General features: G+C 40.5%; 2 protein-coding genes across 5 annotated transcripts; one reads left to right on the forward strand and one right to left on the reverse strand.

The window, feature by feature from the left end:
• Positions 1–3,640: 3,640 nt before the first annotated feature.
• On the reverse strand, positions 3,641–41,375 carry HPS5 (HPS5 biogenesis of lysosomal organelles complex 2 subunit 2). Of its 4 annotated transcripts, none has more exons than XM_037522733.2 (24): positions 40,987–41,375; positions 39,232–39,397; positions 38,070–38,233; positions 35,970–36,080; positions 35,728–35,792; positions 35,096–35,288; positions 33,613–33,746; positions 28,486–28,698; positions 27,834–27,905; positions 22,921–23,009; positions 21,793–21,971; positions 21,172–21,330; positions 20,435–20,621; positions 19,620–19,743; positions 18,619–18,768; positions 17,186–17,263; positions 16,294–16,871; positions 12,398–12,518; positions 12,047–12,202; positions 10,964–11,083; positions 10,224–10,337; positions 8,571–8,677; positions 5,219–5,489; positions 3,641–4,273 (listed from the first exon to the last, which is right to left on the reverse strand). In XM_037522733.2, exons 3-24 carry the CDS (start codon positions 38,175–38,177, stop codon positions 4,213–4,215), a joined length of 3,390 nt encoding a protein of 1,129 aa, XP_037378630.1. In that variant the 5' UTR covers positions 38,178–38,233; positions 39,232–39,397; positions 40,987–41,375; the 3' UTR covers positions 3,641–4,212. The 4 variants fall into 4 exon arrangements, with proteins under 4 accessions (XP_037378630.1, XP_037378632.1, XP_037378633.1 ...); XM_037522735.2 differs by lacking the exon at positions 40,987–41,375 and adding an exon at positions 40,381–40,960; XM_037522736.2 differs by lacking the exon at positions 39,232–39,397 and having other exon boundaries at positions 19,620–19,722.
• On the forward strand, positions 41,136–75,047 carry GTF2H1 (general transcription factor IIH subunit 1). Its single transcript, XM_037522737.2, has 15 exons — positions 41,136–41,595; positions 47,695–47,863; positions 51,954–52,146; positions 53,251–53,416; positions 54,356–54,449; positions 56,400–56,549; positions 56,676–56,755; positions 61,579–61,706; positions 61,814–61,901; positions 64,952–65,040; positions 65,424–65,541; positions 68,662–68,752; positions 69,202–69,317; positions 71,646–71,738; positions 73,748–75,047. Exons 2-15 carry the CDS (start codon positions 47,710–47,712, stop codon positions 73,832–73,834), a joined length of 1,647 nt encoding a protein of 548 aa, XP_037378634.1. The 5' UTR covers positions 41,136–41,595; positions 47,695–47,709; the 3' UTR covers positions 73,835–75,047.
• The last annotated feature ends 31,690 nt before the right edge of the window (positions 75,048–106,737 follow it).

Genomic DNA, 106,737 nt, shown 5'->3' on the forward strand with positions numbered 1-106,737 from the left:
TTGGGGGTGGGGGGCGGGAGGGGAAGGATTGGGGTCAGAATGGGGTGTTTGCAATTGTATGGGGGAATATAAAAATAAAATTTAATATTTAAAAAAAATAAATAAATAAATAAATAAATGTAAGCATAATTTAGCTCAATTGTATTACATACTGATTTGCTTAATAACTCTTCCAGTGGTATGTCAGCAGCACCCTCCTATACACCCAGGGCCTAGCAAGGTTCCTGTATTTGGGGAGTTCATCAAATAAGTGTTGAATGAGTGAGTGCGTGGATGAGTTTTGCCATCATTTTAACCAGAAAGTAAAGTAGGTTGAGGTTTTCAAAGGGCTCTGTGTTAGAAGTTGGAAACTACTCCCAGCCCTGCCGGGGAGTAAAGGACAATTGTGGTGCATTGCAATTCCATGCCAGGCAGATCATTCAGAAACACAGACTCTGACCCAACCTGGAGTTCCTGTAAATTTGCCCCTTCTTTCAGGAAATATACAAGTGGGTCATTGATGGGAGGTTTTGCAAACATTGTGAACAGCGTAGTTTACAGAAATAAATACATTGTGTGTAAGTCAGGTACTTTACTTTTTCAGGGAAGACTGGATTTTCTTTCCTGTAATAAAAAACCTGGGAAATTAAAGAATTACAGAAGAGCTCTTTTTGCACCAACTTTGACAAACAGGCTGCTGAGTGATGTTTCTTTCTTGTTAACCCACAGCTGAGGACAAAGAAGTTGTAAATACCCCACATCCTAGAGAGCACACCCCAAACAGGCCAGATATCATTTAAATTACTAAGGTTGATGACAAAGTAGCAGTGCAGGTCTGCACAATCAACCACGTCATCCCACCCCACCCTCTGGTCCATATAGGAAAGTCCTGGACAGTGGGATTGTGCGGAGAAGGCAAAGTTGATCTTGTGAGGAGTACAGGATTTGTGGAGATAGATTCAGGGTACCAAGACAAAAAAATGTCTTCTGAGCCTTCAACTGGGTGCATGCTCAGCTGTGTAAACACTGCCCACTCCCACCAGTGCCCCTATCAAGATACAGAGGGATGAGTAAGTTCTTTTTTTTTTTTTTTATAGAGGCATGTTTTTATTTATTTATTTGTTTGTTTGTTCGTTTTGTTTCGTTTACACATGCACTGGGTACAGTCAGAAGCGCGGGAGGGTGAGAGAATTCACCAGAGCCAGAGCGGGGAGCAGAGCAGGCAGAAGGACCGAAGTACACTGCTGAGGGGAGCAGCGGGCGGCAGGAGAGGTCCGTGCGCCATGTGGGACCCTCCTCCGGTGGCCGGGGAGCAGCCGGGGATCGAACCGGTGCCGCAGAGGCTGCGGGCAGCTTCGCAACCCAGCGCTCAACCGCTGCGCCACCGGGGAGGCCCGGGATGAGTAAGTTCTTGAGACAGTTGACAAGTGTGGGCCCAATCAATGTTCTGGTGCTTGCTTGTCATCCAGGATTTCTAAAGGATGGAGCATCCCAGCCCAGCGGAATCTGAAAAGGTGGTGATAGAAGTGTGGTTAGGAAGATGGGGGTGAGTCTCTCCCATCTGGTTTTTCCTAAATTACATCCTTTGTAATAAACTTATAATCTAGTAAGTAATATGTTTCTCTTGAGTTCTGTGAGATGCTCTAGCAAATTAATAAAAGTCCAGGAGGGAATCATGGGAAACTGATTTAGTCAGTCAAAAGCAGAGTTAACAATTTGAGTTTGACACTGACTGATTAAATGCTATTGCCAGAAACACCCCACACACCCCAAAGTGACCAGAACCCTTAGATTTTCCACACTTCCCAAAATTCTAAGCAGCTTAGTGAAGCCTCCTTTCTCTGACAGTCTCTTCAACCCATCTGGTTATATCATATCCAGCTGTCATGGGGAAGTAAACAGCAATTTCTGTTTACTTCAATTCCTATAGTCCTTACATAGAGGAGTCATTCAATGTATCCAACCATTTTCTTAGCCACTCTAAGTTTACCCCATACTGCAGGGGTCCTTGCTGCCCCAGCCAGATAAGACACTGGCAAGCAGCTAAGAAAAGGGCCTGGGCCTCCCCGGTGGTGCAGTGGTTGAGCGCTGGGTTGCGAAGCTGCCCACGGGCCTCTGCGGTGCTGGTTCGATCCCCAGCTGCTCCCCGGCCACCGGAGGAGGGTCCCACATGGCGTGCAGACATCTCCTGCCGCCTGCTGCTCCCCTCAGCAGTGTACTTAGGTCCTTCTGCCTGCTCTGCTCCCCGCTCTGGCTCTGGTGAATTCTCTTGCCCTCCCATGCTTCTGACTGTACCCAGTGCATGTATAAACAAAACAAACAAACAAACAAATAAACATGCCTCTATAAAAAGAAAAAGAAAAAAAAGAAAAGGGCCTCACACCGTGGGGCTGAAGAAAAAGGGCCTCACACCGTGGGGCCGAAGACTGAAAGAGCCTCACTCCGTGGTTCTTAAGATTCCTTGTGCCTCACACTGTGTGGCTGAAGATTAAACATCCCTTAGTTTTTTGTTCTTGGTCATATAAGAAAAAACTTCTCGGAAAATACATTGGGCAATAAATCATACGTATAGAACTCTGGCACAAAGAAATACCTGCTTAAAAATTAAACATTGTAAATTTGGCCCACCTGACAATTGGGAAAGAATTTGTTATACATTAACATGCCTGACAAGCAACCCAGGACAACGACTATAGTACTTCCTTCTTTTGCCTTTTTTAGAAGTTTTTTCGGAAAGCTTTTTAATGCTCTATGAAGTTAATTGTGTTAAGAAGTTTCTAGGTAGAAAACCCTGTTAGCTGATAACGGGAAAGCAGCTGGTCTCCGGCTGAAGGCCATATAAATAGAGGAGTCCTTTGATGATTAGGCTTTTGCTGATAGGAGTGTACTGTCAGCTATCAACTGTCTTAGGTAATTGTCTAGCTGAAATAATGAATTTTAGTGTAAGGCTTAGTTTTTTTTGCTATTAACCTTGAAGGCTGCCTTCTGGGTGAGAGCACATAGCAGCCAAAAGTCTATGGAAAAAGAATGCACTGATTGCTTCTGCTTTGCTTCCATGTGATGACATAATCGCACTACTTGCCTGAGTGTATAAAGACCCTCCGAGGCCCTCAGGAGGAGATACTAACACAAGGCATTGTGTGTGTCTGCCTTACTCCTCAATTGCGCTGATGCCGTCCCATCCTTCAGGAGCCCCTGACACGACATTTTTCCGAGGCTGGTCTTTGGTATCATACTTTCCTGCAAAGTGCTTACAATAAATCTCGTGTCTATATTATACTCAAATGAAAACTCTATTCAGAATTTACCTTTATTATTAATCTAACAGGCTATGTAAATGTATAGGAATGTGACATGGCAATCCAGTATGAAGTTTACATAAATGAGCACTCCCTACAGTCTCCAGTAGTACTCAGACTTTATTATAGTTTTTAAAAAATACATTTTAGGGCCTCCCCTGGTGGTGCAGTGGTTGAGCGCTGGGCTGCGAGGCTGCCTACAGCCTCTGGAGCGCCAGTTCATTCCCCGGCAGCCAGAGAGGGTCCCACCAAAAAAAAAAAAAAAAAAAAATTTTAAAAGTGCATAATTCTTTTGGGCAACTCTGTTTGGGAAAGATTATAGGTAAAACATTTTCAATAATGAAATATATAGGTTCAGATTGGAAAATGTCAAATACTAGAAAAAAATTTTAAATTAGCTCAATTTAAATATGGGGACATTTCATTTAATATCTAATTTGAATCTTCAGTTTTCACTTATTTTATGTTAATTCCATTACACCAGGTCTTATTTCAGTAATTTCCCAGCTTTCCCAGAGAAGAAATAAAAAGAATTCAATTTCTGCCAATTACATTTTCTTTCTTCATATCACCAGATAAGAAACTTTTATTTCAATACAGAAGTCACAGTAGGAAAAGAATGTCCCCAACCCACCAGAGGCAGGAGCAAATAATACTGTAGTTCAGAATAAGGACAGCACAGCTGTGGAAATTCACATTCTGATTCCAGAGCACTTCACTTCAGCAAACAAGGATGATTCCTTCAAAATTCAACTTTGGTTGAGAAACACTAAGGTCACAGAGTAGTGATTACAGATGCTGACAAAAGCACTCCCAATAAGATGGCAGGGTTTTCAGGTGGCGCCTCTCCTTCAATAGCAAATGCATTCAGAAGATTCAGGAGCGTGATTCAGTTTTTCTCAAAATGTTATAACATTCTACTGATCTTCTTCCACTAGGCCTGCTGAGACCAGAGAAACCGATCACATTTTTCAAGCATGCTTTGTATCAAGGCTCTAAAATCCCAAAGAAAAGAAAGAAAGCCAGTTTAGTCCTCATTGTTAGGTCTTTACAAAAACTTAAAAACCCACACAAAATTATAGGATTCAGAAAGGTTGCTGATTCTGTAAGCCAAAAGACAATCAAGAGTGGAAAGGCATCCTGTCCTACAGAACAGGAGAAAATATTTACAAATCATTACATCTGATAAGGGGTTACAATCCAGATAATATAAAAAACTCATAAGACAACAAAAAACAAACAGTGCTGCAAGGATGTGGAGAAACTGGAACTCTTGTGTGCACCATTGGTGAGAATGTAAAATGGTACAGTTAATGTGAAAAAATAGTATGGCAATTCCTCAAAAAATTAAAAATGCAATTACCATCTGATCCAACAATTCCACTTCTGGGTATATACCCAAAATAACTGAAAGCAGGGTCTCAAAGGGATATTTGTACACAAATTTTCAAAGTTAAATACATATGTAAAGGACTGACAAATTAATAATAATTTTTTTTAAACCATAAGAGACAGAAAATAGACCGCCAAGGGCTGGGTGGAGGGGGAAATGTATTGTTTAATGGGTATAAAGTTTCAATTTTGGAAGATGGAAATTGGCTGCATGTTAAGATGGTAATATTTATCTGTATTTTACCAGTTTAAAAAGAAAAGAAAATCAAAAAATCCGACTGAGACAGTGGGTATCTGGTACTAAAAATATTCTTAAAGAATTGAGCACATAACAGATTTAAGTATTCAGATTAACCAAACAGTGTCCTGGTTGTGACTATGAATGAAGTATTACTTTTCCCTCTTCCCTTAATCACTTTAAGCAACAGATGAGTCTTAGTGCTCTTATCTATTACAAAGAGGTTGGACTTGATTGGTCCTCCTCTGAAAATCTGTGAGGGTCTACATTCTCCAATGCCTATGGAGAGTGTGTAATAGACAGGTATTACCTCTGCCTTTTCTCTGCAATCCTCAGGATATTGCAGGTTCTGGTAAACCTCTCTGATACCTCATGGGTCAAACCACATTCCTGCAGCAGTGACCAGGCTCGATCTGGACCCATTGCCTTAGCTAATTGGAGTGCCACATTCTCCACATTGATAGGTAAAGGCCCATCACTGAAGTTCCCATTAGGCGACTTCACGGGGACTGGCTTTGTGCTCTTGTTCTGAACAAGATGTAGAAGAAGCTTCCATTCCTCCACAGTCTCTGGGATCCAACCTACACAAACACACAGAAACACTGTTGGCTCTTGACTGCTGTTAGCACTCTGCCTGCACACAAGAGATGATCAAAGCCATTTGTGAAAATATTTAATCTAAAACATAATAAAAATATAAAAGAACATAATCTCATCACCCTAACACAGTTTGTCCTGAACATTTGTTGAATAATTCAAGATAAGGAGAAGCCACAAAAATAGCTTCAAAATTCTTTCATTTGTTCAATTCAGTAAGCAATGATCCAGCCTCTGGACATGCTGATGGATATGCAATGAGGACCAAAACATTCAAAATCCCTATATTCTTTGTAATTGTATGGGGAATATAAAAATAAAATTTAAATTAAAAAAATCCCTATATTCTTATGAAGCTTCAAGTGTAATAAAGACAAAATGTAGACAAATACATAAACAATCTACACTTAGGAACAATGTGAGGTGCTATAAAGGAAAGGATTCAGGAACCATAATATAGAAAAGTAGAGTTTTTGGAGGATCTGAGAAGGGCACAATGAGGAAGTGCACTTAAGCAGAAAGATAAAGGATGAGACAAGCATGTGGCTCACGTATGAGCAAAGGTGAGGTGGGGGCGCCAGAAATGGAAGGAGCCTGCATTTTTAACAAAGGAAACAAAAAGGTGACAGGAAAGACTTTGCTGAGTTCAAACAACTCATAAAAGGCCTACAGTGCAGTAGAGATCAGAGAGAATGAAATAAATAATAGGTCATGCCTTAAGAGACCTCTTCAAGAATCTGGAGTTTATCCTTTTATTCTGGCTTCAATGTAAGGAGTTTGAAAGGAGGAGAGAAACACACCCAATTTTTTTTTTAATATTTATTCATGCATACAAGAACTGGGGTACAGGCCAGATGTGTGGGAGGATATGAGGATACACCAGAGACAGAGCTGGGAGCAGAACAGGCAGACTGACTGAAATACAATGCTGAGGGGAGTAGTGGGCGAGACAGGAGAGGTCGGCTGTGCCATGTGGGCAGTTCCCTGGCTGGCCCGGGATCGAACTCGTGCTGCAGTGGCTGCAGATTGCTTCATAGTGCAGCGCTTAACCCCTTGCCCCACCAGGGAGGCCCCACACCCCAATTTTTGTTTAAAAGAAGTATTTACATTACCACAAGGAAAATCAATTAAAGGTGAGTAAGAATAGAAAACAGATGACAATTAAGAGGTTATTACAATTAAGAGATTATTAATCTAGGCAAGTAGCTAGGACCACAATGATGGGTAAAACAAATTAGACAGATATAAACTACATATTTGGCAGCAAAATCAATATGCCTTGGAGAGTGGTTAATCTGAGTTATAAGACAAGAGAAGTGTCAAGAAAAGATCCTCCCTCTCTTTAACTTTGGTCAGCACAGTTATTATTGTACTAGTGAAATATTAAGGGTACTTTCATCTGACTAGAGAGGGTTTTAGGAGATACTTTTTTCAGTTTTGTTGAGATATGATTGACATACAGCTCTGTATTTCAATATAGTTTAGGTGTTTAAGTGTATAGCATAATGACTTACCTCTTTTGGTTATTTTTCAGAAGTGTATGCATGTGTAAGTTCTAGACTTACAAAGTCACTCTTGTTCTGTTTCTGACACAAAGATGATCTTGGTAATATTGCTATGGCTGTGACATCTGAAGCTAAGCCTTGCCAATCAACACTTCTCTGCTCCGATTTTCCCTATTCCTTACCAACAGATCTGAAAAAAGGCTGTGGGTCACACTGCTGGGTGAAAGATTCTCATGTCATGAAGCTGACATCTCTGTACTGAGATGAATAAAGTAAACCTACAAAACAGGCTGAGGCCATCTCTCTGAGTGCAGAATGGACACCTCAACTTCAAATGTCAGTTCTGGCCTTCTGATTAACATTTTATCTGAGTTGAATTGATGAAAAGTAGTATTTTTAAAAAGTGTTTAAATACGTGTTAAGATTTAGGGAAATCTGATTACTACTCCATTTTAACTTATTTAAATTATCTCTAGCTTCTGGCTACGTTAAAAAATAAGACAATGCAGAGAGAAGTGCCTAAGCACAAGCTTTAGAGATAGTCAGATCTAGGTCTTAACACCAGCTCCAACATTAACTTACATGACTTTAAGGAACGAATTGTCCTTTCTCCAGGATTCAGTTATAATTTCCATAAAATAGAAATAATGGTAACTTACTGCTGGTGGGAATGCAAAAAGGTCCAACCACTATGGAAAGCTGTGTGGAGGACCCTCAAACTACTAAAAATGGAGCTACCATATGATCCAGCAATTCCACTCCTAGGAATATACCCAAAGGTCACAAAAACATTAATTAGAAAGGAAACATGCATTCCTGTTTACTGCAGCACTATTTACAATAGCTAAGATATGGAAACAACTCAAATGTCCCAAAACAGATCACTAGATCAAGAAGATTTGGTATATATACACAATGGAAAACTATTCAGCATTCAAAAAAGGTAAACTCACATGCCATTTGCAGCAACATGGATGAAACTAGAAGGGATTATGCTCAGTGAAATAAGTCAGCAGGAAAAAGAAAAATAATGGATCATTTCACTAATAGAAGAAATACAGGGAAACCAAACAAGGGATCAGGGGAAAACAAAAAGACAAAACTAGCAGGCAAACTATAACTAGGAGACATTCAGCAGGAGGAGGGAGAGGGATAAAAATGGGAGGGAAGAGCACAAAAGACTATGGTGATGGTTCACGGTGTTTGGTAATTTTATGGGGACTACACCTGAGAAAAGAAAGCAAACATTGTTTGCTCTTAAAATGAACACTGATGTAAAATATACATAAATTAAAAAAAAAGAAGCTTATGGAAAAGTACCTACTGTCTAGCACACAATAAGAGCTAATTAAATTAAAATGGCACCTAAAATTTATTTCTAATAATATTTTTACAATATACCATGTGGTACAGATTAAAAAGAAAAATAATTTCACAAATTTGACAGCTAGCTAGTATATATATATGATCAATGGACTATTCACCAAATGTCTTTATTGAAAAGTCTGGAGTGACTTCTAAAATACTACAACCATGAGTAACCAATTGTGACTTACATACCATTGTTCCCTTCCATCAGGCTCATATCATTCAAATATACAATGTTGGTGAAGGCCTCTCGTCTTCTCCCCAGCTCCAAACAGAGTGTAAGATATCCAGGCCAGAAACTTTAAAAAGACCAAAGTTGAAGAAAGGAAAAAAAAGCAGTGAATTTATCTGGAAGTGCACTGTTCAACGAGTAGATACCAGCCATATCTATTTAAATTTAAATTAATTAAAAGTAAATAAATTCAAAAGTCAATTCTTAAGTTTATCAACCTATATTTCTTTTTCTTCTCAATGGCCACATATAGCTAGTGGCCACCAAACTGGACAGTGGAGTACAATATTTCCATTATCATAGGATAATGGTATCACCCCTGATCTATAGCATTTAAGGAAAAAAAAAGCTAGTGATAAATATATTGATATTTGAAGCCAAGAACCAATTTAGAAACACTTGTTTATACAGTTTATAAACTTTTAGATTCAATATAAAACTAGTATATTTTCCCTACAAATATGCAAATGACACTTCCATCTTCTTCATTTGCCACATCCAGTAATCTGCAAGTCCCACTGAATTTTCTGTCTAAATGGCCCTTGGATGTGCTCCTGCTGCTGCCCCACTAATTACCAATTTTCTCATACGTGAGTTACTGCAACACCTTCCCAGCTCGTCTGCCTGTTCCCAAAGTATGACACCCTAAGTGATCTCTGGAGAGTTCCATTTTTATATCATTTTCACACCAAAAAGTCTAAGGAGTCTTTACTGATACTAAATTCTCCTTACCAGCTTTCAAGGTACTATATCAGCTAATGATGTTATGACCACATGCTGATCTCATCCCTCATTATCAATGAACAAATACTATTAAGTTGTCACTTAATGTCATCAATGTGTTCTTGAAAACTGTAACTTTAAGCAAAATGACTATAATGAAAGCAAATCCTCAAATAACAATTTCATTCAATATCAGAGTTACATTTTTCTCATCAACATTACGATGATACAACATTGAATAAAATGATGTTATTGGAGGACCTGCTATATATGTCAATTATCTACCACTGTATGAATTAGGCATTATGAGGGAAAAGGAGACATGGTACCTATTCCCAAAAGATATAGTCCAGATTGAGTCATAATATAACATCATCAGGCCATAAATAATATGTGGTACAAATAAAAAGCAATGTCAGTTTTTCTTGCCCTTACTCTTGCGCTTCTCTCAAATGACCTCCCTGTTCCTAGTCCCTTATAAATACAAGTCCTATTCAGCCTTCAGGGTGTACTTCCAAAGTCTTACTACCCCCATAAGTTCTTCACTAGTGAATCTACTAAGCCCATTCTGATTTCTTCATTCCAGGAAATCCTATAGCAATTCAGTTCATACCACACAGTCTGGTGCTTAATTGACATCTACATGCCTAAGAACTGGGACTAGTAACTAGAAAGAGAGTTATCAAGGGCTAGTCTCATGTACTAGAGAAAAACATGCACAAAACTTAAAGGAAAAAGATTTCTACTATCACTTAAAACAAAAAGGCACTTCTATATAACAAAAAGAATTCCCAAATTATAGAGCATATCAATTTAGGTCCTTAACTACAAAGTTATGGACTGAAATTATTCTAATCTTAATTTCAGCTTCTAAGAAAAATTTCACTTACCCATGAGACCTACAAATGTCAGTCATTTTCTCTTTGGTTGCAAAATCTGCAGAAAGTTTAATTAGATGAAGGATCAGTTGACTATAACCCCAGGAAAACAAGTGTGAATGAGGCCTGTGAAATGAAAAACTCTCAGTAAATTAGATAGAAAATAAATCTAACTTTCATTTCAGTCACCTAGTAGGGAAGAAAATAATTGAGTTACATTTGTGCCATTGTTATTATATTTTTCAAATATTTCTATTTGGCTTTAATAAAATTAAAAAGCTATTTTTCCTATAATACCTATTCATTTAAAAAAAATTAGACATTTTAGGCAAGACAAAGAAGCCCATAATTCCTCTACTCAGATAGCTACTGTATATCCTTCCAGATCTTTTTCTAAGCATACAAGATAGGAATTTGGGGGGCTTTTACAAAGTATTTCCTGGAGGAAAACACAGGGAACATTTCTGATATGCTACAGTACCAGTATTTTTCAAAATATTGTATTGTAATTATTTAGTTTTTAAAAAAACAGAAAACCAAAATCAGCTTATAGCAAGAAAATCCTTGGCAATTTTCTAGGAATATACACACAAATACCGTCCCCCCCCAACCCCCAACACACACACACCAAACATACTTTCTCTATCCCTCTAACTTAGGTCAATTTTTCCACAGCCATTCCTGAAGTCATCCCAGAATGTTTTATGTTTCCAAAGAAACAGAAAAGCTTAGAAAGAGGTCTCCTAGTATACCTAGGGTTTCCTTCATCATCCATAGTGCTTATGCTGGGGGGAGCATCATGGGACAGTGCCAAAAGCAGCCAATTCAATCTTAAAGACTCTGGTTGTAGAAGAGACTCAAGAAAGGATGGCCTAGGAAAAAGTTGAGAAAAATCACCAATCTTCATACTGAGAAAGGAAACAAATTATTATTAAGCATTCAATATAGTGAATGAAATAAGGTGAAGCCCCTCTGCCACAAAATGTATAGAAATCTTAGGAAAAATCTGTCTTTTAAATAAATAGTTGAGCCTAGATAATAAAAACACCAAAGGAGGGAAAAAAACCAAAAGGAAAAAAGCAAGAGCCGGTGGGAAGGTAGGGTCAGGTTCGGGAGATTTAAAAATCTGTATGGGGCCTCCCTGGCGGGGCAAGGGGTTAAGCACTGCACTATGAAGCAATCCGCAACCTCTGTACCATGAGTTTAATTCTGGCCAGCCAGAGAGAAACCCACATGGCAAAGCAGACCTCTCCTGTCTCGCCCGCTGCTCCCCTCAGCAGTGTGTTTCAGTCAGTCTGCCTGTTCTGTTCCCCACTCTGTCTCTGGTGAATCCTCTCACTCCCCACATCTTGGCCTGTACCCCAGCTCTTGTATGCATAAATAAATAAATCTTAAAAAAAATAATAACCTGTATGGCAAAAGTCAATCAGAGAAAGAAAGGGGGAAAGTTGCCTATCTCAAAAACCAAAGGGCCTGTGCATGGAGATTAAGAAATGAGGTGTCAGCCTAAAGAGGTAAAGAGCTGGAACTGAGATCCACCCACAAAGGCTAGGATATCAGCAGCAAAAAGGTGGCAGTGAATTCAGCTACTGGCAGAGACAGCAAAGAAGCTTATCTATCTTAGTCTAGAACCTGAAGTTCAATTTGACACTTATGACTAGAGAACCCAAGGGTGGGAAAAGAAGTTTGTGTTATGTGCTGTGAACTAAAGAATGGTACATGGCTGCCGAAATTCTCTTCTTCCACAGTAGGTATCTCAATACTGTGTGAGTTACACAAGAGATACAATGTCCCATGAAAAGAAGGAGAGTCTGTGAACATTCTCGCCTTCTCACCGTTGATCTTCAGGCCTTGATTTCACCAGACTGTCTAAATAGGCCAAAAACTGAGCAGGATGATGATGACAAAGTTGCATGACATCCGAAGGCAAAATGGATGGGTAAAACCTGATTAAGGATCGAAGGGCAGATTCCCCAAACTTCTCATACAATCTGCATTTAAAAACAAAACATGTTTCCAATTTCAGTGAGATGATATACTTGGTTACATTATCTAAATACTTATTAGAAATAGAAATAAATATACTAAGAAGTTGCCCAACATGTAATTCAATAAAACATTAGAGATTAAGACAAAAAAGAATGTATGTGCTCTAGTTCATATAAACAACATATAAGACAACTTACCGGGTAGCATAAGCAATCAGCAAAGGACTATCAAAAGGAACTGAATCATCCAGTAACTTTAATCTTGTTGGTAAGTCTCCTTCTTCCATTTCCATATATGTAGGATTAGAACTTGCCATTTCTGAAAGATAAAGTACATTCTTTCCCCTTTATCTTACAGCTATAAATATTCAATTCATGAAAACATTCATTCAATAATCGTTAGTCAAGTACCACTTTGTGCAAGGCCCAATGCTTCTAAGCATTGTAACAGAGATAAAAAAGAACAAGACGCAATTTGTATGTTTAAAGAACTTAGATGAGGGCCTCCCTGGTGGCGCTGTGGTTGAGTGCTGGTTGCGAAGCTGCCCGCAGCCTCTGCAGCTCTGGTTCGATCCCCGGCTGCTCCCCAGCCACCAGAGGAGGGTCCCACATGGCGCGCAGACCTCTCCTGCCGCCCGCTGCTCCCCTCAGCAGTGGACTTCGGTCCTTCTGCCTGCTCTGCTCCCCGCTCTGGCTCTGGTGAATTCTCTCGCCCTCCCGCGCTTCTGACTGTACCCAGTGCATGTATAAACAAAACAAACAAATAAATAAATAAAATAAATTAAAAAAATAAAGAACTTAGATGAAATTGGGAGATGAAGCATATGTAAAGTTCTAAACAAGATAAAAGAACAATAATACAAAAGTGATTATTACTCTTTAATAAATGAGTGTGGGGGAAGCTATACATCTATCATCAGTGTCAAATTCCTGTTTTCTTTTTTCTAGAACCAGTGCCCTGACTCTTTTGAAATAAAATTAATTTTAAATATTTGAACTATTTAAAAAAAAATCAGTTATATCAAATCTTCCTTTGAAGGAAGAGCTCTCTTTGGGGAATTGCCAAATCGTTTAAAGCCAAGTGTGGTAAATAAAGTGAGTGATGATCTTGCTGAAACTATCGCAGTTAAATATATATATGAACCTGGGCCTCCCTGGTGGCGCAAGGGGTTAAGCACCACACTATGAGGCAATCACAGCCTCTACAGCACAAGTTTGATCCCCGGTGACCAGGGAGCAACCCACATGGTGAAGCAGACCTCTACTGTCTCACCCGCTGCTCCCCTTGGCAGTATTTCGGTCTGTCTGCCTGTTTTGTTCCCCGCTCTGTCTCTGGTGAATCCTCTCTCTCACACACTCCCCCTCTGCATCTCTGGCCTATACCCCAGTTCTTGTATGCATAAATAAATAAATCTAAATAAATAAATGAACCTAAAGTAAAATGAGTTTTCAACTGTCTGTGAAGACAAATGCCAAAGAACAGTTCCAAAAGCTGTTTTCCACAATTCCAACATAACTTGATGGGTGGAGTATTTTCAACATATCATTTTTAAAGAACCAATCTTCAATCTCTAATATTCAACCATTTTTTAAAAAATCATTTTCCTCTCAGAAACTGAAAGATAATTACTGGAAGGCATCACTCATTTGTGGAACAAACCGGCACAACACAATAAAAATAGACTCTGAAAACTATGGCAGTTACCAGAGGGGAGGAGGAAGGAAAGCGGGGAAAAGGCGATAGAGGCAGGAAATCTGATGGTGCAATAGCCCTGGAGCTCTAGTGATGGGCAAGAGAAGCCTGTGCACACGTCAAGGGCTGAAGCTGTAAATTCCAGAAATTATATCATTTTGCAAGGAAGGGGCAAATCAATGAAAATTGATTTTTAGTAACAATCATTTCCCCCAATTAGTTTATTTCCTATTTGACTGTTAGGCAAAAAGTACTTAAGGAATTCAGAGAAGGAAACCCTCATATTGAGCTGGAGAAGGAAGCTTTATTAGGTGGGAACTAAGTCAAACATATGCACCTAAATTCAAGCAAGCAGAGACATTGCCTCAAACTGCCCATCACATATGTACCAGCCAGCTCTGGTATTAAGTCAATAACCACTCAGGCTAATGGAGATTTTTTTCTGCTATTTTCCTGTGACCAGGATTAGGAATGACAGATAAGCACATTTCTAGTAAGTAATAATGTCAAACATTTGAATTTACTTGAGAAGAAAGGACATTTTCTATTTTACTGAAAAGGCAATCTACCTGAATCCAGGAAAAAAAACTTCAGTCATTACTTATGCTTTTAACAGCTCAGTGTGAATTAAGGCAGAACCATAATTATAATCCACACTTCTAGAAAACTAAGAGATCGTTAAGTCAGTAATATAAAAATATATCTCTACTTGTGACTACTACTTATGTTAAACAATGAAGTTTGTTTAAATCTCTAATCAAGTATTAATTTTGTGTTAAGAAAATTCACCTCTTTAAAAACATGGGACTATCAATAGAAAGGGCATGTAATGGTCACTGGGGTTTAACAGCTGGTTTCTATAAAAGCATGACAAGCAGGGCCTCCCCGGTGGCGCAGCGGTTGCGTGCTGGATTGCGAAGCTGCCCGCGGCCTCTGCAGTGCCGGTTCGATCCCCGGCTGCCGGGCAGGGGTCCCACATGGCGCGCAGACCTCTCCTGCCGCCCGCTGCTCCCCTCAGCAGTGTGCTTCATCAGTCTGCCTGCTCTGCTCTCCACTTTGACTCTGGTGAATTCTCTCGCCCTCCCACGCTTCTGACTGTACCCAGAGCTTATATAAATAAATAATCTTTAAAAAAAAAACTTTAAAACTCTTTAAAAAAAAAAAAGAGCATGGGGCCTCCCCGGTGGCGCAGCGGTTGAGCGCTGGGTTGCGATGCTGCCCCTCAGCCTCTGCAGCACTGGTTCGATCCCCGTCTGCTCCCCGGCCACCAGAGGAGGGTCCCACATGGCGCGCAGACCTCTCCTGCCGCCCGCTGCTCCCCTCAGCAGTGTACTTCATCGTTCTGCCTGCTCTGCTCCCCGCTCTGGCTCTGGTGAATTCTCTCACCCTCCCGTGCTTCTGACTGTACCCAGTGCATGTATAAACAAACAAACAAACAAATAAATAAATGAAACATGCCTCTATTAAAAAAAAAAAAAAGAGCATGACAAGCAGTGTGACCTTGCATAAAGTGTGAACTAGTGACTGTAAGCCAAAATCTCTGAAGCAGACAAGCAAGTTCTTTACCCGTATCTATCCTCTTCCCTTTGGACATTTGGACAGGTTACACTTTCCAGTCTCTTCTGCAGATAGGTGGAGTCATGTAATAGAATTCTCACCCAATGGAGTACAAACAGGTCACTAACTGACCTAAAAGAGCATATTTACACTTCTACAAGCTCTCTTCTGGACACAGCAACCCAACCTCCATCACTGTCTTTAAGGGAGGAAGGAGTTCAAAAAAATGGAAGGAACTTGGAGCCCTGGATTACCACATGGAAGAAGGCTGCCCACTGACCTAGAAAAATCTGTTCTGGACAGATATATATGAGCAAGAAATTAACTTCTATTATAGTTGAGTCATTATAATAGTTTAGCCTACTTGACTATTAAAACCTCTCTGTGCCTCAATTTCCTCACCTACTAAAGAGTAATGCGATCATCTACTCTAGAGGATGTTGTAAGGATGAAATGAAATAATGCCTGTGAAGTGCTTAGTGTATCCGGCATACAAGGAGTATTCAATAAGTGGTTTATATTATTTCTATATTAGTAAGTTACGTGAAAGATTTTCTTAGTTTTACATATGTGCATTTATAAAGACTTTATGTTAACTCCAACTTCTCCAAGCTATTTCACTTTCTAAATGTGCTTGTGAGACAAATAAAACTAATTTTTTATAATACAGTTGGCAAATTAAACCAAGGTCTGAGGAACCATAAAAGATTGAGTGGTAACAGAATGAAGGTTAACTAGAACAGAGGTGATTGTCTATTTAAATCACTTTCTTAACACAAAAATACCAAGATACTATTGTTCTCCATACCAATTTTTCTTTTTAGTAAGGTAATCTGATAATTACCTTTCAATCCTTCAATAAAAGTGTCCCAAACCAAAGGACAGTTAGTGTAACTAAACTTGATACTCTCCTTTGTTCTTTTCAAGTCCAGTAGAAAAAAGTACTTCTTTAGGAACTGACAAGTTAGAATTTCAGGTGAGTGTTGCTGTGAAGTGTGGTCCACATGTCCATTTGTGCTTTCAATCTCAGAATTCAATACATTCAATTCCAAACATAATGTTGTCAATTCTGCCAGCTCCTTCTGAAGACGGTTTGCTATGATGCAAGGAGGATATACTTGAAAAAAGTCATCCAAGGGCTCGCTCTGACTACTTACAGATTCACATGTCGTTTGATCAAGGGTGTCTTCATTGCCTGAAAAGACCTCTTTTATTTCTTCATTCTCTTCATCTAATATTTCCTTTTTTGATTCGTCAAGTAAGAGCACATCCTGGTTTGATTTTGTGGCTGAGCTGCTAGTATCTGAAATGCCTAAAAAGTCCTTCATGGCAAAAGTTTTTTCTAACTGTGAAAGCCACTCCTGTAAAACCATTCTCAGAGACTTGGGCTCAAATAAAATCAGTGGGTCCTGTAGTTTAGTCCTGTACAAAACAGACAAGTATGACATTCAAGTTTCATGTACTTTTTTAAAAAATGAATTATTTCATGCTAAATAAACCTAAGGAATACAATGTAATTATCTGGAATAAATGTTACTATTTAACTCTTTAAGTAAAAATTAGCTAAGCAAGATGATAACACAGGTAATATATTAACTTTGTACAAATTCTTGAATTTGAATTCTAAATTCAATTCCAAATGAGACTACTTCTGCCCCCACTATCTCAGGACCACTACTGATGATCTCAAAAAGTCATTCCCATTCATTACAAATTTCTCATTCTTAAATACTCACATTGCTTCTTCTGTTGCTATTTTGAGCTCCTGGAGCTTGTCATCTTCTGGAGGTTGACTAGTTTCTTCTTTTTGTCCCCTCAAAAAGTGTCAAAAGAGAGGGAGTCTGAGTTTTCTTAGACAATTATAAGCAGCAGGTATTACACTCAATGTTATGAGACAAAAAAAAAGAATATAAAAATAAGCACATGGCCTCAAGATGAGCAGGTTCTAGTCAAAAGAAAGGCATTCAAACAACTAAGTAATATAAAAGCAAGTGAAAGAAATGCTGAAAAGCAGCACAATTGTGCTATGGGGCCTCCTCGGTGCCCACAGCCTCTGCAGCACCAGTTCGATCCTCGGCTGCCGGGCGAGGGTCCCACATGGCGCGTAGACCTCTCCTGCCGCCCGCTGCTCCCCTCAGCAGTGTGCTTCGGTCCTTCTGCCTATTCTGTTCCCTGCTCTGGCTCTAGTGAATTCTCTCACCCTCCCGCACTTCTGACTTTCTGACTGTACCCAGTGCTTGTATCAATCAATAAATAAATCTTAAAAACAAAAAAAAAAAACAACTGTGCTATGAAAGCATAAGGGAATGATTATTTAACTAGGCAAAGGAAGCTTAAGGAGGTGATATTTGTTAGGAAAAATAGAGGGAAGAATTCTGCAGTTGGAAGATAGCATCAAGAAAGTAGTATCAGTACACATCAGGTCCTCTGACAGGACTAGATTTAGAGAGCTAAGAAGGATGTGGTTGGAGATCAAGCTGGAAAGTTTGGCTGAGGTCAATTTGAGAGTTGCCTTAAATACCATAGCCATATCTACACATTTTTCTATGAACACAGGGATTCTCTAAATCATTCTGAAGATATCATATCATTCATCTTACCTAACTGTCCTCAATCACTGGGCATGTGGGTCTCTCTCAATTCCTGGAAGAGTGCTAAACTCATTGGCCTCTAATGTTCAGATTCTCTGAACTATGTGATGAGGTAGAAACTCAATGGACAAGAGACTTCACACTGAGTTAAACCAAGGGCTTTGCTACCACCCTATGGCCACAGAAGGACCATGCAACCAGCATATCATAAGAAGGTCTATGAAAAGACATCTCATCATGTAGGCCAGAAAATATTAGCCACTTACTCTGAATTAACAGACTTGCTATGGATTTATGTAATTTTTCAACGCTCATTTTGTGGTATTCAATTTTTATGAGTTACACAAACAAGAACCACGTCATTCATGTGCCTTCTGCTACGTGAGAAAGTCATGGCTTTCTTCAAACCAATAGCTAGATCCTCTAGAATTTATACAGATCTGCCTCTCTGATCCCTCTAGTTCAACAGACAGCCCCCCTGAGACACAATGGTGAAGGTCAGAGTGAACGGATTTGGCTGGATTAGGCACCTTGTCATCAGGGCTGCTGATGACACAAATCTATACACAAGAGCTTACTTAGTCTCTTCCTCCTTTGGACAGGTGACTGCACTCACATCCTCTTCACATGATGCCTCATCGCTTCTGGATTCTGGTCTTACTTTCAAATCAGGGCTTGTATGGAGAGTGCCAATCTTCTCAGTAGTTTTACGCACAAAGCTGGAAACACTGCAAGTCAAATACCAAAAATTAATATGAAAAAATATCATGACTGCAAAGAATGAAAAATTCTTTACATGACTGCTCTGTGTTCCCATTAGTCTGGGGAAGGTAAATTGGACTTAAAAAAAAGAAACTGTATAGCAACTTCTCTGATCAACTACATATTTCACATAAGTACACATAAATTTACAATATAGTAAGAATTCTCTTCATTTACTAAATTGCCTTGATTCGGTGCTAAAGAAAAGGTCTTTAGCTCCAACTATGTCTGCAATGTTTCTGTCAATGAAGGCAAAGGGGGCCATGTGATTGTCACTTGCCCCACACTGGCCAGAGAACTAACAAAGAATTTTTTCATAAACCTCAGCTGTTCACTACTCAATATATCCTTAAGTAAAATTTATATCCAGTAAGACTCAGATAAGTAATTAAAGCTGAACAAAGTCTCTCTTAAAATCAAATGCCAAGCCTGGTCCCAGGGAGTAGTTCAAAATACTTCTGACAGTGTCTCATTCTGAGTGCAAACTGCAAGAGAATCAAGAAGTGACCAATAATATGTAGAAACTGTTCCTTTCAGAAGATGAGGAAAAAACAGTGTCAAACTTATTGCTTGGCGGGGGCAGAGTGGAGACATACCTCTAACAACTCAAATATCTAGCTGCTCATACAAAGAGGGAAGCTAAATCCCCCAAAATGGAAATGAGAAGTTACCAGTTTCATGTAAGAGGTTATATGAGAAATAACCTAGAGACCTCTTTTTTCCTAATTTAAAGTATCTTTTCATTCTCAGCACAAAGTACCTAATGTGACAACTGAAGTAAAACCAGAAATGGGATTAAATGAAAAGACTAATTTACCTTTCCTTGACAGCCTGAAGAGACACAAGAGGAGATGGAGAACGAAATGGTAATGGAATGCCGAAGGGGAGAAAAGTTTCATTCTTATCTGTCTCAAACATCACTGGAACATGAGAAACAGTGTCTGATGAATGGAATCAGGGGAAAAGAAAAAATCTAATCACAGGGGAGTTATTTACTCAACACATCATTCTAAAGAAATTCTGAAATGAATAAACCAGAGGAAATGAAAGATTCAATATCAAAATCACAAGTGACCCAGATACAAATGAGCAGAACACAAGCTTACAAGATGCAAGGGATGGTCCACATGTGAAACACTTAGTCAGGTACCTGCATTTTCCTACTAACCCTGAATCCCCATAAGTCAAAAAGGAAGTTTAGAGTCTCAATTAATGTCTTCTCAACAGTTCAGTCACAGGAATACTCGAACATCAAAAAGTGAAGGCAATGACCCCCAAAACTGTAGCAATATTTCATTCCTAATGGAAAATAATTTGGTTAGTGAGGGTAAAATGGTTCCACTCTTTTGGTTAATGATCCCCTTTCTTAACTTTCCAGCATGCTGATAATCAAAATCAAGTACTTTATCAATATCAGCCTACACATGAGAGAAAAAAAAAAAAAAACAACTAAACATAAATCCACTCTTTTAGTGCCAAGCTGATCTACAGGTACAGATGGCAAGTCTATCAACATAATAAAAATTATTAATACTCGGTAAGAAATTCTATGCACAAGATAATCCTGGCAAACAAGAAGTCAGAGAAAGTAACTGCTTCATATGAGCAACCAACAAGAGACACATTCATCACCTTCATTTCCATGTGAGCCACAACACTGATCTGGTTGGTCCTCTTCCTGATGTGAGGTGAATTCTTTCAGCCTCTCGTCTTCTGAAAAGGTTTGGCTATGAAGCGAACAAGAGTCCTCATCGGACTGACTGCCTCTTCGACTACTAATGATACGATAAATACCAGAGTCCAAGATGCTGAAACTTTCCTAAAAATAAAAATAATTCCAAAAAAACACAGTAAACTTTTCTTTCTAGCACAATATAACTTTTTAGGACAAAAAGCAACATTAAAAATAGCCAGTCAATAACAACAATTATGGCTTATTAGAACCAACCAGTGAGCAATGGCTTCTGGAAGCTGGGTCACTCTCATGTGTTAACAGCATCATGCAACCATATTTCTCTAGTTTGTCCCCATAAAGTCTGAGAGAATAAGAATTAAATGACACAATCCTGAGCTGTGCTGAGACTCAAATTAGTGTGAAGCATTTAGAATCATATATTGTGCTGGAGGCAACACAAAATACATTTGCAAACAGAATACAATAAACAAAACAAAGTTTGGCTTCAAGATACCCCTAAACAAAAGCTTCACAAGACTGTTCAACAGCTGAAAGAAAGTCCCCTCTTGACACTCCCTTCCCAAATATACTACATGAACAAGAAAAGTAAGTTTTGGGATCGTAGAGGTGAGTGAGTGCAACCTAAGGCAACCTTACTGTACAGTAAAGTCCTTTCAAAACTGAGAATACCTACATGTGATGAAATGGAGCTCCTTCTGCTACTGCAAGCTGAATCCAAAGGTTCAAATTTTAAGATCAAATCTTCCAGTTGAGAAATTAGATCACTACAGGTTGTGAGATCCAGCTGTGATTTCAAATGCTCCAGTTTATCTAGAGTCAAAGATTTTCTTCCCTAATGAAAGAATAAAACAGAAACTCAACAAATTAGCTTACTGTTTGTAACAAAATCTATACACAAATATCAATATATTGAAAAAGGTCTAACATAGAACATATAACCAATCTCAAAGGGGCTTTAAAAAGCCTTAACAAGCTAGAGAAAGAATTAATGAGAATTGCATAAGAATTAAGAATATAGTTAAGAGTAATGGTATACATAATCAACCCTCTTAAAACAAGGCCCGAAATTCAAATAAATTTGGGGGCAAATTCAGCAGTTTAAAAATTGAAAAGTATGCCTTTTTCTTATTTTCTACCCACCCCTAGATTTGTTTGATGTGCTTCTTTTGGGGATTTATTGTTGCTTTCTCTGAAAATTGTATAGAAAAGGCCAAAAACTATAAGCAACTTTGTAGCACAGTCCTTCAAGGAGAAAGGTTTTTAACTGCTAATTAGTAGGTAAACTCTGACTCACTCTGCAAGCAATGATAGAATTTTGGAAAAGACAACAAGTACGAGCAGCGAGGTTCCATAGGCCTCTCCTTAGCAGGCGTTCCACACAGCGTTCCACAGATAACAGGGAAAGATGTGAGACTTTCCCACTTAAGTGTAAACAGATCAACTCATTCTTGCAGACAGCTACATCCTGAATGTCTATAAAAGCACAGGGGTAAAAACATGGGATGTTAACCAAATACTCCTTTTCCCTATTTGCAAGGATTAAATTATTCCAATAAATTAACTTTTTTATAGAGTTTGGCTAGATTGAATTTCACTCCTATATTTGTACTTGCATTTCAATGAAGAAATCATATACTAGACACTTCCATCAAGAATGGAAGACACAGAGAAAGAAACACTTTTAATCTACTATCATATTTAAGATACTATTTTCTGTGAAAAAGAATCTGGACTTTAAAAGAGAGCACTCTACATTAGAGGCAGACTGTAACATTTCTGAGAAGTACATTCTGATGTCAATGAAAGGCTTTTAATACATTATGTAAACCAACAGTTCATGAAAAAATAACTGCCTTGGCTGAATATCATGAAAGGACTTAAGTAGTTTTTATGGACACCCGTAGGGAACTTAATGTACAAGGAATCAGTGGTGATCAGATTGGTAGTTTTTCTTTTTTAAACTTTTACAAAACAGAAAATCCAAAGTCAATATACATTTCTTCTGACCAGCAATGCTAATAATGCTAGAGTTCCTCCATTTCTGGTTTAATTTAAAGGAATACAGAGAATGATTTTTCTGTCTCAGTCACATACAATGACTGTTGTTCCTACAAGGACTTGTAGAACTCCCAACTATGAGGACATGAAATTTCTAACAGGGCTAGAATAAAGATTCAGAGTAAGTTGAGGGAAAAAATTAACTCATTCAATACTTCACACTGGCTACTAACACTTAAGAATGAATGAAATTGTATTTTAAATTACCCATGAAAAACTAGGTAACTAAACACAAGTTGACAAATGACTGCTTAGGGATACCTTACCATGGGAAACATCTGTAATGTTTATCTTTAAAAGGCATGTCACCTCAGACTACTTTTCCACTTCTTAAATAAATTTATTTAAATTTTAATAAAATTACCTTTGACTTGACTCCAAAGAAGAACTTGAACATTCTGAGGAATGAAAATATAAATTCCTCTTTCAGTCCATGTCAGCACACAATGCTCACTGTAAGTGAAAATGGAAGTCAAGAGAATTCTAATTTGATCAAGTACATAAGTCTATGATAAAGTAATTCACTGAATTCAGACCTTCCCATTAGTAAATTCAGACCATACAAAGAAAAAACAACAGTGATCCAGCTAATTAAGTACTAACACTTCTTGCCTGTCTGTACTAGCCTACTTTTTCCTGTCTATAAAAAACAGTATAGTCTACAGCCATACCACGCTGAACGCATCTGATCTCGGCTAAAAAATGGTATGTTACAGTGTCAAATTGGGTGGGGTGGGGGAATTTCAGATCCATATCTTCTAAAAAATAAAAGGCTGGTATCTTACTTAATGTTTGTTAAAGCAATTAAATTCATATTTGGTATAACAGGAAATGTAAGACTAAACGTAACCTCTTACCCCCAATCACTGTTCTGATAGTAACTTTTAATGTTTTGACATCCTAATTATACATGGGCAAGAAAAGTTTAAAAATTCCTGGTCAACTACATGGTAGGAGCTTTATTTAAAAATTTACCAATATTCAGTAACATTATAACAACTCACCAAGACAGATAGATGTGCTGTTCATATTTTATGAAAGGGAAACTGAAGCGCAGAGAAATAAAATAATATGTCCAAGGTCATTCAACATGAGTGATGAAGAATCAGAATTTATAACCTGAACTTTTTTCTCTACATTTCAAAATCTACTTCTTCCTTCACATATCCTCACTGGTCCACCCACTATGATCTGGAATCCTAAAAATTTCACTTAATTTCATTCTCAAAAAGTCATAGATTTCCTAACTGTCAAACCCAAAAACTGTCCTCAATTCCCTTCTTCTTGATACCCAAGCAGGGATCAAACTGGTTGACTATTCCTTCCTTCCTAAATCTCACCTCCTCGTATTCTAAGACACTGCATCACTTTCTTGGTCCACTTTCCTTTCCAGGTGTCTGGTATAGTCCACGCATGCTCTTCTCTTTCATACTCCTTTGCTCAAATCTCTCACTCTCTCAAAGTGACTACTATTTTTTTATATATCACTGGTAATCTCTGCTTCTTTCCCCTAGTAAGACATCCCCCTATTTATAATGTCTTCATTTGAGTCACCTCTCAAGGATCAGCAAAAGTTCTATCTCCTCTGTAATCCTCCCCATTAGTCCACAGAAATCACTCACCCTGCTCATAACAATCATGCACTACACTCTCACAACTCTTGCATTTTACTGTTGTTAAGCTTTTCAGAAATAAACCACATCTCTCAAAATATTAAAATTTTAACAGGGACTTCTTTTTTCTAGCTCTAAGAATACTAAAAATATTATAGTACCATGTGCCTATGATATTAAGAATGGTATTTTGATAGGAATTGGGTCCTCGGGCAAATATTAAAATATATTTTTTTAAGATTTTATTATTATTATTATTTTTATTTATACAATAGCTGGGATACAAGCCAGAAGAGCACGAGGGTGAGAGGATTCACCAGAAACAGAGTGGGGAACAGAATAGGCAGATAGACCAAAAGCACTGCTGAGGGGAGCAGCGGGCCCAACAGGAGAGGTCTGCCATGCCATGTGGTAATCTCCTTGGCCGGCCGGGAATCAAACCCGCACTACAGAGGCTGCGGACAGCTTCACAGCGCTGTGCTCAACCCGCTGCGCCATCGGGGAGGCCCAAATATTAAAATATTTTGCCAATGGGCCTCCCCAGTGGTGCAGCGGTTGAGCGCTGTGTTGCAAAGCTGCCCGCAGCCTCTGCAGGACCAGTTCGATCCCCGGCTGCTCCCCAGCCACCAGAGGAGGGTCCCACATGGCGCGCAGACCTCTCCTGCCGCCCGCTGCTCCCCTCGGCAGTGTACATCAGTCCTCCTGCCTGCTCTGCTCCCCGCTCTGGCTCTGGTGAATTCTCTCACCCTCCCGCGCTTCTGACTGTACCCAGTGCTTGTATAAATAAATAAATAAATAAATAAATAAATAAATAAATAAATAAATAAATAAATATTTAAAAAAAAAATTTTTTTGCCAATATGAAAGACCGTATCACTGCTCTTAAAGTAATCTTTGTTGGGCCTCCCCAGTGGTACAGCGATTGAGCGCTTGGTTGCGAAGCTACCCGCAGCCTCTGCAGTGTCGGTTCGATCCCCGGCTGCTCCCCAGCCACCAGAGGAGGGTCCCACATGGCGCGCAGACCTCTCCTGCCGCCCGCTGCTCCCCTCGGCAGTGTACATCAGTCCTCCTGCCTGCTCTGCTCCCCGCTCTGGCTCTGGTGAATTCTCTCACCCTCCCGCGCTTCTGACTGTACCCAGTGCTTGTATAAATAAATAAATAAATAAATAAATAAATAAATAAATATTTAAAAAAAATTTTTTTGCCAATATGAAAGACCGTATCACTGCTCTTAAAGTAATCTTTGTTGGGCCTCCCCAGTGGTACAGCGAATGAGCGCTTGGTTGCGAAGCTACCCGCAGCCTCTGCAGTGTCGGTTCGATCCCCGGCTGCTCCCCAGCCACCAGAGGAGGGTCCCACATGGTGCGCAGACCTCTCCTGCCGCCCACACCTCTCCTCCACGCTGCTCCCCTCAGCAGTGTACTTCGGTCCTTCTGCCTGCTCTGCTTCCTGCTCTGGTAAATTCTCTCACCCTCCTGAGCTTCTGACTGTACCCAGTGCTTGAATGAACGAATAAATAAATAAATAAATATTTAAAAAAAAGTAATCTTTGTCACAAAGATGGAGGAAATGGACAGAATCTTAGTTCAAGGTAAGTAAAATCAGAAGGCTATCTTCAGGAACTAGAGGAAAAGAAAAACAAGAGCTAAGATGATTCACAAGTAAAGATATACAACATCATGATTTTGATGCTGAATTTGATATGCAGCTTAGAAAGATGCCTTAGGAATAGCAACCTAGATTATATGAATGAGGGAGAGATTTAGATAGGTGTTGATTCTTTGTAATTTATACATCCCTAATCCCTTATCCTTTCACTAATAATAAACAGGCTTAATAGCAAGTTTAAAATGTTAAGGAAGGGGAAGTGATACCAGATTACCCAAAAGGAAACAAAGGGGTGTAAGGAGGGATATATGAGTTGAACAGTAAAGTTTACCATAAGAACACAAGTATACAGGTGAAGGGGAAAAATAAACAGGAACAAAAAGATCTCCTTATTCTCTTTAAAAAAAAAAAAAAAAAAACTTCATTGAATTATTTAACTATTATTTGGGAGCTTTCTATGTGCCCAGCATTGCTGCTATAATAAAAGAGTTGATAATCTGGTGCTGGGATGGACACTCAGAGTACAGTGAAAAAGTGAGGGTGATGGAGAAATGAACTAGTTTACTATGTTTATAAAGATCAAAGAAATGGGCAGAATCTTAGTCCAAAGTACATACAAAAATAACAATCTAAGCCAAGACTGGTGGAGGAAACAGCAAAGGCTTCAAAGTGGCATTAATTATTGCTTAAGCTAAGAGTAGGCAGAGCCAGATCATGAAGTGCTTTGTTTGCTATGGCAGGAACTGTAATAGGTGCTTAAAATAGCTTAACTCAAAGGAATAACTATCAGGAGAACCAAGCAAACTGTGTCCTGGTCATTAGAAAACATACTCTTGGACCATAGTCAACAATTACTAAGTATCTATTTTGTGCCAAGCACTAGGCCAAGCACTGTGAATAAAAGTGAAGAAGACAGACATAAATCCCTCATGGAATTTACTGTCCAGTAATAAGACAGACAGATAGGCATATATATATTGTATGAATATTATAAACTGTGTAAATTCTATAAAGGAAGAATTTTTAATATGCTTTATCTAATTATTGGGCAAATAAATGCCTTTTTTCCCAGTGATTTTTAGGGTAAATTGTGCATTTATGAAAATGTTATACTGTCTATAATTGACTTGTAAATACTTCAAGTGTAGGCAGTGCGACATATACATACATTAACTAGGGATAATTAACTAGCATTTCAAGTGTTTTTTTTAAAAATCACATTCTAAGAGTAATTAGTAGCCTTTGAAAGAACTCAATCATGAGTCAAATTCCATAAAACACTAGAACAACCTCTGACTAGCATTCTCTGAACCTGCATCATACAGTTTATTAATGAGCCTAAGGTTTATCAAAAATAATCTTTCATTGAGGGAATAAGCAGATTTCAAGATTGGCTCTACACACAGATCGCTGGGAAGTCAATAGTGGCACCCCCATGCCTGTAGAACAGGGAGCAAGAAACTGGCAAGCCCTACTGTGCACAGATAACCTTTATGGCACTCTCAGCTGCCACTTAATAGTGCATTCTCACACCTCATCCAACTAGAAAGCCAGCTGAATCTTGATGTTTAGAATACAGCTGGCTGAATCTACCTCAAGCAGCTTTTTCAGGCAAGGTACTTGTCGGAGTACCAAAAGGGTAGAAAGCTGAACTTCCACAAGCTTGCAAAAACAAATTCTACAGCTATTTTTGTTCTGGCTTGTTAAAAAACAGGTATATGAGTGGCAGACTTCATTCCAAGATTTGTTTTCATTGTGACATCCCACCAGGGATGTTACATAATCAAAATGTTCAAATTGGTTTAGGTCAGTTCAAATGTGAAAGGGAGCTGATCTATACAATCTTTTCATTCCTCTTGTATATAGAACACTTTACGTAACATCTAACAGTCATTTCCTAATTTTCTAAAAGTAGCTTAGTACAAAAACAACCTTAAAAAGCTAACTACCACAAAGCAAGAAACAGAGAAAAAGATAAATGTCCATTTAAAAAAAAAAAAAAAAAAAAAGATAAATGTCCATTTTTTTCTTTACAGATTTCAAAGGAGAAACTTACCTAAGATGCAAAAGTTTGGGAAAAGACAAAGACTGGGAAGAGCCAACTGTATGGTCATACTGAGGTTCAGATCTAGGAAGCAAAGATATCTATTAGTGATTTAATCAAGACATAAAAATTTCCCTATAAAGAAAAATTTTTGTCCCCCCAAACTAATTCAAGAGCATAACTGTCTGCCCTTATTTGGTTTGCTTTAATCATATAAAAGATCCTTGATTAAGGCCTACTGGTTTCTCTGAATTTTTTAATAAAATTCGATTTCACTCTTAAAAGGCATAAAATCTAATACATAGAGACTATCGGGGCCTCCCTGGTGGCACAAGGGGTTAAGACACAACCTATGAAACTATCTGGAGCCTCTGCAGCACGAATTTGATCCCTGGCAGCCAGGGAGCAACACACATGGTGCAGCAGACCTCTCCTGACTTGCCCGCTGCTCCCCTCAGCAGTGTATTTCAGTCAATCTGCCTGTTCTGTTCCCCACTCTGTCTCTGGTGAATCCTCTCACTCCCCCGCACCTCTGGCCTGAACCTCAATTCTTATAAGAGTAAATAAATAAATCTTTATAAAAAAAGAGAATATCAGAGATTTCAATATAACTCCTCCATGTGAATTTCAGAAATATTCATAACAAGTCACACAAAATCATTACCTTAGAGTAATGACAGGAAGAGGTGGAGATGAGAGGAGTTTCTTAAACTGATGTGTACTTATAACTTCCCCATCAAAGTTCACTTCCCACATCCTGGAGCCAGGACGAGCACAATATATCAGAGGCTGCTGGTTCACAGAACACCTTCCAGGAAAGAAACAAGCTCCATATTCTCCATCTCTTTCTTTGTTTCCAATTTTCCAAAACTTTTCTCTAATACACCAAATAAAAGAGAAGCACTTTTCTTACAAAAATCCGAAAGAACAATGACACTACCAATCAACATGGCTATAATAACCCACCCACAATGTCCTCTCATTCATATAAACAATATACAGTAAAGAACAACAAATGGAAAGGTCAAAAAGGGGTCCAGCTCTCACTTGCCATTAACTCTGTGACAGGAAACTGCCACAAATCACTTCTATTTGTACTTAGTTTATTATCCACAGAATGAGAGGATAGCAATTGATGTGAAGGCCCCTTTCAAATCTAAAAAATGAATGCTACCAAACCATTTCATGCATCCTTAAATTCTGCTATATGCTTTCCAAGTCACCTGTGGACACTCCATGGGAACGACTAATCACCATTCCAACCTTGTCTCTAAACCACTTGTCTGCCACAAACATCAAATAAATTCCTCACTCCTCAAAATGTCAAGTCTTTTTAAAACTCTGTACCTTGGAATATTTTGTTCTCTTATGATTGTATGAGCAAGATATATAAAATAGCTTAGCACACTGCCTGGGAACATGGAAGGTAATGATGATGGAAAGAATATTCTTCCTAAAAACTTCTAATTTTTTATGATTTAGCTCCATCATTCTTTCTTGACTCTTATAATTTGAAGTACATGTGTCCCATGCTACATTTTCATAGAACTTACCACATTACATGTGGTAACTGTGTTAACTGCCAGTAGTTAATGACATTCTTCAGAACAAAAGCCATTTATTAGTCTCCTTGAGTTGAGTTCCCAGTGTATAGCACAGCATCTGGGGCCCACAGAAAGCACTCAATACATAGTAGTGCTCAATATATCAGCATGGTTCCTTGAAGAATGAACTATTGGGTTGTCAGAAAAGTAATGACACATTTTTGCTTGAAAAACGTAGAAAAAATACATCATGACTTTCCAGTAACCCAGTAATATGCTCTCCAGTATGGATTTACTATGTGACCTTAAAAAATTCAACAAATATCCCTGTGCTTAATTGCTTCATGAAAAAACTGTAAAATCAGCTTTACTGTAAGAACATGCATGTGAATCTGAAATATGCAATATAAAGAGTAATGGTTTATTATTCATGTTCCTTATTTGGGAAATAAAATGTATTTACTTATTTTATACTCTATGCAGTGCCTAACATAGTTCTAAGGATCCAGAGGAGAGCAAAGAGTTTTTGCTAAGTGAACAAATACACTCAATTCACATTCTGATTTACATGCTCATTAATCTGACTTTCTACATTTTCAACAATATGTGACAGGCATAAAGCTGAGTATTTTATATACCTAGTTAACCCTTAAAGCTATCTCTATATCCTGGATGTGTCATAACTCATAAGGTTTTTAAAGTGGCAGAATCAGAATTTGAAAACAATGTCAGGTTCCATCAGCCAATGTTCCTTCCTACACTTCCTATACTACACCACTGTTCTTTGTTTCTGTTTGTTTTAATTCCCCCTGGGATCAACCTTATTGGTTAACAGTACTGACAGAAAGTAGGCAGTAGCTAGAGAGAGAAGCAAATTCACATATTAACAATTTGGGCAGTTTTTAGTAGCTTCAACTTATAATAAAAAAAAAAAAGGTTGTTGAAAGAAAATAAATTGATGAAAATAAAAAAAATTAAACACAAATTAAAATTTCAAATTATTGTATTATCTATATCCTCCCAAACTGGTAACAGAAAGTGGGCATTTCTAAAACATGTCATTTCAGCAGCAGGTTTTACATTATTCTCATAATCAACTCTAGTCTCACTAAAATGGGAAAACAGTGATTAATTAGCAGCTCTACCACACAAAGGGGGAAAAAAACCTTCACTTATTTAGCTCTTTCAGTCTTTCATGTGTACCCTTTCACCAAATTCTCAAACACCAACCAATAGGGTGTTTTTTGTTTGTTTGTTTGTTTGTTTTTTAAGATTTATTTATTTATTTATATTTTATTTATACAAGCACTGGGTACAGTCAGAAGCGCCGGAGGACGAGAGAATTCACCAGAGCCAGAGCGGGGAGCAGAGCAGGCAGAAGGACCAAAGTACACTGCTGAGTGGAGCAGCGGGCGGCAGGAGAGGTCTGCGCGCCATGTGGGACCCTCCTCCAGTGGCCGGGGAGCAGCCGGGGCTTGAACCGGCGCCGCAGAAGCTGCGGGCAGCCTTGCAACCCAGACCTCAACCGCTGCGCCACCGGCGAGGCCCTAGGGTGTTAATTCAATTCAGCGTTTTGATCACTTGTCAGAATTTTAGCTAAATTTCTGAATAGGGCTGTTTGGTAAACTTGAAAACCTATAAAGAATAGTTATAAACTTTGTGAAGCTAACAAATACTTCACCAAAATCTCAAGGGTACAGTTAATAGCCAAAGATCCATGGGTCAAAGGTTGAATTAGGAGGTAAGTGGGATTAGAGAAGGGTAACAAATCAAGAAAGGTTCTAATCTTGTCTGCTTCGTCCCTGCTGTGTGATGTTAGGCAAGCTCTTTAACTCACTAAAGTTTTTAGACTGCAAATATGAAAGGGTAACACTTGCTGATTTCTGTGTTAACTTCATCACTGATCTACAGTCTGAACTAAGTCAGAACCAAGTGCATCATCCTTCCTTCCAATTCCATGTAAATTGACAGCTATGTCTCCTGTTTCTCAAGCTGTTCATCTAGGTTCTCTGATTCCAGACACCTGCCAGCTGCTATTACTGGCCTCCTTCTCATGTGACCTTGCCATTCCAAGAAAATAAAACAAATACATTTTCTCCTCATTCTTCTCTCTACCATCCCTGGCAGTCAGCATAAAGTCTTTTTTTTTTTTTAAACTCTTTTTTTTTTTAAAGATTTATTTATTTATTTGTTTGTTTGTTTGTTTATACATACAAGCACTGGGTACAGTCAGAAGCGCGGGAGGGTGAGAGAATTCACCAGAGCCAGAGCGGGGAGCAGAGCAGGCAGAAGGACCGAAGTACACTGCCGAGGGGAGCAGCGGGCGGCAGGGGAGGTCTGCGCGCCATGCGGGACCCTCCTCCAGTGGCCGGGAAGCAACCGGGGATCGAACCGGGGCCGCATAGACTGCGGGCAGCTTCGCAACCCAGCGCTCTACCGCTGCGCAACCGGGGAGGCCCCAGCATAAAGTCTTTTAACCCTTTCAGAATTAACAGCCTCCTGATTTCTAGAATAGCAGTCTTTGGAGACAGATGAACCTCTGGGAATACACACTCTCCAACTAGGATAATTTTAAAGGACTCAATTTCTAATCTCTGGTTTCCTATTCATATGCTTTCTTTAAATGAATACTTCACTGTGTATGACATTTAAGGCCATCACTCTCAATATGGTACCAATTTACCTTCTTTTTCTCCTACAACTCAAGTTAGACTGGCAGGTTTTGGAATATGCCTAATTCTTTCTCACTTTCCCCCATCAAATTCTATTTCTTCCTACTAGAATACTCTCTCATATCCCTCTTCCTCCAAACTCCATATAGCAAAAATCCTCACCAAGATTACAGAAGTTTCCCTAAATCATGTACAGTGTTAGAACCAATGTTACCTCAATTAGAAAAAAATGTTAAAATTAAATATAACTGGGCCTCCCTGGTGGCATAGGGGTTAAGTCTCAGCGCTGTTACGCTATTTGCTACAGCCTGAGTTCGATCCCAGGCCAGGGAGCTAACCCACATATGGCACAGCAGACATCATCTGTCTTGCCCGCTGCTCCCCTTAGCAGTGTATTTCAGTAGATCTGCATGTTCTGCTCCCCACTCTGTCTCTGGTGAATCCTCACACCATGCCCTCCAACCTCTGGCTTACACCCCAGTTCTTCCATGTATAAGTAAATAAATCTAACTTTAAAAAATAAATAAATAAATAAATAACACTGTTCAGAGGTCTGGGGAGAAAAAAAGTTTCCTCCTCCCCCCACCATAAAAAATTATTGAAGCTAGGGCCTCCGCGGTGGCGCAGCGGTTGAGTGCTGGGTTGCGAAGCTGCCCACAGCCTCTGCAGTGCCGGTTCGATCCCTGGCTGCTCCCCGGCCACCGGAGGAGGGTCCCACATGGCGCACAGACCTCTCCTGCCACCCGCTGCTCCCCTCAGCAGTGTACTTCAGTCTGCCTGCTCCTGGCTCTGGCTCTGGTGAATTCTCTCACCCTCCCGTGCTTCTGACTGTACCCAGTGCTTGTATAACTAACTAACTAACTAACTAAATAAATAAATAAATAAATAAATCTTTAAAAAAAAAATATTGAAGCTAACTAGTGGGTTCATTGGGGATCATTACACAATTTTCTCTTTTCATGTATATTCTCAAGATTCTCCATAATAAATGTTTAAAAGAGGGATGGTCCTGAGGAATATAGCAGATGGCTAGGGCAAACAACAACAAAAAAAATGCCAGTGACTACTTCCCTATAGAAACAATAGCTGAGGAACTTCAGCACAGTGATACATAATATTCATTTCCTATTCTGTCCTGGTATTTCACAGCTACCACTAACAGACACACTACTTGGCCGGCCATTCGTTGGAACTCTGGTCCCAAGCTTAATTTCTGACAAAGGATTACTCAGTATTTTTCATCCTTTTTTACCCTTTAGTAAAAATCTATTAAATACACAACAAATTTAAACAACTAAATAAACTCAATAGGAAGACTTTCTAATCATTTAGTCTTCCCTCATGGCACTTAGGCCATGTGTCACAGGAGAGCTAGTTGAATACTTCTCTTAGACACATACCGGACGGTCTCAGTTTCCTCTCACTCCTCTCTATTCTCTAACATCAGCTTGCACACAGCTGGTCCCTAATTAATATCTGTATAGTTGAATTGAGGGGCATGGGCTACAGGATTTCTAAAGTCATGTCCACTTCTACCATTCTATATATCTTATGACTGCTGTTTCATCAATATACCTCTCAGTGTCACACAAGAAGGATCGAGTAAGTGAAGATACAAGTAGTCTTCCATCCAAATAATCTAACTGGACAACACAGGAGTCAACGGTTGTTATTGTTTGAACAGGAAACATCACAAAAGCAGCAGCTACCTAAATGGGACATGACAAAGAAATAAAATTTATCATTATATATACACAGAATTGCTTTCTCTTTACAGTAAGTCAGCCATTGGCAGAATTCTTCTTTTCCACCAGGACCCTATACAGAAATAAGCCAATGAGAGAGAAATGCCACACACATCTGATATTAACAGCCTGGGAGTAGAGGAACAATGAGAGATTGTCAACTCTGCTTGACAACAGATTGGGTGTTTTGTTAGGGTGATCTGAGCCTCAATCCCTCTCCTCTAACCATAACTATGGCGGGAAGCCTGGGGACCCACACAGCTGAGCAAAATCCAGGGGGTGCTTTAAGATTCCATTCATAATTGGTTACATACACCATAGACCAGCGAGAAAAATTAGGAGTCCCGACAGTTGATGCCATATGTATGCTTGCTATTTTAATCACACGCTAATAAGCATGTTTTCTTTCTTAATAGCCGCATATAAAAGAAAGATTGAGTTAAGTGAGCCACACACATGAAATAGTGCAAATTACTGAAGTTAGAGGGAAGCCATCAGAGAAACCACTGTGCAACAGTACCTAGATAAGCCAGGCTACTTTATGTACCACATATAAATAAGTCTTCCCAAAATTAATCATCTGGGCTCTAGATCAGTTCCCCAAGAATATAGTAGATAAAATCATGTCCTTTAACGAGGATGTGGAGAAAAAGGAACTCTCCTGCACTGCTGGTGGGAGTGCAAACTGGTCCAACCACTGTGGAGAGCTGTGTGGAGATTTCTGGACCTACTAAACATAGAGCTTCCATATGATCCAGCAATTCCACTCCTAGGTATTTACCCAAAGGACACAGAAACATCAATTCCAAAGAGCACCTGCACCCCTATGTTTATAGCAGCACTGTTTACAATAGCTAAGCTTTGGAAACAACTTAAATGCCCAAAAATAGATGACTGGATCAAGAAGATGTGGTACATATACACCATGGAATATTACTCAGCATTCAAAAAAGATAAACACATGCAATTTGCAGCAACATGGATGGCACTGGAAGGGATCATGCTCAGCAAAATAAGCCAGAAAGAAAAAGAAAAATACCGGATGGTCTCACTCATAGCAGGAATCTAGAAAACTTAAATAAGGGACCAGGAAAATGAATAACTATAAGAAAGTGAAAATCAACAAAAAACTATGAACCAGAGACACTCTATGGGGGGGTGGCAGGAGGGGAGGGGAGGGATTGGGGTCAAAATAAGGAGGTTGCAATTGTATGGGGAATATAAATGTAAAATTTATTTAAAAAAAAAATCGTGTCCTTTAAGTGACACCTTATATCTCGCCCACATACACAAAGAACTGAACTGGTTCTCACCTTTGCTTGTTTAGATGTGTTGAGTTTGATGGCAGAAACTTTCCCTGTATGATCACCTACAAAAACTCTAAGAATAGCTGTATCCCAACAAAGAGCTGTAACTTTTCGGCCTTTGTGTTCTGAAGACACACAAATTCGTTCTGGTTTCCCACGACGCTCTTGATTTAATTCCCAAACAACCACAAGACCTTGACTGCAAGAATTGAATCACCAAAGTAAATCTATGGCAGTGGTGAAAAGGGTACATACTATATCACAGTATAAACTATATTAAATATAATTTAACATAGTAAACTTTTGTTCTTCAGAAAAAAGGAAGTAGAAAGCCAATGCCCTTGCTTTCACCAGTAAAACCAGTATAATGGAGAATTTACATGTTCTAAATTATCTCTATTATCTTTCTTTTAAGGCCACTGAAATGTAGTTGCCGCAAATTAGCACTGTTGACAAACATTAGGGGGACTGTCCATCTTGGTTTGCCAGGGAATGGCAAGTTCCCCCAGACACAGGACTTTCAGTGCTAAAGTGGAACAGTCCTAAACAAACCAGGATGGCTGGTCATCCTAACATACAACTACATCGGTCAATTTAGAATGCATTTGGAAAAGATCAGTTTTGAAATAGTTTCTCACCTGGTAGCTACAGCAACATAATCATCATCATGTAAACAACAGGCAATCTGAGAAATTGCACCTTCCTAGAGCATAAAAGGAAACATATTAGGCAGCTCCTCAAAAAAGGACCATTTTTTTTTACTCTTCAGTTTCAAGTTTTACATTCTTCTTTTAATTCAAAGCATTATTTATAATGGAGAAATGTGCATTTATGAAAAATACTCTGAATGATGTATGACAGGGCTGTCCCTTAACCTTACCCTGTGTTGAAGAAAAAACCTGTGCTTCCAACCTTCTTTCTGAATGAGATTGAGTCCTCCTCCTGAGCTGCCCAAAGCCAACCATTTCCGAGACACAGCTATGCTTGTGCACTAAAAAGCATAAAACAGACAAGTATAAGGTCATCATGGTCTCTTAACTAAATAAAACTATTCACTGGAAATACTGAGATCTGTGAACCAGGTTCCTCCCACAACTCCACTCTCTGCCCAGATGGACACCACATAATGACACTCATTTTCTCATTCTCATATAATGGAAAATACAGAAGAAAGAACATTTTGGTTTTAAATTTTTAATTGAACCTCAAAATGGTTGAATAGCAGAATTGTATGAATGAGCAATTTTCCCTTGATGAAAGCCAGTTATAAGCCATTCATCTTTTGTGTATGTTGCCTATGTCATTCCAATCCTGGAAGATCAAATAAGTCTCTAGGGGATAAAGCAACCACTTGAATCATTTGCTCACTTAAATCATTTCCAGTTTGTATGATTAGCACAAAACACCCACAGCTCTCAGAGCAAGGGAGACTGCAGAGGACAAAGATGAAGGTACTCTTATGTCTCCCCACACGCTCAGCCTACTGGTTCTTCTCCTTCACCACAAAAAAGCAGTGGCCATGCTTTGCTCATACTGTTCCCAATGTCCTGGCAAAGATTACTGGATGGCTGACAAACATTCCCAACCTTCTTCAATCTTGTTGTTCTCCACTATAGGAGATGGAAACCATAAGCTTTCACTTATCAAGTTTGTCTTGCATCTAGGGGGAGCCAAGTGACTCAACTGCAGCAATACAAAGCCTGCTGGAGTGACTTGAAAGCTTTACCATCCTAGATAAAAAGGTGAGTCTAAAGATAAGAAAGTATTTGTCCTTAGCCCTCTCTTTTGTTTGAGATGCTAATGGGGACATGAAGACAGAAACCAAGACATTTACTGTATTTACAACCTTGACCAAAAGCCAATATAGGAATGATGGTAGAATAGGAAACATGAAGAGCCTGAGTGTTCAGGAATATCATTAGGTGACTATACAAAACCCAGAAACACTAACCTATAACAAGGTTATAAATACCTTTCTTGCTTACGCACTTATTAGTAAGATATTCCGTAACTTGCGTCTGAAAAAACATCTGACTGATATTGACCCTCAAAATTGCTGTCATATTACTTTTCCTGTTACTTCCTATTCTCCCTTTGCTCAGAGGCAAGAAAGGTATTTTGGGATAGGAGCAAGAAGTCTCAAGAACAATTTTGGAATTGGTTATGAGATTTTTGTTTCTACCCATGTCATTCTTAGGTATAATCAAAAGAACTCAGGATTTGAAGAAAGCACATCCTCTCTCCTTCAGAGCTAACATCTTTTGTTCAGTTCCTTAAAACAGAAGATACGTCAAACTTATGTTTTTTACAATGAGCGTAGTATAAGTGCAATGGTTCATGTTGCTCAAAATGTGAAGTAGTATACTCATTTATACATTTTAACTTCAAATACATTACTTTCTGAGAGAAGACAGAAAAACAAATGAGAAAAAATATTTAGCAATCAATATCATGGATTCCAAATATGGGACAGAAGAATTCAAGTAACAGTTCAGAAATAGGTCAAGAAAGAGCTATGGGCCTTACCTCTATGTAAGGTATGTAAGGTATGTAAGCACAGGTAAGAACACCCAAGGTTCTATAAAACACAAGGAACTGGGGGGCAGGGGCACATGAAACAAAGAGCACACAAAAATACGAATACAGAAATAAAACTGATACAAGGATTAAGAAATTCACCTTCAGGGGCCTCCCCGGTGGCGCAGCGGTTGAACGCTGGGTAGCGAAGCTGCCAGCAGCCTCTGCAGCATTGGTTCGATCCCCGGCTGCTCCCTGGCCACCAGAGGAGGGTCCCACATGGCGCGTAGACCTCTCCTGGCGCCCACTGCTCCCCTCAGCAGTGTACTTTGGTCCTTCTGCCTGCTCTGCTCCCCGCTCTGGCTCTGGTGAATTCTCTCACCCTCCCACGCTTCTGACTGTATCCAGTGCTTATAAATAAATAAATAAATCTTTAAAAAAAAAAAAAGAAAAAGAAATTCACCTTTAGACGACTGGAGTCCAGTCTCAGGGCTGAAAGTAATGGATCCAGAGACTCAAATTCTGCAAGAACATGGCTGTAGGACTCCGGTATCACTGGCACAAAAGTCATTTAGCCAGAAAGTTGAAACTACGTTGAGTAATAGGCACAGGATTCCTTACTAAAACCTGCGAAACAATGTAAGACACTTGCCATTATGCAGCATTCCACTAATGAATATATGAACAACAGAGAGTATCATGGTAGTGGGACAAGAATCTTTACTCTGGATATGATTAGCATCTAGATGGAATTAAATACACATAGGTATCATTGTATGAAACAGTCAACTAGTACTGCTAACATTTCCTAACTCTAAAATTCCCAGAGAATCAAGCCAGATTCTCTAGGCCCTCCATCCTATCCTACTCTATATAACAATATGAGGTAAGTACAATGTACACCATAGGATTTCAAAGGAAAGCTGGCCAACTTCTTCTACGGTAAAATACTAACTGCTGCATTTCTTTGAATTGTAAATCTTCTGTTTTTAAAAGAATCATATTAGAGGGCAATCTTTAAATGTACACCCTTATAGTCATCAGTTAACTATTCAATAGTGCTTAATAGGAATAGGTCATTGGATCTCTGCCCTGCCTACAAGAGGCTCCATAAGTATCTGCTGAATGAATGAATGCACCCACTACTAAGTAAGAAGTAAGGTGCAGGGAATTACAGCACAAAGAAGAACAAGAGCTTCAACAAAAGATACCTGATAGAAATTAACAAGATACAAGGTAGCAAATGCCAAATAACCAATAAAGACTTTAGAAACTGACACAAGATAAACATATGTCAGTTAAGAGAAGTTGCTGGGAGAAAGTAATGGATTCAGAGACTTAAATTCTGCAAGAACATGGCTGTAAGGACTGGGAGATGGTGTCAAAAAAACAACTTTAAATTTACCTTTCTTAGCAAAAATGGCTATCTTTGTGCTTACTCCTCCCTGAAACGACACCTTACTCTCCAAATCTACTTATTTAAGGTCCAGCAGAAGTACTACTTCCCAGAATTTTCAAGGTGGAAGAATACTTCATAATTAATTCAGTGCATAAATCTACTTAATTCAGTAATTAGTTTTGCCATAGATCCCTGAACATTTTCAGTCAAGGGAAGGAAGCACTACCTCTCATGAAACTGTCCAATCCACTCCTCCACAGTTCTGTTACAAGGTACTTTTTTGATATTGGGCTGAAATCTTATCATTTAGAACTTTATCATTTTAAATTGTGTCTTCTACAGCTGACTTCTTCCGAATGGCAAGGGGATAAGTTTACTCCTTCCAAAGCAACCTTTCAGGGGGGAAAAAAACTTTCAATATTTAAAAGTGTTATCAGGTTTGATAAAAATCTAACATACCCAATTTTTCAATCATTCTGACCATTTCCAAATCCCTCTGTTCTGGTCAACTTTCTTCAAAATCACTTTAGTTTGTCTGAAAATGTGGTGTCTAGACCTTAACATAATACTCCTTAAGTGGTTGGATTAACATAGACTAGAAACACTAATTTCTTTATCTGGACACAATGTTTTATCTTACAACCTAGTGTAACACCAGGTATGTTTTTTAAGTAGTCATGTTACACTTTTGATTCAACAGCAAGAGGTCAACTAAAATCCAAAGAAATTTTCACATAAAATCAATAAAATCTTCCCATCCGTCAACTACAGTAGAATTGAGCTCAAACTGAACACTGCTATTAATCAAATGTGACAATTGATATAAAGAGTGCCTAGAAATTTTAAAACTTTGTACAAACAAAAACAGGAGAATATTGATAATTGTTAATGTTGGGTTATGTGAACATAAGGATTCATTATCTTATCCTGTCTACTACTGTCTATGTCTGAAATTTTCCATAAAATTTTCTAAAGTACAAAGAAAAAAAAACTGTCTACAAACCTTCAATAGTTCTTCTTATATAATTTATGATCTCATCCCCACTGCTTTTTCCAACCCCATCTCCCACCTTACATTATCTTCTATTTTTCAACTATTCCGTGCTATCTTTTGTTCCTTTGAGTCTTTAAACTTTCTCTGCCTCCATGGCTTAATATACCTGTTTGTTTAATCTTCCCCCATGTAACAAAAGTCAGCTTTCTGTAAGTTGAGTTTAAGCATTACTTAAGTCAGTGACAATATCAGCCCACCAAATACTTAACCAATGCAAGGTGGCCATAAAAGTTTACCAAAGTCAAGGAAACAAGTTACTGAGGGGTCGCCTTGCCCAGGGTCACAGAGAGCCTAGGAGATGGACCTGTGTCTAGAATTTACCTGAGTTCAAACCTAATCCAGATATTCTCCCGCGCTGATGGAGAAAAAAAAAAAAAAGAGTACTAGGATCAAGAAAAGGTTTTTCTCATCGTTCCAGTACTCATTTTATTTACCAAATGAGTGTTTGCTGTTCACACACCAAATACAAACCACAGCGGTCTCCTTCCCCCAGCTGGGTGTGCAAATTAGCAAAACAGAGGAGGAAGCAAAAAGTAATGATATTACAAGCAGGGAAGTTGGAAATTCCCCTCTTCATAATGGAATCTTTCTATCCACGAAAATACAACTCTTCCACATCAGACAACGAATGGGCGACAAGCTCATTCATGCATTCAGTGGGTGTGCTGTGCCCCGCGCGGCTGCACGCTCCACCGGAGACAGTCCCGGCCCACGAGAAGGTCCTCGACTAGAGCACCTGCTACTTTTTTCGCAGCGTTGGCTTTAATACTGCATTCAGACCTCTGCAGGAGAGGAGCCTCGGAAAGCAAGTTCTCAAAATCAGGCTCCCACACCAGCCGCCCCGAGGGCTCAGTCCCGCTCCGCCAGCTCCACCACCCGCAGCCGCGGTGACTCAGCCCTTCCCCGGCTTCGGGTCGGGACACTCACCCCGCTCTGAGAACGGCACCTCGACTTCACCCTTCGCTACCGCTCCTCCTCCCCGGCGTACGTCATTCGAAGCGCCGGGGGACGCGGGGACACGCTGGGAACGGTACTTCCTAGTCACGTGACAGGTCACGCCCCTGCTTGCGCGTGGTCCCTCCCCCTCAGGCCGCGGTCGCAATTACGCTCCCTGTGGCCTGCAGTCAGCGGGCGACCGACGGCCGAAGACTCGGCGCCGACCCGGACCGGAGGAGCTCTAGGCCAAAGGGGGTGCGCCAGCCAGGATTCCGGTACCCTTCCACTGCTTGAGACGAGCGAGAGGAAATGAAACAGGCGGGAACTGGCAGGGGAGGGAGGAAGCCAGCGGAAGGTGTCATGGCGGCCGCGCTCTGGGTCACGTGGCCCGCAGGCCCGCCTTGGCACTTCCGGTCACGTGCCCGCAGAGTTCTCGCAGCCAGCGATGGAGGCGAGACCCCCCAGTAACAGAGGCGGTGGCGACGGCGGCGGCTGCAGGGTTTCAGCCTCTTCCCGGCAGCGTCTCTGAGAAACGCAGTGAGACTCCGCCCGACCCAGCCCAGTTACGCGCTCTCTGCCTAGGGGCGTCGCTCCCACCTGGTAAGTTTAGATCGAAGAATGGGGGTGGGTGGCTGGGTGGGTGAGTGAAGCGCTGACAGGCCCGGGGGCCGCAGGACCGCGCGGCTTCTGCCTCTTTTCCCTGCCCCCCTGTCGCGGTCGCCACGACTTCCAAGCCTGCCGTCTTGGTACCCCTTTATTATTCTGAAGCAGGGGAAAAGGAAACCCCCTAATCTACTTAACCTATAGGAAACCTATCCGTTCTCTGAGAGCACGGGCTCAGAAGATTTACCCAAAGCCATGATCAGACTTGATTCATGAGGATGAAGGAAGTGGAGGCCTCTCCCGGGCAGAAAAGCCTTTTCCCGTTAGGAAATGTGCCGTTCAGCCTTTCGATTTCTGGAAGAGAGACGCTTTCCCCTTCGTGTCCGCTCACATTTTGCCTCATCTGTCATTCTTGCCGCTCTTAAAACTTTCTGACACATGTGCCACTTCACACCCCAAATTTGGTCTGTACCCAGGTTCGATTGTCTGACGATGACGGGAAATAATTCATTGCAAGATACATGCAAGACATAGTACGCATAAATCCCTCGATGTCCTCAGAGGTTAAATGGACCAAGGAGATGTATCCGATTAACTCTTAAATATCTATTTTATGGCCTATAAAATGGGGGAAGGGAGAGAGATTTAAAAATATATTTTTTTGCTCATTAGAAAAGACCCTATTTTAAAAACTAAGTGTGTTATAGGACCGGGAGAGGGGCAGCCCAAACCCCGCAAACCTGTCTATTTTAAATGGGTTCTGCCATCCTCCGTATTAGGGGGAAAAGGATGTCCTAAAGCTAATTCCGTACAGGCTTTGTGGACCCCACCCCCACCCCAGGCCAAAGCCAAAGACACTGGGAACTCCAAATCCCATCACCACCAAAGGGAAGGTGGCTGGGACCTGAGGGTGGGGTTAAGCAGCCAGGTTGATATAAGGCAGACACGTGGGCTTTGGAGGGGTCCCCCATTTTGGCTCTCCACCAGCTAGCAGCGTTCGGCCAGCTCTGAAAGTGCCTTTGGGTTTCCAGGTCGGCGATCGGGTAGGATGCATTAAAGACTTTATTTTCTCCCTGAGTTGTACATTTTCCTTATTTTCTTTTCCCTTGTAAATAAACCTTTTATTAACCTTTTGTGTATGCCTGCAGTGGAGTATTAATAAGTCCTTTTTAAGCACGCAGGTGAGGACCCACAGCCAGGCAACCCGCTCAATATCGGGGCTGCCCTATAACAAGTGGTTTGAAATGTATCTTGAAGTTAAGTATTGACTGCAAAAAAAAGCCTTTTAACTATTTCTTCCCATGAATTCTTAAAGGGCACCCCAATATAAAACAGCATTCTCTGGTGGAATTGAATTTGGGAGAGCCAAGCCTCACCCACTTAGTGTCCCCTCTTGGAACATAGTTTGAAAATCTCTCTACTGGTCTTTGATATGTCAGGTTGCCCACCAGGAGATAAGATTTGTGGAAGTCAAAACTACAAGAGTTGAGTTGGAAAGGTCATAACAGCAGGGATGATAACCTCTGGTATGAGGCCTACTCAGTTAACAGAAGAATTGGGCTCTGGAGAGAACTTTGTACCATTTAGCAACACTAAGACCCTCTTTAAGAAAAGAGGAGTAATTTGAGTCCTTCAACCTGATCTGCGCCCCTCAGCCAACATTTAACAATACACTAAGCCAATTTTTTTGTTTCTCCTAGTAATAGTAAATACATATGGCTGTGCAAGTGTAAAAAAGTAATCCACACAAATGCAGAGGATTCTTGAAAAGTTTTAGGAAGATTGGGGAAAAGAGGAATCAGCTAATAGTAATAAACCAAATGATCAGCTCCACTCAGTTGTAAATCTTTCTGTATGTTCTGCCCTCAGGACTTAACCTCTTCCCCTGCAGGTCTGTCTTTCCACCTTGTGGCCTTCTGTTCTGTGTGCTCTGTATGTTTTTCCCCAACCATGAGAACCTTGTCTACTGTACCTTCGCTTCCCTATGCTTTTGACCACTGTTTCTAACTCATGAATATTAATGATAAAGGTATCTTTGTTTTCTTCCTTTGCCTCTCTCCTTCCTTCAGTGTGGCAGTGTCAGGCATCTAATAGTTCTTTTTCCCACTTTCCCAGCTTACTGCTCTTTCCTCGATTTTGTTGATATACTCTTGTCATCATGCAGTATTACTGAGTAGGAGCACATATTTCTTTTTATCTTGTCCCTTTCTTTTGAATTTTCCTTCTCTACCTCTCCCTGCACCGCTATACAGTGAGAAAATGTTCAGTTTAAAATTGCCACATCAGTTATTCCCTTTAAAATCTTGTCATTGTAAGTACCCTGTAACAGTACGTTTTGGTCACTCTTTGCCTGCTTCCAAGGTCTTATTCTCTGTAATGCTGAATTGTTAAAATGTTTTTGGATTGCCTGGTGGCAAGCAACATTCCATATCTCCATTTTGTGAGCTGGCAGATATGACCTCTTTCTCTCTCTCTCTCTCTCTCTCTCTCTCTCTCTCTCAATCCTTTACTTTCCACATTCTGCCTTTTCCCCCTCAATTTATTTCTGCACATTGGAAGGGAGGATGTAGGTAATGGAAAAACTAAGCTGCAGTAATTTAAATATTTCTATACAACAGTTTCAAATTCCTTTTATCACTCTTTCCTTATAGCCAGAAGTTAGAATCTTTATGAGGAATTGGTATTCTGATCTGTGAATTGAGAGCTGTGGTGCTTCCTAGAGTTTAGCTAAGAATGTATGTACAAGGGTTTCTTGTATTTTAGTGAAATTATATTTAACAACAGAGGTCTTAGATTCACAGATACTTCCTGCACTCTCGATATGTAGACCAAACTGTGCTGCTGGATACTGTATTTCAGTGAACTCACATGGAGCCTCTGCCCTCTTTATGAAGCTTAAAGTCTGCCAGGGGAAACAGACATTAAGACAGAACTTATAAAAATAAATTAGTTGTGATTAGTGCTGTGGAGAGAATAGGGGACCTTGCCTAGTAACCCTGAAAATTAGAGGAGACCAAAAATATCAGTGATGGTGAAAAAATAAAAATGAACTGATGGCAAGGGAGGGGCGAGGCAGGTCAGAGTAAGATATGTACATTTAACTGCAGTTTTTTTTTTTTTTTAAGATTTATTTATTTATTTATACAAGCACTGGGTACAGTCAGAAGCACGGGAGGGTGAGAGAATTCACCAGAGCCAGAGGGGGAGCAGAGCAGGCAGAAGGACGAAGTACACTGCTGAGGGGAGCAGCGGGCGGCAGGAGAGGTCTGCGCGCCATGTGGGACCCTCCTCCGGTGGCCGGGGAGCAGCCGGGGATCGAACCGGCGCTGCAGAGGCTGCGGGCAGCTTCGCAACCCAGCGCTCAACTGCTGCGCCACCGGGGAGGCCCTAACTGCAGTTTTTTTAACTGACATTTTTTTTTAATTTAATGAAGTTGGTTTTTTTTTTTTTAGCTGCAACTTTTAACTGCAAATGAATAGTACCTTTACTGGATTATCTTGCTATTTAAAGAAGCTTTGTGGCACATTATTTCATAAATCAAATAAGGAAAGCTGGATTTTTACCTAGCCACTTTGTTTAAATGTAATTGCACCTATATTTTTGTAAATGAAACTGTAAATTTTATAAAGAGTTCTACTGAGAAGTGTTTGCCACCCACAAAGTCTCCTTCAAGAAAAATGTAGAACTCACAAATTCATTGAAAGATATCCCCACCGCTTCTATTGAACTTCCTAAAACTGGTCCATGTACAGTTTAACAGGGGATGCTACAGATCATCTGGGAAATTTGCCAAGCAAATTAGCACAAGACAGTTTACCGTCCTACCCAATATGCAATAAACTTATCTCCAATTTACATTTTAAAGTTCCCCTAAATGTAGTTTTAATATGAATGGGTTTTGCATGTTATATGAGATTTATGTACTTCCCAATTGGTTTAAAGAAGTTGACTCTAATAGACTGTCAGTCTGATTTATTTTCTACTTTATCGTTTACCTTAGCTCATCTTTCCTTCCTTACCTTTCCAAATCAAAAATGTTACTATGTTTTTTGGCAAAGCTAACACTTCCCATTTGTTGCCTGTCAGCCCAGTTAACTGGGGACTTCTGCTGTCACCTGTCCTTGCCACTGCGCTTCCTCTACCTTTGAACGCACTTCAAGTTTTTCTATAATTAACCTCTTGCCCTGCTTCCTACTCCATCTTTCAATTTCTCAAAGTCTGTTTCTTTCATCTGCAGGATGGAACTATTAATAGCACCTGCCTCAGGATTGTTAACTGGGGATTGAATGAGATAGTGCCAATAAAGAACATAGCTAATGTCTGGTACATATTATAAAGAAATAATTTCTAGATAGATTTTTTTTTAATTTAGAATATAGAATCAAAGTATTTGCTTTTTTTACTTTTATCACTTAACAGTTTATTTTGTCGTATCATTAAGTGGACTTAAAACAGTGGTTTTTAAATTTTTAAATGGCAATGACCTTGTAATCTTACTTAGGAGGACATGAAATAAACAAATTGGTTAAAAGTTGGTATGTTAAGAATTTTAACTCATCAAATATAGTGTATAGATATTAAAATTATAGCTATTATAAAAGCAGGGGGAAATATTTTCAATGACAAGTAAAAAACAAGATGATTGGATATGTTTCATGATTATGTTTGGAACATGGGTACAAATAAGCACAATTCAAAGTTAAGAAAATTGATGTTAGGGCTGTGGGGTAATGGAATGGGATTTCCATTATTTTTAATGCCTGGCACTCTTACTAATGGAGTGCCATATGTCTCTAAAAGGAGAATCGTAGGTCTCAGTTACTTTTAATACCTTATGACACATCGAGTAGTGTACCTATTTGTTTTCACTTCCAGGAAAAAATGTTTCAGAAAGCTCCATGTGTTTGTTCAGGAAAATTTAATTCTAAGGACACCTAGATTTGCTAACTTCATTAAACTTATGCTTTATAACCTGAAGAAGTAAAATGTTTTAAAATTAGATTTTAAATCATTCCTTTGGAAATAAAAACTAAATCATACCCTTACCAGCAATGGCATATATGTGACATTTGTGTTTCTACTTCCCCATTCCAGCCTAAGATAGACATCAATCATGGCATCTGCTGTTGAGCCCAGACAACTTCAGAGTCCTCTGCAGCCTCATATTCCAGAAAGCCACACTCAAGCCTCTAGGATTTGAGTTGAATATTTAACATTCCCAGTATTGGGGAGAAGTGAGAAGTCTGTGCTGTCACTACATAACAATTAACCATATGCAAGTGAATCTTTAGCCAGGACAATGCAGAGCAATTGAAGACAGTGACTTGTTAGAGATAGGGGAAATAATATCTGCAGTGTTAAGAATTATTCCAGATACACAGGAGGAATCTTAGACCAAGAAAATGGTATGTTTTTAGGTCTGTGAGTGGTGCTGGGACACACACAAACTCTGTGACTTTAAATTTCACTTGAAACAAATTTGAAACTTATATGTAGGCAAATCATGCATTTTAAGGTTTGAGAATATAGCAGGAAAATAAAAATAAATGGGAAATATTCTAATTAGCATAAGCAGAAATGGTTTAAAAACTGACAATTATTATAAACTGGGAGTACTATGTAAATTCACACTAAGAACAAAATTAAATTTGATTTCAAAGAAATAATGCTGTACAATTTTATCTTCAGTTTTGAATGAGGGCAGAGACTTTTCCTTTCTTACAAATTTTTTACAGCTGGGCCTCCCTGGTGGCGCAGGCAGTTGAGCATAGTGCTATGAAGCTGTCCGCAGCCTCTGCATTGGCAGTTCGATCCTCACCAGCCGCGAAGATACCCACATGGCGGGGCAGACCTCTTCTGTCTTGCCTGCTGCTCCCCTCAGCAGTGTATTTCAGTTGGTCTGCCTGTTCTGTTCCCTGCTCTGTCTCTGGTGAATCCTCTCGCCCTCCCACACATCTAGCCTGTACCCCGGTTCTTGTATAAAAATAAATCTTAAAAAAAAAAATTCGTACCATTTAAGTTGTAGATTTGGAAGAAATTCTAGAAGTCAGCAAATCCCAACCTTGACTGAATGTGAAATCTTTTTATCTCTATTAGCATCATCTAGCCATTATGGCAACTTCATCTGAAGAAGTTTTGCTAATTGTAAAGAAGGTGCGTCAAAAGAAGCAGGATGGAGCACTGTACCTCATGGCAGAAAGAATTGCTTGGGCACCTGAAGGCAAAGATAGATTTACAATCAGCCATATGTATGCAGATATTAAATGTAAGTCAACTATAAAGTCTGATGTATGTCAAATATATTAATAGTTTTATAGGAAGATTGCTTATACAGTCTTTATGGGTTTGTTATATCTAAAAAAAATTAGTCATACAGAAATAATTATAAAATGCGATCATTGAATGTATTATTCTGTAATCTGCTTTTTCTGCTTAATAGTGTGTACAACTTTACATATGTAATTCTATCTCATAAAAAGATCTCAATATTTCCTTCTTTTAAGAGTTGCATAATATGCCACTGAATATGAATGGATGTACAATCATGTATTGAACTAGTCCTCTGTTAAAGGGCATTTAGAAAGTTTCTGGAATTTTCTTATTGCAAACCACATTGCAGTATAGATCTGTGCAATAATTTTTTTGCATGTGGAATACATCCCTGTAGTGGAGTTACTGGTTCAAACAGTTCATGCATTTAAAATACTGATAGATGATGCCTAAATGTCCTTTAATAAAATTGTAACATTTAAGCAAGTTGTCTAATTAATCTTTAGTTATGTAGCCATTATCTGTTGACAATATATACTCAATATATTGAATGCAAATGGGAGAAATACAGATCATAAATTTCTTTAAATTATTTTATTACATCATTGTTAATTTGGGGACATTATTTGATTTCTCCCTTCAGGTGTTGTGCCCCTAGCTCTTCCACCACCATAGCAGCTGTGGTCCATCTCCCCAGTCCCTTATACTCTTCCCTTCCCTGTTTTGACCCCTCTGCCTCCCCCTCCCCTGCAGAACATAAATATTTTTAACTGGACATGCGTCAGCACAGTGCACTGTGGTCCAGCAGAAACAGCTGTCCTTAAGTGAGAGAAGCAATCTACAAAGTAATATTTATGGAAAAAAAATTTTCTCAATAAAATAAAATTTGGAAAAAGTATTTTAAGATGCCTATTTTTTAAATTTTAACATACAAAGGCTAAAATCAAAACCCCTTTGTCTTTCCAATTTTTCAATATTAACTTTGAACTTAACTACCCAAAGAGTATGGTATTTGTGCTTAAAACTAGCAAGTGAATCCTGATATTTAGAACCTTTACTCCAAAAAGTACTTCTCCAAAACACCTAAGTAAAAATGTTGAATAGGAGAGACCCAGGGAGCCTGGGTAACAAATCCTTTGATAAATTTTATCTTAATTATGACCATTAATATGGATTAATTTTCTTGGGTATAAGACCCTTCTAAATAAAATCCTGTGTAGACTTAAAGGAACATAACATTTTGGAAAATAGACAAACCCTCAGTTTACGAGTCTCAATTTACAAATGTCTTTTGTGTATGAAGAACTGCTTTAAGGACTTAGCTTTACTTTGTTGCTGGAAATGACCAAGACCCTCCCCTTTCTCAACTAAAATAGCTCAAACTCTTAATTATCAAAAGGAAATACTATTTAAAACTTATAATTGGGCCTCCCTGGTGGCTCAAGGGATAAAGACACAACCTGTGAAGCTATCCACAGCCACTGCAGCACGAGTTCATTCCCCAGCCAGGGACCTACCCACATGGCGCAGCAGACCTCTCCTGACTTGCCCACTGCTCCCCTCAGCTGTGTATTTCAGTCAGTCTGCCTGTTCTGCTTCCCTCTCTGTCTCTGGTGAATCCTCTCACTCCCTCCCCATCTCTGGCCTGTACCCCAGTTCTTGTATGCATAAATAAAACTTAGCATTACTCCTTAGTACTGCTTAAGCTATCTGGTTGTTTGTCCACTATCCTGGTAATGTTACCTCCTTTTAAGACTTTGTTTCTGTGGAAATAAGCCTCACATTGTATGATTGAGTCTTACAAATTAACTGCAGTGCACTCATAACTTAGGAACTGCTTTTATTTGCATTTCTCTTAAATGAGAAGCTAACTTTGCAAAATACACACTATTTGTTATACCCACAATATGCAATAAAGAAATGCCTATCTCCTGTCTTAGAACAGTTCTTCTCAGCTATCAGGGAGGAAAGTACATACCCAAATCTAAGTCTGCAGCAGATCAGTTTTCATTTTAAGTTTGAAAGAATGCCCATTTCTTGAAGAAGCCATTAAAACTTTTCAGTAAATTAATAAGATAAAAATGAGCACCTTAAGCATTTTAAGTTAACTAGTTAAAAAAACTCCAGAAGTAGGCCTCTTGAGAGGAAAGATTTAAGATAGAGCAAGGATGAAGCAGTGACTGGAAAAAAAAAAGTGGAAAGGAGTTAAGATTTTTTGGTTTTGTTTTTTTGCGGAATGGGGTAATGAAACAGGCTGGACGATGGTATAAATTGCTTCATATTGCTACCTTGAACAGTAAGGTATTTCGAACTGCAGTCTAGAAATAGCATCTTTACTGAGAAAGTTTCTTTTTAAAGGGTTAGTAGATTGGTTTGGCCTGAGAGCCATAGGCAACATGTTTACTTTACCATAAGTCACCCACTTATGAGACAAAGGCCCTTCACCTATTGTTTCTCTTTTAAAAAATAAAAACATTACTATTTCCGTGAGCCACTCTTTGACAATATAAATTCTCCCTTTTAGGTGTGTTTTGATATTTCCAACCCCAATTTATTATAAAAATCTCCAGTTACAGAAATATGTAAAGAATGGTACAATGTTTACATACTGTATCTCATCTACAGTTACTATTTTGCTACAGTTGCTTTTTTTAAACATAAACTATGACATTAGCACACCAAGAAAATATTAATAATAAAGATCCAGACCATTGTTACATTTTTCCAGTTCTCCCAATAATGTGTTTTATATCTTTTTTTTTTTTTAAACCAATATCCAGTCTAGGTTTGGTGGGGGATTTTTTTGAGTAGAAGAACTGAGTGGTAGGCCAGAGGTGCCCAGGGTGGGGAAGGGTGGGGGTTAGAGGATTCTTACCAGTGGCAAAATGGGGAGCAGAACAGGCAGATTTACTGAAATACACTGGTGAGGGGAGCAGGAGATGAGGCAGGAGAGGTCTGCACCCTATGTGGGTTAACTTCCTGGCCAGGGATCCAACTCAGGCCCTGTAGATAATAGCGCTCAGACTTAACCTGTAGACCACCAGGGAGGCCACCAGTCTAGGTTTGTGTTGTAGTCTCTTTCAGAGTATAGGCTTATAAAAATAACATACATTTTCACTGTGTCTCATTGTCTTCTCAAAATTTTTACTCTTGTATGCTGTATTTCTTAAAAACAGAAAGTCACACTTACAGATTTAATTATACTTAAGGTAAACATTTTAGCAAAAGTAATGCATAGGTAGCAATGTGTGCTTCCTGCTCAATCACCTAAGAAAGCCCATAGTGTCAGGTTGTTCCTCTTAATGAGTCTAAATTTGATATTTTGTTAAAATGGTAATACCAGATATCTCAAATGTAAAATTGTTTATTGTCCTTTGCAACTAATAGGTAAGTGGATAGTTTTGGAGTCTTTTTGAATCATGACTAATCATTTTCACTAATTGGGAGACATCTGTTCAGAGTGGATTCAGAACTCCTAGTTGACTAGTTGAAAGCCTTAAAGAGATCTTCTCCTCTTGAATGGAAACAAAAATCCTTCTAGTACTTGGAGGCAGAAGCAGTGGTGAGAGATGCCATACAAAAAGGATACTGAAGAAAGAAACAATGTTAGCACTGACTTTGTTGTACATGCTCAGGTTACATAGGATTATTTTTTTTTTTAAAGATTGATTGATTGATTGATTGATTTATACAAGCACTGGGTACAGTCAGAAGCACGGGAGGGTGAGAGAATTCACAAGAGCCAGAGTGGGGAACAGAACAGCCAGACTGACGAAGTACACTGCTGAGGGGAGCAGCGGGCGGCAGGAGAGGTCTGCGCACCATGTGGGACCCTCTCTGTCAGTTGGGGATCGAACCGGCGCTGCAGAGGCTGCGGGCTGCTTCGCAGCCCAGTGCTCAACTGTTGCGCCACCAGGGGAGGCCCTACATAGGATTATTTGAGAAGAATGCATATCCATAAAAGCATGGAGATTGGTACAGGACCCAAAGGAATCCTGAATCTGCTGGGAGGAGTAGTAGTCTATTATATGGCAACTTCCCCAGTGTAAGTGTCCTCATCTAATTAGCCTTATGCTTCTTTTTAGGCCAGAAAATCAGTCCAGAAGGAAAAGCTAAAATTCAGCTTCAGCTGGTCCTGCATGCAGGGGACACAACTAACTTCCATTTTTCCAATGAAAGCACAGCAGTGAAAGAGCGAGATGCAGTGAAAGATCTTCTTCAGCAGCTGCTGCCTAAATTCAAGAGGAAAGCAAATAAAGAACTGGAAGAGAAAAACAGGTAAAGGAGGAAAAGAATAGCCTTTTGAAGAGATACTTGATTCTTCCCAGTCTTTTACTAGAACAACAGCTTATTACTTACCCTTTGTGCTTCAGTGGTGTACTTATAGGAAAAATAGGAGCTTTGCTGTCTATCTTGCTGTTAGGTGCCCAACTTTAGCATCTTGCTAGCTGTTTGGCTTTGAGTAAAGGAGAATGTGTAAACTTGTTAAATTAACTGCCTCAAGCCTAATATCTAATTAGGAACAGAACTGAGATTCAAAGGTTCTGATCTGCTTTAATTATTTTTTTCTCCTTTAATTATTTTTCTGTCCTCTGTTACAGAGAACATACTAGCCCATTTAAAAGCATGTTTGTGGGGAAAAAAAAAGTATGTTTGTGGCACTAAAAAAAAGTGCCTTGAAGGTTAGCAGGCTGTGGTGTTACAACCCATTAAAATAAGGAAACTGATTCCAAACCCCAATAAGATAAGGAAATTACCCGAAAGTAAAATATCTTCTTCAGAGGACTCTTATATAAACTTGTCATTTCACGCAGTTGTAAAGTGATAGGTCATAAAGACACCTTAAAACTAATTAAATGAGTTACTTTTATATATAAAAACATAAAAGTGTGTATGTGAATGGAAATAGAAAGAAAACATACTGTAAAAAAGATAAGAAATCTTGTTAATGAGAATTTCTGATAAGATGAATTATGCTGTCGCCACTATCTTTCAAGCCATCTGTGCTTATAGCTTCAAGTGCATGTCACCATGAAAAATTAGTTGGTAGAAAATCTCAAACATACCTCCTCTCTTTCTCATTCACTTTTAGAGAATGTGAAGAGAGAATACAGTGTAATACAGACCCAGTGACCTTCTATTTCTGGGATAGAGATGAGTAAGACCAAATTCATACTCAAAGAGTTTATTTTAGTTTATTTTAGTTTCTACTTCAAAAAAAATTTTTTTTTGGCTTTTAAATGATGAACTAAATGATCTCTGCTGCTCAGTCATCACAAAATGAAAGTTGTGTTTCAGTGTTACATGTCGTGAAGACAAAAATGTTACCTAAAGGGCTTTTTATTCTGGAAGTTCAATATATTCAATATGTTCTATCACCAGAATGCTGCAAGAAGATCCTGTTTTGTTTCAGCTCTATAAAGACCTTGTTGTGAGTCAAGTGATAAGTGCTGAGGAATTCTGGGCCAATCGTTTAAATGTGAATGCAACAGAGAGTTCTTCCACATCCAATCACAAACAGGATGTTGGCATTTCTGCAGCATTTCTGGTATGTGGCTCTTTTAGATTTCTTTAGGGAAAAAAGTGAAAACCCTGATATGTATGTTAACATTTCTTTTTTAAAATCTAGCACTTCTTCACATTAATGGAACCTTTGCTATCCATGATATTTTTCTAGAATATTTTTTAAATGCATATAGTATTTTTGTTTTAATTTTCATTTCTTTTTACCATTTGTCTTTTCTTGGTCTTTGCACTTGGTGCAGGACTTAACAAGCATGCTGGATATCAAGTGGACTTTTAAAAGAGAATCTCAGAAGTTGGGCTAATACTTATCCTAATAGTTTTAAATCTAGAACTTATACCCTTTTATATGATTGCTATATTTTACTTATAATGAAAAGATAGATGTATATTGACTGTTACATTATTGAAATTATAAAATCTATAAAGTGTATCTTATAGATAAATTGGGAATAACTTATCTGTGGGATTAGTAGGATTTAGTTAGCATGTGCTTTGGTGGAACCCAAGCAGTATTTATACACTAAACAAAAATTTGAGCACCAATTTTTATTTGGCATCTTTCTTGGTGCTTAGTAGTGAATTGATTTAAAAAGGCCTTTCCTAAAGAAATTGGTCAAGTATATTTGTTAAATTATTTAGTAACATAGGTTTATAGTTTTTGTTGTAAGTGTGCAAGTTTTATGTTAAGTCTCCACTAGCTGTCTGCATTTGGCCACAATTAAGCATGCCTATTTTACCATGATGGATTTTTGAGAAAACCAGTTTTATAGATCACTGAGATTATTTGAAACCAGGCTTCTTTGAGTCCTTTGTGCCAGAAAGTGAGGTGAGAGGACTTATCTCTGTCTCTCTAATTCATTCAGAATATCTGTTTTTCCACTCCTGTCTAGTGTCTATTGGGAGTTTAGGTATCTTCCCTCAATATTATAATGGTCATCCCTTAATATGGTCTTTATTTTAGGCTGATGTACGGCCCCAAACAGATGGATGTAATGGTCTGAGATACAATTTAACCTCGGATATCATTGAGTCCATATTTAGGACCTATCCAGCTGGTAAGAAGAACCGGTTCTTCCAATTAAAATGTAATGTTTTGATTATTTAGTAATTATCAGTAATATCTTGATTAAAAAATAAAAGGTTTTATCTTTATTCCTGATTAAGTGCAATCAAATACATAAAGTACCTTACCTAGTGCCTGACATATAGTAGATATTAAGAATTCAGTAAATAAAGTTGTCACTAAAATATTATGTTTATTTTCATTGGTGGTTCATTTTTCCCCTTAAATTTATTTTCCCTTCAACATATCTGAGCAAGATGACAGACCAGAGAGGCATCAATAAATGAGCCTCTCTGCAACACTAAACTCACATTACCCTTTATGCTGCTTTCAGAGTGACCTTTCTAACCCACGAATCATTTACCTTGCAGAGAAACCATCCTGAAAGGATAAATGTCTGACACCATCCCTAGAGATTTATGATGTACAGCCAGTGTCGAGGGCCTCTGCTTCAGTCATTCTGACTGAATAGTACTCACTTAAGCCATATGCTTGAGTTTGTGCATAAGCCGACTTCTTCTCTCTTGTCCCCTTTATCCTTAGCAAACATACCTCTCCCATAGGACTCAGATCAAGCATTACCTCATTGCTACCTCTGTAAAATCCTGACTTCTTGGGGCAGATACCAACCTCCAGCACTTTCCTTCTGTAAGGCCTTGTGTTTGCCTCAGAGTTAATCACATCTTGATGTAATTGTTTTCATATCTTTCTGATACAATAACTTCGTTATGAAGTGTTTACTGTGTGCCATATAGTATTTTTTTTTACACTCATATTTTTGTTTTAATATTACATAAAAAAATACCTTTAAGTTTCATACTATTACAATACAAATGAACATTACTTTTCGGTGAATTTATTTGTGTATTTATTTGTCAAACTTCAACTACTTTCTGTTAACATGACCTTAATGCGTAGCACAAAAGTGTGGCTCACATTTATTTGAACTTACAGAAACTAGAATAAAAAAGTAGGGGGGATAGTAGAGCATTGATTCCAGATTCAAAGAACTCATTTTTGTCCACCAATGAATACTTGGTTATTATAAATAGATCAATAACTAAAGAAATGTATAGCATAAAAAACTAATGAATGCATACATTGTACAAAAATGAAAAATGATGTAAATAATATAAATAAAATTAAAAAATGGATTCTGGTGAAACCTTGGTAAGGATTGCATTTAATCTATAGATTACATTGGGAAACATGATGTAGCATATACAGATATGGAAATATGCTGTATACTTAAAACCTACATAATATTATAATGTTTCATTTAGTATTATAAGACCTCTATGTATATTAACATTTCATCATCACATACGCCCATTGAAGTTAAATACTGTCAATACCCCATATTACAGATGAGGAAAGCAAGATACACAGAGACTAAAGTAATTTGCCCAAGGAAATACAGTAAGTGGTAGATATAGAAATTAAAATTTTAAACTCAGACGCTCTGTCTCAAAAGACCACTTTTCTTAACAACTTATCTCATTGGCCTATGAGCTTCTTGAGTGCTGAGTTGATACTTCAGTGAGTATTGATGTCTTTATTTCACTAACACCCAGTGCTGTGGATTAAATACCAATATATATAATATAAACAATATATAATATAAACAAATAAGCAAACTCAGATCTGACTCCAGAATTCTTGGTGTTTTTACTAAAACTCTGAAATTTATTAATTCTTAGTGAAAAACAAGGTTTTATTTCTAATTTGTTAAGATTGATAGAGGTAGTAGTATCTCACCTAATTTCTCAAGTTATATTTCATTCATTTGTAATTAGGTTATTATATGCATATAGTATATAAAGCTGAGTAAGTTCATAATCTGATTTTTGCTTTTAGTCTATATTTCAATTTTCTAATTTGAGAGGTTTTAAGAAATGGGTATTCTGTATATGTACTATTATTGCTTTTCTTCCCCTCACAGTAAAAATGAAATATGCAGAAAATGTTCCCCACAACATGACAGAAAAGGAATTCTGGACACGTTTTTTTCAGTCCCATTATTTTCATAGGGACAGACTGAATACAGGGTCAAAGGACCTCTTTGCAGAATGTGCCAAAATAGATGAAAAAGGTAACTATCTCTGACTCACTCTGGTCTTTATTTTGTGGCTCTCTAATCATTGGTGCTGTTCATGAATTTATTTTATTTCTGAGGAAAAAACATAATCAACTAACTCATTTCCCGTTGATTTTCTAGGGTTAAAAACAATGGTTTCCTTAGGAGTGAAAAATCCACTGCTTGATTTGACAGCTTTGGAAGATAAACCATTAGATGAGGTAAGAAGTAGTAAAAGGATTTATGAGAGAAAACAGTCTTTTACTCTTCAATATTTTTATAGATTTTATATTGCCTTAGGTATAGATAGATGTTCCATTTGTAAAAATGTATAAACAAAATACTGCTAATTTTGGAGTGATTTATCAGAAGTGCTTGTTAGTAGCACTGTTCACTGTTAAAATTTCCTTTTAGAACCGAAATTCACTCACCATTTGCTGTGTAAATTGCTAAAATGTTAGCAGTTAGCTGCCCCCATCACCAGTTCTCTAGGTAGTAACAAAGACTTAATGTGTTCCCCAGTCATTCCAGCTTTTTGTTGTAGCTGACATTAATCTAAAAATGTGGGTAAATATTAGTATATGATGAAAAGATAACAAATGTTGCCCACTATTAACCAAACCTTGAGCACACTCATGACCCTTACCCAACACTAGTCCCAGTATGTTTCAACGTCAAGTATGAGCTTCTTACTGTGACTCCAGACTTACCAATTTATATAGTTATGGAGAAAAATGTGATCCTGTCTGATCAAAGCTAATTCTCTCCTGCCCAGTCTTCTAGGCTAGGAATCTGCCTTCCACAGATATTCTCTTCACTCTTACATTTTCATTTTCTTGCCCTCCTTTTAACTCCTTTTCTGCTGGCCATGTAAACATGCTCATACCTTACTATCTTTTATTTTTCTAACTTTTTCCTCTTATTTTAGTGTATGTACTCACCAGGTGAGAAAACCAATGTTAAAATTTTGTGCTACAATCTAAAGTCTAAATTAACAGAAAATAATCCTTGGTGCTCAGGTGAGTTGTATCCTTAATGAAATTCAGCTTTCCTGGTAATTTTCAACACTCAGTCACTTCCTTGGCAAATTTCAACACATTAAAAATCATTTGTATCTTATCTTGAGAAAACAAAGTTTAGTTAAGCTTAAAAATACAGCTTAGGGGCCTCTCTGGTGGCACAGAGGTTGAGCACTGGGCTGCGAAGCCGCCCACAGCCTCTGCAGCGCCGGTTCAATCCCTGGCCACCGGGTGAGGGTCCCACATGGCACACAGACCTCTCCTGCCTCCCGCTGCTCCCCTCAGCAGTGTACTTCGTCAGTCTGTCTGTTCTGTTCCCCGCTATGGCTCTAGTGAAGTCTCTCACCCTCCTGCACTTCTGACTGAACCCATTGCTTGTATAAATAAATAAATAAATCTTTTTTAAAAATTAAAAAAAAAAATACAGCTTAATATGACAAAGGAAACCTTTCTAGTACTTTTTTTAAAATAAAAATGATAGTTTATTATACGTACAGATGTGTAACTTTCTTCTTCATGTTGCCTATATCAGTATGCATCTAAGCTAAATATACCATAATTAAGTAAATATACTTTACAATTTACCTGACTTAGGTTATCAAAATAAATTTATCACTTCTAGAAGTTTTCTTATTAAATGAAATTAAGAGTACTGACCTTAGGAGTAAGAAAATTGGGGAGATGTTTAAAGATATAAATTTTCAACTACTAGATAAACAAGTATTGGAGATCTAATGCACAGTGTAGTGATTATAGTCAATGACTGGATTATAAACTTCAAAGTACCTAAGAGACTAGATCTTAATTGTTCTCAGTGTTCTCAGTGTACTTCGGTCCTTCTGCCTGCTCTGCTCCCCGCTCTGACTCTGGTGAATTCTCTCACCCTCCCCTCCCATGCTTCTGACTGTACCCAGTGCTTGTATAAATAAATAAATAAATAAATCTTTTTTAAAAAATGGAAAAAAAGAAAAACAACGATACATATGTGATGAACTGAATGTGGAAAGTAAACGAAAATAGGTGTTAGCTAAAATGCTATGGTAGTAACAAAATTACAATATACAATAATGTTTTGCTTAACTGCATTTCTTTTAACTGCAGGCTACATCTGTAATGGTGATCCCAGTAGGTTATATGGTATAGCCTGGGGTTGTAGTAGGTTATACTGTCTAGCTTTATGTAATCATGCTCTGACTTTTACATAATGACTAAATGGCCTAACAACACATTTCTCAGGCCATCCCCACTAAGCAATGCATGACTGTAAATGTATCAAATCTCAATACATTGTACATGTAAACTTATACAATGTTACATGTCAATTATATCTCAATGAAATAATGCCCCCCAAAAAAAAAAGGTGCTGACCTAATAGGATTGCTAAAGAGATCCTGGTACATAGTGCTCAGTAAGTAACAATGTTACTATTATTATCTATGGGGTTGTGGTTTGTTTTTGTGGGTTTTTTTTTTGTGTGTGTGACTGCATATAGTATTCCATATAGATACAAGTTAATATTTAATGTAAATAATGGATGAAATAAAGTAACATCTAATCTTCTTAATAGAAATACTGGTTGATTCCACTTTTCCTTTGGCACCTCTTTTGCTGTTAGTTTCTAGGTGTTGTAATTGCCCCTTAGGGTCTGTTCATAGGTTCCTTCTTGGTACATTTTATGTATACTATCGCTTCACATACTAATTCCATAATGTTAAATCCCAAATGATCCTGATCTGTCTGACCCCAGAATTCCAAAATCGAATCAGCTGCCGGTTTGTTAACTTCACTCAGATATTTCACAGACATCTCAACATGTCCAAAATGGAACCTTTGGTTCCCATCCTCATAAAGCTCTTTATTCCTGCATCTTCCCATCTCAGTGATAAAACAATGCCATGGGCTCAACTGCTCAAGCCACAACATAAAATCTCCCCATATTCAGTTCATCAAAGAGTTTTCTAAAATTCATCTCTGACTACATCTCTATTCACAGACACATGTCCTTTCACTTTTAATCTCACTTTTAGTCACGTTTGGCTTGATTGCTGGCATTAGCTTCTGTCTTCCTACTTCCACTCTTGTTTCCTCTATTTCATTCTCCCCTAGTAGTGAGTGTTATGAATCAGATCATAATGCTCCCCTCTGTAAAACTGTCTTGCACTTGGATTAAAATCAAAGCTCCTGTTTTGTCCTCTACCTACTTACTGAGGTTTGAGCCACTTCCAGTTGTTTGTGCTCCTCCAGTTATTTGTGACCTTTCATTTCCATCCCAAGCTTTTTCTACTTCAAGACTTTCTACTTGCTCTTCTCTTCTACCTAATTAGCTTTTTTTTAAATAGTTTTTTTTTTTAATAGAGACATGTTTTATTTATTTTATTTGTTTGTTTTGTTTATACATGCACTGGGTACAGTCAGAAGCGCGGGAGGGTAAGAGAATTCACCAGAGCCAGAGCAGGGAGCAGAACAGGCAGAAGGACCGAAGTACACTGCTGAGGGGAGCAGCGGGCGGCAGGAGAGGTCTGCGCGCCATGTGGAACCCTCCTCTGGTGGCCGGGGAGCAGCCGGGGGTCGAACTGGCGCCGCAGAGGCCGCGGGCAGCTTCGCAACCCAGCGCTCAACCGCTGCGCCACTGGGGAGGCCCTACCTAATTAGCTTTTAATTAGACAGACATGCTCTAATTTCATTTCTTCATAGAAACCTTCTCTAGCCTCCCCTATATAAAGTGACTCCACTGCCCAATTCTGTCACTACATTATGTCACCCTTTTTATTTTGTAAATTGATCACTTTAAAAGTGATCTTGTTTTTGTCTTTGTTGGTTGTCAGTCTCCTCTCAGTAGAGTATAAGTTCCATGTAACTGATTGCTCTTGTTCACTGGCCTATTCCCAGCACATGGTATACATTAGACACTCAGTGATTGTATCATTCATAAATGAATGAATGACAAAAATCTTTATGATTTTCCTTTTACTACTTTAACCTTAGTTTCACTAGTCCCTTACTCAACCTTCAGGTATACTACACTACAATCAAACCCATGGTACAGCGTTTTCCTGGTGGTCTAGGGGTTAAGTCTCAGTGCTGTCACCATTATGGCTTGAGTTTAATCCCAGGCCAGGGAGCTAACCCACATGGCACAGCAGACTTCTCCTGTCCCATCTGCTGCTCCCCTCAACAGTGTATTTTAGTAGACCTGCCTGTTGTGCTCCCCACTCTGTCTCTGGTGAATCCTCTCACCCCCTGCATCTCTAGCATACACCCCATTTCTTTTATGCAAAACAATAAAATAAATAGATAAAATGAATTCCTTTAAAAAAAAAAAAGACAAACCCATGGTACAATATATATTGCATTGCTCCTACACTTCTGTTTAGTGTCCTCTCCCTGAAATGTTATCTCCATGTCTGTCTTGCAAGCACCTATTTATCTTAATGGTGCTCCATGAAACTTTTTCAACCCTATCCCAACTGTCCTGTATTAGGGGTGACCACTTTCTCTCTTGTAGCATTTGTTTATCTTAGCTGCGTGTGCTGGCTCGCAATCCAGCATCCCATTACTGTTATTTAGGCTCCTTATGGGCACAGGGTCTTATCAACTTTCTGTCCATAAGACCTGGCACATAACAAGTACTCAGAAAATGTTTGAAAATATTAACTTATTTCATTCTAAAAATATTCATTTTATACAGTTTGGAAAGGTTTACTAACTTGCCTAGACTAATACGAGGAAAGATGATAAAGCCAGAACTTACATCTATTTGATCACAAAGTCCATGTTTTTTCCCACAGTATTTCTTTATTTATACTTTGCTAACTAGATCCAAAATTGCTCTGGAAAAAAAAATGCAGTTTAAGATTAAAGGTTTTTGTCATGCTGAAAGGGTTAAATGATATTTCTTAGTTTTTTTAGATGTCATTTTTAAGTGTTAACCTGTAAATATTTTCAGCTATATCTGTGTCTCTCAAAATAGATAAGAAAACTAGAACTTTATTTTGATTTTTAATCTATTGAATTATTTTTCATAGGGCTATGGCATTTCCTCTATGCCATCTACTTCTAATTCTAAATCCATAAAGGAGAATAGTAACGCTGCCATCATCAAGAGGTTTAACCATCACAGTGCCATGGTCCTGGCAGCCGGTCTCAGGAAGCAGTTGAGTATACATGGAGGGGTGCGGTAACTAGGCTTTCCAAGAGGCCAGGTGGAGTTCTTGTTCTGCTTGTGGTTTTAACATTTAAGTTTTTTCCCTTTGTTTTAAGAGAAGCACAAACCGAACAAAATGGTGAGCCCAGCAGCATGGATGGAAACTGTGGAGATGCAGACTGCTTTCAGCCAGCAGTCAAACGGGTATGGGTAAAAAGTATAACGTTTTTTAAGTCTCAAGTGTCTATAGATTTCTTATATACCTGCTAGTAGTCTATATTGCCCCTTAATTATTTCAAATGATTGAGTTCTTCTGAAAGACTTTTGGCATTTGTCTTAAATTGTAGACCATTTTAGAGAGTATGTTCTCAGGTTTGGCCTGTTAGCCAGCTTTCTGTGGACTCAAGTCTGTTTACTATTTTTATTTTATTTTTTTTCCTTTCATGTATACACACACACATATTGACACATAGTTTTGGTTTTTGTAACAGTATTCATTCAACAAAGGCAATATGGCAGAAAGAAAAACTAAAGGTTTGTGTATATGATTTTTAAAAGATAGAATTTGGCCCTCATATTAAGCCTTATATTTTCCGAGCTAGATATGTCTTATCATTAAATATTGAAGAACTCACTTGGGAGTATGGGGGAATATAGTAATCAGCTTGCATAGTCCTTGTCCTGCGACTTTGCCAAACTACTCTATCCTTAAATTTTTTTAACTTCCTCCCTCCCCAATTATAAAAATTAATTATGATGAACTTTCTTAGAGGGCAATCAGGCAAATGCATTAAATTTTTTAAGGTTTTTCTCCTTCAAAGTGTCATGTTCTTTACAGTCATGTCCTTTACATTTATAAGGGAATATAATGATATAAAGTGTCATGTTGTTAATTATAGGCGAAGTTACAAGAGTCTATGCACCCACTAATCTCTTTAAATACATTCGTAATATATTGAATTAAAGAGGGTTCTCATTTCAAATATACTAAATACACTCTTATTTGTATAGAATGATCTGTCATTTTTTTTGGCCATTACCTTCCACTATATAGGAAGCTGGATAAATTTCCTTGTCATTGAAATACTAGAGTGCTGGTAAAAAACAAACAAAAAAATAGTTCACAGAATGGATTGTATAATTGTATAGTATAGTTTAACACATGAAAAAAAATTATGGACTTTAAAAAGACTTTTAAAAGAATATACTAAGTGGTTGGTTATATTTATTTAGAGATTGGGGTGAGTCTATGCTATATGTATTCTAGTAACTTACATGCATGTTTCTATATGCATGTACACCTTTAAAATTAACAGTTAATAAGTTTTTTTCGCTGAAGTGAAACTAAACTGTAAGTTGTAGACAAAGGCTAAATAAGAAATCTGGAAAGTGGGCCTCCCCGGTGGCCCAGTGGGTTGAGCTCAGCGCTGTGACGCTGTCTGCAGCCTCTGCAGCACAGGTTCGATTCCTGGCTGGCCAGGGAGATTCCCACATGGTGCAGCAGACCTCTCCTGTCGTGCCCACTGCTCCCCACGGCAATGCTTTTGGTCTGTCTGCCTGTTCTGCTCCCCACTCTGTCTCTGGTGAATCTTCACACCCTCCCGTGCCTCTGGCCTGTACCCCAGCTATTGTATAAATAAAAAATAAATCTTAAAAAAAAAAAGAAATCTGGGAAGTGAGCTTTTTTTTACAATACTGTTACACTAAGTACTCCTGGTAGTAGTAAAAGAGTTTCAAAAGTCATTATGTGGATTTTCACAATATTCACTAATAGATGCTGACTCAAGATATTCTCTCAAATCAGTAATAGTCTGCTGTGTATTCTCCAAAGGGTTTTATAGAACAGGTGATTCAGAAGTAGCAGGCAAGAGTCCTTAACATTTATGGAGCTTTCAGTTAAGTATGAAAGCCAGGTGACTTAACCAGGCATTGGCAGAAGTTAAGATTTTGATTTTTATGGAGGTTGGGTAAAGACATGATTTATGTAAGGCAACAGTAGGGGCAGAAATGAGCTTAACATGTGAAAAGTAATAAAGAACTCAGTACATCGTGAAGTTGGCTGAAGAGTGTAAATACTAAAAAAAATCAGACTGAATCTAGGTAAGGTGATAACTGTATTCTGATAGGGAGAGCAGATTAGTTTCTGTACTAACAGGAGGACTATTTGCATTTGGACTTAAAATAGAGACAATTTAAAATACTAAGTTCTCAAATTGACTTCTTAAGATATATTTAGTAACCTGTATGTTTTGATCCTAGTCTTGGTAGCTAGAGATAAGAGTTGACCTGAATTTCATAGCTGTGTAGCAGGCAAAATATTAAAAACATTATAGAATTAGTTTCAAGGGCCTCCCTGGTGACACAAGGGGTTAAGCACTGCACTAGGAAGCAGTCCGCAGCCTCTGCAGCATGAGTTTGATCCCCGGGCCGGCCAGGAAGAAACCCACGTGGCGAGGCCGACTTCTCCTGTCACTCCTGCTGCTCCCCTCAGCAGTGTATTTTGGTCAGTCTGCCTGTTCTGTTCCCCCCTCTGTCTCTGGTGGATCCTCTCACCCCCTGCATCTCTGGCCTGTATTCCATAAAAGAACTAGTTTCAAAATGTTTACATAGCTTGTCTTTGTGTGTATTACGTGTCATTACTAATTCATTACTAGCATGAAGAAAACATAAATAAAACCAAAATAAAAGTCTATAAGTATACCTATACACAGAGATATTAAGTATAAATACAATAAACATAACATCTCAGAATCAGTGGGGAAAGACAGATTATTCCACAAATGGTATTAGGACTGATAGTAATTTAGTGAATTCTAAAGTAAATCCCCATGGCTCGAAGACTTAAACAAAAGATTGATACACAAAAGAATAAGCAAAAAGGGAATAATTAAAATTAAAAACCCCCAAACTCGAAGAAAATTCTTAATTTATTTAGTATTTGAGATGTATATGGTAATATTTAGTCTTTTGTTTATTTGGTAGAAAAATAGTAAAATATAGATTTTCACAAACTAACAGATTGTCAACAATTATAAGTTCAATAGTATGGTTAGGGTATAAAGAAACAAATACTCTCTATAAGTGGTTGGTGAGTAAATGGGTTCAGCCTTTTGTAGAAATCACCTCTAGAAAGAAAAGCTCATGGTGGGAAGACTTCATAGCTTGCCATCTAATATAGTTTTACTTTTTTCAGTCATGTCCTTTACATTTATAAGGGAATATAATAATATAAAGTGTCATGTTGTTAATTATAGGCGAAGTTACAAGAGTCTATTGAATATGAGGATTTGGGGAAAAATAATTCCATGAAAACAATTGCACTAAACCTCAAGAAGTCAGATAGGTAAGTTGTTTAGTATCAAATTAATTTGGAACAGAATAGTCATATAACACAAGTTATTGCAGACTTTGTTCTGCATTATAGCACCCAAATTCTGTAAGTTTTAATTTGTTATTATAAAAGTATAGTACCCTTTTTCTCTAATAATTTGTTTTGTGCTTTTAAGGAAAAGATCCTAAATGATCAAAGTGAAGAAAATTAATTTTGGATTTCTGTATTGTTTTCTGTTACGGTCCTCCTACAAATTAAATTACTTTATAGAAATCTCATTAAACTTATTTTTTGCTTTTGGAAGAATGTTGTGTGTTGGGACTGCTAAAATATTTGAAAGACAAATGGTGAGCAATTTTATTTCATCAATAATTTCTTTCTTTGCTAAACTTTAGGTATTATCATGGTCCAACTCCAATCCAGTCATTACAGTATGCAACAAGTCAGGACATTATTAATTCTTTTCAAAGTATTAGACAAGAAATGGAAGCTTATACACCCAAATTAACTCAGGTAAGTGACTGAATGCCAGAATTGCCATAATTCCCCTTCTTCACTTTATGAACCCAACCAAATTGAATTATGCATCTGTTATTTTAATTGGAAAAGACATTTTGGCTAAATAAATTCTAAGTGTGAAGAGGTAGAGAGGAAAAGGTATTTAACATACTCAAGAAACATCTGAAGATGATAACAAAAAATAAGATGAGCTTTGTAGTTGCTAACTCATATATATATATACACACACACACACACAGTTTTACTGGATTTTAGTAAAACTTCTAGACATCATTCTCTTAGATATTCACATGACTCAATATATAAATCAAAACTCATCTCTTCTTAATTTTTTTTCCCAACCTTATTCATACTTCACTTAATCAACAAATTCCATCTATTCAGGGAGTTTCTTCACTCTTTCACCTTGGTTCAAGCAGACATGATCACTTTTCTACACTGTTACCTTTTTGATAACATAAATTCCATGATATCACGCTACAGCTTAAAAACCTTCACTCCCTTTTTTCCCTTTGCAAAACAAGAGCAGCAGCTCTGCTACCTGTGACTCTCTAGGTGCCTCTGTTTTTCTCCTTTTCCTAATAAACCTGTCCTTTCAAAATGTAAAACAAGGGCCTCCCCGGTGGCGCAGCGGTTGAGCACTGGGTTGCGAAGCTGCCCGCAGCCTTGCAGCGCCGGTTCGATCCCCGGCTGCTCCCCGGCCACCAGAGGAGGGTCCCACATGGCGCGCAGACCTCTCCTGCCACCCGCTACTCCCCTCAGCAGTGTACTTCAGTCCTTCTGCCTGCTCTGCTCCCCGCTCTGGCTCTGGTGAATTCTCTCACCCTCCCACACTTCTGACTGTACCCAGTGCATGTATAAACAAAACAAACAAATAAAAATAAAAAAAAACATGCCTCTATTAAAAAAAAAAATTAAAAAAAAAAAATGTAAAACAAAACAAAGAACCTCCACTCCCTTCATTGCCATAGCAATTGTCAGAATGCCTTTGTCTGGCCCGCCCTAACTCACATCTCCAGTCCCAGCTTCAGCTGTATCTCCATTCTCCCCTTCCACGCGTGTAACCAAGACTTATATATTATAGCCTAACACAAACATTAAGCTACCCAGAGTTTTCAAAATCACATCTTCATGCTTCCTGTGCTTTTGTTCATGCTTTCAGAATGCCCATAGCCTGTTACTGCCTCTAAGGAATTACTAATAATAATTCAGTGCTCAGCTCAGCTCAGACTTGCCTCTGAAAAAAAGTTCTCAGCTTGCCCAGAAACAAGTTAGTTTTTTCATTTCCTCTGTTATTTTTTCATTTTGAAGTAATCTCAGATTTACAGAAAGTAAGGGGGGAAAGGCCCATTTTTAAGTATAGATTCCTTTATCTTTAAATATTTCAGTGCATATTTTCATTGATAAAGTGTTATCTATAGGTGTATAGGTCTTACACAAATTTCCCCTTTTATCCAGTGTACCATATAAGGGACATTGCACCAATGTCCTGGTCACGAAGTCTTCCTTTTAGTACTGAGGTATATTCATTGCTGTTGGGATATCAGTAGCCACTAATGTCATTATCCCCTCATTGAACAGAGTTTGGAAAAATACGTCTGTCCATATATGCTCACATAACAAAATTGTGATTATCTAACTACTTTTATTTTAAACTGTAATAGTCCAACATCTGGCCCTTGGGCCTAGGTAGACCCACATAAGTTTTTTTTTTTTAAAGATTTATTTATACAAGCACTGGGTACAGTCAGGAGTGTGGGAGGGTAAGAGAATTCACCAGAGCCAGAGCGGGCAGCAGAAGAGGCAGAGTGATGAAGTACACTGCTGAGGGGAGTAGCGGGCGTGGCAGGAGAGGTCTGCGCGCCATGTGGGAACCTCGCCGGCGGCCAGGGATCGAACTGGCACTGCAGAAGCTGCGGGCAGCTTCACAGTCCAGTGCTCAACCACTGCGCCACCGGGGAGGCCCCCCACATAAGTTTTTAAAGTTGTAGTCTGTCTTAAATATTTCGATTCTTTACCACATCCACTTCCCCCTCATCCTACCCTACACCCCCAAAAAAAGTGATTTCATTATCCGTGACGTGTGAATTGAATCAGTCGCTGAAGATTATCTGTCTTTAGGTGTGTATACCTGAGTGCAGCCAGTAACTAGTCAGCAAGCTCAATAATCACTGAAGTTTTGGTTCGAATGCATTATAAAATTTCTGACAATAGGAATATTTCCTATATCCCAGAATTAATAATTCCTATAACTCAGAATTACCATGCACTTAGACCAAGTTAAAAAAAATTATTTTCATCTAACCCACATGTACATCGATTTCTATTTCTAAAAAATCCATTGAAAATTTTTAGGTACTACACTTGGGCTATTCAACAAGATTTATTCTTTCCTATAGCCACAGTGCCTGGCTTTTGTTAGAAACTTACTGAATAAATAGGTTGGTTATATCCCTCAATGTTGAAACACAGTTTTCCCCTTTCTGGTAAGGTATTTGCTTCCTTGAAAAATTACGGGGGCCTCCCTGGTGGTGCAGGGGTTAAATCTCAGTGCTATGAAGCTATTGCAAGCCACTGCAGCATGAGTTCAATCCCCAGCCATGGAACTGACCCACATGGCACAGCAGACCTCTCCTGTCCCACCTGCTGCTTCCCTCAGTTTATTTCAGTAGATTCGCCTGCTCTGCTCACCACTCTGTCTCTGGTGAATCCTCTCACCCCCTGTACCTCTGGCCTGCACCCCAGTTCTTCTGTGCATAAATAAATAAATAATTTTTTTAAAAAAGAAGAAAACTTACAGATGATCTATTTTTGCTGTCCTACAGTTTTTTTCCCCAGCAGCTATTGAGAATACATGTTAATGTGTTGTTTCATTTGACTTTCTTGCCTTAAATTCAGTTTTATCTTCAGTGGTAAGAGTTCACAAGTGGCATTGGTACTCAAAGGGCTTCACTAGGCAAAAATGTGTCAGTTTTGAGGTACTGATGGACTTACCTGGTATTCCTGAAAGTTTGGTAGGTATTCTTTTGTACATCATGTAAAGAGTTCACTTGGTTGCTTTATGCATTTATACAGGAGCAAAGACTTACAGACATTTGTCCCGATTTGTTTCAGGTTCTTTCAAGTAGTGCTGCCAGTAGTACCATCACAGCACTGTCACCTGGAGGAGCACTTATGCAGGGAGGAACACAGCAAGCCATAAACCGTATGTCTGGGCCACCTTCTGTTGCTCTCCCTTTTTTTAAATAAGCTCTAAAGAACAAGTAGAGAGGTTTTTCTCTGTAAGTAACATTTCTGGGATTTTGTTTTCTGCATCCAGATCCTGAAATATGGCTAGTGAAGGCCTTAGACACCCGTTATTATTATGAGCAGTCGGCATTGCTTGTCTCCTTGTATCACACTAAAAGCTTCCTTCATTTCTCCTCTACTTCTAGAATAAAGGAAAACCTGAAAAGTTCATTCAAAATTCCAAGGGAATTTTAATTCTGTGATCTCTCGGTCACAAAGTCAGTCATTTGTGTCAGAATTACACATCTTATTTTGGCAATGGCAAAAAACATGTGTTCAAGTTTATTCTCATGAATAGTCATTCTTTCAGAGACTATATATATGTGAAAATAACTTTTATCCTCTCAACCTCTTTTTTTTTTACAGAGATGGTGCCAAATGATATTCAGTCTGAATTGAAACACCTCTATGTGGCAGTTGGGGAACTTTTACGGCACTTCTGGTCCTGCTTTCCTGTTAATACACCATTCCTAGAAGAAAAGGTTGGGACCAATTCCAAACACAGCCAACTGTTGTCATGGTGTGACTTAGTGAGGTGTTTTTTTTAAAACACCTCAGAGAATTGTATTGAGTGTTTACCATGTGCCAGACATTGGGATAACTATTATTTATTTGGTATATATTATAGGTCTAGTGAAATCCAGATTGAAAGGACAGCAGATTTAGCTTCTTAGCAACTCCAAAACCATTTTAACCAATTAAAAGACAGTTAACAATGGAAAGATGTTTTTAATGCTAATAATTTTACTCTTACAATCAATTTTTAAAAGAAAAGGTAAATCTCGTATTTAAAGATAATGTGAAAAACTTCTTTAACAGTCAGCTCACTAAAGAATGCAGGAGCCCAGTAAATCCAAGAGGAAATTTTCATACTCACTAGTATTCAAATACATTATCTTTTTTTTTTTCTTTTTGGTGCCCTTCATAGGTAACCTGCTTATAATCTGCCAATCATAATCGAACATAATGTTTCAGATGTGGTTTGACTAGTACAGAACTTAATGAGATTCTGGTTTGCATTATAAGTGATGTTTACTTCTTTCATGTAATCTAATCCTATGAAATTTTTAGTAATTACTTGACAATCCAGCTCACTCATTTTGCTACCTGAAAAGTTCCCAAATGTTCCTTTTCTGAGAGTAGTCTCTGTACCTTTGACCCAAGCAACCACTAATATACTATGTCTCTATAAATTAGTTTGCGTTTTCTAGAATGTTATGTAAATAGAATCACATGCACATACATAATCTATCCAAAAGAGTTTTCACCTTTGGAAGATACATGGTTTTTCCCTTTAAACAAAAAATTTTTACTTTCCTCACTGGTGTTTTACTTGTCAGTGTATACTTTTACTTTTTTTGTCTGACATTTTCCCTAGGAAAAAAATTTTGAATGGTTTTGTTGTATAATTATTTTGCTTTGTCTTACTGCCCATTGTGTAAACATCCAATATTCGTCTTTGTCATTCTTTACTGTGCTTAATTCCCTTGTACTGTTTCTGTTTTGCTGTAAAGGCATCGTTTTATCGTTTCCTTATGGATGAGTAATATTCCATCATGTGAATATATCACATCTTACTCCAGTTGCTTATCAGTATACACTTAGGTTGTTTTCATGTCCTAACTACAATAAACATTGTAGAGCATATAATTCCTTGAGTCGATGGTTTCATGTTTTTGGATAAATGCCCAAGAATGAGATTGACATACTGTATGTCAGGTCATACAGTATTTCCATTTTTAGTTATTTAAGGTATATTCAAATTACTTTTCAAAATGACTAAAATGGCTGCACCAGTTTTCATTCCCACCAACAGTATAATAGGATTCCTCTTTCTCTGTACCCTCTCCAGCACATGTAGGGAGATCATTTTATGTGCCGTTCTCACAGATGTGAGATATCTCTGTGGTATTGACCTGCATCTCCATCATTAAAAATGATAAACATTTTTTTCCTTATGTCTATTGGTCTCTAGGTATCCTCTTTGGGTAGTTGGGTTATTTGCTTTTGAATTGTTAAATTAGGCTTTTTTTTTTTACTTATATATATATATCTTAGTATTAACCTTCTTTTTTGGTCTTGTAATGTGTGAATATTTCCTCATGGTAGAATGTCTTTTTAATCTATATTTTCTGCTGCTATGTAAAAGCTTTTGAGATAACCCCTATTATTTATTTTTGCCTGTATATCCCTTGCATAAGGGTCAAGGCTCCAAAAACATCTTTATCATTACTGTAATTAAATGGATCGCCAGTGTTTTCTTCTATATATTTTTATTGCTGCAGGTCTTATATCTAAATCTTTAATTCATTTCAAAATTATTTTGGTGCATGGGATCAGAATGTGATCCAACACCATTCTTTTACATGGAACTGTCGAATTTTCCTAGCATGTTTGTTAAAGACATGCCTGTTACCCTGCTCATGGCTTCTTTACCGTGGAATTAAGTATCAATATATATGTAGATTTATTTTTGGGCTTTGAAAATTTTTAGTGTTACTGTCTTTTTTTGTATCTATTTATACACATGCACAGAAAAATACCAAGAATATGAATTATGAACCAAAGTTTTAATGATATATATGTGGTGGAATATTCAAGAAATACATTTATTTTCTTACTTTTACATTTAAAATTGTTTCTGCAGAAATCATATATTATTTTGGGACTAGCTATTTTTTCTCTGCCTGGTATAGCCATTTAATCTGAATATGTGTACTCACACACAAACTTTCTTGTGTATATTTTTCTCTTCCCTGTAGGGCCTTTCTAAGTCCTCTATAATTCATTATTTCTTTCATCTTTTTCAGGTAGTGAAAATGAAAAGTAATTTGGAACGGTTCCAAGTTACAAAGCTCTCCCCATTCCAAGAAAAAATTCGAAGACAGTATTTAAGCACAAATGTAAGATAGCAATTTGATTTTTGCCCAACTATTGTTTTCTATGTACTATGATGATGAAGTTAACCTTGTTTTTGGTGATGAGTATATAGATTTAACTTTTGTTGTTGCTGGAAGTACCGGTTTTTCATTCGCAGGAGTATGTAAAATATATGTGCTTTTTAAAATAAAAAGCTATGGACTGTATGTCCACCAGTCATGGTAAGAAATACTACCAAGAACATTACCAGTATTCATAGGTATCCCCTAAATGCCCCTGTTCATTGGCCTGCTCTTAATCTCTCACTGTCCCTAGTCCATGACTAACCAGGCATTTGAAATGATCATCAAAAGGTGCTTTTCTTCATAGATTTACAAACTATGTATATGTTCCTAAAATAATACTTAGTTTGTAAACCTGAGTAGCAAGCACAAACCAAGCAATGCAGAGAATGACAAAATTGCCAGTATATGTGACAGTAAACCAAGCAGTTCCTAGATTATAATCTGCCTTCACCTTCTCTGGTTGTTTATAGCAGGGCAGTGCAGGGCAGCAGGTAAGCTGGTGAGTGAGAAGTGTTACTTTGTACCCAGGATTTTTAGCTTTGTTTTTAATGCTTGGCTAGAGCAACCGCACAAGATCATTTTGTGTGTATGTAAGTGCGTTCTGAAATGACTGGGAAAGATTATTATATACATACTTTAGATTCAATATTTCTATAAGGAGGATGATCAGAGAGTTACTTCACAACTGATAGCTGAAGAATCTTCATCAGTGAGAGTTTTAGTAAGCATTTATTCCCTGAACATTCTAAACAACTTTTCTCAAAATACAACGGTTTTACTTTTATCAAAAAAGAAATTTGTAAGTGCCTTCCCATGGCAGGGCAAGGATGACAATAGGTTTCAACTCATGTACCTTCTGGAATGTAACTTCCAGAGCACTGTGATGAAAAGGATCTAAAGTCTTGTGCAGCCTTAAAGGAGGTTGTAGTATTCATATCTTCTAATTGGTAATTTCAAACCACTGCTGCCCATCAAGCAGAATAAATGATTTTTGTAAGTTTCCAGACAGACCTAATAACCTGGTTAAGATTATACTCCTAACATACATACACACACACAGGTAGTGATAGCAGATGTGATAAGAGTTTTATTTTGTTTATACTTCTGATTGAATCTAAGACACTGGAATGCTAAAAGGATTTATGACTTCTTGATCTCCATCCCCATACTGTCAGAAGTAACTTGTAGACTTTACAAGACTTTTGCTTCCAACCATATAAATGTCCTCCTCCAAAGAAATATATTCCAAAGACATTCTGCCTCAGGAGTCTGTCAGTGTAGATCAGTGTGGTCCTGTTGACTTCTAATTATATCCATGATGAAGACAAACTTAGTTTCTACTCAAGATACTTTGTCCTAACCTAAGGTATAACACAGTACTTGTGTGAAACTTTGAAATCATTTAGATGTTCTCTAATCTGAGTAATATTGAAATCCTCAAATGTTGGAGCTGGAAAAGACCCTAGAGAAATACGAAAATGATGTGCAAGATTGGCTGTGTAGAATTAACTTCAGGAATTTTTGAAAATAGAAGATTCCTGGGTCTCATCAGAATCTTTGGGGGGTAAGAGATTTTTCAAATGTTGTATAACGTAATGTGCCACCATCCTGGCTTTAGTCAACAGATTAATGTTCAAATCTTGAAATCACCAGTTTGGTTCACCTCCCTCACTTGACAGAAGAAATTGAGTCCTTGAGTAAAGTTAGGATTTTCCTATTTTCCTGGTTAATGACAGGGCAAACATTACAACCCAGAGCAGGTAAATTTTCTAGCCTCTACTGTATCCAACATCTTTCTTACATTTTTATGCAAAATGTGTTTGTTAATACTATCTGCATAGAGTTGCCTCATTTACTTGGGACACACAAATAATCTTGGAAACTGTACTCTGAAGATGTGTCAGGGTGAGCAGCATTAACTTCCCCAGACTTTGCCCAGTTATTAAGTGTCGTCCTGTGTTTTTCAGCTGGTAAGTCACATAGAAGAGATGCTCCAGACAGCCTACAACAAGCTACACATGTGGCAGTCACGGCGTCTGATGAAGAAAACGTGAAGGGTCGGTAGCTCTCACAGGTTTTGTGAGATTGAGAGAACTGTGGCCCACAATGACCCTGAAAACCTGGCCTGACAGACCTGCAGATGGATCACTTAGAAGTGACAAACATCTGCACCACGCGGACTCTCGGAGCTGATGCTATTGTACTTGCACATTGTGAACTGAAAGGAACTGTGATTAAATTAAAAGCTGGGGAGGTATATTAAGGCAGAACCAAAATGAGCTAAGTTGCAAATATATATATTTTAAAAAGACACTGTTTACTGCAGTTACTCAGGAACTGCTTTTGATTCACATTAAGCTGCTTTCAGAAATTTGAAGAAGAAAAAACACTTTTTTAAAGGGTGCATTGATAAAATCTTGGGTGGGGCTAGGGGATTTTTTTGTTTGTTTGTTTTTTTCTGTGTAAATTTTTTCCTAAGTTTATGGCACAGGGTACACCTTAAGTATTTCTCCTTCATCCTCCAGTTTTGAATTTTCAAGTTTTACTGAATTCTAGTTGTACCTTACATCAGCAAATTAAGAGAGTACTTTTAAATAAAGCAGAGGAAGACTGTTACTCAACCATCGGGAAACAGTTATAGTCAGAAGACATCATTGGTCCTGTGTTTCCTACGGAAATAAAACACAATAAATATTGCACTGAATGTTTGTGGCTTGGAGTCCCTAAATGATAAAGAGGGAACATATTTGCAGAAAGTCGCGTGGGGTTTTTTATGCAGAATTTTGTCAGAAGACAATGGCACTGCATGTTTTTCTTTGAGTGCAAATGTACATTGCTAAGAGTTTTTTTTTTTTTTAAGATGGCATGTGCTTTGAAAAGAGGAAATTGCATTTTTAAGAGTTTAAAAAATCTTATGAGTGAAAAATATAAGAAATCTTACTTATTTTCACTTCTTTAGAAAAAATAAAAGATGTTTCTCATATCTCCTTTTCTCCAGTATCTGTTACTGTCCTTGGCGTATCGATAATCACTGCAGAGTGACTGAAAAGCCTAAATGCAAAAAAAAAAAAAAAAAAAAAAAAAGCTATGTTGTTGTTTCTGGAATCCGTGCCATATTTTGTTCCTAATGGGATCAACCTGCTGTTTCTCTAAGACTTTAGATGTCTTGTATTAAAAATTACAGTAAAAAGTAAAACTTTCTATAGATACTCTTTTAACTGAAACATATCTTGTGGTTTCTCCTTATGTGTGATATTTACTTGCTTGGTGACTTGAGGGCTACTCATTCTTTTTTAAAACTATTATTGCAAGCTGGTTATCATTTGTATAATGGTTGCAACAGGTCAAAAACATGTCCCGACTTTGAACTGGTAAAAGGAACGATAACCTCCCATTTCTCCTTTAGGTCCATATAGCATTGGTGTAATCCCTTAGCTATTATAGTTTTACAAAGTACTTTTCAAATGTATTATCAGCACAACTATTCTGAGCAATAACAATAGAGCAAATAGAAAAATATTTGCAATAAAAGAGTATGTCTATTGGGAAAGGCAGATAGATGTAAACAAACAAAAAAGCTATGTTGAGTGTTCTTCAAAAGATGAAATGATGGGCCTCGCTGGTGGAGCAAGGGGTTTAAGGCACAACCTATGAAACTATCTGAAGCCACTGCAGCACAAGTTGGATCCCCGGCCAGGGAGGTAACCCACATGGTGTAGCAGACCTCTCCTGTCTATCCCACTGCTCCCCTCAGCAGCATATTTCAATAGATCTATCTGTTCTGCTCCCCATTCTGACTCTGCTGAATCCTCTCAAACAACGCCCCCCATACCGCTGATCTATATCCCAGCTCTTGTATGCATAAATAAATAAATCTTTTTTAAAAAGATGAAGTGATAGATAATGTAGCCCGGAGGAAGAAACAGTAGAATTGTTAGGGGGAAATGATGTCCTGAGATAATCCCATACAGGCTTTGTGGACCCCACCCCCACTCCAGACTAAAGCCATCAAGACTCTGGGAAAGACAAATCCCATCACCACCAAGGGAGGGTGGCTGGGACCTGAGGGTGGAGTTGGGCAGCCAGGTTGGATATAAAAAACCAAACACGTGGGCCTTGGGCTCTCTCTCTGGCACGCGATCGCTCGCCTCCTGGCTTCACCGCTCCTGGCTGGCGGCCAACTCTGAGAGCGCCATTTTGGGATTCCTGATGGGTGGATCAGGTAGGACTCATTTAAAACTTTGTCTCCCACTTTTCTCCCAGAGCTGTACATTTCCTCATTTCCCCTTCCCTTGTAAATAAACCTTTTATTAATCTTTCACGTGTGCCTGCAGTAGAGCATTGATAAGTCCTTTTAAGCGCGCGGGTGAGGACCCACAGTCAGGCACCCCGTTTTGTATCAGGGTTGCTCTACAAAAGTTTGGCGCCCAGCGTGGTTTCCAAGTTACACCCGCGGTTGACCAGCCCAAAGTAACATTCCTTGCGTTGGTCACCATAAGCGCACTAGTTCCGCAGGACTAGCAGTATAATATTTGTCTCTAGTCCTGAAAAGTCTGTTTTTCCCCTGTGCGTACAGCCCTTGTGGGTGCGTTTTGACTCAAATATGGCCTCAACCATGATCCTATACAGTTTCATCCCTAGCCTGAGTTATTTCAGTTTCCTTCCGGCCTTGAATTTGAGTAGCCTTCTTCCATTAAATATCACCACCAGTTTCATTAATATAAATAATTTGATGAAGCCCGGTGTATGGCACGTGATTTTACTATTGTGTACATACATGGGTGGTTTACAAGCCATCCCTTTACAGACTGTGCTTCTGGGTGGTTTTTTGGTAATATGTGTAAGCGCAATTTGCTACATTCTTGTTTCTGTGAGAGGTAGAAGTTATACTTCACATACTGAGAATGTGCAACAACACATTCAGGCTCTTAACAGCCATGCAACAACAAATTCAGGCTTTTGATTTAACTATTAAGAGTATAAGGGATGGGGCCTCCCTGGTGGCGCAGCGGTTGAGCGCTGGGTTGCGAAGCTGCCCGCGGCCTCTGCGGCGCCGGTTCGATCCCCGGCTGCTCCCCGGCCACCAGAGGAGGGTCCCACATGGCACACAGACCTCCCCTGCCGCCCGCTGCTCCCCTCAGCAGTGTGCTTCAGTCCTTCTGCCTGCTCTGCTCCCCGCTCTGGCTCTGGTGAATTCTCTCACCCTCCCGCACTTCTGACTGTACCCAGTGCATGTATAAACAAAAAACAAACAAACAAATAAATAAATAATAATAATAAAAAAACATGCCTCTATAAAAAAAAATAAAGAGTATAAGGGATGAAAATCGTAACGTTTTTGAGTCAGCTTATCAAAGCATGCTGTATCAAGTGCAACAACAAAATCGGACTTTTGAGTCAGCTTTTAAAGGTATGCAGGACCACTTCTGCCTGCTCAGCTCCCCGCTCTGGCTCTGGTGAATTCTCTCACCCTCCCGTGCTTCTGACTGTACCCAGTGCATGTATAAACAAAACAAACAAACAAACAAATAAATAAATAAAAACATGCCTCTATTAAAAAAAATAAATAAAAAAAAAATAAAGGTATGCAGGACCAGATACAGGCCGCCCTCCATAAATTAGATATGGCGGAGGCGAAGGCTAGGCTAATGGTGCAGAGAAAGGATAGACCTTCCCCTTTCCATGAGGACAGCCAGCGAGCAGAGTTAGAAGAGGAGGAGCATCATATTTTAAATACTTTAAATACATCAGGACAAAATCCTCTTCCACGTGACAAGGCCCCTCCCGTGCAGACCCCTGAGACTGCACAGCCTCCACTGCCCTCTGGGGAGGACACTAAAATGGCGTCTCCTCCCCACACTAGACTCAGCACCCATTTTGGCAGGAAGGATCAACCTGAGGCAGGACAGTTTCCTCTTCGCCAGATGCCAATGGGTGGCTTAAATGAACATGGGAGACCTGCTGGGTACTTTTGGTCGCTCCATCCTTTCAGCACGGGGGACCTCCTAAATTGGAGGAGCTCTGTTCCCTCGTACCGGCAGGCTCCCAAGAGGATGGCGAACTTGTTTGCCTCTATCTTTGTCTCCCACCGCCCTAACTGGGCAGATATACAGTCCATGCTGCATACTTTATTAACGCTGGATGAGCAGAGGATGGTATTCAGGAAAGCCAGGGAGGAGGCTGACCATCTCCACCAACAGGATAGGCAGTCCCCAGAGCCGGAGGTTGTTGTCCCAGAGAGATCCTGGATGGGACCCTAACAATGGAGGAACGGCAATGTTGGATCTGTACAAAAAATGTTTATTGGTAGGACTGCAGCAGGGGATCCCCAAACAAAAAAACTTTAACAAAATATTGCAACTCGAGCAAGGAGCTAATGAGGATCCATCAGAGTTCCTTGAGAGGATTATTCAAACTTACACTAACCACACAGATATAAACCCAGATGCCCCAGAAAATGCTCGTCTGATCACTATGGCTTTCATTACCCATAGTGCCCCAGACATAAAGAAAAAGTTAGCTAAGGTGGACGGCGTCACAGAGATGAGTCCGTCCCAGGTAGTGGACCTGACATTTAGGGTTTATAATAATAGAGAGGACAGGAGACCGAAACCTGCGACTGTTTTCTTACAAAGAGAACACAGAACAGGGTTTCAGGGAAACAATAATGGACAGAGACGCGAACCCCTAGGAAGAAATCAGTGTGCTTTCTGTAGGGAAGAGGGACATTGGAAGTACAGTTGTCCCAGGTTACAGGGAAGTGGCAGACACAATAATTATAGAAGGCAGGATAGAAGACAGAACCCCAAGACATGATGATTCACGTAGGGGTTACAGGAGGGAATATAGAAGGAGCACACAGAACCAGGAACCAAGGAGAGAGGAAAGAAGACAGATGTTAGCACAGAGTGGAGGCTCAGATGATGACAGGGAATACAGACAGAGAAGGAATCGAGAGCCCAGCACAGAGGAAAGGAGACAAATGACAGCACAGAGTAGAGCCTCAGGTGAAGATAGGAGGGAATACAGACAGAGTAGAAGGAATCTAGAACCAAGTGCAGAGGAGAGGAGACAAATGATAGTTCATGGAGAAAGTTCAGATGCAGAATAGGGGTTCCCCGGGGGCTCCACTAGATCTAGAGAAGCCCATTAGAATAACCCCCTCAGAGCCCCGGGTAACACTCGCTGTGGGGGATCGTCTCATTGATTTCTTGGTGGACACTGGAGCGACATACTCAGTTTTGAATTCAAAATTAACTAAAATGAGCAAAGAGACTGCAGCAGTCACTGGGATTACAGGAAGGCCACAACAGACACCCTTCCTGCAACCTTTGGAGTGCCGGCTAGGCACCACACAGCTCCAGCACAGCTTCCTATACATGGAAGAGTGTCCAATCCCTCTGCTTGGTCGCGATCTTTTAAGTAAGCTCACCGCACGAATTATATTCTCACCAAAACATCAGAGGCTTCACCTACAGGTGCCTCCAGAGCATGCTCTGCAGTTCCAGATGTTACTTACTCAAGATGTTCCACCGAAAGGTGAAATTTTACCTCCAGAAATTGTTGAAAGAGTAAGTAAATGGGTATGGGCTGATGGAACCCCAGGACGTGCGAAAAATGCTGAGCCTGTAAAGATAGAAGTGATAGAGGGGAGCAGAACCCCGAGGAGGAAGCAATACCCCTTAAAGGAGAAGGCCTTGAGGGGAATTGAGCCAGTATTGAAAAGGTTCCTTCAATCTGGACTCATTCGGCCCTGTCGCTCACCGTATAACACTCCAATTCTGCCAGTGAAGAAACCCCATACAGGCGAGTACCGTTTTGTCCAAGATTTAAGGGCCATTAATGACATTGTTCGGGATATACATCCCACCGTGCCTAATCCGTACACCCTATTAACTGCCATACCTGGTGACTTTGGGTGGTTTTCGGTATTAGACCTGAAGGATGCCTTTTTCTGTATCCCAATAGATGTCCAGGACCAACCGCTTTTTGCCTTCGAATGGCAAGACCCTAAGTCCAAGAGCACTCTCCAGTATTGCTGGGCTGTGCTTCCACAGGGGTTTAAGAACTCCCCAACTATTTTTGGGGAAAAACTGGCCAGGGATCTAAGGAAGGTTCAATTAAACCAGGGTGTCTTTTTTTTTTTTTTTTTTTATAGAGGCATGCTTCATTTATTTATTTATTTTATTTGTTTGTTTTGTTTTTTGTTTATACATGCACTGGGTACAGTCAGAAGTGCGGGAGGGTGAGAGAATTCAGCAGAGCGGGGAGCAGAGCAGGCAGAAGGACCAAAGTATACTGCTGAGGGGAGCAGCGGGCCGCAGGAGAGGTCTGCGCGCCATGTGGGACCCTCCTCCGGAGGCTGGGGAGCAGCCGGGGATCGAACCGGCACCGCAGAGGCTGCGGGCAGCTTCGCAACCCAGCGCTCAACCGCTGCGCCACCGGGGAGGCCCTAAACCAGGGTGTCTTGTTGCAATACGTAGATGATTTATTGATTGCAAGTCCAGATTACCAATCTTGTCTGGAAAATACCATAGTGGTACTGAACCACCTGGCAGAATGTGGCTATAAGGTGTCACCCCAAAAGGCACAGATCTGTAAACAAACGGTGACGTATTTGGGGTTTGAAATTAGGAAAGGCAGACGGAGCTTGATGACAGAAAGGAAACAAGTAATTTCAGCCCTTATAGTCCCCAGCAACCGGCGACAGTTGCGTGGATTTTTGGGTATGGCTGGGTTTTGCAGGATTTGGATTCCTAACTTTGGATTAATAGCAAAACCCTTGTATGATGCTCTCAAAGGCCTGGACTCTGAACCTTTGTCTTGGACCTCAGAATGTCAAAAGGCCTTTGATGAAATAAAAGTAAAGTTGATCTCAGCACCAGCATTAGGGCTTCCACATCTTAGGAAGCCATTCAAACTTTATGTACATGAGAGACAGGGGGTTTCCAAGCAGTGCTGATGGACCTGAGGATGACACTTTAATCCACAACTGTTTAGAAACCATAGACACAGTGTATGCTAGCCGACCAGATCTGACTGACCAGCCTCTGCCAGACCCAGAGTGGGAGCTATTTACAGATGGCAGCAGCTTCATGGACCAAGGCCATCGATGTGCTGGATATGCAGTGGTGACGCTCCAAAACACCGTGGAGGCCAAGGCTCTTCCGGCAGGTACATCAGCGCAAAAAGCTGAATTAATAGCCCTGACCCGTGCATTGGAACTCTCGAAAGGTAAAAGAGTCAATTTTTTTTTTTGCTGACTCCAAGTACTCTTTTATGATTCTCCATATGCATGGGGCCATTTGGAAGGAGCGGGGACTTCTTACTGCCAGTAACAAGGACGTCAAACACCCATTAGAAATCCTGGCCCTGTTAAAGGCAGTAGCTTTACCATCAGCTGTTGCAGTGATGCACTGTCCTGGCCACCAAAAGGGTGGGTCTGACATGGCAAAGGGCAACAGGGAAGCCGATCAGGTGGCTAAGGCCGCTGCCCGTTCTGCCCATTCTGCCCTCCAGGGTGCACTCATCCCTCTTGTGGACCTGACTCAGTATGCTCCTGAATACACCGAGCGGGATGAGGAGAGAGCTCGTGCGTGGGGATTTACTGAGTTTGACCCCAGCTCCACTTGGAGAGTAAACTCCCATGGGATGATACTCTCCCGGAGGCCCTGGTATATCCGGTGCTAAAACATCTTCACGAGGGATCTCACTATGGGAGAGATGCCTTATTAGAAACAGTGCGCCCATATTTGAAGGGCCCGTATTTACACAAAATAGCACAACGGATCACCAGAGGTTGTGAATTATGTGCCAGGAATAACCCCAAGACTTACTCCCACCCTAAAGCCATTGGGGTTCAATATCGGGGCAAGTGTCCTTTTGAGGACTGGCAGGTGGACTTTACACAAATGCCTAGGACAACAGGCAATTTCAAATATCTCTTGGTTTTTGTCGACACGTTCTCGGGATGGGTGGAAGCATTTCCCACAAAGACGGAAAAAGCTTCCGAGGTTGCCAAACAGCTACTGAAAGAGATAATCCCTCGCTTTGGGTTGCTGGACTCTATCCAGAGTGATAATGGGCCGGCATTTGTCTCTGACGTCACCCATGCAGTAAGCAGTGCGTTACAGATTAACTGGAAATTGCATGCTGCATGGAGACCGCAGTCTTCCGGGCAAACAGAAAAGATGAACCACACCTTGAAGAAAACCTTGGCAAAACTGTGCCAAGAAACACAACTTCATTGGGACCAGGTACTATCCCTTGCCCTCCTCCACATAAGAGTGGCACCTAGAAGTGGGCTACAATTAAGCCCCTTTGAGATTGTGTTTGGAAGACCTTTCCAGGCCTCAGTTCTGAAAGCCAGTCCAGACATAGCACAAGATTGCCAGGTCACACAATATGTGAAACACATCCAGGAGGTTCTGGCAGTAATTCATAACTTTGCAACCTCAAGGATCTCTATGCCTCCTGATCAACCATTGCATCCCTTCAAACCTGGAGATCAGGTCTTACTGAAGACTTGGCAGAGCGGGGATGCTCAAAACCAGCTGTCAGAAAAATGGACTGGTCCCTATGATGTCTTGTTGAGCACACATACCTCTCTGAAACTTGCAGGAATAAAACCCTGGGTACATCATTCCAGAGTTAAGAAAGCCCCAGGAGGAACTGACCCAGAGACGAAGTCCCATTGGTCTTGTGAACCCATTGAGGACTTAGGTATTTGTTTAAGAAACAGACAAAAACTTGAATATTACTGACTTCTTTTCCAGTTATTGTTACGGATACCCAAGGACTCATTTTTTTTTCCTGAAGAAACCCTGAGAAAACTAACATGCTCTAACCAATCTTCTTCCTTTCAAAGTTTAGGAGACGTGAAATAACATCTAGGATCATGCATATGCTGCCACTATTTTTTTTTTTTACACAGAAAGGTTTTCAATCTTGATTTTGATTTTGTTATTTTTTTTTAACTTTTTGCTTTTTTTTTTACCTTTGAGATTTTTTTCTCTGCTTTCTTTTTGTTACTTTGGCCAATGAGTGAAACTGCAGTTGCATGAGATATCCCACGCGTGATACATGGTAACTAAAGAGCTCTTTGTGTCTATATGTTGTATGTCTGTATGTCCTTTCCTTGTGTCCTTGTCTTGACCTCCAGTGGTTGACAAATTGGTACACATGGTGCCCATAGACTTTGGAAAAAAAAAAAAAGAGTCTCTAGTTATGAGGAAACACAAAGGTTATGGTTTCATTGTCAACATTGTGCTACTGAACTAAGCCGGTGCCTTCATAGAGATTGAACATTGTTGTTTCTGTTATTTTTCTGATATTTATGGCAAAGCTTCCCAGAAATCTAAATTCAAGTACAAATTTGGTAGCCTGTCATTTGGCTGATACAAGGAAATTTTGTGGAACCTCAGTAGAGCTCCTGAGACACTCCACAAAGTTTTCTATCTTTCCTCCTGGGAAGGAATTAGATGAATTTGTTGTGTTTGGCTTTTACTTAATGAAGAAAAACTGGAAGGGAAGCATTGTCACGTGGGAAAATGGTAAAACTTTGGTATGTACAAAATGTTAACAGTGGTTTTCTGTAATGTTTATAAAAAAAAAAAACCTCTCAGTATCTGGTATGTATGTAAATTGTCAATGGTGATTGTCACCTTGTAATATTGTATAATTCAATTGTTTCATATCTACAGAAATTGTTTCTGGAAATACAGGGAGAAAAAGGTCTCAACAGATTCCTATTGATGGAACTGTTGAGAGTAAAAAACTTTCCTACTAAGGACTGAATAGAACTGGAAATACACCTGATATTCACTAAGTTTTTCTTTGACATAATACTGATGATTTTTTTTTGCATTTTGTTCTAAATCCACAAAGTTCTCTTGTTTTGGTGACCAGGATCTGCAGCAAGGTTGCAATTTTTTTTTCAACAAAGCTAACTTGTGTTTGCATTTTCTCTCCCCTTAATACCAACACAGCATAAAAATAGTGGTAGTAATCTTTTACTACTTATCTCAGAGTCTGTTTTTGCATAACTTCCATAGGGATTTTGTTTAAACTGAAAAAAATTGGACATAACTTTCATTGCGTGGCTTCGTGTGGAGTTCTTCCAGAAAGTTGAAACAGAGCTGAACCAAGAAGAGGAGAACCTGTTTGCTTTGTTCGTAGGGTTCCAGAGACCTCCAAAGAAGGTGAGGAAGCTTGCGTCCATTGGCAGGACTGGACAACCCGGCCAACGAAAAGTCCCTGGTACCCTCGAGAAGAGGAAAGCCCAGGTGGAGTCTGATGAGACCAACTTCTTCCAGAAGCCTACACGGACCGGATGTCAACAGTTCGCTCTGAATCCTATATGGGGTATTCCAACGAAGCCAGCTAAAAATTGCTGCTTAGTTATTCTGCCCTGTGATTTTATGCAAAAATAGGCAATATGGTTTAAAAGTAGATTTAGTTTGCAAACTTTGCTATGCTGTTTAAAAATTTGGGATCAAGGTTGAGAGAATTTGTTTTTACATAAGTTGAACCATTTTAAGATTTTTTTTTTCCTGTGATTTTTGACATATCTGCTGTCTTGTTCTGGCTAATGCCTCCAGATGTTTTCTTTCGGCTGGGACTGATGAACTGTTTTTCCAGGAGTGGAGGACTTTTGCTTTCCACAATGGACACTACCTGGAGGGATTCGTTTTCTTTCAGACTGGAACCCTGGAAAATTTTCATCTGAGACTGTATCCCAGCATCCATATGTTTGATCTTCATCACCATGGAAATGGTGGCAAAAAGTGAAAGGGGGGAATTGTTAGGGGGAAATGATGTCCTGAGCTAATCCCATACAGGCTTTGTGGACCCCACCCCCACTCCAGACTAAAGCCATCAAGACTCTGGGAAAGACAAATCCCATCACCACCAAGGGAGGGTGGCTGGGACCTGAGGGTGGAGTTGGGCAGCCAGGTTGGATATAAAAAACCAAACACGTGGGCCTTGGGCTCTCTCTCTGGCTCGGGATTGCTCGCCTCCTGGCTTCACCGCTCCTGGCTGGCGGCCAACTCTGAGAGCGCCATTTTGGGATTCCTGATGGGTGGATCGGGTAGGACTCATTTAAAACTTTGTCTCCCACTTTTCTCCCAGAGCTGTACATTTCCTCATTTCCCCTTCCCTTGTAAATAAACCTTTTATTAACCTTTTGTGTGTGCCTGCAGTAGAGCATTGATAAGTCCTTTTAAGCGCGCGGGTGAGGACCCACAGTCAGGCACCCCGTTTTGTATTGGGGTTGCTCTACAACAGAATTAGGTAGACTTTCCTAAAGAAATAACATTTTAAGCTTGAAAGACTGAATAAGAAAGTGATGAGGGCCTCCCTTGGTGGCTCAGCGGTTGAGCGCTGGGCTGCGAAGCTGCCTGCAGCCTCTGCAGCGCCGGTTCGCTCCCCAGCCACTGGGGAGGGTCCCACATGGCGCGCAGACTTCTGCCACGCCAGCTGCTCCCCTCAGCAGTGTGCTTCGGTCCTTCTGCCTGTTCTGCTCCCCGCTCCGGCTCTGATGAATTCTCTTGCCCTCCCGCACTTCTGACTGTACCCAAGTGTTTGTATAAATAAATAAATAAATCTTAAAAAAAAGGAAAAATACATTTCATCATATTAAAAAAAAAAGTATGATGAAGGTGTGAAGGCTTCGAAAGATTCCAGTGTGTTAGAGGGTAGGGCGTGACAAAAGGCTGGGGAGGTCAGTTTTATCCAGGTTGTAATAGGGTTTGTATGCTGAGGTAAGGAAATTCAGACCTACCTCCTTAGTCATGGGTGACCTGGGAGAAAACTGAGCAAGTATGTAGTTTTTACAAGGGCTATTTGGTTGTTCTGTGGGGTTTCGTATATTTCTTTTGCTTTTTAATGAAAGATCTGGCAGTTAGGGAGGCCAAAACAAATGCTTTTGGAACATACAGAGTGGAACTAAGTCCAAATTAGTGGAGGTCTAGTAAGTAGAAAGGAGAAGGGACTGAGTAAAGACATTCCTAAAATGTGGGTCTGCTACTCCTAGGCAGCCTATTCGGCCGCCATTTTGTCACCTAAATAAGGTCAAAGTGGCCCGGCCAGGTAGGAACAGGAGCCCAAACCCTTAAGCCCTTCAGATCAAACAAGAGCACAAAGCTGGATCACACTGGGAAGGTTATGCATCACAAGGTATGTCCAGAACGCCCAGAGGGCTGAGGACCGATGCATAACATGTGCATCAGGAGGTATGTCCAGAAAGCCCAGGGGGCTGAGGACTGATGCATAACATATACTCCCGATTTATACATCACGAGTATGACCGGGAATGCCTGGGGGGCCAAGGACCGATGTATGACAAGGGACCCCAGAAGCTGATCAGTGGAGAGCCTTGTTGATAAGATTAGAACCATGGCTGGGGATTAGGGTATAGCATCAAGTAGATTAGAAGTGCCTGGAGGGCAGACTCACAATCCCTAATCTTCTATACCCTTCCCCTTTCCTTAATCTCCCTAATCTTAAAACCAATTACATGTGTCAATAAAAGGGCCAGGATCTTGCTCTTCTGCAGCATCCTGCATTATGTAGCGTGCTCCATGACTCCCGTTTGTCAGTGTGGTGTTGCCCGACGCAACACTAAAATACACAAGCAAGTCTCATAAGCAGTGACGGGAATAAGGGTGACCACCAGAAATAGCTCTCAATTTCATGTCTAGCTTGCATTTGAAATATTTGGTAGTTGAAGTCCTTTAAAAATGAACTTTGGTGGCCATGTAGACCCACTGTGACTGCACCTCCCATTCTGGAAAATGATAGCAGCCATTGGTGATTGAGAGCTACTATAAACTATCTCTGTGCCAGGCACCTTTCCTGCAATAGGTCATGTCATTCCCTCAACAACCAGGTCAGTGCCACAGATTTACAGGTTAGGCATGGTAAGTCAGTTATCCAAATTCACACAGCCAGGAAGTGGCTGAACTAGGATTTATCCTAAACTGCTAAGCTTCTGCAGTCACTTAGGAATATGCTGCTTGTGAAATTGGAAGTTTATTTCAGAGTCTGGGTTTCCATACCTAGTTTTTCTTTGCTCTGTCAGGCTTTACTATCTGATTCTATATAATGCTCCATTTGTAGCAAATCACATGAGGTTAATCTGCCTAGTGGGTCCCATTAGCCCAGAGGGCTGCAAAATATAATAATGAAACTATACCCTGCCTTAGGATACTGAATTTCTCCTGGAAAGATAAAGTCTGATGTTAATCTGCTCTGAACTTCATGGGTGTGTGTAGGGTAAGGAAAAATGTCAGGCTTTTCCGCCCTCCTGCCATCAGGATAGATGATGAATCTGTTATAGGACAGGGAGAGGGGTAGCCCAAGCCCCGCAAACCTGCCTATTCTAAATGGGTTCTGCCATCCGCCGCATCAACACAAAACATAGGAGACTTTAATGGGAAGGAACTTTAATAAAACTAGGAAACAATACAGGTAAGGCAAAGAGTCTAGTTTCTAAATGAAGCACCCAAAGTTACCCGTCCCCTCGTGGGTAAAAGTCCATCCAAATGGGATTGGCCCAGAGCAAAGTCCCAAAGCCTGCCACAAGTCTAAAGCATCTTCCAGTGGGGACCCACAGCAAAGGGTCAGAAATAACCAGACAAGCCCGGAACGAAAAGAGCAAAATCAACATCAAGATAAAAACTGCCATTGTCACCTCCCCATGGGTCTCACCCACATCTGTGTCACCCAGTCTACGACCAAAAGACAAGCGCAGTTTCTTCACGTGTCTCTAGGCTCCATGCGCCTCCTCCAGGTCTCCTGGCTCCATCCTGCTTCCTTCCTCAGTCTCTTCCTGCAGCTTCTTCTCTTCCTGCTCAGCTCCACCCTCCCTTGGGTGGGGCAGGGAACCTGGAACTTCCCCCTTTCCTGGGGACCACCCTGTTACAGATCCTTGCGGTCCTGAATGCATGCCTGATGGCAGGCACCTGCAGTAGGGTGTGGGCATAGGTAGATGGGATTCACCTGGGCTGAGACTGGGCTTTTAAGGGCAGTGTCACGGGGACACCAGTAGAAGCCGAAAGAGAAGCCAAGAGAGAAGCAAAGAAGCAGAAGCAGAGATCACCGGAGAGCCCAGATAGAATGAGGATTTGCTGGGGGCTGGGAGGCCTGCCAGCCTCCCGGCCCCCCAGCACCCTTGCCTGCTGTGTACCGGGTAAATCCCAATAAAAGACCTGCAAAAACCACTGAGGACTCTGACTCCTCCTTTACCCGGTCTGCATGGGATCCTAGAAAACCTGTTCAGTGGCCAATCCTGACCCTACAGTGTGATACCCACTTCAGTCTGGAAGACAAATGGTTGTTTTAACAGTCATACTCAAAAGGGCAACCAACTGACCCAGGTTGAGGGTTTAATGCAGAAAGTGATTTCCTATGGGTACATAGACCATTTGGAGCCGTCAGTGACCCTGGGATGGAAAGCTGCCTGTTTTAAACTTAGATTTGCTGTATCCAGTGTCAAGACTTGCAAGGGATTCCTCAGTACATTACCTCTGCCCTTTCCCAGTTTAGCTCCTTCAAGACTCAGCTGTTCTCCCAGTTCCTGAGGCCAGGGAAATCTTTGTTATTTTCAGTTCTTAAATTGACTAGGGCTGGAGCGTTGCCTGGAACCTGGTTCAGAGGTGATCAGCCTTAGTTTGTAGTCCACATCGTTGCTTGATTGTGTATTTTAATCACAGAAGTGGCTTTTGAATTCAAACTTTGTAACCAGAAAATCCTATTTTCATACAATCCCTAAAACATACAATCAATATGGAACTACCTGTGCCAGAGATCCAGTAAACCCTCCCCGCATGCCCACTAACAACACAAACATGAAAAACCAATCAATGTCCCTCTGGCCACCTGATGATATGCTGTATTTGTTAGGCTAGACAGCTGATAACAGGAGTAGGCTTAAGTTGAAGTGTAAGATAAAGTCTGGCTTAAATTTTAAATGTTACTTAATCTGTAGTATTGGAAATAAATAGCGAGATAATGATTTCCCAACTTATTAACAATTACATTAAATGTGGGCCTCCTGAGCATTCTAAAAGACACAGATTGTCAGAATAGATTGAAAAACCAAGGCTCAAATCTAGGCTAGTTTTAATCACACTAGTGTCTGTACTTACTGGACTTCCCATCAAGTTTCAAACTCAGGTTCACTAGTTGTTAGGATTCAAAGACCCTTATTACGCATGTTTTTTCCTGTCTGGTTCGGGTAGCTAAATGGCTGGTGATAATAAATTTAAAAAGAATGGAAAAGGACAAGATCACTGACCATTATTATTTTTTAAATCACAGAAGTACAATTTTAAGGATTTGAATAATACTAAATTACACAAAATAGAAAATGTTTCTAGATCCTTACTCTTAAATCTCACTCCTCCGAAGTACGTTCAGTGCATTTTCTTTCAGACATTTTTCTATGCTCTTCAAATTATTTTTCCAATCTACAACCTGAGATTTTTCTGGTGAAGAGGCATTTGGGCACACCTCTGTGCTCTTCAAAGTAAATCTTGACAATTGGGCTCATCTCCTTAGAAAAGAATCAATCAATGGTCCTATTTCTGTAAATCAAATTTTTGTGAGTTTTGGTCCTATCCACTTGGCACCTGGTAGTCCATAAAAACAAGTTCTGCCTGGCCTGAATACAAAAACATCTTGGAATTTTACATGCACGGTCAGATTCTTGTCACCAAAGAACATTTAGCCTCAGAAATACAGGAAGCAGAGAAACTGTCTAGTATTCCAACAGGCCTTCTCAGGACTGACTGCAACCTCAGCTTCAGCAGAGACATGGTGCAGCAGAGCTGTTAGAGCATGAACTTTGGACATAGGGTTTCAGGTTCAAATTGCTCAGTAGCTGTGTGACCTTAAGTCTGTGCTAACATCTCTTCATCTATAAAATTGGCCTTCACAGGAATTATTTAAAAATAATACAGTTCTACTTTGAGACTGTAGTTAAATTCGTAATTACTGAAGTCATTAAATGTTTGCATTTGCCTTAAGTCCTGTAGATAAAAATTCCAATCTGTGCTGTCTGGCTTAACTATGCTAAAAGATTATTCTGGGGGGCGGGGGGAATGTGAAGATCTAATATACACAGTGCTTACAATAAGAAAGCTCTGTGTGGGCCTCCCCTGGTGGCGCAACAATTGAGCACTGGGCTGCGAGGCTGCCCGCAGCCTCTGCAGCGCAGGTTGGTTCCCCCGCCACCGGCGAGGGTCCCACAAAAAAAAAAAAAGAGGGCCTCCCCGGTGGCGCAGCGGTTGAGCGCTGGGTTGCGATGCTGCCCGCGGCCTCTGCGGTGCCGGTTCGATCCCCGGCTGCTCCCCGGCCACCGAAGGAGGGTCCCACATGGCGCGCAGACCTCTCCTGCTGCCCGCTGCTCCCCTCAGCAGTGTGCTTCGGTCCTTCTGCCTGCTCTGCTCCCCGCTCTGGCTCTGGTGAATTCTCTCACCCTCCTGCGCTTCTGACTGTACCCAGTGCTTGTATAAAAAACAAAAAACAAACAAACAAACAAATAAATAAATAAAACATGCCTCTACAAAAAAAAAAAAAAAAAAGAAAGAAAGAAAGCTCTGTGTGTGCAACTGTTTTAAAGGTTAGGATTAAAATCGAGTAGGAGTGATCTGAGATTTATAAAAATATGACATCTGTTTCCTTCCCTCCAAACATGGTAGGAAGAAATTTCAGATTTTTAAGTTCTAAAGATTCCTGGAAAGAATTCTTAATAGCTTAAGGAATTCTTAAGCTACTTTTAAAATATTTTTTCACATTCCCAAGAAGCTCGAGGAAAAATATTTAAATGGGCCTTGAAGTAGAGCTTAACTGATAGGGTTATTGCTATGATAACAGATAACTATATAAGGTACATGGAGCAGAGTCCAGCACCTACCAGGGCTGTGTGGGAGTTTGCTGTCCTTACTGCTGATAGTCTTCCCTTAAACTTGTCACACAGTCAAAGGCTCTTCTTAATTGCAGCATCTTCGTGATATCACTGTTTAGAAACCTCAATCGAAGAAAATTCCTTCAAAGAATAGTGAAGTACTTCTGTGTTTCTACCCCAACAAAAATGCCTAAATCTGGCTTCATGATTCATCTCTAATAGATTAATTACTACCCACTTGTTTGTGGAATCCTGATTCTCCATATTAGGATTTTTTAAATGAAATTACTTATTATTGATTCATACTTCAGTTGCAGTACCTTTTAAAAAAGATTTATTTATTTATACAAGCACTGGGTATAGTCAGAAGCGCAAGAGGGTGAGAGAATCCACCAGAGCCAGAGCCGGGAACAGAACAGGCAGACTGACGAAACACACTGCTGAGGGGAGCAGTGGGCGCAGCAGGAGAGGTCTGCGCGCCATGTGGGACACTCGCTGGAGGCCGGGGATCAAACCAGTGCTGCAGAGGCTGCGGGCAGCTTCACAGCCCAGTGCTCAACCACTGCGCCAGTAGAGGATGCCCATTCAGTTGCAGTATTCACAAAATAAATTTTCTCTACTCATTTGGGAACATGAGGAATATGTTTCTGTGTTCTTGTCTGGGATGTAATATATAAAGTGTAGATCAAGACAGATGCAAGTGAAAGGATACTATAAATTAGAAGCCATAATATGTTTGTTGCTTTTTTTCCTACATCTTTGTTAATTTTTGTACAATATTTGATTTCCCCCTTCAAGTGTAGGTCCCATAGTTCTCCCATATCACCCTAACACCATCACCATAGTCTCTTGTTCTTTTCCTTTCCCTATTTTGACCCCTCTCTCTCCTCCTCCCCTGCTATATGCCTTAGATCTATGGTCAGTTTGCAAATTTTGTCTTCTTGACCCTTTGCTTGGTTTCCCTATATTCCACCTGTAAGTGATATAATCCAGTATTTTTCTTTTTCCTTCTGACTTATTTCGCTTAGCATAATCCCTTCCAGCTCCATTCATGTTGCTGCAAATGGCATGAGTTTATCTTTTTGATTGCTGGGTAGTATTCCATGATGTATACATACCACATCTTCTTGATTCAGTCATGTGTTTTGGGGGCATTTAGTTTGTTTCCATATCTTGGCTTTTGTAAATAGTGCTGCAATAAACATAAGAGTGTGGGTTTCCTTTTGAATCAGTGTCTTTGCATCCTTTGGGTACATTCCTAGTAGTGGAGTCCTTGAATCATATAGTAGATCCATTTTTAGTGTTTTGAGGAGCCTCCACACAGTAGAGGTTGGACCATAGTAGTAAATAAGTGGACCATAGTGATTGGACTAGTTTGCATTCCCATCAGCAGTGTAAGAGGGTAGAACCCATAATCTGTTTGAAATTAATGTTTAATGTTTGATATTTAGGGGAAAAAGGTGTTCTTTTTTTTTTTTTTTGGTGGGAGGGGAAGGGAAGCACATCCTATTATTATAATTAACACTTGCTAACAATTTTATTTTAAAATAGAGGTTGCCTTAAAGTTGAGCTAAAAGAAAAAGCCAGTGAAAATATACTAAGTAAGCAGGAGAGCAGCCTTGAAACTTGGTTCAAGTGTGTAAAGGTTTCTCTTCAAAACAAGGACAATAACAGGCTTATTTAATATATCCCAAACCAAAATACAAGGTGATTTGACATCACAACAGTTACACATCACTATTACAGCTTAGTTAGGGAAGAAGAAATTTCTTTAAAAGCATAATAGTGATCCCTTTTCCGTGTCACACAAATAGATTAGTAAAAATCTAACATGTGAGTAAACACTGCTCTTCAGTTGAGCTGTCCGGTTTCAAATTTCAGCCCTGTCACTTAAGAGTTGTGGGATTACATAATCTCTCCACACCTTAGTTTCCTAATTTGTAAAATGGGCATAATAATAGTTCTTAGATAATCTGAAGTTTCAACAAGCTAATAACTATGTTTTGATTAGCACATGGCACAAATTAAGCATTCAATAAATGTTGTTCTTATTACTATATTTACTATTACTAGGTTTATTGATCCAGGCTGGCATGCAATATCAACATTGATAGGTAGCACAGGCACAAAGTAAGGGAAAGAAACTATTAATCTATTTGCCATATATTTGTGTTGCTCACTGTACATTCTTATTTAATCCTTAGAATTCATTCAACAATTATTTATGAAGCTCCCACTATGCATCAATCAAGTCCCACCTTATGAAGTCTCAGGTCATGAAAGGGCGCTGTCCTGCATGATGGGTAGAGTAGACTGTGTCCTCTTGGCACATACTTGAGAACAAATTGAGGTTCAGGAAGTGAAATAAATTTCCTAAAAGCCCTGACTCCAACTTGGGAGTTAAGAGCTAAGATACAAATTCAGTTCTTGAATGTAAAATCTCTGCCACTGCTGACCTCTCTCTCCCTACTCCTCTCATTGCTTAGGCTATAAATAATAGTGAAAGGGAGAGTTATTTCATTTCTTTGAAATAGTTACACACTGGGGCCTCCCTGATGGCCCAAGGGCTTAGGTCTCAGCACTATGAAGCTATCACCAGCCACTGTAGCACGAGTTCGATTCCCAGCCAGGGAGTTGAGCCACATGGCACAGCAGACACATGGCTCTCCCGTCTTGCCCACTGCTCCCCTCAGCAGTGCATTTCAGTAAATCTGACTGTTCTGCTCCCCACTCTGTCTCTGTCTCTGTCTCTGCTCCCCAGAATTGTCTTACCCCCAACACCTCTTGCCTACACTCCAGCTCTTGAATGCATAAATAAATTTTAAAAATCTTTAAAAAAAAAGAAATAGTTACACAATGACAAACATGGATGGCTGTGAGGTTGAGAGACTGCCTCATTCTGAAGTGCAGGAAGGAGACAGAAGCTTGGATGTGAAGCTGCTGGAGAGAGCCACACAGGCTCAAGCTCAGCTGCTGAGAGTATGAAGTATCCATTACGCGCTAGTCCCACAGAAGAAATCAAAGCATATTTGCTGTCCTGTTTTCTCCTGGCATTTGACTTTCTAAATATTAGTTGTTTTTTTTTTTTTAGCAAAGTTATACATGCTGATCATTTAAGCAATCAAAAGCAATAAAAGGTGCATAGCAAAACATCACAAGCCCCAACCCACTGCTCCCTACCCATTTCCCTTTCCATGAAATCATTCATTTTGAACTCTTTAGCTTATATTATACCATTCTTTTTTAATTTATCAATCTTGTTACCTACTGGCTCCTATTATGATTTAGTCTTCTTATACCATTACTCTATTTTCCTCTCTGTGGCCTCTCGATATAGTTATTTCAGTTTCTTGGATAATCAATATCAGTGACTACATTTTGATGATGTAAATATAGGTTAGCGCTTCAGTTAGGGTCCTGGGAGGAAATAGATGGTGGGAGGAGATTAATAACGTGACTGCTTAGAAAGGTGTGGACTGGGAAAGTGTAGAGAGACCATATGAAAGTTCCGTGGCCTCAGTTAACACGCCTGGGCCTGAAGAGGGGCTAAGAAGTAGTTACCAGGAGAGAAAAGGAGTCAGGGACACAGCTTGTTCTAGATCCCACAGGGAGGCACCATCTCACTCTCCTCCCTCCTCCTGCCCTCTACCTGTGAAGCCAGAGGATGTGGAGCATTGCTGTATAGTTCACTCAGATTGCTGCCCCAGAACGTAGGGCAGAGTAGAGAGTGGAACTTGAACCTTCAGGGCAAAGAGAGGATGTGCAACACTGTAGCCAGCAAGGTACTAAGGTTTCCTTAACTTTTTTTTTTTTTAAGATTTATTTATTTATGCATACAAGAACTGGGGTACAGGCCAGAGTTGCGGGGGTGGGGTGAGAGGATTCACCAGAGACAGAGTAGGGAACAGAACAGGCAGATTAACTGAAGTATACTGCTGAGGGGAGCAGTGGACGAGTCAGAGTCAGGAGAGGTCTGCTGTGCCATGTGGGTAGCTCCCTGGCTGCCTGGGATTGAACTCCTGCTGATAGCTTCACAGTGCTGTGCTTAACCCCTTGTGCCACCAAGGAGGACCTGACTTTCTATTCATTGTTGTCTTTCCTGGAAAGCCTCATCACCATTACACAGAGTTTTCTAAAGTATGGATAGCTACCTCCAGGGTACAGAGAGTATCAGATGAATGAACGTTTCAAAATTGTAATTGTTATTTATTTTAATATACAGATCTGTAAAATGTAATGTATCAGGCCCATATTTTGCTAAGGATGAGTCCAAGTAAAACAGTGACTCTATTTAAAGAAAGCTTTACTAAATAATACAATAGGTACCATTCAGGAATGGCAAATATGGTTACAATGCCTAGTACTTGGTAACACTTATTCTGCTGAGTTATAGATGTGATCCAGAAAGGAAACTTAAGAATCACATTCCTTTCCAAGACAGCCCTTAGACCTGTGTTCTTCTCCTGCCTCGTAGTTCCTTAGGATGGAAGATATAGCCCATTACAGGTCCCCCTCCATCAGAAATTACTGTTTCTGTGAGATGATAGTAGAAATGCTTCTGTGCTGGTTTCAACAAGCAGGTTCTGAGTTGCAGAGACTCTGTGCAGAGATATGAACTAGACCAGCAAGGCAGACCTGTAGAAACTGCCTCCCTTTTAGAGCTGCATTCCTGCTCCTAGCGGCCTCCCTTTCTTTGTACCTTGCTCACTTTACTCTGAGATTCAGGCTAAGAAGCTCAGAGGGGCTGAAAATTAAGTTAGCTGGAGTGTTCAGTTTTATAGCCTTAAGCTGACAATTGGCCGGCTCCTTACCTGTCTCAGAATTGTCCCTGGCACAGCCCAGAACAGGGCAGCTTGGGTTAGGAAGCAGGGGGCAGTCAAAAGTCTCTCTTACTCCTCCCAATGTCTCTTGTCTTATATTGGACTCTTGAGAGCTTCCCAGGAGTGTCTTCAATTAATATACCTGATTGCCCCAAGGGGCTACAGGAGAGAACAAACATGCACTGAGCACCTGTTTGGCCCCCTTGGAACTATACAATGAAACCACACAACGAAGTATGAAAGCGCTACTTTCCCCACTCTACAGGGATTCCATGAGATCAAGAAACTGCTCCACCTCTCACTGTGAGTGGCAGAGCCAGGAGTCACGCCCCCAGGCAGTGTCTGGCCCCAGTGAGGAAAAGGCACAAGCCAGGTCTGTCCCCTGCTCTGCTGCTGTCTGGAAATTAAATGGTGCCTCCTTCCAACCTGTGAAAAACAAAACTGAGGTTGGTCAGAGCCTTCCCACCACCTCCACCCCTCCCCACACCCTTTACCCCCTGCAAGGACTGCCTTTCTAAATCCATGCACAGGCCAGAGACCAGAAAGGATGTGGCAATGGCCAGGCAGCAAGTCCAGCTTTGGGTGGTCTGAAATGTCCATGTTGTTAGAAAAGAAAGTCCTCACCTCAAGGACTTTCAAGAAAACCCACTTCAATCTGATATTCTTGGCTTCCTCTCTTTTCTAACAAAGGAGGCCGAAACCCAGGACTGGCCTCCTTTCTTTTCTAAGACCTGTGCTTTACATCATAGACCAAGAAACATCATAAAAAATTAGGAAACTAGTAGCCCCTTCCTGGCCAGCCTGATCCTGTATGTATAACTGAGTGTAGAACTAAATAAAAAGGTGTTCCTCTTAATGAATAAATAAATAAAATCATAAATAAATAAAATCATAAATAAATAAATAAATAAATGAGGTGGCTATGGCAGACATTAAGTGCAGGTTCTAGAATACCTTCACCTGAGGAAGAGGTCATAGGGTCAGGTTAGACATGAGGGCAGGGCTGAGGAGAATTCTATGAACCAGTAATAGCCCAAACTAGATGAAACAAACTGTCAGAGAGTAACCAAAAACTTGCCTTTCTTCTCAGCTCATTTCCTGAGCTAGGCATATAGTTTATTGAGCAATTTCCCTGAGTCAGTTCCTCCTGTTGGCATTCGCCCTCTTAGGTGGGATTACTTTTCCTATTGTACAGATGCACAAGGCTTAGAAAGTTAAGTGACTTGCCCAGACATATTCAAGCAGTAGGAGCAGAGTCAGGGCTTTAACCAAATCAGGCTCCCAAATCTGAGGTTCCCACTGAGCCCTGTATCTGAAGGACTCAAGTTTGGCACAAAATAGAGGGAGGTAGTGAAGATGGAGGCGGTGCTCTCTGTGCCTTCTCGTCCCTTGGGAGATGTCAAGAGTATCTCTTGGAGTAACGGGAGGGGGGCAGCTATATTTTAAAAGGCCTGGCAGAAAGACAAGGCAGGGCGTCCTCAGAAGGAGTCACCCTGGGCTCTCTGCTTTCTGGCTCCCCCTGCCTCCTAGGACTTGACAAACTGGCATAGAAACAGGCTGGCAGGAGCTGCTCCAGATGGTGTCTTGGGGCCCACTGCATTCCTGCTGCTCAGATCAGCGAGGAGCCTCTTATAAAGCTCAATGATCTTCTGCTTTGTTAGGTAGCTGAGAGCCTGGGGCTCCTGCAGAGTCCTCTTTAATAAGGCCCAGCGATTACCTTGGGAGCTACTGAGAGGCACTACCTTAGTTGTCTCTGCTATTTGGGGCACTAGCAGCTCTTGGTCACCATGCAGAGAGCCTGCCCAGGTACCACCTGGTCTTCATATTTTTGAAGCCTGGCTCAGCACATCTGACTGTGTGACTTCGGGCAAGTGACTTTACTTCCCTAAGACTCAGTTCCCGTTTCTGTAAAATGGGGATAATGATGCTCCTGACACTACAGGGTAGTTGTGAGAATGAAATGAGATAATGCATTCAGAGAGTTTAGTAGGAGCACTGGGTACATATTAAACGTTCAATAAAGATGAGGGTGATTATTACTGCCATTCTCATGAAGTCTGGATCCACAGGATTTGGTCTCCTAACAGTGACTAAGAAGTACCCTTGAGGGGCCTCCCCGGTGGTGCAGCAGGTTGAGTGCAGCGCTGTGAAGCTGTCCACAGCCTCTGCAGCGTGGGTTCAAGTCCCGGCTGGCCAGGGAGAGTCCCACATGGCATGGCAGACCTCTCCTGTCTCGTCCACTGCTCCCCTCAGCAGTGCTTTCAGTCTGTCTGCCTGTTCTGCCCCCCACTCTGTCTCTGGTGAATCCTCTCAAGCCCTCCCCCCCCTCTGGCTTACACCCCAGCTGTTGCATGCATAAAAAAAAAAAAGTACCCTTTAGCAATCATGAGTAATTTCAAAATAGCTCAAATCCTTGATGTGCCCTTCAAAGAGACAGCAGAGGTTACAGTGGTGTGCACAGCAGCCTTTATCAAGAATCCTCTTTCCCTCTAATCCATTTTACCTGTCCACAGAAGTTAGGGCATGGTTTTTGAAATCTATCCCATTCCCCCCAAAATGCTGTTAGGGGTTTCCTTCTTCCTTATTATGTAAACAGCCTATAGAGCCAAATCCTTCTGCCCAGCTATTGTCCCAAACAGTCTTCCCTGATTTTTTATTATTGATACTGCATCACAAAATCCAAAGAACAAGTTTAGCCAAGACCCAACTTCCCTGGGAAATTGGGGAAAGAAATTGAATAGGGAAGGAACCCCCATGGAGCAGGGAAGCTGTGGATTCTTGCCCAATACATCATTTAAGTAATTGAATTTCAGGTTTTCTCCCTGTTCTGCTTTCGCTGCCCAACCCTGTCTCTAGAGGCAGAGATGTGCCCACGGGGCTAAGAAGAGGAGTAGGAAGAACCCACAGCAATTTTGATTTGGATTCTGATTTTTCTCCTGGAAATGGAATCTGTCTGGAGCTATCCTTAGTCCATGATACTGTGACAGTGAGACCAGATCCATCTGTCCTGAGGCCCTGCCAGGACCCTGCTGTCCCTTAGAGAGGCTGACAAAGGAGCATCTCTCTCTCTCTCTCTCTCTCTCTCTCCCATTCTTTCTCCCTCACTCATGCTCTCTCATCTTTCACTCCATCCTGAGAAACACTACCCCTGGTTGAAAGTTGATCAGCTTTTCAATTGCCCCAGGGGCTATTCTATGGGATGGGGTGGGTGGCAGGGAATTGGGATTATTGCTTAATCCATTGCAATCCATCTCCTGCACCACCACCACCTACTCCCTCAGGGAGGGCAAAGTCCAAAGCCAGCTAACACACTGTGGAATTTTCAACTTTCACCTGTTGCCCTGAAGAAGGTTTAACATGGGGGAGCCCCACAACCTGCCTGGAAGAATCAGTTTCACATGGGAGGAAGGGAATGGCTTCAAAAGAAGATCTTCCCATCTGCCCCATTTCTGGACCTTTCTCAAAGCGCTCCTAGGTCAGAAGTCTTCCATGGAAACCCAGCTGGGCTGCCTACCTGGACTTCTCCAGGAATAGCTTGTAGTATGATGGGTCTGTGGCGATAGTCAGCCCTCCTTGGTTTGCAAGGGAGCCCTGCCAAGGGAGCTAGCTCTGGATACTAGTTGTCCAAGACAGAAGCTGTGGCCCCTTGTTACTATGGAGATGCTGGTACAATCTGTGCTCATCTGTGGTTGATGGGCAGCCTCCCTTAGGAAAGGAGGAAAAATTTGTTGGCTTGAGGGGAGTGCCTGAACATAATGAGCCTGTTGTAGAGGAGGCTGGAGGGGAGGCTGAACCTGGCAACTCTGAGAAAAGAGCCCCACTGAGGTGGCCTCCTGACAGTCCTGTAGCTTTAATGGCTGGGGTGTGGCCTCCCACAAGTGAAGCCTCATTGCTAAGCTGCCAACCCCACAGAGGCTATTAGCAGGCTCTGTGCAGTGGAAAAACCCCAGGAGTAGGAGACCAGAGTGAGAGCCGCACCCACAGCCTCAGGAAAGATCTCAGGCTGGTTGCATGTTGGGAGATTCTAGTCCCTTACTCACCATCCCTGAAATGTTACTGAAGTCAAGAGCACTTCTCTTCCCTTCCCTTAGCTCTAATCCCCCAGCCTGAAAATAATGTTTGCCTGCTGGGTAAGCAAATCAGGGGCAGGTGTGAGGGGCCAGTGGTCTCCTTTTGATTTGGTGGATAAAAGAGGGCCAGGCTGTGAGGGCCTCTTCTAGACTTCTGTGACTAAAATGGGAGGATGAGCTAAGTTAAAATGTCCTTTGAGAGGGCCTGACGCTGCAAGTGTGTTTGTACAAAGGGCAGAGCTTGGCCCTGCACACATATGGACTATGCAAGGCTCATAGTGTCAGGCAGAGGGAGGCTGATAAGCTAGGGCCTTGGAGCAGCCTGGGCAGATGAGCTTCCTGGGGCCCTGGCTGAGGGGGCTGGGACTATCTATCACATTTGCCCTTTGCTGTCTAGAGAACAAAGGGCTAACTGTTTTCCAGGCTGTGAAGCACCCCAGGAAAGGCAAAGGGGCAGAGTGCTATAGGGGAACAACCTGGGTTTTGAAATCCACCTCACTTCTTCCCACACATGTGGCTGGAGGCAACTATATTTTTTGAGGAGGTCTCACCAGTAAAACTGAGGTAAAAATTCTAGCTGTGGGGCCTCCCTAAAGCACTATCAAGCTACTGCCAGCCACTGCAACATGAGTTCGGTCCCTGGCCAGGGAGCTAACCCACATGGCACAGCAGACCTCTCGTCTCTCCCACCGCTCCCCTCAGCAGTGCATTTCAGTGGATCTGCTTGTTCTGCTCCCCATTCTGTCTCTGGTGAATCCTCTTATCTTCCCACCTCTGGCCTAGACCCCAATTCTTATATGCATAAATAAATAAAAATAAATCTTCAAAAAAAAATTGGGGGGCCTCCCCAGTGGCATTGCGGGTTGAATGCAGAACTGTGAAGCTGTCCGCAACCTCTGCAGCGCTGGTTCAATTCCCGGCCAGTGAGGGAGATTCCCACATGGCGGGGCAGACCTCTCCTGCCGTGCCCGCTGTTCCCCTCAGCAATGTATTTTGGTCATTCTGCCTGTTCTGCTCCCTGCTCTATCTGGTAAATTCTCTCACCCTCCTGTGCCTCTGGCCTGTATCCCAGTTCTTGTATGAATAAATAAATCTTTAAAAAAAAAATTCTGGCTCTGCTTTCTTCTCCTTGTTGAGGTAAAAATGCCATGAGAGAATGGATGTGAAAGCCACCTAAGCCACACATAAACCAAGGCCATGTCTGCACAGGCCCCACCTCAGACTGAGATCCCTCCTGGGTACAGGGGAGCTCTACTTTGCTCCTCCTAACAGAATCTCAGGCTCCTCAGTGGAGCAGAACCCCTTCTGCCTCCCTAGAAAAATGAGGTGGGTTCCCTTTGGCCTCAGTAGCAGAAATGAGATGACCAAGGAAACACCATCATTTGAAAGTGTTGCAATACACAAAAACACACACAGAGACACTGGCGCTAGGCCTACCACCTTCAGCAGTTGACCTGTTGCAAAGGTGGCTTCCCTGCCAAGAGGAATAGAGTATAACGGGAGTACCAAAGGCAAAGATGAAAACCCACTGGGACTGGTGGAAAGAGGCACCTAAAAATTGTATGCTATAGATTCTGTAAAGGAATAGCACCCTAAACCCAAGGGGGCAACTGTTGCAGCACCTAGTTCATCTTAAATATTTCAACAAGTAGTCTCAGTAAGTGTCCTGGTGGGGAGAAAGGAAGGCCAAGAGGGAGGTGGGGAAGGAGGGGGAGAGAGAAAGACAGAAGCATCTGCCCTATCAGGCCAGGGTCCTCTGAGCAAGCTCAAATAACAAGGCAGGGAGACTTCTCCTCAAACAGAACTTGGTTTGTGAGAGGAAGCTAGATGAGTGGCTGTGTACAGCTATTTAAATAAAATCCCAGGGCCCATAAATGCAAATTTAGGGAGGATGCCTTGTGGTCAGCAGGTATGCATTCAAACAGATCTCCAGCAGACCTCTCCTGTCTCACCTGCTGCTCCCTTCAGTAGTGCATTTCAGTGTATCCACCTGTTCTTCCCACTCTGTCTCTGGTGAATCCTCTCACCCCCTGCATCTCTGGCCTGCACCCCAGCTCATGTAGGCATAAATAAATAAATCTTAAAAAATTAAAAAAATAGGGCCTCCCGGTGGCGCAGCGGTTGAGCGCTGGGTTGCGAAGCTGCCCGCGGCCTCTGCGGCGCCGGTTCGATCCCCGGCTGCTCCCGGCCACTGCAGGCGGGTCCCACATGGCGCACAGACCTCTCCTGCCGCCCGCTGCTCCCTCAGCAGTGTACTTCGGTCCTTCTGCCTGCTCTGCTCCCTGCTCTGGCTCTGGTGAATTCTCTCACCCTCCCGCTCTTCTCACTGTACCCAGTGCATGTATAAACAAAACAAACAAACAAACAAAATAAATAATAAAACATGCCTCTATAAAAAAAAAAATAAAAAGATTTAAAAAAAAATAATAAAAATTAAAATTAAAAAAAATAGGGCCTCCCCGGTGGCGCAGCGGTTGAGCGCTGGGTTGCGAAACTGCGCGCGGCCTCTGCGGCGCCGGTTCGATACCCGGCTGCTCCCCGCCACTGGAGGAGGGTCCCACATGGCGTGCAGACCTCTCCTGCCGCCCGCTGCTCCCTCAGCAGTGTACTTCGGTCCTTCTGCCTGCTCTGCTCCCTGCTCTGGCTCTGGTGAATTCTCTCACCCTCCTGCACTTCTGACTGTACCCAGTGCATGTATAAACAAAACAAACAAACAAGCAAACAAATAAATAAAGCATGCCTCTATTAAAAAAAAAAAAAAAAAATTAAAAAAAATAAAAAGATCTCCACTTCTTTCCCATGCCCCAGTTCCAGAAGATTCAAGCTATATTCATATTTACAATTGCTTTGATCTTCATGGAATTTTATAGAAATCATCACCCCCCACCCCCATTCTTTTTTGACCTGAGGCTGGAATGTGATTCCCCATTGGTTAAGAAATAAAGGTTTAAACTATCTTATCTACACAAGAATTAGGGAGATAGGTTCCTGTTGTTGGTAATTTGTTTCAAAGCCCTGTGAGACTTATTAGTGAACTAAACATCCAGCAGAGCCTTGGGAATTTTGGGCCCAATTTTGGAACTAATGTGGGGGACAAGAGAATGCCAGGCATAGATTTTTCCGTTGCCATGGAATGTCTGGCTCTCCCCCAGGAGCAACCTGAATCACTTCCCAATATGGGGGGCTTTTGCCTCTGAATTTTGAACATTTGTGAAAATGAAGGCGCCTTCCTGGATGTTAGAACTGGAAGAGAGAGGCCCTCTTTTGTTTACAGTCAATTAAAATGCTGAAGCCACAATGTCACCAGGGACTCATGACAAAGGGGGGCCAGAACCCAGATCCCCTCACCCTCATATCAGTGTTCCTTCTCCACCAGTCTGCTCATTCATCTGTGCTAAGCCATTCCTGTTGTGACCTTTAGCACCCAGGGTGTCATAGGGAAAGGTTGCCTCAGCTTGGCACAGTCCTCCTCTGCAGTGACTAGATAAGGGAGCCTTTGTGCTTTAGGCTGTCTGTAATGGGGATTATCTAGCTTGGAGATGCCTTGTGACACCCTCTGCAGCGTTGGTTTTGAGGGCCTTCAGGTTGGAAGCCACTTAAATTTTGGTGACAGTCTTTGCTGTGGAACCTATAAATAGACGGAAAATTGAGGCCTAACTCCCTGCTGGGGGTATATATAGAGAAAAGGGACAGCTCTTATTTCTTCCTGATGGTAGGAAGTGGCTGGAAGGGTGTCCGTCAGACTGCTATTACAAAATGCCAAAGACTGGTAGCTTATAACAATAAAAATTTCTCACAGTTCTGAAAACTGGGAAGTCCAAGACCAAGCCTCTGGTAGGTGTCTCATGAGAGTGCATTCCAAGTTCAGAGAGCCATTTTCCACTGTCGTCACACACAGAAGGGGCCAGGGTTCGATCTGGGTTCTCTTAAAAGGGCCCTATCTTTATGAAGGCTCCACTTTCATGCCCTAATCACATCCTAATTGCTCTACCTAATTGCTCTAATTGCCTAGGGCCTCCCTAATGGTGCAGGGGTTAAAGAGCGCTATCAAGCTATCACCAGCTACTTCAGCACAAATTCAATCCCCGGCCAACCAGCCAGGAAGCAACCCACATGGCACAGCAGACCTCTCCTGTCACATCCGCTGCTCCCCTCAGCAGTGTATTTCAGTAGATCTACATGTTCAGCTCCCCATTCTCTCTGGTGAATCCTCTTACCTACCGGGCAACTCTGGCCTGTACCCCAGTTCTTGTATGCATAAATAAATAAATCTTTTAAAAAAAATAAATGCCACCCCATTAGGGGGTTAGTTTCAACATAAGAATTGGGGCCTGGGGGAGGACACAAACATTCAGTCTGTAGCAAGGGGAATCTAGAGTTTCTCAGGTAGATTCTGTTAGCAAATCATATGACGGATCAACTATGGAGGGAATGACAGTCCAAGACAAAAAAGGGAAACAGAGGCAGCAATTAACTCCTGAGGATGAGCCCTGTCTAAAGGAGGGGATAAGAATGGTGAGTTTTAGGGTGCCAGTAGAGATAGCACCCAGGAGAACCTGAGGAGTTAGGGCGGAGATGTCTGCCTTTCATCCTCCTCATCTGAGAGGTGGATGGTTTGGGGAGTGACATGAAGCAGTCTCTGAGGGCAGCCACTGCTCTCTTGCCAGAAAGCAGAATCTCTGCTTTGACACGCACACAGCAGACCCTGGCCTGTCAGGGACAGAGACTGATGAGGCCTCCTGCATCTTGGGCCTTGCAACTCAGGAAAGCCATCAGCTTGGCAAATATGGTAAAGCCGAAAGTCGGGCTATCAGTGAGTGTTAAAAGGGGCTGTGGGGCTGTGTTGAGGGTGTCAGAGATGTGTATGTTCTATGCAATTGTGGTTGGAGCTATGTATGTTCTGAACTTCTTTTTTTTTGGGGGGGGTTGGGATGTAGGCTGGAGGTATGGAGTGAAAGAATTCACCAGAGATAGAGTGGAGAACAGAAAAGGGGGATTTATTGAAATGCACTGCTAAGAGAAGCAGTGGGCAAGACAGGCGAGGTCTGCTGCGCTGTTCTAAACTTCTTGTTGTGCATTATTACAAAACAAGGTCCTCGCCTTTTCCATAACCTCTCAACTTCCTTGCTTTTGCCCTATCTCTCCCATTCTCCAAAAACCTCAGTGACTCTGCTAACCACCAAAACCCAAAACCCTCCATTTTTTTTTTTTTTTAATATTTAAAGAGCAGGTTTATAAGGGAAAGGGACAGAAGGATAAAGGTCACTTGTATAGACACAAGCAGGCAGGAAGAGTTGTCCCAAAGGGACAGGTTTGCTAAGAGAGGCCTGCATGGTTGCAGGCAGGTGGCCTTGAGGAGAGCTGCTTCCACTGAGGGAGGTCAGTGAAGAGAAGTCCATGCATGGTACAGGTCACCGGCAGGCAGGAAGCTGCTGCCCTGCAGAGGGAGAGAGTTGGTGAAAAGAAGCACCTGCATAGTCACAGGTGGGCAGACAGAGTGGTGCCAACCCTCCAATTTTTTTAGCCTGGATTTAAATCAAAAGATTCACCAGACACGCCTTGAATTTCCTGCTGCCATACACTTGCTCTTGCTGTGCTCTCTGTTTTCTCAGCTCCTATTCTTCACCAACAGGAGTATTTTTCTAGGTTGAGTTTAGAAGCTATCTTTTCTCTGGCATCCCTGGCAAAAGGACCACTCTCTCCTCTGAATGGTAGAACAATTTTCTGTCTCTCTTTTGTGGCAGTGTTATATTTCTACGTTGCACTAAAACTGCAGAGGTGGATGCTGTTGGTCTTCCCCCACTAAATGGTAAAGCCTTTGAAGTTTTATAAAATTTCTCTTGTTCATTTTGTGTTCCCAACACCTAGCACCTTTACACAGCAGGCATTGAATTCAAAATAAAGTTATTAAACAGATGGGGGCAGCTCCCCAGCCCACCTGCGGTTATGCAGTCATTTCTCTTCACAAACCTTTTCCCTTTGCAATGCAGCAGCAGCAGTCGCAGCAGCAGCTCCCTGCCCACCTGTGCCTTTGCAGGTGTCTCTTTTTTCTTTCTCCTTTTCCTAATAAACCTGCCCATTTAAAATGTAAAAAAAAAAAGAGAAAGTTTCTGTCCTTTAGGAGCTTTTAGTCTAGTGAGAAAAGATGTACAGCTATAAGAATTTAATAAAAAGGACTTCCCTGGTGGCGCAAGGGGTTAAGCACCGCACCATGAAGCAATCTGCAGCCTCTGCAGCATGAGTTCGATCCCCGGCTGACCAGAGAGAAACCCACATGGCGAAGCAGACCTCTCCTGTCTCACCTGCTGCTCCCCTCAGCAGTGTATTTCAGTCAGTCTGCCTGTTCTGTTCCCCACTCTGTCTCTGGTGGATCCTCTCACACACACCCATCTCTGGCCTGTACCCCAGCTCTTGTGTGCAAAAATTTAATAAAAAAATTTAATAAAAAGCCCAAGGAACAGCACTTGAGTTATGAATATGTGGGGTATGGATGGGCAAGGAGGGTGCTAAAGCAGAGAACATTCAGATTAAAGATGTGCCTAGGTGGAAATGCTTTGCATATTTGGGCAACAAGGTAAATAAGCATGGGACTGTCATAAAGAAAGCATGAAAGAAAACAGATGTGGGATTGGGATCATGGAGGGCCTGGTGTGTTTTTCCAAGGAATTTGAATTTTATCTTGGAGGTCATTTAATGATTGCCATCGAAAGTTTTTGAGAAGAGTGATGAATTCTTACTCAATGAAGGAATAACTCAGCATTGTTTGGGACACATTCTTTGGTCAGGTTTATTTATTTATTTGTTTATTTAAAGATTTATGTATTTATTTATACAAGCACTGGGTACAGTCAGAAGCGCGGGAGGGTGAGAGAATTCACCAGAGCCAGAGCAGGGAGCAGAGCAGGCAGAAGGACCGAAGTATACTGCTGAGGGGAGCAGCGGGCAGCCGGAGAGGTCTGCGCGTCATGTGGGACCCTCCTCCGGTGGCTGGGGAGCAGCTGGGGATCGAACCGGCGCTGCAGGGGCTGCGGGCAGCTTCGCAACCCAGCGCTCAACCACTGTACCACCGGGGAGGCCCCTGGTCAGGTTTATTTTAGGGAAATTTAAATTGGGCGCTAGCTCTGCCCATTCTACAAGGCCTGTCTGTCCTCTTGTCT

This window comes from Talpa occidentalis, unplaced genomic scaffold (genome assembly GCF_014898055.3).
Source record: "Talpa occidentalis isolate TD23 unplaced genomic scaffold, MPIMG_talOcc4v2.1 talOcc4.3, whole genome shotgun sequence".
NCBI lineage: Eukaryota > Metazoa > Chordata > Mammalia > Eulipotyphla > Talpidae > Talpa > Talpa occidentalis.

Coding starts and splice junctions, on each gene's coding strand:
- GTF2H1 (XM_037522737.2), top strand. CDS start 47,710: ATGGCAACTTCATCTGAAGAAGTTTTGCTAATTGTAAAGAAGGTGCGT. Junction 56,756..61,578: donor AAGATAAACCATTAGATGAG/GTAAGAAGTAGT, acceptor TATTTTTCATAG/GGCTATGGCATTTCCTCTAT. Junction 65,542..68,661: donor ATACACCCAAATTAACTCAG/GTAAGTGACTGA, acceptor GATTTGTTTCAG/GTTCTTTCAAGTAGTGCTGC.
- HPS5 (XM_037522732.2), bottom strand. CDS start 38,177: ATGACTTTTGTGCCAGTGATACCGGAGTCCTACAGCCATGTTCTTGCA. Junction 21,972..22,920: donor TCTTTGGAGTCAAGTCAAAG/GTAATTTTATTA, acceptor GTGCTTTTATAG/ACATTCAGGATGTAGCTGTC. Junction 19,744..20,434: donor TGGCTCACATGGAAATGAAG/GTGATGAATGTG, acceptor TCCATTCATCAG/ACACTGTTTCTCATGTTCCA.